This window comes from Macadamia integrifolia, chromosome 1 (genome assembly GCF_013358625.1).
Source record: "Macadamia integrifolia cultivar HAES 741 chromosome 1, SCU_Mint_v3, whole genome shotgun sequence".
Taxonomy (NCBI): domain Eukaryota; kingdom Viridiplantae; phylum Streptophyta; class Magnoliopsida; order Proteales; family Proteaceae; genus Macadamia; species Macadamia integrifolia.
The window spans coordinates 18,993,307-19,137,485 of NC_056557.1; the positions used below are offsets into that span (position 1 = coordinate 18,993,307).

At 40.1% G+C, this 144,179-nt stretch overlaps 3 protein-coding genes and 1 long non-coding RNA gene across 4 annotated transcripts; 3 read left to right on the forward strand and 1 right to left on the reverse strand.

The window, feature by feature from the left end:
• Nucleotides 1–35,219: 35,219 nt before the first annotated feature.
• LOC122071517 lies at nt 35,220–99,961 on the forward strand. The gene is made up of 16 exons (XM_042635919.1): nt 35,220–35,606; nt 37,045–37,995; nt 53,160–53,260; nt 53,360–53,474; nt 54,051–54,128; nt 54,314–54,406; nt 54,696–54,779; nt 75,146–75,244; nt 77,825–77,887; nt 78,007–78,037; nt 80,201–80,247; nt 98,210–98,263; nt 98,763–99,008; nt 99,105–99,169; nt 99,300–99,434; nt 99,802–99,961. The coding sequence occupies exons 1-16, from the start codon at nt 35,559–35,561 to the stop codon at nt 99,959–99,961; spliced, it is 2,370 nt and encodes a 789-aa protein (XP_042491853.1). The 5' UTR covers nt 35,220–35,558.
• Nucleotides 99,962–110,177: 10,216 nt separating this feature from the next.
• On the forward strand, nt 110,178–110,657 carry LOC122084291 (17.8 kDa class I heat shock protein-like). The gene has a single exon (XM_042652418.1). It carries the CDS (start codon nt 110,178–110,180, stop codon nt 110,655–110,657), a length of 480 nt encoding a protein of 159 aa, XP_042508352.1.
• Nucleotides 110,658–116,550: 5,893 nt separating this feature from the next.
• LOC122077168 lies at nt 116,551–127,790 on the reverse strand. Its single transcript, XR_006139702.1, has 2 exons — nt 127,655–127,790; nt 116,551–116,914 (listed from the first exon to the last, which is right to left on the reverse strand). It is a non-coding gene; the product is annotated as an uncharacterized LOC122077168 (long non-coding RNA).
• A 2,115-nt stretch (nt 127,791–129,905) lies between these two features.
• Nucleotides 129,906–130,536, forward strand: LOC122083773 (18.1 kDa class I heat shock protein-like). The gene has a single exon (XM_042651666.1). The coding sequence runs from the start codon at nt 129,962–129,964 to the stop codon at nt 130,433–130,435; it is 474 nt and encodes a 157-aa protein (XP_042507600.1). The 5' UTR covers nt 129,906–129,961; the 3' UTR covers nt 130,436–130,536.
• The last annotated feature ends 13,643 nt before the right edge of the window (nt 130,537–144,179 follow it).

A 144,179-nucleotide genomic window follows, 5' to 3' on the forward strand; every position in this document is an offset into this window, starting at 1 on the left:
TGCCCATTAATCGTGACTACACACGAGCTTAAGCAATTGGCCATGGGGTGGTGGAACCGTAAGTGATTGCATGCAAAAGTGTAATGTAGGGTAACTATCATTCGATCTCAGAATGCCGTAAAGTGCTTGGACCTCTCTGAGGGTGCTAGCACAAATATGGACATCCTCACCGTTTGATGACGCATTCGATCTCAGAATGTTATAAAGTGCATAGACCTCCCCGAAGGTCTACCACAAATACAACATCCTCGTCGTTTGACGATACCTTTCATTCCTGTATAGGAAGCAGATATCATTTTCTCTCAGAGTACTCTCCATGACATACACTGACCTCCCCGAGGGTGTGGGCATGGCAGGGAGTCCCTCGACAAATGATTTCACTTTGAGCACGATGCATGATGTGGTTAGTGAATACAATTACAAACAAGAGGTTAGCCAAACACGTTTTCAAACAAATGAGACTGAAAATGTTCTTACATTTAACAGTAGCATCTGGTATTAGAAGCTTCACATCAGTCCCCAGTGGAGTCGCCACTGTGAGGGTAGCAGCCGAAGATGGATCCCCGCCCTCTCTCCTCTCTCTCCCTTCACCTTCGTGGCAAGGGGGAGGTGGCTCGCGTCGCATATGCTTCATTTATGGGCCTCATACCACTGTATCGCCGCTTGGAGATATGTGGAGGCCTATTTCATAAGGGTGTAAAATTCATCAATTGAGATGGGGGTTTTGGTGATGGTCCAATTCGGGGATCGGGATCGTGCAAATGGGGTTTGGAGTCGCCACCTATGATTATGGGCCTAAGACCCAGGGGTGGGCCCGATTCTTAAGAAAAGGGCCCAAAATTTGGTCTGGTCCAGAGATTTAGGGTAAGTGTCAGATTATAGAGTTGGGAAGGTGTTAAGCACCCAATCTGCCCGGTTCAATCGGTCTTCTTGCTAGATGCTTGAGAACGAACATTTTCCACAATTATTACTATTCCACATGTATGGCTAAGTCATCACACATATATACATTAATTGAATTCAAACTATTATATACACTAAAACAAGGCTTATTAGATGTCTACATTATGTTTGAATGGGGAGAGAGATTATACCTGAATTCGACCCTTGTTTCAGGTCAAGAGGGGTGGGCCCCTGATTGGTACCGGCTCGGACTATCTTTCGTGTTCTCCCAGCTCAGGGGAAGATGGTTTAGACCTCCAACTTCCTTTCTTGAGAGATGTTGATTGTAATGGTATCCAAACAGAGTTCTAGCTAGGAATGGTTGCTTTCAGATTTGGATTCGGACAGAGCTTTGACTAGGGAAGACTATTTCTGAATTTGGATTCAGACAGAGCTTTGGCTAGGGAAGGCTATTTTTGGGCTTAGGATGAAGTGGCACTCCGACAGAGCTTCTGCTGGGGATAGGCTAAGGGAGGGCTGAGGTGGCACTTCGATAGAGCTTTCGTTGGGAATGGCTATTCCTAGAAAGATTCCAGAGACACTCGGACAGAGGTTCAGCTAGGAAAGGCTATTTTCGGGCTTAGGATGAGGTGGCACTCTGTCAGAGCTTCCACTGGGAATGGCTATTCCTGGAAAGATTCTAGGGACACTCGGATAGAGGTTCCGCTAGGAAAGGCTAATTTTGAAAGAAAAAAAATAAGCTAACCTAAAAATGGATTGAAGAACTCCAAAGTCCCGAAGAACACTTTGAAGATTTGAACAAAGTTTCAGATCTTAACAAAGATCTCTTCGTAGACCCGAACAACCTCAAAAAGCGGGGGTTTCTATCTCAAGAACACTCAAGAATGCTCAAGAACACTCAAGAACACTCAAAGGAGGTGGCTCAAGAACATATTGTTTTTAGCTAAAAACTGGATCTAACTAAGGTTTTGGATTGAAAATCTTCAAGATCCCGAAGAACACTTTGAAGATTCGAATGAGTTTTCAGATCTTGACGAAGATCGCTCTGAAGATCAGAAGAAAATCAAGAGGCAGTAGGAGAGAGAAAGTTTTACCGAAAAAGACAATTTTCAAAAAAGCAAGAGGAGAGAGAAAATTTTGCCAAAAAATGTAGTTTTTGAAAAAGCGAGAGGAGAGAGAAAATTTTGTTGAAAAAGGTAATTTTTGAAAAAGTGAGAGGAGAGAGAAAATTTTGCCAGAAAATGTAGTTTTTGAAAAAGAAAGAGGAGAGAGAAAATTTTGTCGAAAAAGGCAGTTTTCGAAAAAGCAAGAGGGATAGAAAATTTTGGTGGAAAAGGCAATTTTCAAAAAAACGAAAGGAGAGAGAAGGTTTTACCGGGGGTGCGGGTTATGTCACGGGTGCGCGAATGCATGGGTGTGTGGGCCATGTGCACAGTGTGCAGGCCATGTGTGCATGGTGTGCATAGTGTGTAGGCCATTTGCACGGTGTGCCGGCCAGGTGTGCATGGTGTGCGGGCCATGTGTGCATGGTATCGGGGCACAGTGTGCATGGTGTGCGACTGGGGCCTACACACTGTGAGGCAGGGCCTGCACACTATGCGGCAGGGCCACGCATAGTGTGCGACGGGGCCAGGCACAGGGTGTAGCAAGCCGCGCTTAATGTGCGGTAGGCCCACGCATAGCATGAGGCGGGGCCACTCACAGTGTCCGATAGGCCCGCCCACAACGTGCGGCAGGCCCGCGCACAACATGCGACAGGCCCATGCACAGGTGTGCGGCTAGGCTGAGCTTGGCTGGGTTGGTTGGCTTGGCTGAGCTAGTTGGCTTGGCTGAGCTAGCTGGCATGGTTGAGCTAGCTAGATGGCTTGGCTAGGCCGGTTGGGCCGGTGTGCACAACATGTAGGGGGAAAAATGTGATATTTTGGGAATGATTGCCGAAGATCCGTCGGTCCAATTTTGGCGTACCATATATCATCGGAATCGTATTTTTAAGTACTATACATTTGTATGGTCTTAACCAGATTCTTTCATATATGAAAAGTCAAAATTGGACCCCTTCCCTCCAGCATGGGGATTTCAAGGGTTTCAAACCCAGGAGTGTTTCGGGGTTATCTGGGTAGCTAGGGGATGAATTTTAGGGTGTTTGTGTTAGGTGAGGGATTTTTCCAGGTTTCCAGCGAGATTGTCTGTGTGTGCGACATATATGCAGGAAGGCACGATTGCTAGATCTCCATCGGTTCGATTTTGGCATATTATATATCATCAAAATTGTATTTCTAAGCACTATTCATCTGTATGGTCATCTTGACCAGATTCCTTCATATATAAAAAAGTCAAAATTAAGCCTTCCTCTCTCCCGCGTAGGGATTTCCAGGGTTTTGGGTAGGGGAATGTTTCCATCAGCATCTCTGTCGTTCAAAAGTCAGAAGTCGCATCCAAGATCCATATTTCATCATAGCCAGAGGAAGGTGACAAAATTGGGTGTCTACAATTGGTTAGGACGTTTTTAGATGCATTTGTGCTAGGACTGTAGTAGAAGTAGATCACCATAATCAATCGTTACACTTTCGCATTACGGAGGTCCTCTCTCCTCTAGGTGAGGGTAGTTGTCACACCCCGTTCACACAGAATTGGACCGGGGATTGGGTTAACTCCGGTTAACCCAAACCTGCCAGGATCATCTGATACAGTATCCAACCACAGCATACACACAACTAAGAAAATCATTCAAGAGTTCAGCGGAAGACTTAATTTACCTGTAATTTCCCCCAATATACTTGATACCCAAATTGTAATACATAGTTAAGTACATGTGGGCCCGCAGGCATGATATTTACACAAAAAGAATACAATTTACATATCAAGTACACAAAAGGGATCGCCAAAAATTCAAAGAGTAAGCTCAGCTCGGTATCAAAACTACGGTCCCGCAGCACAGCCCTCGCACGAGCAATCCGTGCCGTTCTCTAATTCTTCGGGGACCCACCAATCCTCTTCCAGGAATTCAACTGTGGGGCCTGACCTGTGCTCTTCAGGTTGATGACCTGTAAAATCATCTAAAAGAGGTGCACACGTGGGATGAGCTCACTAGCTCAGTAAGTGAAAAGAAGGACCACACAGCAGTCCACACAACAATCACAATCATATGCACTATATGTTATGCAATCCATTTTTCATCACATCCACCTAAACAACATTACTAAGTCCTGGGTTTAGTGCTACTACAGCCACAGTGCATGTATACGTCGGGTACGAGCCACGAACTCCCTCCCGCGATACACCCATAGGGCCGTCGGAGAAGGCCCACCGTGAGTACTCGAAAAAGTAAAGCATGCAGACCACCGGCTCTCAACATAAAAGTAAATGACAGAAAATAAAGGTGCTGACTCCAGTAATTTAAAAGCAGTACGATTGGCCCTCTTGAATATACCACTGGGGTTACCGACTGTCCTAATGACTAGCTGGGCTTATGTCTAACCACCACAGTGACCCGACAACCGCGACCACTGCTTCCCCCCAAATGGTAACCCAACACCTCAACCCCTGTTGGGAAGGGTCGTAGCACGGGAAGATGATAATCCTACACCACATGCTCCTATATGACATAGTACGATTGCATAGTGCCTCCGCATCCCATTCCACGGGCCACCAATGCACTCGTTTCCAAGCCGACTACGGCATCTAGTCTATTAATGCATTATGCATAATGATGTCATCATTCATCACATAATCACATCATCATTTGACATTAAGAAAATAAACACAACACACAAGTCATAATAATATGAGGATGGTTAAGTTACACATAATTTGCATGATGACAAGACTAGTCTAGATACAATTAAATGAATGCCAAACAAGCCTTAAAATAAGGCCAAACGTCCTCTCCCCACTTACCTGTAGTGTACAAAGACTCACGCCCAGTACAGGTGAGATCCAGTGCGAGAAGCGTAAGATTTAGTGAACCTATCATAAGTGAACGGGGTTAGCATTTCACCACTTTGGGGTCAAAACTAACAATATTTGATGACAAAATCATGTTTAGAATCCTAAAAGAAGATTGTACGTCCGTTTTGGGTCCGTACAGACGTAGAAATCACGTTGGGAGTCTCTCGGGTGGGTCGGACAGCCCACCTGTCTTGACCCACCAGTCATAACTGGCGGGTAGGTCGACCCACCGGTCCTGACCTACCGGTCATGACCGGTGGGCAGGTTGGCCCTGCTAAGATCGGCGGGCAAGTTGGCCCGTTGGTCAGCCCACCGGTTGGCCCCGAGAGCCTGCCCTCTCAGGCGGGTGCCCTTAGGCGGGCCATTTGGCCCACCGGTCTTGGCGGGAAAATGTCATTTTTCCCCGAAACCTTTCCCAACCTTTGGAGAATCAAATAGGGCTTTTCCATACTCATTCTCCACACATTCAAGGTCTCATAAGATGGTTCTAACCTAGATCTAGGTTAGATTTAAGGAATGGAAGCCATCTTACCTTCTTTGCTCAAGAACTCGTTCGAAAACCCCAAAATCACCTCAAATCACCAATGCTCCTCCAACCGTGGAAACACTTCTTCAAATCCTTCAAAATCAACACATAAACCATCTATTAAACCTTAGATTCATCATCTCAAGGGGGATTTACAAGACCTCAAGAAACACTACCCAAATCAAGGGTTTTACTTGGGTATGGTGAAAACTTAAGGAACCTAGCCTTTGCTCACTTCTAAACGTAGATCTCGTGTTGGAGATCACTCTTACGGCGTCGGAATGGGAAAATTAAACCTTGGCGCCGCTGAAATCCATTTCTTCTTCCTCTTCCTTCCCCTTTCTTCTTCGTTCTCTTTCCTCTCTTCTTTTCTCTCTCCTCTTAAATCTTCTTACCAACTATTCAGTGTAATAAATGAGATATTGAAAAAAAAACACAAATCCTGCTATTTATACTTTCTTAAAATCATTAGTGACACATGGGTGGGTCACACAGGTGGGCGGATGCGCCCACCTGTGACCACCCACCTGAGGGCCAAAAATTGGCCAACAAGTGGGATTTTTGATGGAATTTGACTCTCGACACGAATCTCACTCTCGGCATAAGGTATATTATACATATGTGCTTTAGGATACGGCTAAATACCTGCATTATCCGTACATGGCCTTATGATAGGTGCATGTACACGACTTGGGTACACCCGTCTCCTCTGGCACTGACTCGGACTTGTCCGGCCAATGGGTGTTCAAAGTTACCCTTGCCATCATGGTCCATAAGGAACCCGTCGTAACCCTCTCTGGTTCGGGTCTTGCATGGTTAAACCGGGTCAACCTTGTAATTAGACCGGGTTTAAAAAGTAGGGTATCACAGTAGTGGCCAGAAAAAATATGGGGAGAAAAATACTTGCATTCGGCCCTCTCTCCTCTCTTTCTTAAGGAGGGGTGTGCCGTGTCTGCTTACCCATAGGCCCCGCATCACCATACCGCCGCTCGGAGATATGTGGAGGCCTATTTGGCAGGAGTGTAAAAGTCGTCATTGAGACGGAGATTTGATGATGGTCTAATATGGGGGATCGGGGTCATACAAAAGGGTTTGGAGTCGCCACATAGGATTATGGGCCTAGGACCCAGAGGTGGGCCCAATTCCTAAGAAAAGTGCATGGAAGTTGGTCTGGTCCAAAGTTTTAGGTTACGTGTCAGGTTGTACAGTTGGGAAGGTGTTAGGCATCCAATCTACATAGTTCAACCGGTCTTCCTACTAGATACTTAAGAATAAACATTTTCCACAATTATTCTTATTCCGCATGCATAGCTAAGTTATCACATATATATACATTGACTGAATTAAAATAATTATGTACATTAAAACAAGGTCCATATAAAGTCTACAATATGATGAGTTGGGTGGAAAATTATACCTAAGCCTGACCCCTATTTCGGGTCAAGATGGGTGGACCCCTGATTAGTGCTAGCACGAACTTTCTTATGGATTCTCCTAGCTCAGGGGAAGATGCTCTTGACCTCCAACTTCCCTTTTTAAGAAATGCTGATTTTGGTAATATTCTGGCAGAGTTCCGACGAGGAATAATTACTTTTAGGTTTAGACTAACGTGTCAATTTGACAGAGCTTTTGCTAGGGATGGGCTACTTCTGGATTTTGGCTGAGGTGACAGTCTGGCAAAGCTTTTGCTTGGGATAGGCTATGGGAGGGCTAGGATGTGGTGGCACTCCGGTAGAGCTTCCGCTTGGGGATAAGCTATGGGAGGGCTAGGCTGAGGTGGCACTCCGGTAGAGCTTCTGCTAGGGATGGGTTACTTTTGGATTTTGGCTGAGGTAGCACTTTGATAGAGCTTCCACTGGGGATAGGCTATGGGAGGGCTAGGCTGATGTGGCACTCTGGCCGAGCTTTCGCTAGGAATAGGCTGTGGGAGGGCTTGACAAAACTTAAATGATTGAAGAACTTCGAAGGCCTAAAGAACACTTCGAAGATCCGATGAACACTTCGGATCTTATGAAGATCTCTCCAAAGACTTAAAGAACCTTAAAAGGGGGTACTAAGGCAAAGTTTTCCTACACAAAACACTCATTCAAAAAAACTAAATGATTGAAGAACTTCGAAGGCCCAAAGAACACTTCGTATCTTATGAAGATCTCTCCGAAGACTTGAAGAACCTCAAGGGGGAAAGGAGGAGAGAGGGTAGAGCTTCTCTATAAGGGGTGCTCACAAGGAGGCTTTGAGTGTGTAAAACCAAGGGGAGGGGGTATTTATAGACTTCTTGGACCAATGGGGAGGAAAGTGGGATTTCCTTGGCCAATGAGGTTAAAAGGTGAATTTTTGGGCCAATTGGGTAACAAAGTAAAATTTTGGGCCAATGGGGTGACTAAGTAAATTTTTGGGCCAATGGGTGAAGAGTAAATTTTTTGGGCTAATGAGGTGAAAAGATGCCTTTTTTGGGCCAATGGGAGGTTGCGGTGTAGGGTAAACTAGTGGGGCAATGTAGAATGCACAAGTAGGTGAAGAGGGAATCTGTTCACTAATCTGGTCATCGGAATAAAGATTTCGGTCATCAGCAAAGGCACACAGGGCTAAGCGGGGGTGCACGAGGCAGGAAGGGGCATGTATGGGGCTGGTGGGGGCACGGGAGGTAAGTGAGGGCCCAAACGAGGCAGGCGAGGGCCAGCAAGGCAAACGAGGGCACACGAGGCAGGAGGGGGCACGCGAGGCAAGCGGGGGCACTTGCGAGGCAAGCAGGAGCACGCAAGGCAAGCAGGGGCACTTGCGATACAGGCAGGGGCACGAGAGGCAGGCGGGGGTCCATGAGGTAGGTGAGGGCACACGCAAGGCAAGCAGGGGTGCACGAGGCAAATGGAGGCACGTAAGGCAGGCGGGGGTGCAAGAAAGACAGGCAGGGGCGAGCGAGGCAGGCGAGGGTGCACTCAAGGCAAGCAGGGGCACGTGAGGTAGGCAGGGGCCACGAGGTAGGTGAGGGCACACAAGGCAGGCATAGGCATGAGTGAGGCAGGCAGGGGCAAGCTAGGAAAGGGGAGCGCACGAGGTAAGCAGGGGCTTGTGAGGCAGGCAGAGGTGCGTAGGCAGGCAAGGGTGCTCACGAGGCAGGCAAGGGTGCACAGGCAGGCAAAGGTGCATGCGATTCATGCAGGGGTAGGCAAGAAGGGGCACATACGAGGAAGGAGGGTGCACATACAAGGCAGGCAAGGGTGCACAGGGCAGGGTTGTGTGTGGCAAGGACAGGGTGCGTGTGGCATGGTAAGGGTGCATGCGGCAAGGAAAGGGCAAGGTGTTTCAAGATGTAAATTTTTGGGAATGATTGCGGGAGATCCGATAGTCTGATTTTGATGTACCATATATCGTTGGAATTATGATTCCGAGCACTATCCATCCGTACGGTCACTTTGGACCGAATTCCTTCGTATATAAGAAGTCATAATTGGACCCTTCTTTTCTTTCATTTGAGATTTTTTGGATTTTTGGGTGAGTATGAAATGTTTTTGGGTTGGATTACCTTAGTCAAGTATCATCTCTATCGATCGAAAGTGAGAAGTTGTCTCCAAGATCCGTAAGTCATCATAGTTAAGGGAGGGTGACAAAATTGAGTGTCTACAGAATGACCCTCTTTGGCCGAGGCCTATGGCAACAACCGAAGGGCAAAGAAAAGAACAACCACATTTTTTCACCCAGAGCATGTACTGTCGTCATCTTGCTCAGTAATGATGGAGTTGAAAATGCAATAGGTAATATCTCTTAACTACTTTAAAGTTTAGGATCTTACCTGGGCCGCCGATTGCAGGAAAGAAATTTGAGCCTTTTCAATCCTGTTAGAAAATGTTATTACTTGTAATCATTGTTTGTAGAGATTTTAGCCCTCCCTACAGAAGATGTTAACTCTTGAGCCATCATTTGCAGAGATTTGAGCCCTCCCTGCAAAAGGTGTTAGTGCTTGAAATTGTTCTTCCTAGGCTGGGCTTCCTTCCGCCAGTCCTATGGAATTGATCAATGAGATCGGGCTACTTGAGGCTGATTCAAAGAGAAAGGGCTGCCTGGGGCCAGTTTAATGAGATTGGGCCACCTAGGGCCGTATCAATGAGATTGGGCCACCTGGGGCCGGTTCGATGAGATTCTTTCTTTTCTTGATTTTTTTCTTTTATCCTTTGATTGGATTCTTGAATTTGAACCATTGGATTGGAATCTTGAATTTGGACCTTGGAATTGGAATCCTGAATTTGGATCTTTGAATTGGAATCTTGAATTTGGACCTTTGAATTGGAATCTTGAATTTTGGCTTTTGATTTTGATTTTTGCCTTTCACATGAATTTGCTTTGAATTTTACTTTCCATTTGAATTTGACTTTCACCTTTCACTTGCATGTGATGTAAATTTTATCTACCACATGAATTTGCTTTGAATTTTACTTTCCACTTGAATTTGATTTTCACCTTTCACATGCATGTAATGTAATTTTTACCTACCACATGAATTTGCTTTGAGTTTTACTTCCCACTTGAATTTGATTTTCACCTTTCACATGCATATGATGTAATTTTTTTTTTTAAGATTTGATTTGGATTTTATATTTTGTGGCAAGAATCATTGAGTTACACCTTGGAATGGGAATCTAAAAAAATTATTTTTTTTTGAGAAAACAAATTTTTTAACTATAAAATGGTCCCCCTTTTTCTCATTTCTCATTCTGATTTTTCTGAGTTGGGAACGATTCATGAGTGGGTAAGCTCGATTTTTTGAATTTTCTCGAAGATTTGAAGTTCTTCACATTTTTTCAGGTTTCTTCAAATTTCTTTCAAAGATCTTCAAGTTTTCTTTGAATTTCTTCATCCTCCCCGTGAAGATCTTCAAAGTTCTTGAGGAGGGAGCCATTTAGAGAATTGAAACCTTTTTGGGCTTTTTTGTAAATTGTGAGACTTCTTAGGGTTCCTTGTTATTTTAAAAAATACGGCTGAGAAAAGAAAGAGAAGGACTCGCAAAGGAATCCGGCTGGAGGGCGTGGAGAGTTGCAGTACTTCATCTCAGGGGGACGAGTGTCCCACAGACTGTACACTGGGCAGACACTCCATAGGACTTGGGATCACATATGCATCTGTATGGGGCACATGGGTGAGTCTTTGCATTTTATCCATTTCTCTTGGTTCAATCATTATTTTTGTTATTATTTTTTTTCAATTTATATTTTTTTATTCATTTTTATTACTCGCATTAGCCAGATATGGTCATCCGAATTCGGTCCGGGATTGGTACAAAGTGCTTCCTCATAGGGTCAAGGGGATAGTTGATTCATCTTACCTGAGCAGATTGGCCTTGCTAAAGACCAGGAAGTTTAGTCCAGCATTGGTGGGGGGCTTAATTGAGCGGTGGTGGCCGAGTACTCATTCTTTCTATCTCCCTACAAGCGAGATGACCATTACGCCTTTGTGCTTCTATGCCTTGATAGGCATACCATTTGGGGAGAGGCCCCTAACCCTTCCTGAGACTTTGACGGCAAGGGATTTCACAGACTTGACGTGCTTTGACATCCAGGATGATCAGAAACATGTCCTCCTAGGCAAGATCAGTGCCCGTTGGTGGAGGATTGGCCTGGGGGTGAACCCTGCTAACATTGCGCAGGTGACCTATTCTTTCCTTCTGTTTACTACGGGTCAGTTTCTTTATAGTGACCTCCGAGGTGGGGTGGATATCCGCATGGCTGCTCTCTTTCGGAACCTTCAGGAGGTAGACTCTTGGGATTGGGGTGGGGTCGCAACCCTTGACCTTCTATCATATGGAGATCAGGGCCCCAAGGGAGCGATATATATTCTCCAGGTAACTTTTTATCCCTACATACATATCCTTTCATTTGATTGCACCTCCTTACTTTGACTTTTCTATTTAGCCCTAGTGTTATGAACACTTGGAGATTATGGCCATCATACTGAAGGATCATCAAGCATCATTCTTCCCCATAGCCACGAGATGGGGAAATGGTCAGGTACTTAGGGGTCGCGGCCATCTTCCAAGGGCCATTGCTCATTCTCTTTTGAATGGGCTTACAGAGGTAAGTTATGTTTGGCATTGAATTTCCCTTTGTCTTGTGCTGTACTTACTTCTTCTTGAATTTGCAGGTTACTTGGAGGACATTTCAGCATCTTAGGTTCCCTGACCTTGGCGAAGCTGCTTGTGCCAAGCACTTGATAGAGAACTAGGTTCTGTTCAAGGGTATCTGGGGCCAATCCTGGTATTTAGGAGAGCGGGTCACCTTCCAGTGGTCCGATTTTGACATGCACATCCCTCCTTGTCTTCCTCCATCCACCATGCATCACCCGGAGTGCATCCCTATGGATCAAATTGAGAGATTGGCTGAACGAATGTGGGACAACTCCCTCTTAGAACGGACCGGGGATTATGAGACCTTCCTCGAGGAAGAGACAGTCTGTACTCCTTTTGGTCCCAGAGGCCCAGTGGTATGTTTCTCTTCTTGAATGTCCTTTTTATACTTCGAATCCTTCTTTCTTTTTATTGATGTTCTTTCAGTAGAGAACAATGCATACGGCCCCTTCTTCTGGCCAACTGCAATCGTATGCTACTGGTCCTTCCCAAGCTGGGCCTTCTACTGCTGTAGGTGGATCTCTCAGGATGGCCACTATCCCTTTTCATGGTTTCGCAGGTTATTCTTATCCCAATGCAGCCCATCCTAGTATCCCTCATCTCCTGGAACGTAAACTGGATGGAGATGCTTCTCTTCGGATCCCCATTCCATATGACTGTGTGAGTATCCAACCATTTCTCATTTGATTGGCTTTTGATTTCTTTTGACTGATATGGTCTTCATCAGGTATATCTCTAGAGGCCTATGCCGAGATTAGGAGGATGCACCAGAGTTTGTGTGAGATGGTGCTTGATAAGGTATCATCTTTTTTCTAACCTCGACCTTCTTCTTTATTACTCTTTTTCTTGACCATTCCTTATATTTCCCATGAAAGAGAGAATACTGCCTTAAGGAGCCAAGTCAGCTCTTGCCAACAAGAGATTGCCCGACAGCACACGCAGATTCAGGATCTTACTCAGAGGATGGCGGGCTCAGGATTGGCACCTACTAGTTCTTCGATGATTCCTACTTGTGCCCCCGATTACGGCTTGGATGAGGACTTTGATTCTTAGGGATCTTCTCTTGTAGTTCCTACAAACACATGTATATGTATATCTTTTCTCTTTTTCTTTTTCCCTCCCCATGTTTATTCTTATTATTTTTTGCTTGCCAGACTTGGCATTTTGTGAATGGAAATCTATCTTTCGCATAAAGAGAATCTCCTTTATTTATGAATTTTGAAAATTTTTTTTAGGCACAAATAATTCCACAACTCAAGTCTTCATTAGAATAACCGGAATAACATGAAAATCCAAATATCACCTTACTTTACTACCAAGTGAAATACATGGAATGGAAATAACTTTCCTACCACAAACAGGATAGGTAGGTAACAATGTGGGGAGACAGTTCTTGGGGTGGGTAGAAGTTCAACAACTCCTCTGAGTCCTTTGCTTTCAGTCCATACTATTGGCTGATGTAGGTGGGCAAGTAAAAGGACATATGAGTCAATCTCATCAACCTGACGTAGTTGCATCCAGGGGTATTCATTAGTAAATCCTCTTGTGGCCACCATGGGTATCTCCATGCAATATCCCATGCAGTTCTTCCTTGTAGGTATCCCTCCCAATCAATGATGAGCTTGAATTCTGGGGCTTCCCTTTTGTCTTAGTAGTAATGAGCTCCGAGTTGGCATTCGTTTAACGGCCTGATCAGCTTCAGCTTTTTAAGTTACCAAAGTTGGAAAATAGCAGGACTTAATTAAAAATGATCAAGTCTAAATTTATGACTATGGCTCATGTCATCAAATCCCTTAAGGGTCTCTACAAGGACCATGGGGATGATATCACCTCCTTCCTTCAATTGCTTTACCACTTCTATCAGAACAAGTGGTGCACCACATCTAAGGGTGCGGAGAACATAGCGAGCTATCATGCAAAGCAGATAAGCATCCTATGATCTTCATTGATGGATTCCTCCTAGTGATAGATACCGAATGAAGGTCTTGTCCATGTTTAGAATGTCAATCTTCCCATATCTAATGAACTCCTTCATTTCCTCCTTTTCCCATCCGAAGAAGTCCTAAATTTCCTCCGAGTAATCTTCCTTCAAAGATGGTTGAATTAACCTACCCTTCGGAGGAGATAGCATACAATCTTGGAACTCTTTGAGAGTTGGGCAGATCTCAACCAACCCAAACTGAAATACGTGAAAATTGGTATCCCAATGTTGAGGCACATGTCAGAGTAAATTGTGATGTAATTCTACACACCCAATCCTACTGAGCATTGACATATTCATAGATTCTAGCAGTCATGGTGCCATCATGTTTATGCCCAAGGTCCATTTTCTCAATGTCTCATCCAAAGAGTCTATGACCTTCCCTGCAGTCATCACGAACAAAGAGGAGATTTGATGATTTGTTAAAGTATCACCCATTAGCTATTTACTCAACCAAACCTTAACCACTGTTGCCTCAAACTATCTTTTTTTGTTGTTTTTTTTTTTTTTTTACTAATCAAGGATGGGGAATAAACTGGCCTTGATATAATGGTGTCGGCTGGAAATTTTGTGGGGTGGAACTCTAGATAAGAATTTGAAGGACCATAGGTGAATGACAGATACCTAATAGTCTTTCATGCCAAATGGCGATTCTTAGAGAACACAAGTTATGATGATCTTTTTAGATATCTTGATTATTAATCTAGGAACCAATTTATTATCTTGAGATTGTTGAGACTACACTTGCACATGTCAAGTTGCCTATGAATCCCTTGAGAGGAATCAGGTTTAGCGTAGTTCAGGCCATTCACCCTTTCAGACATAATATCTCTTGAGTTGATCCATGTTGACCGGTTCGGGTATTTCTTTGCTGTTGTGGTCTTTGAGTTTTACGGCCTTGGCTGGTGGAATCTCTTTGACAATGAATGGGCCACTCCAGTTGGGCCTGAATTTTCCTCTCGGGTTATGAATTGGGGCTTTTTGTTCTCGAAGAACAAGCTCTCCCTCTTTTATGTGACGAGGCTTCACGTTCTTGATGAAGGCCTTTGCCATTCTCAGTTGATATTTCTTTAGATTATCCATGGCCTTCATACGTCTTTCATTGAGGAAGTTGAACTCGTCATGTCTGGCCTTCATCCATTCTCCTTCAAGTAACTGACTATCCAGAAGCACCCTTAGGGATGGTACTAGGTTAGAACCGCCTCAACCTCATATACTAAAAAAAAAAGGAGTTACCCCTGTCGAGGATCGTACAAAGGTCTGATATGCCCGTAAAGCAAGTGGAAACTTGTCCATCCAATCCTTATATGTTTCAGCCATTTTCTATAGGATGATCTTGATGTTCTTGTTAGCTGCTTCTACTACCCCATTGGTCTGCGGCCTATAAGTGGTAGAGCGGTGCCTTTTGATACCAAACTTTGTGCAGATTTTATCAATTTTGCCCTAGAAATGGAATCCTTGATCCGATATCAGCTCTTGAGGCACTCCATAGTGGCAAATGATGTTTTCTTGGATGAATTTTGCCACTTTAGTAGATATGAGGACTGCATATGACTGACCTTCTACCCACTTGGTGAAATAATCAATGGTTATCAAGATGAACCTGTGACCATTAGATGCTTTAGGATTGACCTTCCCTATGATGTCAATGCCCTAAGTAGAGAATGGCCAAGGAGAATTGATCGAGTGTAGTTCCATTGGTAGGATGTGTATGATATTTGCAATATTTGACATTTGTGGCATTTCTTGACAAAGCTCACACAGCCTGCTTCCATTGTGTTCCAATATTATCCCAGCCTGAGAATTTTCTTAGCTAGCATCTTGGCATTCATATGGGGTCTACAAAGGCCTTGATGAATTTCCTTTATGATGGTTGTAGCGTGCTCCTCATCCACACACAGCAACTATATTCCACCATAGGATCTCTTGTATAACAAGTCCCCTTGATGAATAAATTGGGTGGCATATCTCCTTAGAAATTTCTTTTCTCTATCTGTAGCTTCAATCAGGTACTTCCTTTCCCTGATGAAGTCCACTATATGAGCAAATCAAGATCAACCATCTATGGTGAGAGAGTTCACCGAATTCTGATAAATGGGCTTGCTTCTCTGCTCCACTAAGAATGGTCGAACCCTAGCCATAGGGTTGCATTTTACCATGGAAGCCAAGGTTACAAGGGCATTGGCAAACCGGTTGTCATCCCTTTGGAAGTATTCGAATGAGATCTTCTCAAAGTGTCCAATCACTTCTTCCAAGTTTTCTTGATACGACTTCAGTTTCTCATCTTGGGTCTTCCACTTTCCTTGTGTGTGACAGATGACAATGGATGAATCACCATATACCTTGATCCTTTTTACCCCAATAGTCAAAGCAGTTTCGAACCCCAGGGCACAAGCTTCGTATTCGGCAATATTGTTGGTACAGGGAAAATCAAGGCGGAATGACAAAGGCAAGTAAAGGCATCAGGAGTAACAAGCAATATTCCTGCACCACATCCCTTTTGATGAGCTGCTCCATCAAAGAACAATTGCACTCATTAGTTGTGTCTTCTTCTTCTATTGCGGTGATTTCTTCATCTGGGAAGTCATCATCCAGGGTTCTTCCATCTTCCATGGGGTGGGCAGCCCAATGATCGGCTATAAATTGCTCCTTGATAGATTTCTGAGCAACATAGGTGATGTCAAATTTTGATAACAATAATAGCCATCGAGCCATCCTTCCTATCAAAGCCGATTTCTCAAAGAGGTAATTGGATGGATCTATCCTTGAGATCAAATGTACCAGATAAGCTACCATGTAGTGTCGTAACCTTTTCGTTGCCTAAATCAGTGCATCACAAGTCTTTTTTAGAGATGTGTATCGTGTCTCATATTTCAGGAACTTCTTGCTGAGGTAGTATATGGCATGCTCTACTTCCTTCTCTATCTTCTTTTGTGCTAGCAACAAACCCATGGAATATTCTCCCACTGATAAGTACAACAGAAGTGGTTCTCCTTCCACCGGTGGCATCAATACTGGTGGGTTCATAAGATATCCTTTGATCTTATCAAAAGCTTATTGGCATTGGTCGTTCCACTCTGTGGGCTAATCCTTCTTCAGCAGCTTAAAAATTGTTTCACAGATCATAGTCAGTTAAGTTATAAATCAGCTGATATACTGGATGTGACCCAAGAATCCTCGCATCTGCTTCTTAGTGCTAAGTGTGGGAATTTCTTGGATTGCTTTGATCATGATAGGGTCGACTTCAATGCCCCTTTCACTCACCAAGAATCCCAATAACTTTCCTACCATTTCCTCGAATACACACTTTTGAGGATTCAACTTCAGCTGATACTTCTTGATACTTTCAAAGAATCGTCTTAGTGCTAGAATATGCCCTTGTCAATCCTTTGACTTCACTATCATGTCATCCACATAGACTTCCATATCTTTGTTCATTACGTCATGCAATATGGCTATGGCTACTCTTTGATAAGTTGCCCCAGTGTTCTTTAATCCAAAAGGCATCACCTTGTAACAATAGGTTCCCCATGGAGTGGTGAAGGCTATCTTTTCATGAGCTTTTGGGTGCATGCTCACTTGATTTTATCCCATGAATCAATCCATAAATGATAATAAGGCCTACCCCGCTGTGTTGTCCACCAATACGTCAATGTGAGGTAGTGGGAAGTTAGCCTTAGGGCTCACCTTGTTAAGATCTCAAAAATCTATGCACATTCATACCTTGCCATCTTTCTTTGGCACTGGTACTATGTTAGCCAACTATTGGGGGTATTTAACCACTTGGAGAAACCCTGCATTCCATTATTTTACAACTTCTTCTCTGATCTTTTCACTCCATTCTGGACACATTCTTCTGAGCTTTTGTTTGACTGGCCTTGCTCGAGGGTAGGTTGGCAATCGATGTTTCACGATATTGGGATCTATACCAAGCATATCCTCATAAGACCAAGCAAAGACTTCAACAAATTCCTTAAGCAAACTAATCATCTGCTCTGCTTCTTCATCATCTAGGATGGTACCAATTTTTACCTCCCGAAGTCATTGGTCGGTTCCTAGATTAATAACCCGGGTATCTTCACGAATGGGTTGGGCTTTCTTTGGTTTGCATTGTTTTATTAACTCATGATATTTATAAAGATCATCATCAAAAAAAGGAGGAAAGTCATACTCGGAATCAAAAATTTCATTCATGAAAGAAGGAGTAACAGATTCGAGATACATGGACTCTCAACTTTCCTCGAGAGGGAAGGTCGACACGCAATCATAAATAGAAGACTCAACAACAGACTTGACTACAGACTCGATGGCTGACTTGATGCTTTTGTCAGTGATATTCAAGCTGATTGACTCAATAGCATGTGTAAACTTGAAGTTCTCTCCAATGCTTATCCAGTTTAGCAGTGGTACAACGGCTCGATGGATGAGCAAATGTGGCAAAGGGCCTTCTTCTTCCAAAAAGGTTGTTGTTATTTCTTTAGTGGTGCTGACATTGTTCTCTTTGATAGGTACTTGCTTCTCCACAAAGATGAGCTTATCCATCTCATATTCTCTAAACCCGAACTTATTAAGGGGTGAGGAGCGGCAGAGACTGCTCAATCCCCTATCTATGAAGTCCAACTTTTCAAGCCTATTGATTGAAGCCATCCCTACTCCTTGGTCACATCTTTGACCACTATCACAGGCCTTCCTGTTGCAATTGATTCAAGCACAGTGCATGCAGACCATGATTCTTTGTGCTCTTCTTTGCTTTGCATATATGCTCCTTCCTCTGAAAGGCCTAGGCTTGAGCTTATACAGCTCCTGAGCTCATGATTTTTGCAAAAATGAATAGATGTGTCTCTTCAAATTGGTGGGAAGTTGCAAACTCAAGATAAGTCTTATCCTCTTTTCCCATTCCCTCTTCAGGAGTACCCAGGGGCTTGGTGTTTCCTTTGACCGGATCCATGTTGTAGGGTTGTTAGAGGAGAACCCATCTTCAACCAATACTACTTCTGCTATTCCAGTGATGTAGCTATCCTGGTCACTTTCCTTGGGTTGCTGCTGTTCTACCTCATGAGTTACCCAATCGAACTCATCTTAAAAGAACACCTCGAATCCTGGTTGAATCTTTGTGGCAGTTTCATCAAACCATGGCTCAACATTTCCACAAAAGGCGAAATCATCTCCTTCCCTTACGAAATACCCATTGAGAGTGGGGTAATAAGAGGCAGATATTTTCCTGGCTATTCTTAGTACCTTCTACCCCTTGTCGGCATTGTTGTTTCTCGGTCTGGGCCCTAGTCCCATTCTAGGAAAATATTGCATATTTTTCATTATTTGATTCACTGGTGGGCTCCAGACTACTTCATAGTTAACCGGGATTTTTTCTTCTGGTGTTTCCTTGGCAAGGGCTACACAAGTTACCTCTATTTCAAAACCACTAAGTCAGACTTCATGGTCTTGTTCTTCTCCCTTTTCAATGTTGGCTAACGTGTTAACCACTTCGAGATCTCCAGCCACTGTAGTCACTTTTCCTTCATGAATAAACTTCATCTTCTGATGGAGGCTGAAAGCTACAGCCCTTGCATGATGCAACCATGGTCTTCCTAGGAGCATGTTGAAAGACGCTGGTATGTCAATGACTTGGAAATCAATGTCAAAACTTCACCAAGCCAATTATTATGGTGAGGGTGAGGATTTCAAGGACTTCTCTTTTGGTGTTGTCATACGCCTGTATTGTCTGATTTGATGGCCTCATTTCTTCCATATTAACACCAATGCTTTTGGCCAACCTCAAAGGTAGAACATTTAGAGCAGACCCATTATTGATGAGGACTTGAGGAACGATCTTATCAATACATTCTAATGTGATGTACAAAACCCTGTTATGCCGAGCTCCTTTTGGGAGTTCAAAGTCGGAGAACATCAATGACTGCATCGCATATGTTTCCCCTACTATTTGTGAAGATGTGTTGGATCTATCTCGATTGGTACTTGCACATTGGTGAGGGACTTCAAGACTGCCTCTCAATGTGAAGGGGAGGCCATCAATAATTCCCAAATTGGGATAATAGCCTGGGCCTTCTTGAGTTGAGCCAACACTGGGTTCTTTGGTTCATTCTTCAAGCCACTTGTTCCAGCCTCATTGGTTCTTGATTGTTCTACTGCTAGGGCCTTGCCTCTGTAATCTCTTCCACTTCGAGTCTCTATTACACTGATAGGTTTCTTCACAATAATCTCTGTGGGATAGCGGTCCTCATCATCACTATCTATTATGGTAATTATTCCTACCATAAGATCATCTTCTTCTTCAAATTCTCTTAGGGTGGGAAGTCGGTCCTCCACAAATATCTAGAGCCCTAGCTTGCACTTTCTTGACCACATTGGAAAGGCGTTTAATCGCTGTGTCCACCATTTCTACAAGTGTGTCATGTCCCCCTGCTTTTTCAGGGTTTCCCAATTGCTCGGTGTAGTAGTGTTCATTGATGGCCACTTCACCTAATATTTGGTCAATTTCATCAACCTCGAGTTTTATCTCAACCAAAAGGTTGTAGATACTACTCATGTGCTATGCTACAGGGTTTGCTTTGCCTTTAATAATGATCTCATATCCTTCACTATCTTTTGAATTTGATGTCGGCTCATCTCCTTCCATATGGATCATAAGTGCTGACTGGATAGCATCTGTGGGGTCAATCATTGGGTCATCCTCGCTTATCGCATACACAGAATATCCTCCAAGATCTCTGGGTGAATAATAGATGGACTCATCATCTTCATCATTATTCCAAGGCCCCTAGTAGATATTGTCATCACAGTCTTGGTACTTATCATCACTTTGAGAATCAGAGTCATTATTATCATCCCAATCCTCACCTTCATCACCATCGTCGTTGTCGTTATCCTCTTCTTCACTGGTTTCCCCTTCACTTGGTCCCTCATCGGATTCTTCATGCCCTTTGAATTCTCCTGCATCCAAACGCTCATAGTATTCGAAGCATATGGACCAAAAAATCTCTATGGAGCCAGATTTGACTTTATTAGCTCGGAGCTTAATTAGACCAGACTTATCATCTTTTGTGTCACTCCCTATGTTGAATAGGGAGGTGTGTTCTTTGATTTGTTCCCCTATTGCCAATGCCATTACTACCTTGAGTAGATCACTTGTGACCTCTTTAATTGTCTCTGGATTGTCCTCCTGAGGTATGGTTGCCTCAATTAGAGAAGTGGGATCATCCCCTTGATTTTCTCCCAAGACATTCACTAATCCTGTTGATGAGGTTATCTTCGGAGAATCTAGTAATGCAACCATATCCTTCCAGTTGTACCCATCCATCCATTCTTCTTTTGGGTTATCCATCAAACCTTAGGAATGGGATTGGTTTGAGGATTATGAGGGATATGAGGCAGGGTGATATAAAGGTGATGTGATATAAGAGATAAGGTATTGTGATGAAGATAGGGATGATAAGATGATGAGGTTCCCTCTCCTTGATGGCATGGTGAAGGTTGATAATATGGAGGGGTTGATGGTATGGCAAAGGTTGTTGGTGTGGCAAAGGTTGGTAGTATGGTGGATGTTGAAGGTACGGTATGGTGGATTCTTCTGTTGATAGCGAAGGAGGAATGGCGGATGTCTGATCTTCTGATTCTTCTTCCAATGACTCTTCTCTTTTGGGAGTCTTCATGACCTTAGCCCTTTGACTCATGAATTTCCTGTAGTTGTGGGCATTCATGTGATTCTTCCAAGCTCTGGGTGTGATAAGTTGAGTGGGATGATTCTCTGTTGCTTCTTCGTCTAGGTTGTTCACATGACTATAGTGAGGAACTCCAAAATCATAAAACATGGGACAACAAAAGTGACTATCTACACAGTACATGTAGGTGGCCCTTCAGAAAGAGTCACACTCATTTCGACAAGCCTCCTTAACGAAGCTGATGATATACCCTACTATATCTGGAGGAAGGGACAATCTTTGTGCAAGCAACAACTTCTCTTTCCACTCATTATGCCTCCCGACATGGTACATCTTGAAGTCTCTAATAATATGCATTGGATTGAAGAGTCGAGGATCCCAATCTTGCCAGCCATCTGTCATTGACAGCATGTTTATAGTTCCATGATCTTGGAGTGGATTGGTATTGACATTGGGAGGTTGCTTAACTTTGACTTCAATAGTCTCGTTATCTACCAAATCCTGGATTGCATGTAGGATACCTATACATCTTTTAGTGGTGTGCCCCTTCTGAGTGTGGTTAGCACAGTATTCATGGTCTCTGTACTAAGTTGGGGGAGGGTTATTGTTCACCCTTGGAGCTACTATCCATAACAATCCTTGTTTCTTTAGCTTCTCGTACATTGCTTCCATGGGCATTCCCAAATCAATGAACTATCTCCTTGGGTGAGGAACCCTCTGAACAAGAGCATCTACTTGTATCATGAAAGGTTGTGAAGAAGTGATGATTGATACCGACTTTTGGACCGCGCCAACCACATTGGTTTCGGGACGTTTTTATCGTCCAATTCTTGTATTCTTTCTCACATCATGAGAGGATCCTTGATACTAGGCATCCCTTAGAATTTTGTTTTCCACATGTGTGCCAATGGCTATCAAAGCATCAAAAGTCTGCAGATGTTGGTAATAGAGAACATCATAATAAGGCTTTGACAAGTTTTCAATCAACATGTCTACTTGCTCTGCTTCAGAAGGTCAGTCTGCCATCTTGGCGGCCTTGTCTCTGAATCTCATTAGGAAGGTGATGAATCCTTTTTGGGCTATTGCCTCAATGTCTCAAGCTCCCAACACTTCACATCCACTTCAGTATTGTACGAGTACTGCTTGGTGAAGGCTTTCACCACTATTGTCCAATTCTGGGTTTGGGTAGACTCCAACTGTGTGAGCCATCTTAGTGATGGCCTTGATAAGGTTAACATGAAGGCTTATCCCATCTAGCTGTTAGCAAGCTGCCATGACTTAGCGATACTGAGAAAGACTTTGAGGTGAGCCTTGGGGTCCCTTTACCCATCAAATCTGTTAGTCTGTCATTTGAACTTCTTGGGAATCCTTGCCCCGGAAAAGAAACTCATCTCATCAGAATCAAACATTTGACATTCTGAACTCTTTCCTGTTCAAAGCATATTTTCTAACTTTCCCACCTGCTCTCTGATTTTTCTTTCTCTTTCCATCTTTGGAGGTTCCATTCAGACATGCGCCACAAAATCTTCTTCCTCATCTTCAATCACTACGCTGGGCGGAGGGACCCAGGAATAGGTTCCCCGTCAACTATTTGGACAGGTAGGTGAAACTCCTCATTGATCGATTGGTTTGACTTGTTTTGGTTCTCCTGAGTCAACTCAGGAAAAATTCCCACGATAAGCCATAGCTCTGTTCTATTCCAACTCCCTTGTGGTTGATACTGGTTCGGTCCTAGTATCAAACCTGGGAGGATTTTGGAGCACATGCAATATCTGGGCTAATCCTCTCTTCAAATCGGCCATTTCTGTCTGCAAGGTTTCTGTAGGGGTGGACCCATGCTTGTTCGGGTGATTCAGTGTTGTGTGCATCCATGTGAACTGGGCTATAATCACTTGGCAGAAGATAGTCTCAGAGAGACAAAGGAGGTGGCATTGGACTTAAGTGAGTCAGCCGATTACTCTGACATGTCCAAACGGACCGCGAAGAATACTTGAGTGCGGAATTGTGCCTGAACCAAAAGTGGCTTATTTTGGGATTCTTATATTCCCAACCTTTTGTTCATTCATCCACTTAATTATCAACCAATGATTCATCCAAAGTTAGTCCACTTAATGATAGGGAGTGGATAGGGGTTGATGTCCCTAGTCCACTCGATGCCATAAGTGGGAGATACACACAAATGACTTGACCAAAATATTCCTATAAGACATTGTCTATCAACAAATCATGCTTTCCTTAATCTTATCCCATTATGGGACCTTCCTCCTAGTTTCCTTGGTTCTTTTAGATAATTTAGCGTTTTGCAAGACTTTGACAGGAATCACCTCAGAGTCACATGTACCAAATCATCCATATCTCATTTCTAAGGAGGAAGAACACATTTTATCCGAAACCCACTTAGGAGAACATTTCTTTATGACGCAGAATGCATTATAGGAAGATTCCTTTTTAAGACCTCAAACAAATTCTACAGATTAGCTTGTGGCATTCCTAGCATTCTCCATCTATTTCCTACATGATGCAAGTATGTAGTGATGCAATAAAACCGATAAAGCTTCCTTGACAGGATTTATATACGCAAGGTACGTGATCCTTTTGATATACCCAGAGGTACGAGATCAAGGGGGCGACTTCCTTGCCCATTACTCATGACTACATACGAGATTAAGCAATTGGCCAAGGGGTGGTGGAACCATGAGTTATTGTGTGCAAAAGTGATGCAAGAATATCATTATTTGATCTCAAAATATCATAAAGTGCGCGGACCTCCTCGAGGGTGCTGGCACAATTACGAACATCCTCATCATTTACCAATACCCCACACGCTTGAACAAGAAGCGGCTACCATTTGCTCTCAGAGTACTCTCCATGACATGCACTGGCCTCCCCGAGGGTGCGAGCATGACAGGGAGTCCCTCGTCAAATGGTTTCACTTCGAGTATGATGCATGATGCGGTTAGCAAATACTATAACAAACATTAGCCAAACACATTTCAAATAGATGTGGTGGAAAAGGTTTTGCATTTAATGGTAGCGTCTAATGTCAGAAGCTTGACACTTCCCCAGTGGAGTCGCCACTGTGAGGATAGTGGCCGGAAAAAAGACCTTTTCTCCTTTGTGGGGAGAAAAAGACTTACATTCGGCCTTCTCTCCTCTCTTTCTTAAGGAGGGGTGTGTCATGTGTGCTTACCCATGGGCCCCGCACCGCTATACCACCACTCAGAGATACGTGGAGGCCTATTTCGTAAGAGTGTAAAAGTTGTCATTGAGACGGAGATTTGATGATGGTCCAATACAAGGGATTAGGGTCATACAAAAGGGTTTGGAGTTGCCACCTAGGATTATAGGCCTAAGACCCGAAGGTGGGCCCAATTCCTGAGAAAAGGGCTCGGAAGTTGGTCTGGTCCAGAGATTTAGGGTATGTGTCAAGTTGTAGGGTTGGGAAGGTGTTAGGCACCCAATCTAGTCAGTTCAATCGGTCTTCCTACTAGATGCTTAAGAACGAATATTTTCCACAATTATTCCTATTTCGTATGCATAGCTAAGTTATCACACATATATACATTGATTGAATTTAAATAATTATGTACATTAAAACAAGGTTGATATAAAGTCTACATTATGCTGATTGGGGCGAGAAATTATACCTGAGCTTGAACCCTGTTTCGGGTCAAGAGGGGTGGAACCCCGATTAATGCTAACATAAACTTTCTCGTGGATTCTCCTATCTTAGAGGAAGATGGTCTTGACCTCCAACATCCTTTTTCAGAAGATGCTGACTATGATAATATTCAGACAGAGTTCCAGCTAGGAACGGTAACTTTCGGGTTTAGACTGAGGTGTCAATTCGATAGAGCTTTCGCTAGGGATGGGCTACTTTCGGATTTTGGCTAAAGTGGCACTCCGACAGAGCTTCCGCTGGGGATAGGCTATGGGAGGGCTAGGATGAGGTGGCACTTCGACAGAGCTTCAGCTTAGGGATAGGCTATGGGAAGGCTAGGCTGATGTGGCACTCTGGAAGAGCTTCCACCAGGAATAGGCTATGGGAGGGCTTGACGAAAATTAAATGATTGAAGAACTTCGAAGGCTCGAAGAACACTTTGAAGATCCGAAGAACACTTCGGATCTTATGAAGATCTCTCCGAAGACTTGAAGAACCTCAAAAGGGGGGGACTAAGGCAAAGTTTTTCTTACAAAAAATGCTCACTCAAAAAAAGCAGATGATTGAAGAACTTTGAAGGCCCGAAGAACACTTCGGATCTTATAAAGATCTCTCCGAAGACTTGAAGAATCTCAAGGGTGGAGGGGAGGAGAGAAGGTAGAGCTTCTCTACAAGGGTGGGTCACTAGGAGGCTTTGAGTGTGTAAAACCAAAGGGAGGGGGTATTTATAAATTTCTTGGACCAATGGGGAGGAAAGTGGGATTTCCTTGGCCAAGTGAATTTTTGGGCCAATGGAGTAACAAAGTGAAATTTTGGGCCAATGGGGTGACTAAGTAAATTTTTGGGCCAATGGGGTGAAGAGTAATATTTTTGGGCTAATGAGGTGAAAAGATGCCTTTTATGGGCCAATGGAAGGTTGTGGTGTAGGGTACACTAGCTAGGCAGTGTAAAGTGTATAAGTAGGTGAAGAGGGAATCTCTTCACTAATCTGGTCATCGGAATGAAGATTCTGGCCATCGACGGATGCGCATAGGGCTGGGTGGGGGCACGCAAGGCAGGTAGGGGTGTGCAAGGTAGGCAAGGGCTCGCGCGAGGTAGGGGAGGGCGTATATGGGGCAGGCAATGGCTCGCGAGGCAGGAGGAGGCATGCGAGGCAAGCGGGGGCACACGAGACAGGCGGGGGCATGTGAGGTAGTGGGGGGCACACGAGGCAGGCGGGGGCGCATGAGGTAGGCAGGGGCCCACAAGGTAGGCAAGGGCACACATGAGGTAGATGGGGGCGCGCGAGGTAGGCTAGGACGCACAAGGCAGGCGAGGATACACGTAAGGTAGGCAGGGGCAAGTGAGGCAGGCGGGGGCACGTGAGGCAGACAGGGGCACGCGAGACAGGCGAGGGTGCACATGAAGTAGGAGGGGCGGGCGAGGTAGGAGGGGAGGCGTGAGAGGTAGGTAGGGGCGAGTGAGGCAGGCAAGGGAGCACGTGAAGCAAGAGGGGTGGGCGAGGCAAGCGGGGGCGCACGAGGAAGGTGGGGGCACCTGAGGCAAGCAAGGGCACTCGTGAGGTGGGCGAGGCAAGCAGGGGCGCACGAGGAAGGTAGGCAGGGATGCATAGGTAGGCGAGGGCACAAGCGAGGCATATAGGGGTGCGCAGGCAGGGGAAGGCATGCATGAGGCAGGTAGGGGCGGGCGAGGCAAGAGGGGGTGTGCGGTAAGGCCAGGGTGCGTGCGGCAAGGCCACGGTGCATGCGACAAGGTAAGGGTTGTTTCAAGATGTAATTTTTTGGGAATGATTGCGAGAGATCTAACGGTCTAATTTTAACATATCATATATCGTTGGAATCATGATTCCAAGCACTATCCATCCGTACGGTCACTTTGGACTGGATTCCTTCGTATATAAGAAGTCATAATTGGACCCTTCTTTTCTTTCACGTGGGATTTTTGATTGAGTATAGAATGTTTTTGGGTTGGATTACCTCAGTCAATTATCATCTCTGTCGATCGGAATAGAGAAGTTGCGTCCAAGATCCGTAAGTCATTATAGCTGGGGGAGAGTGACAAAATTGGGTGTCTACACTAAAAGAAGTCAAAAATAAAGTGGTTGCTCTCTTTGTGTTCAACCCGTTAGCTACACTGATCCATACGCTTGCGGTTACTTTTAAAATCTCAAACAAAAGGCTTAGGAAGAATTACTGAGGAAGGTTACTTTTAAAATCTCAAACAAAGGGCCCAAGAAGAATTGTTGAGGAAGATCATTACTCAATAATCTCTCCATCCAAGCCTTGAACGAGCAACACTAAACCGAGCTTAAGGAAGCTGGGGACATGGCTATTGAGGCTTACCTCAAATCTCAGGCTTGCAAGTAGTGGCTGCTTAGCCTTAACACCTCCTCCTTCAACAGGGGGGTTTGACACTATTGTAAACTTCATATTGAAGAAGTACCCCTGGCCTTGATGTGAGTGGGTATGAGCACTACTTTCCACCTCCCGAGTCCTCGGTGCAGCAACTTGGCAATGTGATGGAGGAGACAGGAGAGGAGGCCGATTGGGTACGAGCACTACTAACCATATTTTCTTCCTTCACTTCATACCTACCATTTACTTGATTGACAATCAATTATAAGTCACTATGAACCACAAGCTCCTGGGGTAATACTCATTTGGCAAGCTTTAAGCCGACTATCAAGGCTTCATACTCTGCCTTATATTGGTTGCTGCAAATGTAAACCTATGGGAAAACTGGATCTTGAATCCTTCAAGGCTAGTTAGAATGAGCTCTACCCCACTTCTGATAAGCTACTCGAACCATCTACGAACAGCATCCACTTTTTGTTTGGCTTAGTATTTTCTAGGGCCTTTTCTATCGTTGTCAGAGTGCACTCTATCACAAAATCCAGCAAGGTCTACCCCTTGATTGTCATTCTAGGTCTATACTCAATATCATGCTCTCCTAGTTCCACCGACCAGATGATTAATCAACCCAAGGTGCTTGGTTTGTGCAAGGTTTTCTTTAGCGACTGCACCATGACTACCATTAGTAGATGCCCCTAGAAGTAGGGCCTCAACTTCCGTGTTGTATTAACTAGTGCAAGGACTAACTTCTCAATCTTCGGGTACCTTATTTCCACATCAAGCAAGACATGGCCAACATAATAAATTGGCTTCTACTGCATTTCTTTTTCCTTCATAAGTGCGACATTGACCGCTACTAAAGACATTGCCAAGTACAACTGTAACACCTCACCTGGCTCTGGTCGGACTAACAGGGGTGGCGTGCCTAAGTAAGTCTATAGGTTCTCAAATGCCTTCTGGCATTCTTCTGTCCAACAAAACTCTTTGGTGTCCCCCAAGTTCTTCAAGGTTTTGAAAAATGACATTTGTCTCCCATATGGAAAACAAAGCGATTGAGTGCCGCCACCCTACCCCTCAGCTTTTGTACTTCTTTGACACTTCTTGGGGGATTCATCTCAACGAACACTTAGATTTTAGCTGGGTTGGCTTCTATGCCCCGCTCGGATACCATGAAGCTAAGGAACTTTCCCGATGTCACTCCAAAGGCACACTTTGTAGGTTCAGTTTCATTTGATTCCTTTTAAGCATATCAAATGCTTCCCTCAGCTTAACGATATGGTCACTGCTCTTGCTACTCTTGACCAACAAATCATCAATGTACACTTCCATATTGCGGCTTTTCTGGTTCTTAAACATGAGGTTCACCATCCATTGGTACGTGGCAGTCGCATTCTTCAGCCCGAAGGGCATAGCCTTGTAGCAGAAGTTTCATTGCGTGGTTAAGAATGCTGTCTTTTCTTCATCTTTCTCCCTCATCTTTATTTGATTGTACTCATAATAAGCATCCATGAAGGTAAGCATCTTATGGCCAGCCATCAAATCTCTGAGGAGGTCGGTAATGGATAGCAATCCTTTAGGCATGCCTTGTTCAAATATGTGTAGTCAATACATATTCTCCCCTTGCCGTTAGATTTTGGGACCATCACCATGTTTTCCAACCAAGTGGGGAATTTTATCCCTTGTATAAACCCTGAGGCTAGAAACTTCTCCACTTCTTCATTGATTATCGTCTACCTCTCTGGCATGAAATTCCAGTGCCTTTTCTCGGAAAGCTTTTAGCTTGGGTTAGGATTTAGGTTATGCTCAACCAAGCTCTTCGGGATCCCTGGCATGTCAGATGCCATCTAGGCGAAGACATCCAAGTTTTCCTGGAGGAAAGAGGATTTCACTTTTCCGCTTTTTGCTCAATAAGGCACCAATCTGAATAGTTTTGCTTGGCTTATTGTTGTTTAGCGGTATTGTCACCAAGTCTTCAACCGGCTCCTCCCTCTTCACCTTGGCCTCATTCCGATTATCAACTATTTCCGCCAAACAAGCTATGCCCAAGCGGGGTTTCTTGGTTGTCCTAAAAAAATTAGCGCAATAATCGCACTACTCCCTTTGGATGGATCTACATTCTCCCACTCCGCTCTCTGTCAGGAACTTAACCTTCATGTGCTTCATGGAGGCAATGGCTCCCAGAATGTTCAGGCTTGGTTGGCTAAGGATTGCATTATGCTGACGTGATTTGCACCACCATGAAAGTGGCCATGATAGTAGAGATTTTGGTCTCTCACCGATGGCCATAGGCAGCTCTATGTTTCCCTCGATTTTCCATGATGCTCTCTAAAACCCTTACATTGACCTCCAACTAGTTTGAGCCTATCAACTCCAGACTTGACCTTCTGGTACACCTCATATGACATAAGATTGACAGAGGCTCCAATATCCACTAGCAGCCTGTGGAATGAGAGATTAGAAATAAACAGTTGGAAGACGATCACGTCACTATGTGACCAATTCAAACCTTTTAGGATAGCATCCAAGAATAAGATCACTGGATTGGCTCGGGCTATAGGCTACCTTCACATGTTGCTCATTGTACAAACGAACTGTGAGAGTGCCTTGGCCTTCCTGACTGACTTCGCACCTGGTCCTAGGATTGTTAAGATGGCTAGGCATATGGGCCTATTGCTACCAGTATTGAGGTGTGCGTCTTCCGCATCCTTCCGCATCCTTCCTCCTGGGTTGGGCCTACTTTAGGCTCGACCCAGCCTCATCCTAAGTTGGGCGATTTTCTCTAAGGTTCTGCTTGATGTATTTGCTAAGGTATCCTCCCTTAATTAATTCCTCAATCTCTCTTTTTAATGTGCTATGCTCCTAACCCTTGTGGTATCTATAGTACTTGTTGGGGTTTCTTCCCTTTGGTTTGGCAAAAATCGACCTTAGCTAGTGAAAAAACTTATGATCTTAGATCTCCAATAGGAGACTTATCTAGGACCTATCCAGCTCGTACTGGTCTGGATTGTCAATCTTTTCAGTGGGGGCAGTCTGACTTAGTTTTCTTCTGGTCCTGGTCATCATCCCTTAGTCGCTGAGGCCTCTTCTTTTCCTTCTAGCCCCACTCTGGCTTAGCAATGATCCCTTTGGCAGCCAACACATCATCTATGTTGGTGTATTGGTTACACCTCTAAAGTACTTCTATCATGGTCTCCGGTAAGTCAAGGGCCATGGACCAAACCAATTCAGGATGGGTAATAGCATTGCACAGGGAAATGTAAGCTACTCCTTCTGGTAGGTTCTTCAACTCTAGTGTGGCTTTGGTGAAACATGTGAGGAATTCTCTGATTGGCTCGCCTTGCTTCTGCCTCATATTCATCACGTTGGCATGTGTCTAGTTCTACCTAATGCTTGTCTGAAACCATATGAGGAAAGCCTTGGTGAGCTCCTCATAGTTCTGAATTGACCTTGGCCTCAGGCCAGACATCCACATGATGGTTGCGTCTTTCAAAGAGCCGAGAAATGCCTGACTAAGAGTTGCGTCCGATTTTTTATATATGGTCATCACAGAGATGTAGTACCATAACTGATCGGATGGGTCGATCGTTTTGTCGTACATTGAAAAGGTAGGTATGCAAAAACTCCATGGAGAATCGCATTCACCAGCTCTTCTAACAAGGTTTTGTGCATTGGCGTAACATCTAAGTTCGACGTTTTCTTTTTAAGACCACCACTTTCTCACATAGTTACTGGAGACATAGTTCTAGGCTCATCGCTCCACATCAACTTTTGTAGGCAGCGTCAGGTCATCCTTGCGAGTCCTATGATCGATCCGAATCGAACTCCAAACGTGTGGGGGTTGCTCTGTATGATCATCTCGATGCTGCGATTGGATCTCCTCCCTCGTATAATGACTTTGAATATCTATTCTAGTTGATTCATCACTCTTGCCTTAGTGCATAAAGGAGATCGTTCCGCTGCATGGGCCGAGGGCCTCAACAAATGAATTGAAGCCTCTGGGTTGCATTGTTCCTTCGTGATCCTGCTCGAGCATGCATAGGCTAGTTTGCTTCTACTTGATCAACCTAGCATGGTTCGCACGCTAACTAGCATCTACAAGGGCTTGACGACCTAGTCTGGCTACGCCTTGGGGCTGGTGGCGGTGCATGCAGATTTACTTATGGAATGGGTGCCGTTGGCAAGGCTAAACCAAACTATCTGATGAAATTCCTAACCAACTCCAACATCTGCATATCCAAAAATCCTATATTTGAGCATTAATCGCCAGTGCTTCCAGGTTTAAGCCCACCAACGGTAATGGTGGCTGTGGCATGGGGCCTGCCACTACAACCACTGGAGGTGGAGGTAGTAGGGGTCCTAGCCCCACTGCTACTGGTGGTGGCAGCGGCGGTATGGGCCCCTCTACTGCTACTAATGGAGCCTATGCAACAATAGGTTGTGCCTGAATGCATAGATGGGTTTGGATGCTGGCTGTTGCTGTGAGTATCGAGAAGGGAAGATCCACCATCACGCGTTGGTAGCGAGACTAACTGTTCACTTCGTAGATCATTCCATAAGCGTGAATAATTGAATTTGATGTTGTTCCCATAGATAGCGCCAATCTGATGCAGTAGATTATGACTGGCTAGATTCACATGTAAAAGCTGAAATTCCTAAAGAGTCATGCACATAAAACTTTAAGCAGAAAGTGTTGGATTGGACTGGCGAAGGATACTCCAATGCCTAAGTCAGAACCTTGCCACGTAAAACTTTTATCAAGAATTGATCCCTTTTTTCGTGACTCACCTTCATTATTTATAGGCAGTAGATGGTGGCAATCTATGCAGAGTCCATACTTGGCAGGTGTCTAACAAGGAAACTGACTCCCTGTTTTATGGGGTAGATGCCTAGAATATTTTGTTATGTCAAAGACGTGGGACTTGATTAAAGGATCCACCGCCGATCTTGCATTGTTATTTCGGTCCTGCATTCCTTACTTGGGAGAGTCCCCAATTGAGCAACTTCCTTGCTTAACCATTGGAAAAGATCCATTGGCAATCTAGTGAGATTTTGGTCAGATTTGTTGACTTGTCGGTGCAAGATATCCATATTTGCACCTTAAATATCGAGGATAGTCAGGCTGGACAGAGGCTAGACCTAGTATGGCCGAGCTATGAGTTTGTCCACATGACAACTGAACCATGGGCTCATCCCAAAGATGGTCGAGTGTTAATCCCAAGTTAACACTGAGAGGGGGGCTGAATAGTGTCTATAAAATCTTTCCTGGAGATGACTGTTTGAAGCTACCTTATATTCTATTCAACACATACAATTATATGTTTGTCCACCTTGCATCACTTAGTGGTCAGGTCTACCAGATAAACATACCATCCTGCACACATTCACACAATCCACGCACTCCAATATACAAGCATACACAAATGGCATAAGATATACGTGGTTCGGCTCACTGCCCACTCCACGGAATAATATCCTTTATGGGTTTCGTATTTTTCTCAATACTCAACTAGATTATGACTATTACAACAGTCCAGGTGCTATGACACCTGCTTCAACCTGAGATAGTACTCAAGCTAGGGTTTCATCCCCCTTTATAATGCAAATGATGATAAATATGAGTATAATCTCTTCTCTTACAATCAATACCTTAGGTTTTGTAACTTTAACAACGTAGGTCATAAACAATAGGACTTGGTGAGCAGAAATTACCTCCCTTGACTAGCAAGGAGTGGAGACCTTCTTTGAGATTCTCAGATTTTCGGATACACTGGAATCTTCAATTTTTCCTTTTTGATGGCTAATCTTGAACCTTCAAGAGAAGAATATGGTTCATCATCTTCTTTGTCTTCTCCTTCTTCTTCTTCTTCTATCACACACAAGGAGCTTTTTTGTCTTTAATGAACTTGATGAAGAATCTTGAACCTTCAAGAATTGAAGATAGTGGTCCCTCTTCTTTGCCTTCTCCTTCTTCTTCTTTTATCAAACACAATAAGTTTCTTTATCTTTAATGAACTCCAAAACCCCTCACCAACTTTCAATGTTGTCTTTAATGGCTACTCAAGCTCGGTGGTGATGGCACTAAAGCATTCAATATACAAAAATCTTTAAACCGAGGTTTTTCTCAAGATTTGGTATGAGAGCACACAGACACTTAGCTTCTTCTTCTCTTTTTTTTTTTTTTCTTTAGGGTTTATCTTCTTTTGTCTCTTCAAGAAGTTATGAAATAAATCCCCAAAATCCACTTAAGAAGGTCAAACAAAAGCCCCAAAATCGTGTAGATTTAACCACCTGGTTCTGATCGGAATCTACTTTGACAGATTGACCTTATTTCAATACGAGAGTCATAACATTTTTATATATAACTCCAAATGAACCGATTCTTTTGCTTTTGAAAGTAAACTCAAATATCTATAACTTTTGTAGAAATATCATTTCTCTAATTCTTCTTCAAAATATCTCAAAATTCAACTCAAAATCATGATAACTGAACCCGTCATGAGAATCTAGGTTGCCTCTGTTTCAGAGTGATCATACGAAAATGATTATATCTCTCTCATCCAAATTCCAATTGACCATATTCTTTTTCCTACAGATAGAGGACTCAGAGAACTACATTTATCATATTCATGTAATCCATAAATCTCAAAAACGGGATTGAACCCAACTAATGTGTAAGACAATGCCTTTTTCAGCTTACACGTTAGTCTGAAGAACATGTCATATATTTTTACTCCAATATTCGATTGACATGATTCCAATTGTGATAGAATTAGAGCTCAAGGATCTAAAACTTATATGCACATGTCTTTTTTTAAATCTTTCATTTAGATTTCTGAAAATACCTTCAAACGTGCTACCATTGTATAAAACAATGATCTCTTCCCTTTTAATGAAGGGTCCTTTACACACTACTTCCACTTTCACACATATAATTTGTGATATATCTCTAAGCACTATTAAGATAACTTAGTGTTCATATACAACCACCACATCACCTCTGACCACCTCATCATTGATACGTGGCCAAGGTTGCTAACAAGGACAATCAATATGCAACATCGAGCCATGGGCTCATCCTTCACGTGGCTGTATAATTGGCTCGGATCCAAAACGTCCTAGTAGACTCTTCGGCCAGGAGTCGATTGAGCCAGAGGCTCGGCCTTAGGAAACATAACCTTAGGTCTCAAATGCAAGGAGGCTAAGTCTTCCAGGGTCTAGATTGGTAAGAAAAAGGCTATATAACGAGCGGTGTACTTTCCTAGGCTTATCAGTGACAAAGTCGAGGGTTTGAATCATGAAGAAGCACAATCTTTCACGACCATGCGACAAGGCATGGTCAGCGGTGCACAACCAAACCTATGGCTCTGATACCAATGTAAAACAGAAAGCAATCAGAGGGTCACAAATTACCTCAATGAAGCTTTCCTTGCAGCAGAATGGATCGGATTGCACTATGCATCGATCCGCACGAACATTAATGATCCAAAGCTTGGCGGCGATCTCGCTAGGCAAAGTTCTACCCTTCAAATCCAAGGATAGCAATGGAGGTCCTTAGAAACATTTATTCTAAATTGGGAGAGATAGATAAAACTCTTGAGATTATGTCAAAAGCTTATGCTTGTTGTGCCCAACCTTTTATTTATAGAGTTCTAGCCAGTTAGAGCTCCTAATCTTAGAGGGTCTATACTTGTCCCATGTGGGCGACCCACAAACGAACCGGTCAAGTCCTAGTTCGACACAGTTTGATTAATCGGAAATGAAATCACATCCGCGAATGAGCTTGCAATTCAATGGTTGTTGTCAGCTATAGATATGACCAAACTGCGCAAGACATAGTAGGTCATGTGTTCCAACCCTGTCCCACCTTATCCCCACCCCATGAAACTCAGCCTGGCTATGAGTCCCGGTCGTCTATAGGCTCTAGATGATGAGTGGATAATGAATGTCCAAATAGAAAACTTTTACCAATAAATAGTGTACAAATTTCTGGTGGATGATAACAAATAGTAGTGTGAGGACAAATTGAGAGGTGGCAAACAGCTCCGACAAGCCACACGATCTCTCCGTATCATTATCCTTTCTCTACCAAGTCCCATGCTTTGGGGTTCTTATAAAATTAGAAATTCTTTCTTTGATTTATCTGTTGTAATCTAAATGGATGGATAATGCTGCGGCCAAAAGGAAACAAAACAGAACACATTTTATTTTTTTCAGAACAGACCGCCACAGAGCAGCGTCAAACTTTACCTACCGATGTCGATTCTAATGTCTCAGTAGACTGACTGCACATCAGAAACCCCCATTTTCAGAGTTGCTTGAATTGGAATATTGGATAGATAGATTTAGAGTAGAACATGAAGAAGACGTGGTGAGTTTCTTCTATTTGATTCGACGATGTTACCTCTTTGCTCGGCCACCCCGATTTGTTCATCTCATACCCAGGTCACTCACTCTCTTTAAACTCAATATTGGATTTACTTTTTTTTTCTGGAATCAGATTTCTTTTACTCTATTATATTTATGGTCCGTCCATTTTATGATTGTGTTGAACAGCTAAAACAAGAATTTCTAACTCTAAATTTTCACTGATTTAAGTAAGGTAGCTATTGCTCCTTTTACAAGAATGTATCATATTGGGTCACTTCAATTTTGCACAGTAGCTATGAATGTATCTCACACTACGTCCAAGTTGTTATATGATTTGTGATAGCTCGGTTCCGTTCTATTCGATGATAATTTTAAGTTTTATCCTGTGGAATTAATTCTCCCATTGAAATAAAAGATATTCATACCGGCATTCATCTAATGATTCTAATTCATAATATGTTATTATTACTCATTCTGTAAGTGAACCTAAACCTGCATAGACACTTCAAAAATTACAAAAGGATGTAGAGTTTCATGGTTGTCAGAGGTTCCTGAAGGTGTTTCAATCATGTAGGATCCATTTGGTTAGAATTCAAGTGAAGTGAAATAATTTTTTTTTTATTAGTATTTAAAGTGGATGATATGATTGAAAGTAGAGCTTCAACCATATTTTAGTATATATATATATATATATATATAAAATAATTTCACTTTCTGAACCCAGAATTTTAACATTCTGTTTTGTTTCAGTACAAAGTTAAAGGTTCAGTATATTTTTAATGGTTACTTTGCTACATACAAGGTCTCTCTTTTCTTAATCATTTCAATGTCTGAGGTACAGGTACGTTAATCGAATCACTTCTTTCTACATGGTCCACATGCCAGAGGGACTGGAACTATCCATTTGATGGGTCTATATCATAGTTATCTGAGGGCTAAGAAACCCAGCATAGTGATCCTGTGCATCCAGCAATATAGTAATTATGCACCATGTTCATTATTTATTTGGGAACAATTCAATAACTGGAAAATAAATCTCTTCTTTTTTTCCATTTTAGTAATTGGATGTTTATATCATTTATTTTTGTACGGATGGATTTTTGTTGTTTTTTGTAATATGCAAATTATAGAATTGGCCAAGTTCTACAAAAAAAGACATCTTGAATACTCTTGTGATAAAATGGTTTCCATCATCTTCAATCTGGAGAATAATGTGTAAAAAATATATGTTCTCATCCATGGTGCATAAACTTTCTATTGATGGAGACTCCATTATTATTTCAAAAGATTAAGTTAATGATATTAATGAAGAAACAAAAGGAAAATATTACAACCATGCAGGATTGATATTAATGATATTAAGAGCAGTGACAGCAGTTAAGCATGTCTGTTTAACCTATTTCTTAGCAATATCTCTCATACAGTTGTTCGGTACGTTAGACGCTTTAGATTTCTACCTCAATGCATATGCTTGGGCAACTTAAGTTTACTTTTTGAAAGTATGGTCCTGCAGATGTACTGCCATGCAGGATTGCACCCCTTCACCTCAACCTGGAAGGCTGTTGAGCTCAGATGCATTATGGAAGATAGGGTGGCTTTGGTCACACCTCATAGGATTCATTCTCAAGAAGTTTTCCTCAGACCACAGTTTACAAAGTTTCTCTCTCACGTAATTGAAAGGCCTGAACAATCAGTCTCCCCAGAGCTAGTGGATAGTCCTCCTTGCACAAATGAACTATATGACATTGGGGCAGGGTTCTCAAACAAATGGTCTTATCCAACTGGAGCAATTAGTAAACCCTACAATTTAGGAAGCAGCGATATGAGTTATGTGGAAAGTTCAAGTGTACCTACCCAAGAAGATGAAATTTTGAAAATTCCTGGTGAAGTTGTTAATGGTGCAAATATATTATCAGGATCTGATTCCATGACTGCTGTTGATGCTGCAGCTATTAATTACCCAGAAAACCCACTTTCTAATGGTTCAGAGATGGATGGTGATGCATTTTCCAAGCTGAAAACAAATATTGAGGATATCTCATTGGGATTTAATGAGTCCATTGATGCATCAGTTGACAAGGGAGAACGTGCTGTGAAAAGTTCAGTAGATGCAATCACCTCAGAGCTAATATACCGCATTAAGACTGCAACTGAAGCAATTGAAAATGCTGTTAACGATGTGCTTTTCTTTGTTGGTCGGACAGGAGAATCAGTTGCTAATAGATTGACAAGATTCTCAGATGATTTGAAGCAGACCACGGGTAAGGTGGACATTGTTGCTATTGACGTCCTGAGAAGGGCAATTGTCACTGCGGAGGATTATTTAGCTGGTGGTACTGCTTTTTTTGTTTACTCATATGGATCTGTGAAGGAGCTACTTCCTCCAGAGGTTAGGGATGTGCTAAATTTATCTGAAGATAAAGCTACAGAAATTTTGAGGCCTGCTGGAACTGCTTTGGAGCAGGTGACCTCCTCTTCTTGTTCCAACTTTATATCTTTATTTTTTTAATTAGTTATTTTTCTCATATTATTGTTTTTTTGGTTTCCCTTAAGACCCATAATGTCATTTGCTGTCTAAAGAACATGTTTCAAGAAGTCGGTTTCAACCAAGGTCGAAAGTGAAATATTTCGCGAAACCACTGAATTTTGGTCGAAATGCTGCACATTTCGGTGGTTGGTTTTGTTTGACCATATTGATGGTCAAATGACCATATTTTGGCCCGAAACTTCATGGAGACCCTAATTAAGCATCCCTAAACACAATGGAATCTTTAGATTGTTGAAAACACGCTGAAAACATTACTTTGGTTTCTTACCCTAGGTTGGTAGTGTATGGTGTACCTTGGCTATATATTTCTCAAATGTAGGTTATACTAGTGCTATATGCACTAGAATAATCGAAGACAACTGAAAATATTCCATTTCAATTTACAAATAGAAAAAAAATCATTTAATAAGTGAATAGTCAGCCACTAAGTATTAATTCTATTTTATTTTTTAAATTTGTTGTAAGAAAATTAATTTTAAAGCAGAAAATTTAAAATCAATTTTTAAAAACAGAGAATTAAATCTGACTCCTTGAAGTCAGAGATAGGCCTATGATATTTATCATTTGAAGAATTGAATCCTATCCACTACATATTTACCCCCTTTTTTGTTTGCAAAAATTAACTTTAAGCTATGTTTGGTTGAAAGGGAAGGGAAGGGAAGGGAAGGGAAATGAAAGGAAGTGAAAAGGGAAATTTTTTTTCCCTTTTGAGTCGTTTGGTTGCAATAGAAGTGAAGTGAAATTAATTTACCAGAGTTGTTTGGTTGGATGTAAAATTGATGTAAAATAGATGTAAAATTTTAAAAAACTTGTAATCCAACCAAACTTGCTAAATTGTAACCAATTACACCCCTTTATTCTTTGGTTATTAATCCACACTAGATCCACTGACCTCTTCTCAGCTCTCATGGCCTTAAAAGCTTTCATCTTTTATTTTAAAGTTCCAATCATTCTTAATCTCTTTGCCTCTCAGTTCTACATTCTAAATTCTACTCAGTTCTTTAAAGTATTGCACCCTTCTTACAGTGCTATGTGCAATGGTTCTCTGGTCCCATTACTTTTGATATAAAACCAGTTTTCTCAAATTGCATCTCTTGATGATTTGAGGCATCGACTAAGAGTAGGATCTTTACTTCACAGATTAGTAAATGTGTATCGGCTCAGCCACACCCATCAGATAAAGAGAAAGAACTTGGTAGCTCTGGATAATCAAGAGAAGATTTGATAAGTTTCCACAAACAGGGGAATATATAAGAAAAGCAAAAAAGGAGAGAAGAGAAGATAAGATGGTTCTCCACTCCAATCTACAACATAGCTTTCCATCCTTTCTTTAAACTCAGTTTATTAGAGTAACTAACCAGTGATAGGGCAACATTGAACTTTACTTAAGATACAATATTCATGAATCAGAATCACCCAAGAAAAGAGAAGCCAAAAAACAGAGAAACAAGATGAAATCAACAACAATCAAAAGAAATTAAAACTTACTTGAAGCTTCTTACAGAAGACTCTATATAGATTATGGACAGGTAGCTAATGTTCTCCTCAAAGTTCAAACAGTAGTAGAACAGCTAGACCCTTTCTGAAACTCACAGGAGCTGATACAAAGTCTGGCCCAAAAGCGATGATAGTAACATAGTTAACATTAAACCATAATTTCAGTACATGTCAAACATTGGAGGCATCAGAATCATAATTTAAGTATATGTAAAATGGTCAATACAACTCTCATGTAAGAGTTTGATGGTATGATCATATTCCACAAAACCATGAAGAGAAGAATCTTCATTATCCATATATTTTCAACTCAGTGGAAGGATGAGTTCAATCTTTGATATACAATGTTCTCCTTTTGGTAGATAAAAGAGAAAATATGTGCAATCCACCAACCACCCCAAACTCATTGGAAGATGTTCCTGCTAGAACACCTACAACAATCTGATTGCTACTCGGATTCCTCAGCATCTCTTCTTGGGCATTTATATCACGTACCTTCAATGACAACAGACATTACCCAAAGTGAGAACACAGTTCAGGGTTTCATTTACAGAAAGAGAAAGAAATCATCAAAATTACTCAAACATCTATCTGGCAATTACATATCATCACAATTTCCCAGACATCTATCTGATAATTACATATCCTCCATAAACTAAATAGCATTTGAATTTTCAAAGGCCAAAGACAAAAAAAAATACAAATGGGTATGGAATCTTTAGGTAGGATATTCAGGGTAAATAAGAAGTTTTCTTTGCACCATTCAAATAATTACGCATCCTTAACAAACTAAATGACAGATGAATTTCTAGGGCCAATGATTTAAAATAAAATGGCATAGAATCTCCAAGTATGATATCCATGACAACTAATATAAAGAATGAGAATACAAAAAGAATGTTCCAATGATCAGAATACAAATTAGATTGTATTTATCTTACAGCTTCAATGGCCTTGATCAAGAAACCTCAAGATCCACCTCCTCCGTTGCTCCACATTCCTTACTAAAAATGCCTTTGCTTGAGGTTCATTTACTGTGAGGAAATTAAAGACAATGTCAAGTGTATCTTCGATAAATCCATCTACTTCTTGTTCAACATCCAAAAATGCTTTAAAAGAGAAATGCCTCTCTTGGACCATAGTTGCCAAACGATCTATAGAGGCAGCAACAACAAATATTTGGTCACCCAGTGCTACATTCACTCTCTTTCTCTCTCAAGGTACATCATGTGATGCACCAACTCCACTCCCCTCTCCAGAATGCGATGTGGACATTGGGACTTCGGTGTTTAAACCTTTATTGCTATTGGTCTCACCAATCTCTATGTGGTCCATTGGATGGATGTATTGCCTAGGTTCTTCAGAAGTTTTTCCCTTATCTTTTGTTTGATGCAAAGAATCTCTGTTCAACTGAGAAAATTCCCCTATGGCATGATCTTCACCCACAACTTCCTTAAGTTCTTCGAATAGAGACCAAGTCATGTTTCTCAGCTTTATGAATTCTTTTCCTTTTTGAATCAAAAGAAAGGAAAATCAAATATTAATATATGATAATAATATCAATGAACCACAAAATCAAATAAATACTTATGCAATTAATCATTAAAACACATACCATAGCAGCAAATGGATTCCATATTTGGTCTTCTACCTTCAACTTCTTCTTTCGTGTGACTAAAACTAAACCCACTTTGCTCTAAACAAAGAAAAAGATTTCTAAAGGTATGCTTAATTATTCTTAAGTGATTAATCACATTGTCTTTTGTTACTTCCATATGGTGTTATGGATGCTTTGAATTCACCTTTTTAGCAAAAAAAATGTAAGCCGACTCTTTGAAAGAATTTCTAATCTTTTTCCCCTCCCATACTTGGACTTAGAGGCATCGAATCATTGTTTCATCCATTTGTTTGGTCCATATAATGTTCTTTCTTTATTCATTGATGCGTAATACATCCTCCTATATTACAATACATAATAGAATAGCTTCAGACATCAAATGCTTCATCATAAGTTTATTTGAGCACATGAGTTTTACTTGACCCATGCCACCCGTAGATGCAACGACAATACTCCTGCTAGCTGAAGTCTTTGTTTTCATTCCAAAACTTCTAAAATAAAACTAGATGACAAAAAAGAATAAGATCGCACAAACTCAATACTCCTAGAAATGATATAAATATAAGAAAGGATGTTTCATGATGACAATTAACTCCACATAAGAATTCATAGAGTAATGTACACAAATCATTAATTTCATTCTAAATCACAATCAAGAACATAATCAAACTTTGGTGTTTTGTTGTAAAGATCTTATAATTCCATTTCAAATCACTGTCAAGAACATAATCCGACTTTATAGCTATTACAAGCATAGCACAAAAAAAAGGTACAACCAATACTCTAATGGAGATTACGTCGCCTCATAAGTGCGGTCCCAATTCTAGATCCTTCTTTTGCTTCTGCCACCCTACTAAGGTGTTGCGCTATATGGGCATCAGGCTGAGGTTTGTGATTCACAGACTGTTTTAGTAGGTTTCTTTCAACAGCCTGTAAAAGGTAATCATCTGGTATTACCATTCTAATGTGATAACAACATGCCATAACTATGTCAACCTGTATCTGGAACGGGTACTCAGGTACAACAGTTATGGTATTAAATCGCTTCTTCAAAACTCCAAATGCACATTCAATGTGATTCCATAGGGATGAATGCCTATGATTGAATAACTCGATCTCACTTTGAGGTAGTTTACCAAAATTGCGTTAAGATGATAGCGTACACCTCGAAACAGGGAATAAAATTGCATAAGAGTGGGAACCCAGCATCAACAAGATAGTATTTTCCTACAAAGAAAAATATTATTCAGATAATCGTTACTCTAATAAAAGCTGAATATGTGAATTATAACCTCAACTATTCTAATTTCATACCTGGCAAACAGACAATTGGGTTCTCTCTATGGATAACATCTTCCACATACAGACAATTGGGTTCTCTCTATGGATAGCATCTGCCAAATCCTGGAGTCAGTCGCTGAACCTTCCCATCCGACTAAGACGTATGTGAATTTCAAATCAATATCACATGCCGCGAACACATTTTGGGTGGCATATTGCTTACGAGAAACTTAGCTTCATACTCAGGATTTACACTCGTCAAGATATATGTACCATTTATGGCATCTATGAAATCCGAAAAGAAATATGTTGCATTTAATTAGTCAAAAACTTAACTAATATAAGCTTAACATTCATAGATATTTATTGTATTCAAGTTTTGTACCTGGAAATACGGCATCCATTTAAGATTATTCTGAATTTTTTAAGGGTTTTAACAATAGGATCTTTCAGAAACACTTTTTGCATGTCTAATATAGCATCTAGAACCATGTGGACGTAATGAGCTAGGGTCTCTCCAGATCGTTTAAACTTATGCTACGGGTTCCTTTGGTTGAGGAAAAATGTGTGTAGGAAGTTTGCTATTTGTTCTTCAATAGTACATTGAACGGAATCGTGAAGACGACCTGATTCTCGAAAAATATTAACAAAGCTCTGAAAGCAATCTATATTCATCCTAACCATGTCTTTGCAATCCCTGTCTAACTCCAGTAAATGACTCACAAAATCACGATGAGTATAATAAGTATTCCTACAGATTGTCTTATCTACATATTTTGAGTAGTATTCTGCGGCAGTGCATACCACAGCTGCTGCCGATGCTACTGAGGATGCAATTTCAATAATAAGTCCCTCCTCAGAGTCTCTATATGTGGGTCATCCATACAAACTATTCAACCTAATGTCTACTATGGTAAAAAATAAAAGCGGAATTACAATATTGTAAGAGTGTAGACAATCCAACATCTAAATAGGAAAAAAAAGAACCCACATTTAAATAATTTATCTAAGAGAAACAATTATCAATTAAGCACATCTAACTTAGTGTGGAACAACATGAGCAATATGACCCTTTGGTCAATGATTAAATGGGAAGGACCAATCAAAAATCATTAATGGACAAACTCTTTCCATAAATTAAATGGGTAGGACCAATGAAAACGTTTCAATTAGTATACGATTACAGTAATCACATATGTTGATCCATCTTCTTCTCCATACATGTGGAACAACAAAGATACCCAAAACAAAGCAACTAACAATACGTTAGAGAAGGGACTTCTGTACTTATAAAGTAACAACACATCTAAGACTAAGTAACAGACAATGCAGAAGGGAGGATTCTATTTGTCTAAGGTGAAAACATATCTAAATGATAAAATAACAGACAATGCCGAAGAGGACCATAATTTGAGGAATAGGAATAAGCTGAATCGGTCGGTCTCAATTCCATTCCAACCCCAATTCCCAACTAGCAAAATGGAGTGGCTGCTCCTGAGTGGCCACTCAGACTGATTCGATCAAATGTATGGTGGGCATGTTGCATCTTGAATATCTTGTTCCCATGGAGCTAGCATATCCCCGGCCAAAGAAACCATCTTATTGAGGAATGAAAAACTGGCACAGCATTTGAATCTATAAATACAACAGAAGTATTGTATTTCCATACCATTTTCTCAAGCATAAGAACAACTAGCCTGAGTAAACTCATTAGCTTTGTCCTAGGAAAAGTAATGAGAAAATCTTGGCTTTTTTGGGTTTTCAGTTTCTTATCAGGTTACTATCGGTCCGGTTCAGTTTTTTATCGAATTTAGTCATGTTTTTTGTTTCAGTTTTTTTCTGGCTCCATAAAACCGAAAACATATCCTGCATCATTTTCAGGGGCCAATTGAATCAACTGCTGAGCAGCCCACTCTCCCAATTCTCTGTTTCCAGGAATAATTATGTGTTGGATCTGATTCTGTTTGATTTCTCTAAGATTATAATAATTTAGACCTAGGAAGCAACTTTAAAAATTTTCCATTTCTTCCTTTTCTTCTTTTTCTTCTCTCTGTAACCAGTAACTGAACCAAGTCCAATCTCAGGCTTTTGGGTTGGGTTTTCTTGTGAAATGTTAAAGTAAAACCAGAGTTTAGATTCAGAGACCAGATCTGCTGCATTCAGTTCTAAATTGCATTAAAATGCTTTACACCATGACTATACTCCAAATCTGAGACCCAAATTAAATCTCTTATGTGGGTCTCATTTTGAGAAGCATCTTATGCTCACTCCTTGTATTCAAGACATTGAAGTAAATGTGATGTTTGCAGAACTTAATTTGGATCTTAATCCCAACCTTCTTTCAATTTGCATGCTCTTTCAGATTCTTGAGGTTTCCTGTAAGTCTGCCATGGAACTACATTTCCTTTTAATTAGCACAATTTAGCAATTCATCTAGTTGGGATTCAGGGCATGGAATTCTCTTTTCAGTGGGAAACATATATAGATCATATCTTTGGTAATGGTTAGTAGATTCAGATCTTCTCTAGTATATTTTATATGTTTTGCAACCAGACGACTATAATCTAGTCAATCGATAGTCCTACTTTGAAGGAATCTGAGATCACAAATAATAGATTTCAAATCTATCTCATTTCCTTAAGAATGGCCCATTTAAGATTTATAGATTCAGCATTTTTTATTTGAGAAATTTCTGAGTGGAACACAAGATTATGGTTGTTTCTTGGTTCAACATGCGTGGCATCTGGACCATATCATATTCCAATCAATGGAGAAACCCACATTAATATATATATATATTGTTAGATCAAACACCAAGAAACACGAATAAAGGGAGACAATAGATCCGTACGAGACAGAGATTTAACGAGGTTCACACACCAGGGTGGTGTGCTACGTCCTCGGGCGAAGAAGAAGATGATTCACTATGCAGAAGAGAGATTACACCCTAGCAGTGGCGAGGAAGAACTCGCCCTGAAACCCTAGTTTCGTGAAAACCCTAGAATACAATGACTTTCTCAACAAGCAACAGTACATTATATATATTCCAAAAAACGTGGGTCGACCCATCGGGTCGCGGTCGATCCGGTCGAACCATACCGCGGGGGCGATGCCCCCGCACCCCCATACGAGATCAGTGATGGGCAGATAGGCCCAAGCCCTCTACTTCCATCACAAATCTCAGAAAATTTTCCATTCGGGTCGCCACCAAAATATGTCGGATCGAGTCAATCTTCAAAACGGGTCAAGAATTCGAGACAAACTTAAAAAATCTCCACCTTGGCTTAAATTCTCCTCCAACAAATAAACAAATAGCTAATATCTTCATCTTCTCCAATAGCCCTCCAAAGGGCTGAACTCAAACACGACAAACACCAAGTAAGTTCAAGCAATGCTCGAACTTACCAACACATAGAGGCTTAGTCAACATATCAGCTGGATTGTTTTCAGTACCAATCTTCAACACTTGAATATTACCTTGAGCAATTATCTCTTTTATGAAATGATACCGAACATCAATGTGCTTTGTCCTCTCATGATACATAGAACCTTTAGTCAAGTGAATAGCACTCTGGCTATCACAATGGACAACAGTCACCCCATGATCCATGCTGAGTTCTCCCAACAAACCTCTGAGCCAAATAGCTTCTTTAATTGCCTCAGTCACTGCCATATACTCTGCTTCAGTGGTAGATAATGCAACTGTAGCTTGTAAAGTAGCTTTCCAACTAACCGTACTTCCTCCAAGAGTAAATACATAGCCTGTGAGTGACCTTCTCTTGTCAAGATCACCTGCATAATCTGAATCAACATAACCAGATAAACTATCACCATTCCTCCCAAACTCCAAACAAACACCAGAGGTCCCTTTCAAGTACCTAAGTATCCACTTCACTGCTTCCCAATGAGCTTTACCTGGACATGACAAATATCTGCTCACCACACTGACAGCTTGTGAAATGTCAGGACGAGTGCAAACCATAGCATACATAACGGAGCCAACTGCACTAGAGTATGGAACACGTGACATGTACTCCACCTCTTCATCTGTCTTAGGTGATAGAGCAGTTGAAAGTCTAAAATGAGATGAAGAGGAGTAGTTACAGGTTTGGCATCTTTCATGCCAAAACGATTCAATACCTTCTCAGTGTACTTTTGTTGAAATAGCCACAGCTTCCCTGCTTTTCTATCCCTCTTGATCTCCATACCAAGGATCTTCCTTGCTGCCCCCAAATCTTTCATCTCAAATTCAGAACTTAATTGTTCCTTCAACCTATTGACCTCATTCCTCTCTTTTGCTGCAATCAACATATCATCAACATAAAGCAACAAATATATGAATGACCCATTAGAGAGCTTTCTGAAATAAACACAACAGTCATATTGACACCTGGAGTATCCAAGACTAGCCATAACTGAATCAAACCTTTTATACCACTATCTAGGAGATTGTTTTAAACCATTTAGGGACTTCTTCAACAAGCATACATGGTCCTCCTTATCTTCAATAACAAACCCTTCAGGTTGATGCATATAAATCTGTTCTTCTAGTTCACCATGCAAGAATGCTGTTTTCACATCAAGTTGCTCCAACTCCAAATCATGCATAGCAACTAAAGCAAGTAGGACACGAATAGAACTATGCTTAACAACAGGTGAGAAAACATCATTAAAATCAATTCCTTGTACCTGACTGTAGCCCTTTGCAACCAAACGTGCCTTGTACCTAGCATCTTCAACACCTGAGGCAGATTCCTTCTTCTTGAAGACCCATTTGCAACCAACAATTTTCTTCCCTGTTCTCGGCTTCACAAGCTCCCAAGTCTGATTTTTATGAAGAGATTCCATCTCCTCATTCATGGCAATCAACCATTTTGTAGAATCAATTGAAGCAACAGCTTCAGAATATGTTGCAGGCTCACTATTTTCAATTGTATCTGCAACAGACAATGCATAAGCAACAAATTCAGCATGCCCATACTTTTGTGGTTGTCTAATATTCCTCCTTGGTCTATCCTTGGCAATGTTGTACCGCTCTTCTTCTTGATTCTCTTGAGCATCATCTCCTTCAGTAAAAGTAGGCAACTGGACTAAAGTAGATTGTGCTTTGTTTGAAGATGAACCACCAATTTCAAACTCCACCTTCTCTCTAGATTTTTCTTGACCTTCATCACAATGAATAGGAACTTCTTTCCTAGGATGCAACATAGCAGATTCATCAAAAGTAACATCTCTGCTAATAAGAAATTTTGGAGACTTTGGATCAGAACACCACAACCTGTATCCTTTCACTCCAGATCCATACCCAAGAAAAATGCATTTCTTAGCCCTAGGTTCCAACTTCCCTTCATTTACATGTGCATAAGCAAGACATCCAAATACTTTTAAATTTGAGTAGTCTGCAGGTTTACCTGACCAAACTTCTTCTGGAGTCTTGCACTCAATAGCTGTGCAAGGAGATCGATTCACCAACAAGGTTGCTGTGTTAACTGCTTCTGCCCAGAACTCCTTGCCCAATCCTGCATTTGATAACATACACCTTGCCTTTTCTAACAAGGTTCTATTCATACGCTCCGCCACTCCATTCTGCTGGGGTGTTTTAACAACTGTATGGTGTCTTGCAATACCTTCATTTTTGCAGAACTCATTAAAGTCACCTTCACAAAACTCTAGGCCATTATCGGTTCTCAACCTTTTAATTTGTTTCCCGGTCTGCTTCTCAAGCAAATTCTTCCACTGTTTGAAAGTGACAAATACTTCATTTTTGTGCTTCAAGAAATAGACCCAAACGTTCCTAGAGAAATCGTCAATGAAAGTAAGCAAGTATCTTGCACCAGCCCCCTTTGAAGCAACCCTGAAGGGCCCCCATAGGTCTGAATGAATGTAGTCCAAAGTTCCCTTGGTCCTGTGAATAGCAGTACTGAAACTAACTCTTTTCTGCTTCCCAAACACACAATGCTCACAGAACTCCATTGCTCCTGTACTCTGACCACACAACAAGCCCCTTTTACTTAATGATGCCATCCCTCTTTCACTCATATGGCCTAACCTCATGTGCCATAAATTTGTGACATCTGATTCAGACATAGATGATGAAGCTGCTGCAACAGACCCAGTGACTGTAGTACCCTGCAGCACATACAAACTGCCAACCTTGATTCCTTTCATCAATAAGAGAACACCCTTGCTGACCTTCATGACTCCACCTTCAGCTGTATACTTGCACCCATTTGAATCAAGAGTGCCTAAACTGATGAGATTCTTCTTCAAATCAGGGACATGCCTGACATTGGACAAGGTTCTGACAATGCCATCATACATCTTGATATTGATCGTTCCCATTCCAATAGTCTTACAAGAAGCATTATTTCCCATCAACACAACTCCACCTCGAACTGATTCGTATGTGGAGAACCATTCACGATTGGGACACATATGGTAGGAACAACCAGAGTCAAGAATCCATTCATCCTGTGATCTAACTTTATCATCAGTCACCAAAAGCATATCAGACTCACTCTCATCTTCAGCAATACTAGCTTCTGCAGAATCATCTCTTTTCTGTTGATTTTGAGCACCACCACCTGCCTTCTGCTTATTTAAAAGCTTATAGCATTCAGATTTAATATGCCCCTTCTTCTTACAGTAATTGCAGGTTAAATTCTTGTACTTAGATTTTGATCTAGCCTTCTTTTTGTCACCATATGAACCCCTTTCATTCGTTCTCCCTCTAGCTACCAAACCAACACCATCAGATTTATTGGTAGTTGTCAACTCATCATCAATCTTCTGCTTGCTTTGCAGATTCGTTTTGACATCCTCAATAGAGATTGTCTCTCTACCATAAATCATGGTATCCCTAAAATGCTTATAAGATGGAGGCAGAGAACATAACAATAATAGGGCCAAATCTTCATCGTCTATTTTAACATCTATCCTTTTCAAATCAGTAACAATAGAATTGAACTCAGATATATGGGATTTAATAGAAGTACCTTCACCCATATGAAGGGTATACAGTTGTTGCTTCAATCTCAACCTATTGGTGAGGGATTTGGTGAGGTAGAGGTTCTCTAACTTCACCCATAACTCTGCAGCCGTTTTCTCTGAGAGAACTTCCTGTAGAACATCATTCGAAAGACACAACTGAATAGCTGAAAGAGCTTTATCATTCAAATCGCTCTAATCATCATCGGACATAGTTGCAGGTTTCTTCGCCTTCCCAAATAGGGTTTTCTTCAAACCCTGCTGCGTGAGAACAGCCATCATTCGAACCTGCCATAAACTAAAATTGATGTTGCCGTCAAACCTATCAATATCGTATTTCGTTGAAGCCATGGATCGAAGTAACCAAGAGCTCTGATACCAGTTTGTTAGATCAAACACCAAGAAACACGAATAAAGGGAGACAATAGATCCGTACGACACAGAGATTTAACGAGGTTCACACACCAAGGTGGTGTCCTACGTCCTCGGGCGAAGAAGAAGATGATTCACTATGCAGAAGAGAGATTACACCCTAGCAGCGGCGAGGAAGAACTCGTCCTGAAACCCTAGCTTCGTGAAAATCCTAGAATACAATGACTTTCTCAACAAGCAACAGTACATTATATATATTCCAAAAAACGTGGGTCGACCCATCGGGTCGCGGTCGATCCGGTCGAACCATACCGCGGGGGCGTTGCCCCCGCACCCCCATACGAGATCTGTGATGGAAGCAGAGGGCTTGGGCCGATAAAATTTCCCATTCGGGTCGTCACCAAAATATGTCGGATCGGGTCAATCTTCAAAACGGGTCAAGAATTCGAGACAAACTTAACATATATATATATATATATGTATATTGTATATACACACTACCTACACAATCCATGAGAATAATCCCATTAACCATTCATAGATTTAGCATTTTAGACAGGAAATCTCTTGGTTGGGATCTATGGTTACGCTGTTTATGTGTTGGATCTGATTCTATTTAATTTCTCTAAGATTATTGTTAGAAGAATATCGTGAGAAGGAAGGAAGAGTCCTGCGGGTTGCGCAGACTCCTCCCTCCTCCCTTGTTGGTTTCCTAAACCAATTAGGAAAGTCCTAGTAGAACTAGGACTGATGTTAGTGGTGTTAGTCTAGAGGTTAGTAATCCTAGTCAAACTAGGAGAGTCAAAGTCCAACTAGGATTGGTAGCTAGTTAGTTTTATGTTATGTTTCTATGTTTCTAGTCCTACTAGGACTGCTGTCCAGTCCTATTCACAGTTTATTTGTAAGAAGATATTGCTATATAATGAGAAGAAGAGGGCTGACCCAAATCACACGATTGGGTCTCCCTTTCACAAAGTCGCGACTCTCTCTCTCTCTCTCTCTCTCTCTCTCGTTTTCTCTCTTTTTTCTTATTTTACAATTATAATAATTTATAGATTCAGTATTTAAGGTCTAGGAAATCTATTTTGTTCCCCAAAAATGAAATTTTCACATTTCAGTTCTGTCTCGATGGTAGTTTCAGATGAAAATGAAACCACCAAAAATATAATTAAAATTTTCAAGTCATACTGGAACAACCGTTTAAAACACTATTCCAGAATAAACTCATCAGGTTTCTCACCAGTTTCTCTCAGGCGGTTGAGAAGTACTAGAGCTTCATAGCTGTGGCCTCTCAGCACAAATGCAGAAATCATAGTCCCCCAAGATGCCAAATCTAATCTCTCGATCCCATTAAAAGCCATAACTGAATCCTCCAATAGTCTGATTCTTGATTAAGCATTAATTAATGAGCAACACACAGATTCATGAAAACCATAACCAGACTTGATTATAGCACCATGGAGTTGTCTGACTATTTCTTGATGTTCAGTTCTTGAAAAGCCCCTAAGATGCTGGAAAAGGTAAACTCATTTGCTTTATATCTCAGCTCCCAAAACTTGCAGAACGTCTTTAGTGCTTCTTGTGTACAGAAATTTGAGTGATACCCATTGATCATTTCATTACAAGGTGTGGGTGCTCTCAAACAGAGAATGTGCTCTGCCTAATTCCCCACATGTGAAGAACATATTGATTAGGGAGTTTACAATGAGGGCTTCATTATAGAACCCAAGATGATAAGTAACACAATAGAACTGAAGTCCAAGCACAAGATTAAAGACAGCCCCGCTTAGCGTAAACACAATTGAGAAAGTAACATGGTTCGGTTTCAAACCAGATGACAGCATTCTAGAGAATGAGCTTCCAACATCTCCAGCATTCTCATCTAGAAATAAGCCAGTAAATACAGTATTCTAAGATATAATATCTTTCCCTCCCATCTTATCAAAAAGTTTCAAAGCATCACAACATGTCTACCCCAAACATACCCAGAAATCATTGATGTCCAAGAAACCAAATCTCTATGACACATTTCATCAAACACTTGACGAGGAGGACCAATACATCCGTGCTTCACGTACGACGGTATAACTCAATCAATGTGTTGCAAAAATACACAGCGGATCCAAAACCCATTTGAATTGCAAGAGAGTGAACCATTTCTCCGTATCCAATACTACGAATATTGATCACATTTTTTTATTCAAGTGGAACAAAATGAATAAAGAAATCAAACCTGATATTTACAGCTTCGAGCGAGAATCAATGCAGTGCCGCAAGCGAGGTTGAGAATCTCCTCTCTGTCAGATTTGAGATTCCAAATTCTTCTCCCGAGGAAGAGAACGAACAGCCCAGTTATGAGCAAACCAACAAAGGAAAAGGAAAGTGAGTCTCCTTCTTTTGCCTCTGACCTTCTTCAGAGAAAGCAAGGTTCTTTAGGCGAGAGAGTTTTCCTTTTCTAGTGAGAGTTGCGAGCGGGGTGAGAGAGAGAGATCGTGAGAGTAGGGTTTTAATTTTTCTTCACATTTTGGTCGGGAAATAAAAAAAGGGAAATTTTAATGTATAAGTGAAAGTTTTTTACATGTAAAATACATTTCCCTTGCAATCAAACATTTAAACTTATTTCCCCTAGGGAAAAAAATTCCACTTTACATATTGCATTCCCCTTGCAACCAAACAAAGCCTTAGGGAAAAATGTACACCTCAAACTATGAATCTTTAAGAATCGAGCTTAAATGCACTAAATCTTCATTGTAGAAGTGTTGTAAAAGCCTCCAACATGTTATTCCACCATGATTTGCAAGTGCAATGGCTAAAACACTCAAAAGCCCTTTTGGTCGAAATATGTCAAAATGGGTAGAAACAAAAATGCATTCAACTGAGATTTAGTATTTAAATCGAATGAATGTACTGTTCCGGAAGTACAAAACTGAAATGCCGAATCAGTACGGAATTTTGACCTGCGTGCCTATGGATTTGCATGCTGTTTCGTTTCGACCAAGGTTGATAGCGAAATATTTCACCAGATTATGGTAGTTTTGCCTGAATTCTTGAACTTTGCTAAAGAATTAGTACTTTTTCGTCTCTCCCCCCCTTTTAATGGTATTAAGGGAATAATGGGTTGCTACTATAATATTGAATAATTCTGTGGGAGCTCTATTGTTTACATCACTTCCATGCTTACTGGTCCATATAAATCCAATTGGATGGCTCTTGTCAAGTGATTTTTCTATAGATGCCCCCATATGTACCATATCCAAGGGAATTTGCATGTGTCTGTGTTTTATGTTTAATGTTTTCGACTGATTCTTATCATGCCATGAAACAGGTTTATATAGCCATTGAGGTCTTGGAGAAAAATATTGGTTTGGACCCTGACGACCCGATTGTTCCATTTGCTCTTTTTCTTGGCACTTTGGCCACTTTAGGGTATGGGATTTCACTTTGTTTGTTGTTGTAGGGAGCATTTTTTTTTTTTTTTGCCTGGGTTTTCCTTGAAGATTTATATTGCTTACCAGATTCTTGCAGGGTATCTTATTGGAAGTTGACGTATGGCGGTTATGCTGGAGATTTGTCTCCTAAATCAGCTTGGGAGCTCTTGACAGGGGAAAAAAATGTTGTACTTATTGATGTCCGGCCTGAGGCAAGATACTGTAAATTTCACTGGCCTTTTCTTTTGCTTTGTTGTTTCTGTTGGTTAAAACTCCTAAATACTCCAAGAACTTGCTGAATGCAGCATACAACTCTCCATTGTATTGTGCTTTCCAAGAGTGCTTGTTCCCCCATTTTTTTTGCTTACCATGGGGAGTCTTTGTGAAATAAATCCAATGAGAAGAAAAAATAAGGCGTTAAGAGATCCTCCTGGCTCAACCCTAGACACTCTACGATCCTTTTTCAAACCTATTTATACTTGCACTCTTTGACTGTCCACCCTTCAATATTTTGATCAGGTATTAAGTTCTTATCTGAGCTCTTTCTCTACCCCGTCCTCTAGTTCTCGTGTCCAATAAAAAACTCAGTCTTATTATTGATTAGTTCCACCGACCCCCCAAAAAGTCTCCCTTTATTTTTTATGGTTCTTTTATGTATTTGATTGGGGGGGGGGGGAGATCCACTTGCTGAAAAAGAGATTTTCTTTGGTGAATATTTAAATATACATCATTTTGTTGAATTCTGATCTGTTCATTGGTTTTGTTGATATGCATTAATGTTTGTGAAGAATTCTAGGGAGAGAGATGGTGTTCCTGACCTTAGGCGAGGAGCTCGGTATAGATATGCAAGTATTTCTCCACCTCAGGTTGGTTAGCAATTACTTCATGCTACATTACATGTTTACAATAACAGTTTTCCCCCTCTCCCTTAATTTTTCTTATTTTAGTTTTTGATTTTCCCTTTTTGTGATGAATTCCATATTTTCAAAGAATGATTTGTTCAAAAGACATGCAAAAGAGTGTTATGTGGGACTTACTGTGAACTCCTCAGATTGGTGGCTCTGTAACGAAGTTAGTAAAGAGTGGAAGAGACCTTGATGATGCCATAATTGCTGCTGTTATTCGCAACTTGAAGATTTTGCAAGTATGTAATACTATCTTAAATGTGGCTTACTTCTTTAGGCTTAAGTATTTGGCCAAAGTTTTGCTTCACCATAGTTGAAAAGAATCTAGCCATTGTGGTGTCATATTTCCTCTGTCGCCCTACTATATGAAGTTCAAAATGGCCTAGGAACTATTCCAGAAGTCCCATCCAACCTCCAGAACCCGTGGATTAATCCCTATTCACCATGGGTGAAGGAAAAACTTGTAGTATTTCTTTGATTTTGATCCAATAATGATGTTTCAGAATAATGTTCTTTTGCCACCTATAGGACAGGTCCAATGTCATACTTATGGATGTTGATGGTACTCACTCCAAAGGCATTGCAAGGTCCTTAAGGAAACTTGGGGTTAAGGCAAGTATGTTATCCATTTTGTCTGCTGCTTTCTTACATGGATATGGGTTAATGTCAGATTAATATGGACACAAGATTTCGGAAATGGGAAACCCCAAAACATAGGATTTCATGAGAAAATGCTATTTTTTCCTTCCCTTTTTCATTTCTTTTCTGATAATTGTCATGTGTGCTGTTTAATATTTTTATGTTTTTATTAATTTTATTTATATTGCAAATAAGTAGACAACATATTATTCATGTTTCTGGTAGTTGCAGCTTATTTTGATGAATTGTGTGGCACCTCAAGTAAATTTTCAAAATTTCCCTTGCCCACCACCCTTACTATTGTATGAATAGACCTGTAGCCAAATTTGTGCTGTGTCAATCTTGGTGTCTACATATGTTGAAGAAGAATTCTGCCCTTAATTTTTTTTTTAGATGAATAGAAAAATTAATTGCCAAGGAGAAGAAGAATATACAAGGAAAAAAGGGGTGGGGAAGGGAAACAGAAGCGAGAAAGAAACTGTTGTAATAATGGGTCTTGGGGATGTTGTTAGAATCCAAATAGGTCCTTAGGTTCTTTAGGGGTTTAATGGTTCTTGTAATATTCTAGAACATTCTCTCCATTTGATGGAGAACCTTAGGGAAGAAAGGGGAAATCAGAGTAGAGAGGGGGAAAAAGGGGAATCACACACTTCACTTTTACACAAACTCAACATATTCATTCAATAATCAAAATCACTCTAAGTTCTCAATCGATTATAGCCAATATATAGGAAAATAGGAACATGAAAATAGAAACTTAACTGAAATGGAAACTAGCCTAAACTAGGAAACAACCATAAAAGGAAACCAATGTAAGGAAATAAATCCCAACTCCTACATTCAAATCTGGAAAGTAAAAGCATGAAATAAAATACTAAGTAAACTACTAATTTTATTTCCAACCCTTGTTGGACCAAAACCCTGGGATGGACTGGTTCTTTTTGGCTTTTGGCTTCCAAAGCCGATCATGCTGGTCCAGCCAGGTAAGGGCAGCTGTATTTGCATCAACTCTCCTCCTCTGAAAAGAGCTTGACTCTGTCGAGTTAGGGAAAGGACCGTGGAGACCGTCTGAAGGAATACACTGAATGAGGAACGATCCCACCATCTTTTTTAGCTTAATTTCAGAGAGATCTTTGGTAGGATGAAACTTCATAGTCTTGTTGGCATGCTTGAAAGCATAGGTATTGGCATAGCCACAATGCTGTACTTTCTTGTCAAACAAGCAAGGTCGACCAAGAAGGATATGGCACACCTTCAGAGGGAGGACGTCACATTGGACTGTATCTTTGAATCCACCAATCGAATATGTGACCAAACATTTATCTGTGATTTTGAGATTAGTGCTGTTCACCCAAGCAACCTTGTAGGGATTTGGATGTGGCTCTGTCTTCAATCCCAGCTTACCAACAGCGTCTTCAGAGACAACATTAGTGCAACTACCTCCATTAATGACCAAGGTTAACAACTGGTCACTGCACTTCACACGAGTCTGGAAAATACTACTGCGGCGCCAATCTTCATTATCAATGGCTTTCTGAGTGGTCAGCACATGACGAATGACATAAAAAGGATGTTGGTCTTCATCACTGAGAGTTTCATTGACTTCACCTAGCGCACACTCTTCTCTTAAATCAACTGTGTCAGAACCAAGTTGCTCTTCAGGAATATATGGTATAGGAGAATCTTTATCAATAAAAGTAACCAAAGGGCTGGGACATTGAGCACTGATGCCCAATCCATGGCATGAGTAGCACCGAACTGTAAATTTTGAAGAATCAGAAGGTTTATCTGAACCACGCCGAGGGGGTAAGTATGGACGAGTAGGCCGTGAAGATGACATTTCAGAAACATGTCAAGGTGGAGAATATGGCTGACTAGGTCGTGAAGAGGCCATAGATGTAGCACTAGCCTGTGGTTTGCTAGATGACCTTTCTTGGGTAGGAGGCTGTTGCAGGATGGAGCTAGTACCTCGAGGAATAGTATTTACAAAATTTCTCCGATTGTATGGACGTTTCAGACTTTCCTTAACCTGATATGCTACTTGCACGGCGTCTTCCATAGTAGGTCGTCGACTAGATGCAAGGGCAGCACTAAGTTGAGAGTGCAAACCATTGTGAAATTGTGCCACTAATACTTCTTTATCCCACTCAAAATCAGAACGAGTGGCCAAATAATAAAATCTCGCAACATATTCTTCAATAGTTAAATTCTCCTATATCAATTGTGCAAACCTGAAATGCATACGTTGCTTGTAATCAGAAGGCAAGAATCTCCGGTTCATGACTTCATGCATTTCAGCCCAAGTAGTGACTAAACCAATGCCTCGGGTTCGGTTCTGTTGTTGCTTGATCCACTAGACTCGGGCCGTGCCTTTCAGTTTGGCCTTTGTAAATGGGATCTTTCGAGCCTCAGTCAACCTGTACCATCTAAAGAATGTATCTAAGCTGTGAATCCAGTCAAGGTACAGTTCTGGATTGTTGTCTTCATAACAATCAAGGACATCCCATTTTGCTGCTCTTTCTACTCCATCATCATGTCTACCGATTCCATATGGTGGTGGAGGTGGTGGTTGTGGTGGTGTATGATGTGGTGGCGATGGTGGTAGTGATCATAGTTTTTAAGGCGGTAAGGCAACAGAGGCGTTTGAGGGTCTTTCGGAGTGCCTTAGTGATAAGGTGGGCATAAAGCGTCGCCTTATCGACTAAAGCGTTCCTGTGTAATTTTTTTATAAAACCAATCTATTTGGTTCAAATCCTAGTTGAATCCTATTACTCATATGTTAAATAAATATTAAAGGTTCATATTCATACCAATGTAAGATATTCATTAAGAAAACAAATCAATAAAGTGAATAAACTAAGTTCATCTTCATCAATCATCAATCATCAATATTCAATCATCAATCATCAATCGTCAATCGTCAATCGTCAATCGTCAATCATCAATCATGAATCATCAATCATGAATCATCAATCATCATAACATATTAACATATAATATAAATACATAACTATGAAACAAAATTATAAATATAAAGAAAAGAAGACATAAAAAATACAAGTCTTTATTATGCTTACCTCTATGATGCCAAAATGAGTGCCTAAGCCCTAAGGTCATCCACTATATTTCTAATCTTGTCAAAGAAGAATGAAGCTCACCGCTACCGGAGCAAAATGGTTTCTTGGATCAGTGGTTCTTCCTTGTTCCTTGATTCCTTCTCAAAGCCCTTTCTTAAAACCCTTGACAAAATCCAAACCCTATTTGTGAATCGGGTTTTTGTTTTGTTTGTTTTGGTTATTTTTGGTGGAGTAAAGCTAATCCCATACATCTCAAGTGTTAACAAAACCATACACCTATCAATAAAAAATCTATATTTGGAATCTTCATCAAGTAATTTTAAAATGTGTTTAAAAAAAAAAAAAAACATAAGGCGGAGCATTGCCTTACCATCTCTAGACCGCATCAGCGCCTAGGCGCTGCTAAGGCGTCGCCTTACCAGTGCCTTAAAAACTATGGTAGTGATACTGACGGACCTTTGGAGTGGTGTTGGAAGAATCCCCAGATTGAATGGAACTCTTTCCTTTATCTGCTGCCACCAAACGATCAATAGAAACTTGCATAGATTCCACCATTGTCTGAAAGGACGTGACCATGGTAGTGAGAGCATCAATTTTTGTATCAGTTTCTCTTTTATAAGAGTTTAGTTGTTGAACAACTTCACTATTGGCTACCATGGTGATGATTAACAAAATAGCACTCAAAGAATAATGGTAGAATAGTAAATAACTCTTTTTTTTTTTTTTTAGGAATATCAGAATTGTAATTACTTGAAATTCAATTTAAACCACAAAGGATATCAAGTGTGGGGCAAGGGTCTAATTGTAAATAAGAAAAAAATATAGGATAAAAGGAATTAAAAGATAAAGAGGAGGGTAATTCTGGAAATTTAAAAAAAGGGATTAGGAGAAAATAAAAAATAGAATTATGGGTTGAGAGGGTACTTAACGACAAAGGGGTTCTCCTACTCCTCCTCCTTCTCGGAGACAGAACCTGCGATGGAGAGTAGCGGAACTCGGCTGAAAACCAGGAAGGGATCGAGGTTGACTTGCAATGGAAACTCCAGGTATGAGTCTCCATTTCACTTTATCTCTTCTTCTTCTTCTGTTTGCTGTCTCTTCTCAGTCTTCTTCTTCTTCTTCTCGTATTCTGCGCTGACCCTTTCTTTTTTTTTTTAACTGATGGAACCCTAGAAAGGGATTCGATGGAAGAATTCAAGAGAAAAGGGGGGCGGTGAGTAGTGGAGGGTCGACTCTCCTCTGGCAGAATCGATTCTCTCTCACTCTGTTTTTTTTTTTACTCGCTAGAACCCTAAAACAGGGAAGGGGAGGGATCGATGAAGTTGGTGAAAGGAGAGAGGAGGCAGTGAAATAGAGAGGATCGATCTTGTGAAGAATCGACTTTTTTTTTTTTGTGTTCGTAGTTTCTGTAGGACCGAAACAGAGAAAGGGGAAAGGGGAACAGCAAGATGGAAAGATGAAGGGGAATGTGGAGAGAACGAAGGAGGATCCTTCGGCTCTGATACCAAGTTGATGGAGAACCTTAGGGAAGAAAGGGGAAATCAGAGTAGAGAGGGGGAAAAAGGGGAATCACACACTTCACTTATGCACAAACTCAACATATTCATTCAATAATCAAAATCACTCTAAGGGCCCGTTTGATAACGTTTCTGCCGTTAGAAACGGCAGAAACATAAATTTCCGTTTCTAGAAACAGAAACGGAATTGAAGGTGTTTGATAAGTCATGTTTTTAGAAGTCGATGGTAACCAGTGAAAGAATTACCACAAGTCGTTTCTAGAAACGGCGAAACAAGTTGAACTTGTTTCGCCTGGGTCGTTTCTTGAATCATAAATAAGTAAAAATTTCTATTTCTATTTCTAAAAATAAGTGAAACGGAACAGTTTTATCAAACGCTTTTTGCTCCGTTTCTACTGTTTCTGGAAACAGAAACGGCAAAAACGCGTTTCTTGAAACATTATCAAATGGGCCCTAAGTCTTCAATCGATTACAGCCAATATATAGGAAAATAGGAACATGAAATTAGAAACTTAACTGAAATGGAAACTAGCCTAAACTAGGAAACAACCATAAAAGGAAACCAATGCAAGGAAATAAATCTTAACTCATACATTCAAATCTGGAAAGTAAAAGCATGAAATAAAATACTAAGTAAACTACTAATTTTATTTCCAACCCTTGTTAGACCAAAACCTGGGCTGGACTGGTTCTTCTTGGCTCTTGGCTTCCAAAGCCGGTCATGTTGGTCCAACTAGGTAAGGGCAGCCGTATTTGCATCACCATTATTATAAAAGGGAGGGCTAGTGTCATTTAGACACAAGTCATTATTCCTCTCAACATTCTCAACATGGTATCAGAGCGCAGTCCCAAACCCTAACCCTAGCCTCCATCTCCTTCTCTCTCTCTCTCTCTCTCGCTCGTGCGTGCCTCCTCTGTTGCTTCCTTCTCTTGGTGGTGCTTCTTTAAACTACCGAGAGCCTCTCTTTTACATCTCTTCTCCTTGTCTGTGACCTTAGATCTTTTCTTGATGATTTGAGAGACAACCCTTTCCTTACCTTCTTCAATTCAGGGTTTTCACCCTAATCGATTTTTATGTCTCAAGGTTTTGTTTTCCCTGCTATTTGCATCAATCTATGTTGATGATGCCTTCCTTGGTGCTATTCACTTGCTATATGGCCTATACCAGCCAGTTTTTCATGTTTGGCTCCCAATCTAGAGAAAATCGATTTTTCAGGGTTTTGAAACCCTTATCGATTTTTGGGTTTTAGGATTTTTTCCTTCTTTTTGGTGCTTTTGCTGCCTGGAGTGGTTGTAGTACTCTGTTTCACCCATCTTTGCAGCCTCTTGAGTGTTAACCATGTTTGGATTTGCGAGCTCGACTGCATCCACCGATGGTGACAACTCCGGCACCCTTCCCACTTTCCCTTCTTGTGCTATCAAGATTTATGACACTAACTACCTTATGTGGTCATGCTCGTGCTCTATCTTCATCAAGTGCTGTGGTTATTATGGGTACCTTATTGCGACCACAAAGCGGCCTACCACAGATATTGATATTGATAAATGAGAATGTAGAAGTTCTCTTGTTATGGCTTTCCTTGCCAACTCTATTCAGCCACAGATTGCTCGTGGCTATCTCCTTGACTCCACTGCAAAGACATGGAAGTATGTATAGGAGATTTACTCCCAAGCGAGGAATGATGCCCAGTTTTTCGACCTCCGCTAGAAGGTTCGTGACCTGAAGCAAAAGAGGCTAACTTTGTCACAATACTACAATGAGTTGCGAACACTGTCGTATGAGTTGGAATTCTATGAGAAGTCTGTTCCCACCACTCTGTTGATGTCACCGGATTTCATACATGAGAGGACAAGATCAAAGTCTATGACTTTTTGGTAGGGCTGAATGTGGAATGACTAGTTGCGGGCTCAGGTTCTTAGTCGGTCTCCTTTTCCTACCTTGGAGCAAGCCTATGCTATGATCCAACTTGAGGACATCCATTGTACCACTCTGCTCCCACAACTTATTGCCGTTCCCATTGAGAGATCTGCACTTGCTTTTGGTACTCAGTCCTTTAACGTAACCCCACAGTTTGGTGGCTCTACTAGAGTTCCAATAAAGTGCGAAAACTACGAGGAGCGTCATATCAAGGAGCACTACTGGAAGCTTTATAACTGCCCTGCTGATACATTTGACAAAGGTCGTGGAAAGGGTCGTGGTAATTCTGGTCGGCCAACCATACTGAGGTCATAAACTCTAACTCTGCACCTATGATAACCCTATGCTAAGATCCCTTGCCAACGGGGGTGAGGTGTTGGATAAACCATTGTGGTAGGTCCACTGAACCTTTCCGGAATGCCACTCTCGCGATACAATATGATTGTTGTCAGAGGCGAGAACTAGCCCGGTGTGGCTGATGTGTTACTTCAGGTGTCGTGGCTGCCAGGAGGGGGTTATAAGGGTTTGTTGGATGACCAATGTCACATTATGGAACCGGCAGGCTTCTATCCATGACTAGGGTTTGTATTGCTGGGTGACTGATGTGCGATATAGTGCCTAATACGTCGTAGTAGTATGAACCCGACTTAGATGTAAGGTGGATAATAAAAAAACCAACTACATCATTTCACATTCATGGACTATATGTGACTGTTTGCATGACCCCCATTTCTCACTGAGCTAGTTAGAGCACACACCACTGCGTGTAGTTTATATGATGATGCAGGTACCGTCGTGCCCATGAGCAGTGACACCTCCTCCATGGCCGAGTATGGTAGTGGCTGGTGGACACCGGAGCCCGAGAAGCATGACTTGGATTGTGCATGCGACACATGTGCCTTTATTGTAACTTGAGCTACATGGACTATATGTGACTGTTTGCATGAACCCCATCCCTCACTGAGCTTTTAGAGCACACACCACTACGTGTTGTTGTTTAGATGATGATGCAAGTACCGTCGTGCCCATGAGCAGTGACACCTCCTCCATGACCAAGTAGGGTAGTGACTAGTGGACACCAAAGTTGGAGGAGCATGACTTGGATTCTGCGTGTGACACGTGCCTATACTGCACCTTGAGCTGAGGGTGATGCTGCCGTTATGATTCAATGCCTTATTTTTTGATGTTATGATTTTTGGATATATACATGTCTTGACAACTTTCTTGTGAGGGATAAAACATTGTTAATGTAATATATCTAACAAAGTATGTGGAGATTGATCGGCACTTCAGCAAAGAGAAACTGGATATGGGTCTTGTCACTGTGTTTTTTGTTCCCAGTAGTGAACAATTAGCTGATGTATTTACTAAGGGTCCTAGTAGTAAGATGCTTCATCATATTATCAAAGTTGGGCATATGTGATATATATGCACCAGCTTGAGGGGGAGTATTGCAAAAGGGTACAAAGGTAGAATTGTCTATTAGGGGTATTTTAGTCTTGTACTTATTTCTGGAATATTCTCTTCCATATTATAAATAGGGCTGGTTTGTGTCCATTAGACACAAGTCATTATTTCTTCTCAGCACTTTTAATTTTGTAGGTAACACATCTTTGCTGTATGTTATTAAATAGTTTCCGTGAATTTCTCGTTTACAAAAATAGAAATCAAAAGTTTCTGGGCAGATAAGCCAAGTGAAAAGAGGTTTGATAACGGAAAAATTTGTATAACATTTATGATAGATTACCTTTCAAAATTCAATGAATAGCGAAAAAATGTTTTATTATTTATTCACAAATAAATGTACCTAATTAACAATAAATTATAGGACAACACATAAATCATTCTATTTAGTTGAAGAACATAACAATAATATTTCAATTGTTTTCATGCATTTTTCCCTTAAAACTGAATATTTTCAAGGACTCACACCTTTCCTAGTGCTTGTGCTTTAAATGTCATTGCCCCTTGATTGAAGCCGCCAAGGGGGGTGAAAAAGATATTTTGGTTCTGATTTCTGACATAGTAGTTGACTTTAATAAAAATACAAGATTTCGTTCCATTTCGCCTCAACGAGAAGAAGCGGAAGAACATATTTCTATGCTTGTTAGTTTTATATTCTTTATTCCTAATATATATTTTTGTTATTCGGATTGAATGTTGTATGGTGTATGCCTAAGTTACGTGTAGCATAGTTAGAATGTAGGGATAATGAGAGAACAAGCGAGCAAGATGAGAGAAGAGACTAGGGAGTAGAGGGTTGAAGGAGAAAAAGAAGAGAAATGATGGTAGAATGTTGTGTGCGAGAGAATGATGTCTCTCGCACCTATATCACCTCACTAATATAATATAAGGAATTATATACACCTCCCTAGGGAGGTAAAAGGTAAAAAAGAGAAAATACAATATAAGACAAGAAGTAAACTAGTTCCCAAAGTACCCTTTATACAAAAACTCTAACACTCCCCTTCAAGTTGGAGAATAGATGTCATACATTCCTAGCTTGCTCAAGAGGGTACTGAACTAATGCTGGATAAGCCTCTTTGTGAAGACATTTGCAACTGATCACTAGTCCTCAAAAGGAGTGCATATGTAGCCAGAGTCAATCTTCTCTTTGATGAAGTGTCTGTCCACCTTTATGTCCTTCATTCGGTCATATTGCACAGGATTGTGGGCTATATTAATGGGAACTTTGTTATCACAATAGAGATGCATGGGAGCCTCAGTATCAAACCACCAACTCTAGGACTAGCCTTCTCAACCGTAAGAGTTCGCATATTCTATGAGCCATAGAATTAAATCTACACTTTTTTTAGATGAATAAAAAAGTAAATTAAGCAAGGGGAAGAATATACAAGGGGGAATCATCCAGCCACAAGGGACAAATCCCTAGATGAAATGGGGGTGCACCGGGGCAAAACAAACCAAAAAATAAAGCTAAACAACCAGGGATACAACCATCATGGGGGGATCTAAAAAGGAGGACCCAGGCAACACCAATATATCTATTCCTAGGGAAATCTCTAATATGGCCCCGTTTGAGGCAACCGAGTTTGGTGGAGATGTCAAAATAGATGGCATTCCAAATCTTATCATAAGAGTGGGAATTGGAAGTCCGTCTACGAAGATTACGCTCTGTTTGAAGATGGTTGATGGGTTGACATGACTTTTCGGGGCTCCATCATCTGCGACATTGCTGGGAAACTTGCTTTCTGTGCTACCATTAACCACCTGGACTTCCAACTCTCGCTCTTATGACATGATTTGGAAGGCTATCTATTTTGACTTCAGCACCAAACTTGCTTACCTCCCCCACCGCCCGGTCAGAGATTCCCCAAGGAATGTGCTTATTGTTGTCTTCTAAGGCCTCCCCATCTCAATTTTATCTACTTCTCCCCCCTGATTGATTGTTTCCCCTAGTAGTGCTCTTGTTACACCCGTGCCCTAACCCGGTAAAATTTGAACTTTTGTGATAAGTCTCGGGCTGGATGTAGAAAGTACCAATGGGTTCTAGCTTGCGGCAGCCCATTGCCACAGAGGGAGGAATGACCCTACTTGCCTATGCATTTCAGGTCTGTCACGCTGTAGGGAATTCATACCTTCCGATCCTAAGCGGTAAGTGAACTAGAACCTCCCCACTTGAGTCCCCGCACGTAGTAGAAGTTGCCGAGAAGACCTTGTACACATCCTAGGGTAACCCCCTAGTATATGGCTAAAGGTGGACAGAAGGTTGTCAAAACACATCACTAAAATGGCCACCGGAAACAGCCACTGGAACTAGCCCCTGGATCCGGTGACTTGTTTCCAGTGACCTGTACTGAACTGTCAAAATTGACTGTTCTCGTATATTCTGGGGCAGACCTTGGGTCCCCCTTAGGTGTTTCCAACACTCATTGACGCCCGTTTAGCCTTGTACCTAGGACAGAGACAATCACAGAAAGGTGAGGCCTAGCGGGTTTGACATCGGGTTCACAACTGGGTATTTCACCCGGCCTGTCTACAGATGAGGTGAGTGGTAGTTTGACTTTATTTTCGGAGTGTTTTAACATTACAGAACTGCGTGCATGCCATAGCAATCATGTAGAAATAATTTCAACTGCTCGTATGATTTTATGAATTATATAACATGTTCAATTATTTATGAATTATATAACATACGTGAATTATTTAAACTGTATATATGTTGTGAACTATGTGACGGGATCCTGTGTGGCTGAGGTGGTTTTGGTATCGTGATTGCCGTGTGGATGATTGTATCATTCATTGGGTGCGCATTAGAGTTAGCTATAGTTGTGGATGCATTTTGTGGTCGATGGTAATTTCGGTATTGTGTATCCCATGCGTAACTGCTTCTGTGCTGGATAGGCTTGGATATGGATGCGGTGTGGCTAATGGTGGGGAATGGACACAGAGGAAAGAGAAGACGTAAAACTATAATAGGAAGGAGAAAGTGAGTCATAAGAAACAGTTTTAGCAATAGGATGTAAAGTACAAGACCTAGTGCCTTTACGAACAGCAATAGGCAAGAGAGACTGATCAACAGAAGGAGAATTACCTAAGACAAAGAAGTGGGGTGTCTATGCCTTGAATGAATCAGTAACAATGAATTAGTGGAATGAGGGATTAAAAGACTGATAGAAGGGGGGAATGGCCTATCAATCATTGGTGGACTTCCCTTGAACCTGTCATGGAACTCTCAACTGAGTTGTTTAGGTTCTGGAATTCCATCTCTAGTTGGGGGTTTCGGTTCTAATGTTAAAAAATGTGGGGTCCAAGGGGACAAGATCAGGCTCGAGAGGAGACAATTGGCATGGTAGGGTAGATGCTGGATGTGTAGTGGTCTGAGTCTGCTCTCTGCGACTATAAACACGTATCTCTAAATGAGGCAAAGTAGTAGTGTCACTCTTCCCCTGAAATGGGATATTGGTAGGGATAGCAATTTCAAAAGGCATTGGCCCATCTTTCGCAATGGAAGGAGACTCCCCCTGAAGAGGTGTTGCAGTGTACTAGGAGGTAGATCCGTGAAAGACAACATCCATTGTCACAAACCAACGCCGAGTGGGAGGATGAAAACACCGATAGCTTGAGTAGGAGCATACCCCATAAAAATGCACCGGAGACCACGAGTATTAAAACTTTCCATGAGGATGATGATCGCAAGCATAGCAAACACTACCGAATACCTTAGGAGGAACATGAAAAGCAGCAGAACCTTGAAGAAGATCCAGAGGGGAGTGAAAGCAATGGACCCAAGAAGGTATTCAATTGATAAGAAAGGCAGTAGCGAGAATTGCATCACTTTAGTACTGGGAAGGAACATGCATCTCAAACATAAGAGAGTGTGCTACCTCACAAAGGTGGCGATTCTTCCTCTTAGCAACTGGAGCCGGTGTATCCACACAACTAGTCTGATGGATTATCCCATGATCGGAAAGGTAAGCCTGAAAGGACCCTTCGAAGTATTCACGACCATTGTCTCTTCGAAAGATCTTAATGGTAGCACCGAACTGAGTCTGAACCATGTGGTGAAACTACTGAAAGCAATAGAAGGTCTCGCCCTTGGTTCGCATCATATAAACCCAAGTGGTCCGAGAATGACAATCAATAGATTAGATAAACCACCGGTAATCATTGACAGACACATAGCAGGATGGATCCCAAATATCAGAATGTATCAATGAAAAAGGAGTGGCACTTTCATTTTCAAAAACATAATAAGTGTTTCGAGTTTGTTTAGTCAGAACACATGCCTCGCAAAAATACTGACTCGAATTACAATTTTTAAAAGAAGGAAAAACCCTAGCTAAAGTTCCCAAAGGGGGATGTCCCTACCGATGATGCCACTGTAGTGACTCAGAGATGGGGGGTGACGTAGAAGTCTGAAGAGCCTGACCAGAGACCAATGTCGAGTCATCATCAAGCAAATATAAACCACCACGCACCCTACCAGAGCCAGTTGTTGCCCCTATGACCAGATCTTGGAAAACACAATGAGACGGGAAAAATGTGACTTTGCCATTAAGATTGGAAGTAAGACTAATAATGGACAAAAGGTTTGTGGGAAAAGAAGGAACATGCAATACAGTAGAAAGGGATAAAGAAGGGGTACAACTAACAGAGCCCTTTCTCTGAATAGTGGAATAAGTCCAGTTAGCCAACTTGACTTTACCATTACCAGGGCAAGTAGTGTACTATGAGAAAAGAGGCAAGCGGCTTGTCATATGATCAGAAGCCCAAGAGTCTATAATCCAAGGTGTAAAAGGGACAGACATATCATGGCCATAGAAGGAGATACTTGACTTAGAAGGGGTGGAATGAGCAGAGCTCGCAGTGGCAGGTGTAGGAGAGTCCGGATGTACCAAAAGACATCGGAGGGTAGTAAGCTATCAGATGATAGCGAGGTTGCTGAGGTGCTAGGAGTATAGTTAAAGTCAGGGCTCTCAGTATGATGGGCCTGCCCAGGAGTACCGACACGACCCTTCCTTCGCCCTTTGCTAGATGTATCAGTATGGCGACCATGAAGTTTCCAGCAGTGCTCCTTATGATACCCTACTTTTCAAACCCGGTCTAATTACACGGTTGACCCGGTTTAACCATGCAGGACCCGAACCAGAGAGGGTTACGGCGGGTTCCTTATGGACCATGATGGCGAGGGTAACTTTGAACACTGGTTGGCCCAAGCCGTGTACATGCACATATCATAAGGCCATGTACGGATAAAGCAGGTATGTAGCCGTATCTTAAGGCGCATACGTATATTACATCTTATGCCAAGAGTGAGATTCGTGCTGAGAGTCGAATTCTGTCAAAATCCCGCTTGTTGGCCAATTTTTGGCCCTCAGGTGGCCGGTCACAGGTGGGCGCATCCGCCCACCTGAGTGACCCACCCATGTGTCACTAATGATTCTAAGAAAGTATAAATAGCAGGATTTATGTTTTTTTTTTTCAATATCTCATTTATTACACTGAATAGTTGGTGAGAAGATTTAAGAGGAGAGAGAAAAGAAGAGAGGAAAGAGAACGAAGAAGAAAGGGGAAGGAAGAGGAAGAAGAAATGGATTTCAGCGGCGCCAAGGTTTGATTTTCCCATTCCGATGCCGGAAGAGTGATCTCCAACACGAGATCTACGTTTAGAGGTGAGCAAAGGCTAGGTTCCTTAAACTTTCACCATACCCAATTAAAACCCTTGATTTGGGTAGTGTTTCTTGAGGTCTTGTAAATCCCCCTTGAGATGATGAATCTAAGGTTTAATAGATGGTTCATGTGTTGATTTTGAAGGATTTGAAGAAGTGTTTCCACGGTTGGAGGAGCATTGGTGATTTGAGGTGATTTTGGGGTTTTTGAAAGAGTTCTTGAGCAAAGAAGGTAAGATGGCTTCCATTCCTTAAATCTAACCTAGATCTAGGTTAGAACCATCTTATGAGACATTGATTGTGTGGAGAATGGGTTTGGGAAAGCCCCATTTGATTCCCCAAAGGTTGGGGAAGGTTTGGGGAAAAATGGTATTTTCCCGCCAAGACCGGTGGGCCAAATGGCCCGCCTGAGGGCACCCGCCTGAGAGGGCAGGCCCTTGGGGCCAACCGGTTGGCCCAACCGGTGGGCCGATCGGCTAGCCAACCTGCCCGTCGGCCTTAGCAGGGCCAACCGGCGGGGCCGACCGGCAGGCCAACCTGCTAGCCGGTCCTAGCAGGGCCCTCGGGGTCAACCGGCGGGCCAACCTGCCCGCCGGTCATGATCGGTGGGTCAAGACCGGTGGGTCGACCTACCCGCCGGTCAAGACAGGTGGGCTGTCTGACCCACCTGAGAAACTCCCAACATGATTTCTACGTCCGAACGAACCCAAAACGGACGTACGACCTTCTTTTAGGATTCTAAACATGATTTTGTCATCAAATCTTGTTAGTTTTGACCCCAAAGTGGCGAAATGCTAACCCCGTTCACTTATGATAGGTTCACTAAATCTTACGCTTCTCGCACCGGATCTCACCCGTACCAGGCGTGAGTATTTGTACACTACAGGTAAGTGGGGAGAGGACGTTTGGCCTTATTTTAAGGCTTGTTTGGCATTCATTTAATTGTATCTAGACTAGCCATGTCATCATGCAAATGTTTTGTAGCTTAGCCATCCTCATATTCTTATGTCATGTGTGTTGTGTTTATTTTCTCAGTGTCAAATGATGATGTGCTTATGTGATGAATGTTGACATCATTGTGCATGATGCATTAATAGACTAGATGCCGTAGTCGGCTTGGAAACGAGTGTATTGTTGGCCCGTGGAATGGGACGCGGAGGCACTATGCAATCGTACTATGTCATATAGGAGCATGCGGTGTAGGATTATCATCTTCCCGTGCTACGACCCTTCCCAACAGGGGTTGAGGTGTTGGGTTACCATTTGGGGAGAAGCAGTGGTTGCGGTTGTCGGGTCACTGTGGCGGTTAGACATACGCCCGGCTGGCCGTTAGGACAGTCGGCAACCCCGGTGGTATATTCAAGAGGGCCAATCGTACTGCTTTTAAATTGCTGGAGTCAGCACCTTTATTTTCGGTCATTTACTTTTATGTTGAGAGCCGGTGGTCGGCATGCTTTACTTCTCTGAGTACTCACGGTGGGCCTTCTCCGACAGCCCTATGGGCGTATCGCGGGATGGAGTTCGCGGCTCGTACCCGAAGTATACGCGCACTGTGGTTGTAGTAGCACTAAACCAAAGACTTAGTAATGTTGTTTAGGTGGATGTGATTTAAAAATGAATTGCATAGCATATAGTGCATATGGTTGTGATTGTTGTGTGGACTGCTGTGTAGTCCTTCTTTTCACTTACTGAGCTAGTGAGCTCATCCCACGTGTGCACCCCTTTTAGAGGATTTTGCAGGTCATCAACCTGAAGAGCAAGGGTCGGGCCCCACAGTTGAATTCCCTGAAGAGGATTGGTGGGTCCCCGAGGAATTAGAGCACGGCACGGATTGCTCGTGCAAGGGCTGTGCTGCGGGATCTCAGTTTTGATACCGAGCTGAGCTTACTCTTTGAATTTTTGGTGATCCCTTTTGTGTACTTGATATGTAAATTGTATTCTTCTTGTGTAAATATCATGCCTGCGAGCCCACATGTACTTGACTATGTATTACAATTTGGGTATCAAGTATGTTGGGGGAAATTACAGGTAAATTAAGTCTGCCGCTGAACTCTTGAATGATTTTCTTAGTTGTGTGTATGCTATGGTTGGATACTGTATCAGATGATCCTGGCAGGTTTGGGTTAACTGGAGTTAACCCAGTCACCGGTCCGGTTCTGTGTGACCGGGTGTGACGCTCCTTCTATAGTAATCGCACTAAAATGGAGTCTTGGTAGAGGAGTCACCAGACTGTGGGGCTGCACTAAGGGACTGAATGCCAAAGACAAGTGCAGATCTCTCAGTAAGAGTTGCAGTAGGCTATGGAAGCATAATGGTACGTCAGCTGTCCTCTCGTAGGATCACAGCGTAAGCTTGATCCAAGTTAGGAAAGGGGTCACGTCTCAAAACCTGGGACTGCAGCTGATCAAACTCCACATTCAGAGCTGCCAAAAAGCTATAGACCCAAATCTTGCCCTCTTGCTTCTGAAAATTGGTGACATTTACAAGGTTGGAAGGAGTATACTCATAGAAGTCAAGCTCAGTTCACAATTTCCGCAACTCATGGTAATACTGTGACAGAGTATGCCCTCTTTGCCTCAGATCACGAACCTTCAGACGAAGCTCAAAGACCTGCACATCATTCCCAACTGGGAATAAATATCCTAGACAAACTTCCAGATCTTCGTGGTGGATTCAAGGAGGAGATAACCAAGTGAAAGTTGTGGCAACATGGAGTTGACAAGGAAGGCCATGACCAGAGAGTTGGTGCACTCCCACTTGCCAATCTCAGGATCGATAGTTAGACGCTTTGTGGTTCCGGTGAGGTACCTGTAGTAGCCATGGGACTTGATGTAGATGTAAACCGAGCATGAACACGTAAGGTATTTTGTGCCATCAAGTTTGATAGCATAGGGAGGAAAGTTAGGAAGAGCCGTGGTGTCTCCGCCAGTAGAAGCAAAAGAGCTGGTAGATATGGTTGCTAGGGGGCTGTGAAAATAGAAGAGACACTAGCTGGAGATAGAGAAAGCCCAAAAAAACCAAGAAAAGGCTAGAAAACCCAAAAATCGATAAAGGGAGGAAAACCCTGAGAAATCAATTTTGGGGATAATTCTAGAATAGAGACCTCAAATGGAAAAGTGGTTAGTACATACCACTACAAGAACACCAATCACAACAAACATCAAGACGATCGGAGCATCGAGTAGGGGAAAAGCATCCTAGTAATGGAAAAACAATTTTAGGGAAAAAAACCCTTAAAAAGTAATGAAATTTGGGTCTCTCAGATCATTGTAGAAGAGATTTTGCGAGCCCACAGGAAGGATGGATGGAGGCTAGAAACCCTCTTGGTGATTTAAGAAGCTTCCACCATGAGAGAGAAGCAGATGAAGAGAGATGGAGGGAGGCGCTGGGAGAGAGACAAAAATGAAAAAGAGAAAAAGAGGTGGAGAAAAGAGAGAGCCCTTAGGGTTTTGGATCCTTTGGCTCTGATACCATGTTGGATGGGGTAATGACTTGTGTCAAATATGACACTAGCCTCTTTATTTATAATAATGGAGAGAAAGTTCTAGAGAATTACAAAGACCATTAAACCCCTTAGGATTTACTTGGTAACTGATGCTTTCCCTAAAACCCATTATAACAATACAATGAGACGGGAAAAATGTGACTTTGCAATTAAGATTGGAAGTAAGACTACTAATCGCAATAAGTTAGTCGGAAAAGGTGGAACATGCAAAATGGTTCAAAGGGATAAGAGCCCTTTCCCAAAATAGTGGGATGAGTCCCATTAGCTAATTTGACCTTACCAATACTAAGGCAAGTAGTATACTGAGGCAAAACAACCAAAGAACTTGTCAAGTGATCTGATGCCCTAGAGTCGATAATCCATAGGGTATTATTAACAGACGTACTATGACCATATAAATAGGAACCTGAACTTGATGGAGTAGAATAAGCAGAACTCGCAGTTGCAAATGCAGGGAGCTTCATACTCGTTAGAAGATGCCGGAAGGCAATAAGCTTATCAAATAATAGAGAGGCTGCAGAGATGCTAGGTGCAGAGTCAGAGTCTGGGACATCAACATGGTTGGCCTGACTAGAAGTACCACCACGACCCTTCCCACACCCTTTGGTAGATGTATCAGCAAGACGGCCATTAAGCTTCCAGTAGTGCTTCTTGGTATGATGCTCCTTGCCACAGTAATCGCACTTCACTGGAACTCTAGTATAGGATCCACCAGACTGTGGGGCTACACAACGGCTTGAGTGCCAAAAGCAATTGTAGATCCCTCGGTGGGAGCGGTAATAGGCTGTGGAAGCATAGTAGTACAATGCTTGTCTTCAAGTTGTGTCATAGCATAGGCTTGCTCCAAAGTAGGAAAGGGAAACTAGCTCAAAACCTGAGCCTGTAACTAATCATATTCCACATTTCAGCCCCGCCAAAAAGTCATAGACTCTAATCTTGTCTTCTTGTTTCTGAAAGTCGGTGATGTCAATAGGAGTGGTGGGAACATACTCCTCGTAGAAGTCCAACTCATGCCATAGAGTGTACAACTCATGGTAGTAATATGACAGAATTAGCCCCTTTTGCTTCAAATCACAAACCTTCTGACGTAGTTCGAATACCTGAGCATCATTCCCAACCTGGGAGTAAATCTCATGTACAGACTTTTGTATCTTTGCAGTGGAATCAAGAAGGAGATAGCCATGAGAGATCTGTGACTGTAAGTTGACAAGGAAAGCCATAACAAGAGAATGTGCAACTCCCATTTATCAATCTCAGTACCTGTGGTAGGCCACTTTGTGGTTCCACTATAGTACCCATAATTATTGTGGGATTTGATGGAGATACAACACGAGCGTGACCACATAAGGTAGTTGGTGCCATCAAGCTTGATAGCACAAGGAGGAAAAGTGGGAAGGGTGCTAGAGATGTCACCACTAGTGGAAGCAGATGAGCTTGAAGACATGGTTACCACTCAAGGGAGCTGCACCAAGCTAATACACTAGTCAAAGGTAGAAGAAGCACTATGAAGCAGGGAAAAACCTTGAAAACCCAAAAATCGATAAAGGGAGGAAACCCAAAGAATTGATTTTGGGTAAAGCTCTGGAATAGAGTCCCGAGATAGTAAAGTGGCTAGTAAATACCACTACAAGGATCAATAGCACCAACTGCAATCATCTTCAAGCCGATCGATGCATCAAATAGGGAAAAAATACCTTGATATAAAAAATTGACCAAGGTGGTAAATCCTGAAAATTGATAAGAGAAGGTGAGATGGGTCTCTCAGATCATTGGAGAAGGGAATCTGGGAGCCTAGGAAAGAAGATGGAAGGAACTAGAGGTCTCTCTTGGTGGTTCAAGGGACTACCCAATGAGAGAGAGAGAGAGAGAGAGAGAGAGAGAGAGAGAGATGATGGAAGGAGGCATTGTGAACAAAAACCAAGAAAGAGAGATGGAGATGGGAGCCCTTAGGGTTTGGATCTAGCCTCAGATACTATGTTGAATGGAGTAATGACTTGTGTCTAACATGACACTAGCCCTCTTTATTTATAATAATGGAGAGAATGCTCTAGAATATTACTAGAACCATTAAATCCCTAAAGAACTTAAGGACCTATTTGGATTTTAACAACATTCCTAAACCCATTATTACAACAAATAGTGTTCATCGAAGAGACCAGAGGTGCAGATGGTGGACCTTTAAACCAAAAAGCGCAGGTTGGGGATGAGCCATTGGGGGATGGGTGGGGTGGTGTCAAATATTCTCTGAGTTTGTTCTCCCCTTTTCATTTTTTTTTTCCACGTTGCAGCATGATTCTGCATCGTACATGTACTTCATAATTCTATACACAACCAATAATGGGGTTAGAATTAGAATAAGAAATAAAAATAAAATATAAATTCACAATATGGTGTCCCCCCCACCCCTCAAAGACCACAAGGCAAGGTGGTTGCCTTCCCTGCATCTAGTAAGGACTACTATCGCCTTGGGGCCCCAAGAAGGTGCCTGGATGCCTAGACGCCTAGGCAATGCCTAAACAACTATGAAAGAATGGTATAAATACCTTTACATGGTATACATGTTTTTTTATCTTAAGCTCAAATTGTAATTCTATAATTTTTTTATTTACCTATGAAAAATATAAATTTATAATTATTTAAGTTTTTGAGCTTTATGAATCTTATGAATAAAAATATTGGATACTCCTGAAGTCATTATGTATGGTAGAAGGATATGCATGCTATAGTAATCAGTTCTGATATTAATCGGATTTCCATAACCAGGATAATTGAATTGGTTGTGGACAAAAATCCAATCCATTGACAGCCCTATCTTGGTTGTCTTGGTCACTCAGTGAAGATTGCATGTCCACTCCAATCGACCCCCCTAGAATTTCCTATGAACCAAACCTATCGATCTCAATTAAATTTCAACTTGACTGCTTTTGTACCTCTTGCACAGTTTATATTCTTCGAAATTCACCAACTCTGAAATACATGGCTTCATGAATGCTTAATCAATAAATCCAAACCTAGAATCTATTGCTTGCATTTATTCTCTTAAGCCCTGCATCATTACGCCACCATAACTGTTCTCTTATAGCTTGTTTGTATCTCATCAACATCCAGTAGCTAACGTGATCATTATTATTCTAGATCTGGAAAATTAGTTTTGATGTATTAGCTGATTTAATTTGTTGTATATGACAGAAACCATATCGAGTTCAAGGGGGTTTTCGTTCTTGGGCAAAAGATGGTCTACGGATTAAAGACTTGAAACCTGAGACGACTTTTACTATACTGAATGAGGTAATTATAACGTCAGTGAGATTCACCCAAAAAAAAAGAAAAAAATTTAATGATTTTTTTCTCTGGTTGATGGGTGCTCTGTGAAGTTCTTTTCTGTCTGATGATTTGCCTCTTTATTTTTTGGGATAGCTGAAATTTATTTTAACCACAGTATTTATGGCTAATGTGATTCTTCTGGTAAACTGATTAAAGTTCAACATTACTACTTATCCAGAACCCTCCGACCTGCCCAAAAAAAGTGAAAAAAATAAAAATATTAATACCTTGAATATGTCTTAGTGAAATGAGGAATCAAACTTCTTCCTTTAAATACCTGTTAGGCAGCTGTGTTCTAGGAAATCAAAAAATTAGTTTTTAAGAATGGAAAACCACCACCAGAGTGAAATAGCTTAAGAAGCTACAACAACAACAACAACTCACATTTATCCCAACTAAATGGGGTCAGCTACATGGATTGTTGCCCTCCAATCAGCTCTAATAGGGTCGTCAAACACTATCTTCATAGAGGAAAGCTAATTCACATTGCTTACACCTCATTCAATGTTTTGCAACTGAAATTCCTTCTTATACTTCAAGTTAACAAGCTTTTTAATCAGGAAAGTCTTGTTGCCAGAATTCTTCCTTTTCGTATAGTCCTTCTAGTTTCTTCTACAGTGAATAGTGTACATAGAATGGTATACGCATAAATTATAGTGTACATGGGATGATGCACACAAATAATAGTGTCCACGGAATGGTGCATGGACAAGGGTGGTGCACACCATAGTTGTTAAGGCATCGCGTCTAGGCAGTTTGCCTAAGGCCTAGGCGACTGCTGCCTTATTGCACTGCATGTTGCTTTATGTTTTGGCACTTAAACGGCGTACCCAGTGCACGAGGCTTCAGCATGTGCGAGGTTCGGGGGACCGAGAACTACGCAGCCTTATGTTTTGACACTTATTTATGCCAATTAAGTATTATATTATTCATAGGCATAAATAAGCAAATACCCCTATTTGAATCCAATAAAAATAATTTAAAAATCAAATTCCAAAAGGAAAAAAGTCAACCCTCAGTCTAAGGACAAAAACTGGATTTTTTGGTTATAGGGCCTATTTTCAACTTTCAAATGCTATGGTTTTTCTCAATTCTGAAAATTTTATAAATCTTATCATGGTAAATCATTGCTAAAAGCCAAAAGTCCGGTAAAATAATCTTTTATGCTAATGTCCATAAAATTATTTTCATTCAGGTAACTAATAGCATTTGCACACTTTAAAATAAGTTTAGCTGGAACATAACTTTGTCATTACAACTCAGATTTAAGTAATCTTAGATCCTTAGATTTGTTGGAAATCTAGTTTTGTGATATACCTAATACGAAAGATCTCATGTAAATTAAAATCATTTGACTAGTCAAACTTATTATAAAACAAGAGCATTTCTCTAAATGTTTTTTTTATGACTTAATGTGAATTAATGTTGATTTTTTATGATTTGATGTGGCTTAGTGTTGATTTTTGTTGACTTGATGTGGGTTAATGTTGATTTTTATGATACAAGGTATATGTAGCATACTAAATAATGTTAGAAAAGTGAAAAAATAAAAAATAAGACTTGGTCTCCTTTTTCGCCTTAAGGTGGGCGACTTTTCTCCTAAGTGCTTAGGCATCCCTCCGATGCCTTGGTTCACCTTTGCACTATGACAATTGTGGTGCACACACAATAGTTCATGCATAGGAGTGTTCCTCATATGTCGGTAGCAGCTTGATGGTGTTTTCTCTGTCAAGAGAAGGGAAGGTTCTGTAATTCTTCATGTGTTTGTCATGTCAGGTCTTAAGGTGAGAGTACAATATCTTTGCTTAACCATCCATTTTGGTGAGTTACTTTGTTTTCCCCAGTAGATTTATTGATCTTGATGTTTGGTAACCTCTTGCATTGACTAGAGGACTGTAATTCCATTGTTGATCATAGTGCAAGATTTAATGGACACGGTACCATGGTTTTTCCCTTTCTCCTTGGAAGGGGTTTTCACATTATAAATGTGTGTTTTTCTTTTGTGGTTGGCTTGTTTGAATTATCTGCATTATTAGCTTTGTACATACTTGGTTGTTGTGTATCTCCACTGATTTGTGCACATATGGTAATGGCTTTATTTTTCCCAACAGTGGAGACCTCTGATTAGTTGGAAAATTATGATATGCTGGTTGATAGGATTCTGTGTCATGGAGTTAATAAATGATTAACCCAAAGGGGTGGCTTAGTTTTCAGGGACCAACACTTCATAATTAAGAGGTCATGGGTTCAACTCTCCTTGGAGCCTAACTAAATAAGAAATAGCAATGATTCCTTACCTTGTTGAAATTTGCATCAATGCACATTTGGCCATACGAACTGAATAAACTCTTGGGAAGACAAAAATAAATGTTGTGTCCTTCACACACCTTACCTAATATATGTGCTCTAGTTCTAGTCATATGCTTCCATCCAAAACCTAGAATTCAAACTATTAGGGTTGAATTTCTATATGTTCATAATGTTTGGATATCTGATTCCTTTTTTAAGTTACATTACTTGGTAGTAACCTAATATTATATACAGGAAGCCGAGGCAATTCTTGAGGATATCAAGCCTACACCAGTACAGGTTATTGGGTATGGTGTGGTAAGGACCATGTTGCATTTGTGTTGCAAGTTTACTATTGACATTGAAAAGTTAATTGTATGGCCCTTAATATTGTCAATTTCGTATCTTGTTAATTCTTTTCTTGTGCTTTTGTGCAGGGCTTAGTTGCAAGCCTTTATGCTTTACTCGGTGAGTATAATTTCCATTTTTTATTTTATTTTATTTTTAAATTTACTCTATATAAAAGGAATCAAGGGAGAAACAATTAGGATATTGGGATGTACATAGTTACGGCGACCAAGCGCTTTGGTCACCTTGTTGGTGTCATGTTGCATCCTTGCCCCTCCAATACCTTAGGTTGCCTAGGTGGCATGACAACTATGGAGATGTAATAAAAAAAAATTAATTTTTCAAAACAAGATTCCATATGCTAACAACGTTTGAACTTTGTGAGATACAAAAACTCAGCCTTCTCCCAACTAAATGGGGTCAGCTACATGGATCCGAGAGAGGGAAAGAAAAAATAATAATAAGTGAGGAGGGAAAGGGAACCATCAGCAACACGAACTTTGGTATTACCTGAGGAGGGACAATAGGTAGAAAAGGTGTGTAAACCGGTCATGTAATCAGTAGCCCCAAAGTCAATTATCCAGGATTGGGAGGCTACAGATGCACTATGACCACAAACTTTAGTACCTGAGTGGGATGAGTGGGATGAGTGGGATGAGTGGGAGGCAGTGATTGGTCGTAAAGAGGAGGCAGTAGCAGTAGTAGAGGATCCCATTTGAGTCAACATACGACGAAGTATAGCCATTTCATTAGTAGAGAAGGATGCATCTGTAGTGGTGGAGCTATTAGAATCAATTGTAGTCTCGGAGACTGATTGGCCTAAGTGTTCTTCCCACAATCCTGATTACGCCCACGAGAATTAGTAGGACGTCCATGAAGCTTCCAATAAGTCTCCCTTGTGTTACGCTCCTTGCCACAAAAGTCACATTTGATAACCGGTTTGTCGGAAGAGGATGAAGTAATAGGTCAAGAACTTGTACTAGTAAAAGAAACAAGAGCAGACGATCGTAAGAAACAAGCTGTAACATCTCAGATCAATGTTTTCCCTCATCCTGTATGATCAAATAGGCTTCTTCAAGGGTGGGTGATGGATCACGATTAAGCACATTAGCCCTAATATGATCATATTCCACATTGAGACATGCCAGGAAATCATAAATGCGGAGCTCCTCTATACGCTTCTTAAACCCAACAACATTAGTCTCATAAATAGGTTGATAAATCTCATAATAATCAATCTCATTCTGCATACCCTGCAGATCAAAGTAGTATTGAGCTACAGAAAGTTCCTTTTGCGTAGCCTGATGGACCTTCTTCCTCAATTCAAAACACTGGGCACACTTGGCCATATGGGAATTAGTGGTCTTAGCGGCCTTCCAGATTTTAGCAATAGAATCAAGTAATAGATATGTCCGAGCAATAGAATGGGACATTGAATTAATAAAATAGGACATTACTATCCCGTTGGCAGCATTCCATTTATCTTGAGTAGAACCTGCAATAGTTGGACATTCTGAAGTTCCCGTGAGAAACCCGGCATAATGACGACCAGCAATCGATAAGTAGTAAGACCAAGACCAGATCAGATAGTTGCTCCATCCAACTTGATGATGCTAGTAGGAGAAGAGAGGATAGTCATGACCAGAGGAACGACCCCTTACTTCTTGAGTAACTGATATCCCAAAATCCTCAAACAAGAATCTGCCATGGGTACAAATTCAACAAGCAATTACAAGAGAGGACAACTAATCCAAATCTAATCAAGGATATAGATTGAGTATAAGCAGCGCTAAGACAAAGGCCCCAGTGGGAGAGAGCCTAGGAGAGGTAAAATTGGCCTCTTTATAGAGAGCTTGGAGTGGTTTTTTATTTTTTTATTTTTTTTCTTTTTAACAAGTTAACTTTGATGTTGTAATGAAAATTTTCTTTGTTGCCAGTAATTAAAAGAAAGAAAAAAGATATTGTTTTTGACCCTTCTTCAACCCCCCCCCCCCCCAAAAAAAAAAGAATAAAAAAACTGAAAACTATACTAGAGAATCTATTAGATTAGTTGTAAATGAGAATATTATGTGCATCAGAGACTTTGACCCTTATGTTTTGTTAATGTGGAGGGTAGAGAACGTTGGTTTTTATAATTGTAATCCTTTTTTCGTTTAGGAACCAGTTACTACTTTTAATTTTTCCTATCAAAACTCAATGTTTGTATATTTTCATTTTAATAGATTTTAAATTGATTGATGTTTAGAAATTTTCCCACACTAAAATTATATATTTTGATCGCAGAGTGGGAGAAGACACTGCAACTTATTGGAGTTGTTGGCTTAGGGCAGGTACTCGTTCTTCATTCACTAATAAGTTAGTGTTGGTGATCTTCAAACACTGTGTGATGAGCTATATCTAATGTCTGCAACTGCATGGAATACAACTCCCCATACCCCCCACCCCAAAAAAATAATAATAAAACAAAATAAAATAAAATATAATTGAATGATAGATGCTCTACACTGTGCTACATTCTTTTTTATGATCATAATATTCCAATGGATGCTCTTTAACAACCGTAGTTGTCAAGGCGTCGCCTAGGCGTCCAGGCGGTTTGCTTGGGGCCTAGGCAACAGTCGCCTTATTGCACTGCATGCCGCCTTGTGTTTTGGCACTTATTTATGCCAAATATCATTTAAGTAAATGCTTTTAAAATTTGTTATTTCATTTACTTAAGATGATATTATTTATAAATAAGCAAATACCCCCTTTATTTGAATCCAATAAAAATAGTTTAAAAATCAAATTCTAAAAGGATAAAAAGTCAACCTCCCAGTCCAAGAAAAAAAAATTGGATTTTGGTTATAGGGGTGATTTTCAACTTTTAAATGCTGGAGTTTTTCTCAATTATGAAAATTTTATAAATTCTATCATATTAAAACATTACTAAAACCCAAAAGTCCGGTAAAATAATTTTTTGTTTTGATATCCATAAAATTATTTTCATTCAGGCAATTTTAACAGCATTCTCACACTTAAAAATGAGTTTGACCGGAGTATAACTTTGTCATTACAACTCAGATTTAAGTAATCTTAGACTTGTTGGAAAGCGGGTTTTATATTATAACTGATACAAAAAGTCTCATATAAAAATAATATCATTTGACCAGTCAAACTTATTATAGAACCAGAGCATTTCTCTAAATTTTGATTTTTTATAACTTAATGACTTAATGTTAATTTTTTATGATTTTATATAGCTAAATGTTGACTTTTAATGACTTAATGTTGCTTAATCTTGATTTTTTATGATACAATGTATATATAGCTTACTAAATAATGTTAGAAAATAGGAAAAATAAAAAATAACAATTGGTCGCCTTGTTTGCCTTAAGGCAGGCGCCTTCTGGCCTAAGCTCTTAGACAACCCTCCACCGCCTTGGCGCCGTGACAACTATGTTAACAACTCCAATGAACCGACTGTTGGTCTACTTTAACTGTGTATATGTTATCGGGGATATGACAATTGTGGTGTTTTCATTGTTGTCAACACTGTGAGACTCAACACTCACACAATCTATGACAGATGATAATGTGACATGGCAGTACAGTCGACAGAGCAACAGTATAGAGTGGCAATGCGGATTAGAGAAGTGTCCAGGCAGTGTACTGATGTCGGCGGGCATCTGCATTGATGTGACAGGGTTCACAGGAGTTTTGGCAGTAGTGGAGTGGTCAAACATTGATATGGCAATGTTCAAAAGTGTCAGGGCAGTGCAGGCAGTGTCAGATAGTGACTACGCAGCATAGGCGATGACATGGTAGTCAAGGTTTGCTTGCCAGTGATTTTGAGGTTTATGAAATTAGTTGGTAGGTCAGGTATTGATTGGGATATACTGGGCAATGTTGGAAATGTCAGTCTGAGAATGGACAGATGGGTCAACTTTGGAGCCAATCTGGGCAGCCAAAATGGCCGAGTTGGAAGGTGGCATGAACTGGAAAGTTGTAGATCATCGAGTCATCTTTCCAACACAACTGAAGTCACCTCGATTTGATTCATGATGGAGTTATGGCCGTTTTCGTATGATCACTCAAGACATGCCAAGTGTTTGACAAAATGCCCCAAAAAAGTGCCGCATACATACATCGTTCGAAATCTAGTCAAAATTTCAGCAGAATTTTGGTGTTTTTTTCTTTTGCCGAAACGAAATAAGGCCCGAAATAACATTTGTACAAAATTTCAGTATCGTTTCGGTATCTCGCTTGCCTCGGTACATTCCATGTGTTATAAATACCAAATCTCGGTCGAAATTTCGGTATTTCGGTCAAAATTTCAACTCTGTCTCGCCTGTCTCAGTGGTTTCGGTTCCATTTGCATATTTTGAAGGAAAAACACTCTAAGTCTCCAACAAGCCTCTAATTAGCCATGTCATCACACATTTTGACTTCTATTGGACTCCTACAAGATCTACACATTCAAAGCTTAGGAAAGGTAAAGTTCTTTCTCCAAAACAAGGTAAAATTTTCAGAACTGTTCAATGGTTGCTGCCAAACAAAGGTGCAACTCTAAAACAATGTCATGTTCTAATATTTTTGCATTTTTATATTCTAAGCATGTTTATTAACCTTAAAATAAGTTACCCACCAAGTTTCAGGTCAAAATATGGCCGTTTGACCACCGAAACAGTTAACTGAAACAAACAAAAAAAAATACACCATTTCGGTCGAAATTTCGCCGTAACGAAACCAAACTTCAGTTTTTGAACCCACTGAAACAAAACAAGATTTCGAACCTTGCATACATATGAGTGTTTTAGTGCATGGGAGTTGATGTGTGGGCCCCCACTTGATGATGTCGCATTGATGAGATGCACAGTGGCATGATGACATGGGTATGGTAGCTAATGTAGGCATGGTGATGACACATGTTGACAACACAAGAGATGACATAGGGCATGTTAGCATGCATGCATACATGGGGATGAGATGCTGGGATGGAATGCATAGTTTATGAGATGTGCATGTGTTGATAAAGGTGATGGTATCTTAATGCATGGCATGATGGATGCATGAGGAGGTTTGCATGGTGTGATGTATGACATGGCAGCATGATGTTTGGCTATACAATGATATGGATGTGATGGGGAAGCATGCATGCTTGATGCATGATGATATGTGTTATGGTAAAAATATACTTGCCAGTGACATCTCGGCACATGAGACCAAGATCTGAATGACAGGATTGAACCAAACCATTGAACTGGAATCATTGAACCAGATCTAGGGATTGAAGAAATAGACCAAGACCGGGTCAAGGACTAATCACTGTCAAGCCTACGCCCGTGGCTCGGTACACGAGCGGCCGATCAACCGAGCAACCTGCAGTCGTTTGGTGACTCCAATAAAGAAAACTTGTCATATGAGGAAATCCACTCCTAGTCCAATACGTAGGCTCCAAGCAAAGAGTAAATATATTTTAATCGGGAAACATCACCTACAAGAACTCTGTCATCCCTGAAAGGAAGGAGAATCCCCCTCAATGAGCGGGAAATGGAAAGTTCTAATAACAAGAATATCCGCCATTAACACACCCTCCAAGTATAGCACTTGCCATATTCAGACTCCTACTGAGAATAAGAGACTTGCCTAAATAAGGACTCTCCATGACCGCCACTCCACAACTCTAATACCCAGGTAAGCCCCCCTTTCTGGGGGATGGAGACTTTTACATTCTATTTAGAATTACTGTTATAGGGAGATCTGACGTAAGTATCAGAGAGCCCCGCTGGATCAGCCCAACGCTCACTCTCTTGTGTTTTCTGTTCTCTCTTCTGTGTAGATCGTACAGAAGTCCTAGGACGATTTCTCGTCGTAGCAATATGCATGCATGTTGTTTGATGCATAGGTGGCAAGTGACATAGCATCATCATGATAAGATGGTAGGCTTAATGGCAACACAGCATAAGCTGCAGACAGAGAGCATGCTTCCATGCCCACATAGGGCCCATCAGGTAGGCAAGCAGGCTACGTTGGCCACATTTGCAAGCGGCAAGCAACATCGGCTTGCTTGTCGTGCCACATGTGCACGAGCAGGCTACAGGGTCTTGGCCATAGGGGGGTTGGTTCCTTGCTCTAGAGACCAAGTATCAGAATGCCTACAAGTTGTTCGATGAAATGATGCAAAGAAGCACCTTAAATGCAGCCCTCTCGGTAAGTTGTCTTTGAGACTCATTAATTTGAAGTTCCAGATCTGCCAAGGCCGTCCAATTGGAACCGGTGGCCGTAGATTTCTCGCGTGATCCACAGAGTCATTGACACAAGGCGGGTTTGATTCCACGGGAAGAAGCCGATTGTCTGAGCTTTCCTGGAATCTATGTGCCATGCAACATAACAACTTGTCCTGATCCGATGTAACGCTTGAGTGTGATAATCGTCATCAATATGCCATTTTGTGCTATCTTGTGAGCCCCGGGTGCAATATGCCCATTTAATGGCTGCGGCCTTTCCCGCCTAATCAAGAGGCTAGCTTTGGTATAACATGTGCCTACGGTGTGCCATTTGGAGATTCCAAATATCGGGCATAACTCTCCTGCATCTTCGAGCCTTCGCCGATTGTTTGAACCTAATCCAAGTGTGCATATTGCTCTTGCGTTTGGAATACAAGATTGAAAGGGTGCTATTAGCCCTGCCAAGCCATGACTTCCCGCATGTCATGATTCTCGGTTGTGTTATGCAAGTAAATAAAAGCCACACACCTAGATTTCTTAACTCGTTCCTATTAGCCGTGCTGGTTGTGAATCCCTTCTTTGCCTCGAAGCCAATCCAAAGAGCAGTATTCCACCCGCATTTTAGAATGCTGATCGAACTTTTGTTAGTCACGCCACTTAACCGTATACATATACAGATGCCACACAAAATCATTAGATTCCATTTAGGCTCATCTCGGCTCTCCCCCCACGGTTCAAAAACTTGTTTTGTTTCAGTGTTTCGGTGGTTTCATATACCGAATTTTTTCCAAAATAGTGTACTTTTTTCCATGTGTTTCGCTTGGCCATTTGGGGGGGGGGGCTAATGACTGAAGTGGCCAAAGTTAGTGAAATGAGCGAAACGATATGATTGAGATGGCCGGAATTTTGACAAAATAGTGCATTTGTTTTTGGCGAAATGAGAAATTTTGAAATGCAATTACTGAAATATGACCGAGATGACCGAAATTATAGACTTTTGTGTTTTGTATGCCAGTTCGTTTCGGTAAAAGTAAAAATTCTGAAATATCCAAAATCTCGCCGATATATCGCCGAGTTTTCCAACCATGCTTGAGTTTCAATTGAGCACAACTTGCTCAATACAAGTCCGATTTGAGTGATTGGAAAGCTTGTGAACTCCATGTGAACAGCAGAAGGTCCCTAGCACAAGTGTGGGAGGAAAATAGAAAGTAAAGTGGGCTGAAATGCAAAAATACTTGAGAGATGCTAGTCGATCATATCTAAGGCAATGAAAACTCCTTCTATTTGATGTTAATGTTAGGGAAATAATCCTAAGGATTGTCCCCTCACTATGATTAGAACACACATAAACATTGGAGAGTTGTTACAGAGAAAGAACATGAACTAAGGGACTTTAGAACCATACCTGTTGTTAAGATATGTACCACGATATGGGGAGTGTCCCCATCGTGGATGAGTTTTACTTCCTTGCTTTAGTTTATTTATTTCCCTAGTTAGGATAGATCTCTACTTACTAATTAGGATAGACTTCCTATTTTGTCTTGCTTGTGTCACAAAGACTTAGTTTCCTAGTTTGATTGTACTACTTTTTCTGTTAATAAATATTGATGGTAGGGGGGGACTGGAGAATACAATCGGCTGCTCCCCTCTTGCAGTCTCTCTTCTCTTCGTCTCTTGTTCTCTTGTTCTCTTCTTCTCTCTTAGCCTCCTTCTCTCTTCTCTTACTCTCTTAAGTCACTGGTTACAGATCTTGGGTTTTGTAACATGGTATCAGAGCTGTAACCAGAAGCAATTTTGAGAGTCGTTCCAAGGTCTTTTGCATCTGATGAAACCCTAGTTCTTATAAAAAAAAAAGAACTAGGGTTTCCATGAAGATTATTTGTATAAATAAAATATCTGCTGCTAATTCTACTACTACTGATCCCCATGGTTGCTGATTTCTGCTATCGTTTCTGATCCAAGCCTCCATCTGCTGCTGCGATTTTATTATTAGTTGCTGGTTTCGGTTTCGAATCTGGTGTATCTATCATTTTCCACTGGCGTCGATTGGTTCTTTGTTTTCTGCTACTGATAATCAATTGCTGATGTTGTTGATAGATTGATTCTTTCCATGAGCTGCTGCAATACTGCTGATCGAATAAATCTGTGCTGAAGTTTTGTTCGTGTTTTCTACTTCTGAATATGTCCGAATGGATTCTTGCTGCTAATTGAACATATGTTGCAAGGTTTTGCTGATTTTTTGAAACAGAGTCAACCTGTTCCTATTGATTTCTGGTATTTGTTGGTTATCAGCCACCTTTCTTCCCTGATTTTCTGCCATGGTTATCGAAGGAAGAAGCTTGATTTCCGCTGCTCTTACTCTGCTCGCGATCAGGTTTCCGTAAGTCAATGGGTTTCCTCCCTGGTTTTTGCTTCTTTCATTATGGTTTCCGCTGTCGCTGGTTACATGTTTGGTTGAGAAGTTTTGAGGTTGAAGATAACCTCAAAATCAGAATCGTGAGTTGTTACATTACCCCTCTTTTAGCCCTTAATTGTTTACTTATTTGACTTTCCATATTAATAGCCCTCCTTTACTCCTTAGTTACACATTGCCATAAAGACACCCATCTCACACGTTACCTTATTTCAAGGCATCAAAACTTCTTTTTTCTTTAGTTTCCCCTTTTAACCATATCATTGACCCTCCTTTACCCTCTTATTTACATATTGCCATTGAATTATTTCCCCTTCCTAGTTTACCCTTTGGCCTTGGATTGTGATTTTAATTATAGTTTCCTTTTATTACTAAATTACCATTCCACTTTGGAACTTGTGATTAATTACAATCGTCTCATTCCCTTTGCAATTTCAATTTATTTACCAGATTGCCACCCATCTTTGGACACTTCAGATTTGCCAAATTGCCATTACTATTATATATTTTCCTATCCTAGAGCCTTGTCACCTACCATGTACCCTCTTGGACACTAATAATTACGATTCTGCCATCACCCTTTGTTATTTGCCTATTGTGCACTTGCGTGGGTCTATGCCGAACCCAATTGGGTATTTTGACCTCGCTCCCGCATCAATTGAGGATTGCATGATGTAATTACAAAATTACCATTAGATATATAAATCTACCAAATTATTGCTTTGGTCGGCTCGGGATCACCTCAATTTGGAATTTATAGTTACTTGCATGCATGGCAATTGGAGTTCTCTATTCAGATTTGCTTCCATCAGGGGGAGATTGAAAATTCTTTTCATGGGTTGCTCTTGATTATGGGATTATATGTACTGCTCATCCTTTGATATGCTAATTATTGGACATAGTATGTCCATGTGTAATGTTACACGTGAGGGGGAGATTGGAGTTAGTATCTACTCAATTGCAGTTCTTATATTATTTGCTTTATTCTGGTACTTGTTACCTTGGCACCTGATGCTGCTACTTGCTTACCCCGGCAACCTGATGCTGCTACTTGCTTACCCCGGCAACCTGATGCTGCTACTTGCTTACCTCGGCACCTGATGCTGCTATTTGCTTACCTCGGCACCTGATGCTGTTACTTGCTTACCTCGGCACTAATGCTGCTACTTGCTTACCTCAACACCCGATGCTACTACTTGCTTACCCCGGCACCCGATGTTGCTACTTGCTTACCTCGGCACCCGATGCTGCTACTTGCTTACCCCGGCACCCGATACTGCTACTTGCTTACCTCGGCACCCTGATGTTGCCTCTTGGTCCCTAACAACCTGATGTCGATATATGCCTACCTCCGTAACCTATTGTTGCTACTTCCTACCTATTACCTGCCTTCCTTGGGAAGCGCCTTTGATGCTACTGACTTTATGATGTGGATGATTGGAGTTCTCTCTGTGCTCTCTAGCGTCTACCACTACTACTCAAGACCGGTGTTATGTTTAATTTTCTATTCTTGTTGGTCCAAGCTGGAAGTTTTCTTTTGATAGATGTATACTCCAGCTAGGGGGAGTGTTAAGATATGTACCACGATATGGGGAGTGTCCCTATCTTGGATGAGTTTTACTTCCTTGCTTTAGTTTATTTCTTTCCCTAATTAGGATAGATTTCTACTTACTAATTAGGATAAACTTCCTATTTTGTCTTGGTTGTGGCACAAGGACTTAGTTTCCTAGTTTGATTGTACTACTTTTGGTGTTAATAAATATTGATGGTAGGGGGGACTAGAGAATACAATTGGCTGCTCCCCTTTTGTAGTCTCTCTTCTCTTCTTCTCTCTTAGTCTCCTTCTCTCTTCTCTTACTCTCAAGTTACTGGTTACAGATATTGGGTTTTGTAACACTTGTAATGCAGTTTGGGAAGCTTCCTGAAGCTTTAATGATGAATTAGGTTCCTCACGCTTGAAGATGGATCCCTCGAATAAACCTCTAGGGTCTTCTACAGTCTCCCTCACGGATCTCTCTCATAGCTTTGTGAGTCTGTGTTTTCTCGTAACGTGACTGCAGTCTATAGGGACCGTAGAGTGACAACTTATAGTAGTCCACCCAGCCCTAACCACTCCCACAATGGTTGGGCTGGGCCTATCCTTCAAAGTGGGCCAACAACACACTATAGGCGCATATGGATCACCCATATTAGTGTGGCCCAAAACCCAACATTCTCCCTCTTAGACAACACTAGTATTAATTAGGCTCTAATACCATGTAACAGTATCAAACCCTAACAAATCAGCAAACAAAGGAGAAAAAAGAAGAAGAAGAAAGAAAGAAAGATAGAAAACAGAGAGAGAGAGAGAGAGAGAGAGAGAGAGAAGAATCTTGCTAGATTGAATATCTAGCCAATACTAATTACCAGTAAGGTTATGACTTAAACAAGCAAATTACAATACTACTCATAAACCACCATATACTATCATAAACACCCTTGGAATAATGGTAAGGCCTAGTAACACTTAACAGTTGGAAATAGTTTAAACCTCAGGGGATATATGTTATGGCAGGATCTCATACACAACTAGTAAATGTTAGATCAAGTATTGAATCACAGCAACAATTGATGGGGACATCCACGTGTACCAACGGTGTAAGCGCAAGACCCAGCCACGTTTGCACTCTATTTGGCTGGAGGAGGGTCTCACAGAAGGAAACTAGAGGAAAGAAGAAGGAAGGAGAGAGAATTGAACCAGCCTTCCCAGCACTGGATACAACTCTCTCTCCTCCCAATCGGCCAATATATGTGGCCCCCACTAGATCTTGTTCAGTTTAGTATTTTTGCTTTAGTTTGTCTTATTATTTAGTTGTTTTGAATAAATAGGAAACTAGATATTTATCTTATTGGTCTATTAGGTATTTTCTTTATTTCAGAGATTCAACAACAACAACAAACAACAAGGCTTAGCCTTATCTCAACTAAATGGGGTCAGCTACATAGGTCCGCCAAAAAAAAAAAAAAACTTTAGGACATCCCACTCATAAACAATCGGCAACTCGGATCCTAGCCCTCCAGAAAGCTCTATTAGATGCCATATTAGGGTGAAGACTTTACTTTTGCATGTCTCTTCTAACTAGCTCATTAATGGTCATTTTTGGCCTGCCCCTAGCCCTTTTAGCTCCATTCAACTGCATCTGGTCATTCTTTCGTACTGGGGCATCCAAAGGCCTCCTTTGGACATGCCCAAACCATCGTAACCGACATTCTCTGAGCTTATCCTGAATTGGTGCAACTCCTAAATCCGTTCTAACTTGGTCATTCCTTATTCTATCTCTCAGGGTTTTGCCGCTCATCCATCTCAACATCCTCATCTCAGCCACACTCAACTTATCTATGTTACGCTTCTTGACTGCCCGACATTCTGCACCATACATCATAGCTGGTCTTATGGCTGTCCTGTAGAATTTTCCCTTAAGCTTTACAGGAATACGTCGGTCACATTACACTCCAGACGCCCCTCTCCATTTCATCCATCCTACTTTAATTCTGTGGGAAACATCATCATCAATCTCACATTCTTTGTTTAAAATAGAGCCCAGATATCTGAAACAGTCACATTGCGGGATCTCTCTCCCCTCAATTTTCACTTCCTCGCAATTATTCCTCAATCGACTTAAGTTACACTTCATATATTCCATCTTTGTTCTACTTATCTTAAGACCTCTCGATTCCAGAGTATATCTTCATAGTTCCAACTTATCATTAATCTTTGGCATTGTTTCACTGACCAATACAATATCATCTGCAAAAAGAATGCACCATGGGACCTCTCCTTGAGTATTCCTGGTTAATTCATCCATGACCAGTGTAAATAGGTAAAGGCTCAATGCGGATCCTTGGTGTAACCCAATATTAATCGGGAACTCAATACCTTGGCCTCCCACAAATCTCACACTAGTCACCATATCTCCATACATGTCTTTAAGCATATCCACGTATTTACTTGACACTTCTTTCTTCTCTAAAACCTGCTAGATTAGATCTCTGGGAACCCTGTCGTAGGCCTTTTCTAGGTCAATGAAGACCATATGAAGATCCCTCTTGTAGGTTCTGACTTTTTCCATAAGCCTCCTAAGTAGGTAAATCCCGTCTGTAGTGGATCTCCCAGGCACGAAACCGAATTGTTTCCCTGAGATATTAGTTTCTCTTCTTAAATGAACTCCTATTACCTTCTCCTATAGTTTCATAGTATGACTCATAAGTTTTATGCCTCTATAGTTGTTGCAGCTCTGGATATTGCCTTTATTTTTGTAAATTGGGACAATAATGCTTCTCCTCCACTCATCAGGCATCTTATTCGTGTTCATAATCTTGTTAAACAGCCTAGTCAACCAAACAACTCCATGTGGTCCCAAACTCTTCCACACTTCAATTGGGACCTCATCTGGGCCTGGTGTCTTCCCTACTTTCAGAGATTGTTTTCCTAAAGTAACTCTTTTTATTTTTGGTAGTATTTTTCCATTATATTTGTAAGGCCATTGGCCATCAGTTTTTTTCAATGGATGAAAATTATTAAAGCAAGAAGAACAGCCCCAACCCCCCACGATTTCCTCTCTCCCTCAATCTCGTTTCTCCCTTTTTCTCTCTCATTAGTCCCTCTCTTTCTCGCTGTTCTCTCTCTTCTCGTCTCTCTCTCATCCTCTGTCTTTCTCGGTTACTGCTTCATTGCTGTATCTATTGTTCGTGAACTGCTGAAGGCTCCATCACTCATACAAGCTCCATTAGAACTATTAATGATCACTTCAACCACAAGCTGGATTTTCACCATCAACCAAAGTGGATCACACCTCTGTAATTTTTGGAAGACCTTGGTTTCTTTTCTTCTCCTCAGATCTGGACAGCAATAAGGTAAGTAAATCTCTTCCCTATTCCACCTCCATTGATTCCTTTGTTACCTTTCCATCCCCTCCACTGAAATCTGAAACTGTCCTCTGTTTTCACGCCTTTTATTTTCTGTTGTCTTTAAAGAATCCCTGCTGATTTACTTTTACTAGCTGGCTGATTTCAGAGAACTATATGGTTTGTTTATCATGCTTTGTGTCTTAGCTGATTTGTGATAAACCTAACATATACATGCTGTTATGTTCCCTTCCCCATATCCCCATTTGATGCTTAAGTAGTTTATGCGTTTTTCTGCTTAGATTATTATTGATCATTGCTGCTTTGTTAATTAGTCCATTATTTTGCATGCTAAATCTGTTTTATTGTTGAGCTCTATTGAACCTAACCCAATCCAAGCCCTATTGAGTTTATCTTGTTCAGTAGTCCCTATAGGAGACCTAGTTGTCTAGGCACCCTCCTATATCAACAATCCATTACAACAAAGCCTTGAAACCCCACTTGAGTGTACTGTTGTGCAGGGTTCTTGATCAACAATAGCACCAGCGTTCAAATACAGCCAAACAATGCTTCCCAATAGTGGAATCGAGCCTTTGAGTGACCTTCAACAGATTCCTAAAATGCAGAACAGATTACTCCCTCAGATCAATGGAAAAAAGAAAAAAGAAAAAGAAAATAGAAGATAGAAATACAGGATAAAATAGGATAACTGGATTGATTCTCTCTCTCTCCCGAGGCTCACCCATGGGTATATCACCCTCTCAAGGCATCTCACCTCTCAACTGAATCGCACAGCTTCATGAAGAAAACTTCAAACATTCATTATCTCAAATCATTGGAGGCTCTCTCCCTTCTTGTATTAATGACTTTCAATTACAAGGAGAGGAAAAATGAAAACAAGAAAATAGAAATAGTGTGCATGCCTATAGAAGGCTGCCAAATTGTGACTAGGTCCCCCCCCCCCCCTTTACAAATTATAAAGTAAAATAGCAATCTATCAAAATAGAAACTAAAAACCCAATAAATCTTGTAATTGAAACCTAATTAATGCCTAGTAATGAAACATAGAAAACTGAAAATAATATCTTCCTAGTAGCCAATTACAAGAATAGTGTTGTAAAATGGGGTACAAGGGTAGAATTGTCTTATTTTGGGTATTTTAGTCTTGTATTCATTCTAGACTGTGCTCCTCCATATTATAAATAAAGATGGCATGTGTCCCATTAGACACAAGTCATTATACCGTTCAACATGGTATCAAATCCTTAAATCCAATTGAGGCCTCCCATATCTTTCTCTCGAGCCTCTCTCACCTTCTTGATTTCTTAAGAACAACACCTCCCACCGGCCCCTCTCTCTCTCTCGTCTCTTCTTCTCTCACCCCCCTTTCGGTGGTAGCTCCTTAAACCACCGAGAGTCACTTCTAGTTCCTTCTTTCTTCTAGTTTGTGCTCTTAGGTCTCTCCTCTCTAATGATCTCAGAGACCCAGCCCTTTTTTTCCTTAATCGATTTTCATGGTTTTCACTCTGATCGATTTTTTATGCCAGGGTGGTTCTTCCCTGCTTTTTACACTGATCAGCTTTAAATATGTCTCCCTATAATGTTGCCTACTTGTTTTGTGGCCTATGTTAGCCACCTTATCATCTCAAGAGAGCTTTCCAGGTAAAAAAAGAAAAAATAACCAGAGATTGACTTTTTCAGGGTTTTATACTCTTATCTATTTTTGGTATTCAGAATTTTTACTTGCTTTTCGGTGCTTTTGCTGCTTGTGCTAGGTCTATTAGGCTTGTTCCAGCTATTCTTCATCCCTGCGGCTTCTTTGAGTGGTCATTATGTCAGAAATTTTGATTGCATTCACTGGTGGTGATAGGAACTCCTTTGGCAATCATCCCACATTCCCTATGTGTGCTATCAAGCTTGATGGTACTAACTATCAGATACGATCACGCTTGTGCTGCCTCTATTAAATCTGTTATTATGGATATCTTACTGGAGACACAAAGCGGCCCACTAAAGGTATAGTTGTTGATAAATGGGAATGTGCAAATTCCCTTCCTCGTCAACTCTATCCAGCTATAGAATGCTCGTGGCTATCTACTTCTTGATTCCACTGCTAAGATGTAGAAGGCTGCATAGGACACTTATTCCCGGGTTGGGAATGATGGTTAAGCTTTCGAACTTCGCAAGAAGGTTCATGAACTGAAGCAAAAGAAGCTAAATTTGTCACAATATTATTTTTAGTTGCGAACTATATGGCAAGAGTTGGATTTTTATGAGGAGTTCGTTCACTCCACCCCTACTGATGTTATTAGCTTCAAGAATATGGGAAGATAATTCGATTACATGATTTCCTGGCAAGGCTGAATGTTGAATACAATCAACTATGGGCTCATGTTCTGAGTCGTAACCCTTTTCCTACTCTGGAGCAAGCCTCTTCTTTGATTAAGCTTGAGGACAACCACTATTCTACTATGCTGCCACAACCTATTATCGCTCCCCTAAAGAGATCAGCTCTTGTTTCTGGCACTCAGCCCCATAGTGAAGCCCCACGGTTTGGTGGCTCCTCTACCAAAGCACCTATGCAATGCGTTATTGCGGTAAGGAGCCCATACCAAGGTGCATTGTTGGAAGCTCCATGGCAATCCTGTTGATGCGTTTGGAAAAGGTAGTGGTAATTCCACTCATGCCAACCATATTGAGGCATTTGATCCTACACCAATCACTTCAGCGGTTTCTCTATCGTCAAATAAACTTCTTGCCTTTCGGCATCTTCTGACTAGGTTGGACCCTCGTCAACCTACATTTGCTTGTTCTACCTCCGCTTTTTCTACTGCAAACTCCACCCCTGCTAGTTTTGGTACCTATTTGTGTGGTCATAGCACATTTGTTCAGTCCTCCCCGTTATCGACTTTGGGGCATCAGATCACATGACAAGTTCTTCTATCTCGGTCTGCTGCTCCCTGAAATGGTAATGGTAAGGTTTGGTTAGCTAATGGGACTCTTTCCACTACTTTTGGAAAGGGCTCTGTTCACTGTAATCCTCCATTATCACTTTCGTCTGTTTTGCATGTTCCATCCTTTCCCACTAATTTATTGTCCATTAGTACCCTCACTTCTAGTCTTAATTGCAAAGTCACATTTTTTCCTTCTTATTTTATGTTTTTCAGAATCGGGTAACATGGGTTATGATTGGCTCTGGTAGAGTGTGAGGTGGTATATATCTGCTTGATGATGGATCTTCTTCGATCTCTGGTCAAGCTCTTCAGACATCTTCATCACCTCCCAATCCTAAGTTACTACAGTGGCACCATCGGGTGGGACATCTTCCTTCAGGGACTTTAGCTAGGTTTTTTCCTTCTTTTAAGCAGTGTAATTTGAGTCATTTTATTATTTTATTATTTTATTATTTTTTTATTTATGAGGCATGTTTATTGGCAAAAAAAACCATAGTTGTCACGGTGCCAAGGCGAACCAAGGCGTTGGTGGATTGCCTAAGTGCTTAGGCAACAACTCGTTCGCCTTAAGGTGAACAAGGCGACCAAGTATTTATTTATTTATTTTTATTTTTTCTCTTTTCTAGTATTATTTAGTATGCTACATATACCTTGTATCATAAAAAAAATCAATATTAAGCCACATCAAGTTATCAAAAATCAACATTAAGCAATATTAAGTCATAAAAAATTAAGATTTAGAGAAATACTTATTCTATAATAAGTTTGACTGGTCAAATGATTTGTTTTTACATGAGATCTTTTATATTAGGTATAACACAAAACCAGCTTTCCAACAAGTCTAAGATTAATAAACTATGGATGAAACTTATTTTAAAGTGCGTGAATGCTATTAAAATCACCTGAATGAAAATAATTTTATAGACATCAAAACAAAATATTATTTTACCAGATTTTTGGTTTTTAGCAATGTTTAACCATGATAAGATTTATAATATTTTCAAAATTGAGAAAAATCCCAACATTTGAAAGTTGAAAATCGCCCCTACAACCAAAAATCAATTTTTGTTCTTGGACTGGAGGATTGACTTTTTATCCTTTTGGAATTTGGTTTTTAAACTATTTTTATTGGATTCAAATAGGGGGTATTTGCTTTTTTACACCTCATCAAGAGATGGAAGAGGAGATCGGCCCAAGATTTGTATCTGGGTTGGCTTATACTCCGGATTCAAACTACTGAGTAAGATAAGAACATGCTCCTTGGTAAACATTAGCTTCATCTTCGGGATTGGACAATTGGAGGTCCTTGTAGTAATCATACTATTCCCAGAGACCAATGACAATGTTGTAGTACTCAGAAATGGCCATATCTCCTTGCTTCATTGTAATGACCTTCTGGAGTGGTTGATAGACCTTAGCCGACCACCCACTAGGTCAAAGGTTTTGGCAACACTATCCTAAATGTCCTTGGTAGTCTCTTTTCTCATAAGCCTCCTTCCAGCCTCAGGTTTTATAGAAAATATCAGCCAAGTTATGACAGGGTTGTTCTCAGTCTTCCATTTTGGATACGTTGGGTCATTTTAGTTGGGAGCTTGGAAGGTACCTGGAACATACCCCAGTTTTCCCCTACTCTGCAAGGAAAGCTTCACATAGTGAGCTTAATCCAAATAGTTGGTGTTGTCCAGCTTCGCAATAGAAATCTGAGTATTTGGATTCTTAGAAGTCATCTGAGTAGGATGAGCACTACACGATGCACTGGTATAACCTTCACCAAGTCCACTGCCAATAGACATATTGTATAAAAGAAACCACACAAGATGGGGAGTACACACTCTACCCAAATCTTCCTTTCCAATGCTCAGAAACAAATCTAGCCAGGGCAGCAAACACACAACACCAAAAATCCAACTCAAATGAACATTTCAGGTTGAACCATTACTCCATAACACTTCAATAGTCCAAACAATACATCTCATCAACCCAAGATTACTGGAATCCACCACAAATTGCATTTCAGATGTAAAAAAGGCACAAAATAGGGGAGGCGTACCTTGAAAGAGAGCAAGATTTGAGTTGTGGAGTCATAAATCTATTCTCCTAGAACCAAGGGCATACATAGGTGGTAGGTGTGCCTTGGGAAATCCAAAAGAGCCATACACCAATTCTAATGGTGGTCAGGTGAGAGAGAGAGAGAGAGAGAGAGAGGAATCCCAAGAAGAAGCTTGCGGTAGACTTGTAGAACCTGATTTTTGTTGATATGAGTTCCAAACAGCTCCAATATTCTCTGTCTTCACATAGAACTTCTTAGGGTTGTTTTGACCTTTCTTTGAACTCATTTTATGAATTCTTCAAGCTTTTTACATAATGGTCCCTTCTTTGGAACCCCTTTACAATCTAGGGTTCCAAAGAGAGAAAATGGAAGTGGGAAGCTTAAAGAACGACTCTCAAACTAAGATCGTAGAGCTTTGATACCAAGTTATACTATAGAGATTAGAAGAGAACAAGAGAATAAGAGAGGAGAAGAGAAGTTTAGGGAAGAAGGTGGAAGGAGAAGAATAGAGATGGGAGGTAGAATGTTGTTATGAGAGAATGATCTGTCTACCACATATATTGCTTCACTAATATATTATATGGAATTACATACACCTCCCTAGGGAGGTAAAAAAGATAAAAAAAAGAATTACAATTAAGGCAACAAGTAACATAACTAGTTCCTAAACTATCCTTAGTACTCAAAACTCTAACAGTATCACCCTCTCTAGGCATCTCACCTCTCAATTAAATTGCATAACTACATGAAGAAAACTTCAAACATTGATTATCGCAAATCATTGGGAGGATCTCTCCCTTCTTGTATTAATAACTTTCAATTACAAGGAGAAGAAAAATAGTCAATTAGAAACCGTTCGCATACCTATAGAAGGCTGCCAAATCATGACTAGATGCCCCCCTACAAATTAGAAAGTATAATAACAACCCAATAAAATATTGTAATTGGAACCTAATTAATGCCTAGTAATGGAAACAGAAACAGAAACTGAAACTTAATAATATCTTCCTAGTAGTCAATTACAAGAATAGAAATAAATAGAATATGACTTCAAAAAAACTATCACACAAGGCAGCAATTATCTTGGGCTTATCTCCCATGCAAGCTGTCCATGGCTTATCTCCCATGCAAGCTGTCTATGGGTCCACAACAGCTGTCAAAATTATCTTTAAAAATATTCTCAAACCAAGGAAGTAGCCACCCTAAAATATCTCCAAATAACAGTTAGCTGGGACCCATGGATTTGTTAAATCCTTCGCATATTAACTTCCACGCGGGCTGTAAATATTCCCTAATTTATCTCCATGCTTTGGCCAAATGGGGCCCACAAGATCTAATATATTTTCCACAGTTTCTTCATCCATGCAAGTTGTCCTTAGATCCCTTATAATATGCTCCATTGAATCAATAAAGAACCAGACCATACCTGACAGGCTGTCTTCCCACAGCAGCTGAATCTCACAGCTATTCTGGACTGGTTTTTGGGCCTTCTTCCTGCGGCTACACCGGTGCTAGAACCATTGATCTATATCATGTAGAGTCTCTTCTCCATAATATTGATAGTAATACTTCTCATCAGTTGGTATAATGTAGAATGAGTATATTTTGCACAACTGCCACCATCATTTTTAACGTCATGTCACAATAATCTGAAATGTGGGGTTTCAATGAATCCTATCCAATCAAATGAATATCCTTTATAAGGAAATTGTAGGATGTTCTTTGGCGTTTGCAGTCCTCATTATTCCCCTATTGTTGTTTATTTTCTTTTTCCTTTGTCAGACTATTTATCAGCGTGTCGCTTCTTATGAGGACCCTGAAGATTTTAAGCAAGATGTGAGGTAAATTCTACTGCTTGATCCATATTTAACTATTTTGAAGAAAGATTTAAGATTTTCAGGTTTATTTTATCCTGGTTATCTGACAATTAATATATACCTTTAGTTGAGTCTGATTATCTGTATCATCTCCATGGAATGAGCAGATAATATTTTAGAGGCTACATAAGTTAACTGCTGTTATAGTACATAAAAATTAATTTATGTTGCATATTCTGTAAATAAATAGGAAATTGAGAAACATGAGAACTAAACTGAAACTGAGGTCCTTCATATATTTTTTGGGTGAATAAGAAATTCATTACCAAGGGAGAGAAATAATTGGGGGGGGGGGGGAATATACAGCCCTGAAGGGAAAAAGAAAAAACAAAATCATTGCTCTTAGGAAAGATATTAGGACTTATACTCCACACCCATATTCCATGTTGTTTTATGATTCCCTTTCTCCCTCCTATCATGCATTTGTGTCCTCTCTTTCTTCTGTTCATATTCCGCAGAATTGGCAGGAAGCATATGCAGATGGAAAATGGAAGGTAACAATGGTGGAAGAAATGGGAGCCCTAAAAAAGAATGATACATGGGAACTTGTGACTCTTCCTTCTAGAAAGAGACCAATTGGGTGTAAATACGTGTTTGTGGTAAAACAGAAATTGGATCGCTCAGTGGACAAGTGCAAAGCTAGGCTGGTGGCTAAAAGGTTCACTCAGACATATGGAATCGACTACCAAGAGACATTTGCACTGGTTGCTAAGCTGACTTATGTTCGAGTTTTACTCTCGTATGCAGTAAAACTAGGATGGGATCTCTAACAACTTGATGTTAAGAATGTTTTCATCCAGAGAGAGCTCGATAAGGAGTACATGGATATTCCCCAAGATTCTCCAGTGAGGGAACTTAGGGCAAGGTCTGCAGATTGAAGCATGCTCTATATGGGTTGAAACAGTCACCATGGGCATGGTTTGGAAGTTTCACAAGGCAATGATCTCTGTGGGGTACATGCAAAGTAATGCTGACCACACATTGTTAATAAAAAGGTCTAGTGATAGAGTTACTATTCTCATTGTCTATGTGGATGACATTGTGGTAACAAGAAATGACAGTGTTGAGATTGGTGGTCTCAAGAGCTTTCTTGGTCGAGACTTTGAGATAAAAGATCTTGGAAAACTAAGGTACTTTCTTTGGATTGAAGTTGTTCGGTCTTCTAAAGGCATCTTCTTTTTCTCAGAGGAAGTACATCCTTGGTCTGTTATCTGAAACTAGATTGTTGGGTTGTCATCTTTCGGATACTCCTATGAAACTAATACTCGGCTCAAGGAAAAGGAGGGTAAACTAGTGGACAAAGGCCTTTATCAACTGTTGGTTGGAAACTTGATCTATCTCTCCCACACGGTTTGATATTGTTGTGGCTGTTAAGCTTGGCAAGTCAGTTTATGCATGATCCCTATTCCTCCCACATGGAGGCCGTTACACGTATCTTAAGGTAATTGAAGTTAGCTTCAGGAAAAGGGATCTTTTATCTCCTCATAATCATTTTAGAGTTGAAGCCTATACAAATGCTGATTGGGCTGGTCCTGACAAAAAGTCCATCTCAGGTTGTTATACCTTTGTGGGTGGGAATCTTGTCACCTGGCGCAGTAAGAAGCAAAATGTGGTTGCTAGGTCCAATGCTGAAGCAGAGTTTCGTGCAATGGCATAGGGGATTTGTGAGTTGTTGTGGTTACGTATGTTGTTAGATGATATTGGTGTACCTGGTCATCTTCCTATGATGCTTTACTGTGATAACAAGGCTGCTATCAGTATTGCACATAATCCAATACAGCATGACCGTACCAAACAAGTGGAGATTGAGAGACACTTCATCAAATAAAAGTTGGATGCTGGTTTGATTTGTATTCCCTTTGTGAAGTCTGATGATCAGTTAACTGATGTGTTCATAAAAAGGTTAGTCGGGAAGGTGTTTCCCCTTGTTTAGTTAAGTTGGGCATGTGTGATATCTATCTGCCAACTTGAGGGGGAGTGTTAGAATGTGTTTAAGTGTTGTAGGGGCACAATCGTCCTTTCCCCTCTCCACCGACCCTATTTAGCGTGGGGCGGCTAGATGGGGGGTATACTTGTAATTTTTTATTTTCTTTGCTTATTATAAATAAATGGCTTGTGTGATCAATTAGATCATTCAAGTAGTCTCCCTATTCGTGCTGTTAAGATCCTCCAATTATAAAAATACTGTTGGAAGAACCTGACAACCTGAGAGCCATTTCCAATCCAAATTTTGGATTTTCCAGACTAGTTCTGTGGAAAACTCCATAACTCTCTCATATGGATCTAGATTGAGCCGAAACGAAAAGGCTATGGACCATGACTCGAAGCTCTACTAACTTCCAGAACAACCCGTCAACAGTCTCAGGCATGTAAAATGACCAAAATTCCCCTGAACATTGCGGAAGCCATAACTTCTTCGTCCGATATCAAAACAGAACAAATCCGGGTGCGTTAGAACACACCCTGCCTCCAATAGGCTAAGGCATGCGGCACTGGACACCTCACCGTATGCAATCAGCCTGTTTCTCCAAGATCTAGACTAGGGTATATCATAACACCACAATTATACTACGAAAGATCAGAGTTTATATACATATGTACAGTCTAACAAAAATATCTTACATAAGCTCCAGTGCTAACTAAGTGATAAGATATATTTACAATTATCCAGATGAGAGTTACATACCTTACAAAAAGAGAATATTCACAATTTACAGTATCTCAGTAGTAAACTATATACATCAGAGTATGCATCAACAGGAATATATACACAAAAAGACATAGGAATAGTCCATCTTATTCCTCAGAAGAACTGGGCTCCGTAGGCACAGTCGTCGCATTCACAGTCGAGTCCATGGCCGATTCCATCTTCTTAAAGAATGGCCAAGTTATCCATAGCCACTGTCTCATAATCAGAGTAGGAAGTCGGCAAAATACTGGGTTCAACCTTGACATCTAGAAGGAGTAAATAGAAGGGGTGAACACCAGTAATGCTCAGTGAGGGGTGGGGGAGAACAACTACACACATCCATATGCAATGCATGCTCACACATAGAGAATGATGCTCATGAGTCCATTTAATTAACTATACAAAATTCTTAATCCATTACTAGGTCTCATCACCTATGGGTATGAGTGCTACAAACGTAGGTGGCATACCCTACCCTGTACATTGGGCCTTAGGTATACAAGCTACGCCGCAGGCAAGAGCAAGCCAGTGCCGGTACAGGTCTTAGGCCACACCGACTAACCCCTAAAAGGTAACCTTGTATCATAAATATATTCATAGGCATACAGTACGTCGTATCCTGTCTCACATCCATAACTGATACCACACATCTCATCACAAGTGCACTGCTGATCAGGCAACCATATAATTCGGGATTAGTCCATTCCTAACCCCCTACGGACAAGGGGTGTAGCACTTGGGGTTGTACTACCTAACCCAACATTCTAAATGATGCACAACCGATCATTGCAATCACACATACAAACATGGGCACCTGCACGTGACCCATCTCACCTGTCTTACCTTTCTCATTTCCATTCCATCCCATTCCATCACAATAGTACCATCAAAGAATAAATGCAAGTAAATGTAAATGCACATACACAAGCAATTTAATGCATAAACAATATTAAACAAACAAACCAAAAGAATGGGGGGTTGAGAAGGGCACCTAGTCACCTTAGTATTGAATTTTGGCAAGTTCACTTCTTGGATTCAAGAAAATTGCCACACTGTCACTTATGTTCCCTATTCAACAGATATTTAAATCATTAGGTACATCACAAAATCCTACATTTTATCCACTTGCTTTAAATATAACATTCCCATACCCAACCTATAGAGGTCTTTGTCTGTTCCTTCCCATATACATATTGATTCCTTGATTTCTTAAACCTTTTCTATATTAGAATTAGATATAGAGAATCACTAATATATCCTCATTGGATGAAGGCGTTTCATCTATAATTACAGTCCTTGAGGTCATATGAAATTCCAAACATTAGACCCTACAGTCATGGGTTATGTTTCTCATTAATTCTTATATATACAAATCCAAACTTATGTCCAAAGATCTAGTAACCTGTTACACAGCCCATCTGGCTTCGGGAACCCTAACCGGTAGGTTACCTGGGTCAAAATCGGCTGGCCGGTCGGGACCTGTCGGTTCCTCCTTTTATTCTGTAGAATCTAATTCTGCCTTTTCCATACTCTGTACCATGGTTTTTGTAGTGTCCGAATTGCATCAATTTTTCATTCTGAATTTCCACTACTTATCTTAGGTCAGTAAGGAAAAAGTTAAATGCCAAGTTGACCCAATTCTGGGTTTCAATTTATTACACCCAAAACTGATATAGTCCAATTCTGCAGGAATAGTTTAGGAATTTAAAGAGATTTGAAGAATTAGGGTATTTCTCATGCCTTGGCCATCAATTTGAGATGAACATTTATAAGTACTAACCTAACCTAATTAATTCAGCCTCTATTGCATAATTCCAGCTTGAATAAAATTATGTTCCTTGGGTTTTGGCAGAATTTCCACTATATCAACCCTATTCCAGCTCTTATTGCACAATCCCTACAGAAAAAGGAGTCATAGGTTCTAGGGTTTAGGAGGGTTCGGGTTTTTACCAATTGGGTCCCCAATAGCCCACAGAAATCAGGGCTTTCTTTACTGGGTAGCTATTCTGCTCACAGGGATTCCCTGGCAGTAAACAATTGGGTAAAACCCTAACTTTAGATGCCCAATCTACATGAAATTACTTAATTAACTCTGCTGCAGTAGTAAGTTCACTTACCTGGGTGCAGAGTTGATCTAGGAGCAGCCTGAGGTGAGTGAGTTCCTTCCTCACTTCTCTTTCTTTCTCTTCCTTCTCTTTCCTTCTTCTTCTTCTCCTTTCTTTCTTTTTCTCCTTACTGTTACAACAGCCACGATTTTTATGAAATCTCAACCCATTATAACCCTTATATAGGGCAGCCCAAATAGACTTAAGGGTCTGTTTGGCTGGCTCCCTTTTATTTCCATATACATGACAAACATACTATATATATATATACCTATTAGTTTATAAATTCATTTCCTCCCATTTATTTATTAGTATAAAATATGCATTTCATACCTTATTTAAGTCTCTTCCCATAGGGGTATAATGGGAATTTACACAATATAGGTGTGGGCTCCACAACGCAAAACCCTAGAAATTTACATATAATAATACCTAATTTAACTAATATGTAATTAAAGTTGTAAATTGTTTATTATTATTATTAATTTTTTTTTAACCCTTAGTTAGGTCTCTTTTCATAGGGGCAAAATGGAAATTTACACAATAGAGGTGGGCCCCATAGTGCAAAAACCCAAAAGTTACATTCTACCAGGCAAAACTGGCTGGCCGATTTTGGACCTACCGGTTTGGGTGTGGTCATTGTTGGATTTATGGGCTAAATTAATTATTCGGGTTGATTAAATGGGTGAGAGTCAAATTGCATGAACCGGTTCGGTCCACTCTCAAGCTTAGGGATATGCTGGCTCAACCCATTGTGGTTTAGGGTTTTGAGTGCAGGACAGTATTATAAATACTAGGTTTTGGGTCCCTACAACCATTATTCACTCTTCCCCACTTTACCACTAAAGTGAGAGAACCAAGGAGGTTTAAGGGGTTGTAGAAGATCCATAGCCAAGCCAAGAGAGCGAAAGTGGGAGTGACCAACATCAATCATCTTCAGCATACTAGGTGAAAGGTACAAATCGATCCTCCATAATTTTATTAGATTCGTGTTCTTGTTTTTCCTGTGTGGTTTTCTCAATAGGGTTTCAAACTCAAACCCATAGGGAGTTCTAACAAGTGGTATCAGAGCAGACCACATGGGACAAGAATCGATTGAATTTTTCTTATACATGAGGATTTTGATTGTTACTTAAAACCTGATTTGATTAAAAATCATGAAAATCATAAAAATCGTAATTTTACCATCACTTAAAGATCCTGTATGGGAAAACTTTCTTCACAAAAGTTGTAGATCACGAGAAGACGGTCTCGACGGTATGTCGAAAGTCACCGGAAACCTCCGGACGCGTCGGCACGTGCCGTCGGAAATCGGCTGCCGGAGGAGAGAGAAAAATAAAAAAAAATAAAAAAAAGGCGGCGAGTCATCGCCGGTTCAACTCGGAAACCCTACCGATTTGAACCGGCGACACAGTGGGTCAACTCATGTGCACTATTTGACTCGGTCAGAGGTTGACCGGGTCATTGACCAATTGACCCGAATTTGACCCGGAACTCATATGGCCGAACCGGTTGGTTTGGATTGATTTAAAAAAAAAAAAAATAAAGGCTTGTTTGGTTTTTGTTCATTTTGGGTTTTTATTTAAACTACTTTAAATTTCATTTAAAGGTTCGTTTTAAGGCCAAATTGAAATCTGTTTTTTGCGTTGGATTCCTTGTTTCGGGCCACATTTAATGATCTAATTTTTAATATGACATATTTATTTGAAAATTTATGTTGTATTTGGTTTCAATTTGTTCCTTTTGGGTTTTTTTATTTAAACTACTTTAAATTTCATTTAAAGGTTCGTTTTAAGGCTAAATTGAAATCTGTTTTTTGCGTTGGATTCCTTGTTTCGGGCCACATTTAATGATTTAATTTTTAATATGACATGTTTATTTGAAATTTTATGTTGTATTTAGTTTCAATCATTGAAACAAAATGGCATAAATCAATGCTTTGAATAATATATATGTTATTGGTTACCATGAAATTGAGAAATTTTTTTTTTTTAAATTGAGATGTTAATATGGAAAAGGGTGTAAGCTTCCGCTCATTCTTAGTTGCAAAGTAATTTTACTTTAAGAAACCATGAAATGATGAGGTGGAATCCACCAAAGTGGTACATCTTATTATTTCATGATTTTCCACAGGGTAGCAATGTAGGTGACATTTGCCCAAAGGTGATGTCACCAAAGTTAAGAAAATGACAGTAACCTAGAGGTTCCTAAGCCCAAAGGTGAGGGGATTTCAAAAGTTATTGTTCTTTTCACAGTAAATATGAATTTACAAGAGGACCAGTGCATTCTTAGCCCAAAGGATAGGAATGTAGTTGCGGTTGTGACTCTTGTATGGTTATTGTTGTCCTAGTGACATATTTATATGTATGTTTTGAACATAAAGATATACATCTCCAATGGGAAAGATATGATAGAACTGAGTGAAACCCACCAAAGTGGTACATTCAGTTCGATTGTATCTTCTCCAACAGTAAAGGTGATACTTTCCCAAAGGTTATGTCATCAAGGTTTGAGGATAATCATCCACATTTCAGAAAGGGACATTGAATTTGGAGTTCTTTTGCCCAAAGGTGATTGAATTCCAAAGTTAGTGTTGTTTTCACAGTTAAAAGAAGAATATAAGAGCATCAGCTAATTCCTGTCCCAAAGGATAGGGATACATTTTTAGTTGTAACTCTTATTTAAAATATATTGATGGTATTACATGTTTTTATATTATGATTTATATTTTGATATTTGGCATGTATTGTGTTGTTGTTACTGCTATAGTAAGATGGTCATTCCTTCAAGTTATGTATCTTTCATCCCAATACTTACTGGTAACAACTATCAAAAGTGGGTGGAGGAATTAGAATTGCATTTAGGTCTTCTTGACTTAGACTTGGCACTTAGGGAGCCTAAACCTGAGCCTCTCACAGACTCGAGCAGAAGTGCTGAAAGGAACAAGTTTAAGAAATGGACTAAAGCAAACAGAAAGTGCATACTGGTTTTAAAAAAGGCAGTTCCTGAAATTATACGTGGGAACATAGAGATCAAAGACACTGCAAAAGAATTCCTGGATGCTATTAAAGCTAGATTTCAACACAACAAGAAAGCTGAGAAAACCACATTGATGACCAGGCTAATGAATACAAGGTATGATGGATGTGGGAGTGTTAGAGAATACATTTTGGGTGTAGCTACTGATGCTGGTAAACTTAAGGATCTTGGAATACAGATCGATGAAGAATATATTGTACACATTGCACTGAATACCCTCCCTAGTCAGTATAAGGTTATCCAATCTACCTACATTGCACTGAAGGACGATTGGAGCCTAAATGAGCTCATTTCCATTTGCACTCAAGAGGAAGAAAAATTGAAACAAACTAGGTTTGAGAGTGCACATGCAACTTTTCACAAGGGATCTTCTGGTGGACCAAGTAGAAGGAACAAAAATTTTTCCAACAGAGGAAGTGTCAAGCCATATGATAGGACTAATAGCTCTCAAGAACTTGACACATCTCAAAAGGCTCAGGATGAAGAGAATACCAACAACGTAGAGTGTTTCTGGTGCCATAAGAAAGGACATGTGAAGAAGGACTGTTTTATTTTCAAGAAATGGTTAGAGAAGAGGAAGAATTCTGGGGTTGATAAGCAAGATGATACTAAGAAAGGGTGAGGTAGACTGATCATCAGCAATTGAGAGCAAGTAAAATTTGGTCACATCAAGTAGTTAGGATTTCTTTACATACAGTTATTTGAAATGCTTAATTAGTGGGAGCTCTGGTTTTGTTTAGTATTTTTTTATGTTTTGAACCTTAGCCCGTATGTTTTGGGGCACAGTTTGATGAATTATGGTTAAGTTTTAGCATTTACATTATGCACAGTTATTTCTTGAAATATTTGGTTTATGATTTCATTTGAAAATGTTTTTATAGGCAGTAATTGTCTTAGTTATAGGCAATATTTTGCCACAGTTCAAAAGGTAATGTTTGCCACATTTTAAGACAGTATTTGTCACAGTTTATAAGCAATATTTGTCACAGTTTATAGGCGGAAGGCCACAGTTAGATATTAACCACAGATCAAAGGCGATTTGCCACAGTGAAGGTTAATATCTCAGTTAAGAACCTACATAGAATGACAACAGTGTAATTTGAGGATATGTCAATATTTCTATGATGGTATCCCACATAGATTCGTGTTAAGAAACTTACTTATGTTTGTAATAACAGAAAGTTGTATGCCGTATATTGAGGTGTATCTTCTGCTGTTATTCGATATGAGTGGTTTTTCAACTGAATCACAGTAAGAGTGGTTAATGTAATAAGATTCTATGGCCACACCAATTTAAAAGACATCCTTATAATTAATGTAGCCCAAGTGGGAGATTGTTGGATTTATGGGCTAAATTAATTATTTGGGTTGATTAAATGGGTGAGAGTCAAATTGCATGAACCGGTTCGGTCCACTCTCAAGCTTAGGGATATGCTGGCTCAACCCATTGTGGTTTAGGGTTTTGAGTGCAAGACAGTATTATAAATACTAGGTTTTGGGTCCCTACAGCCATTATTCACTCTTCCCCACTTTACCACTAAAGTGAGAGAACTAAGGAGGTTTAAGGGGTTGTAGAAGATCCATAACCAAGCCAAGAGAGCGAAAGTGGGAGTGACCAACATCAATCATCTTCAGCATACTAGGTGAAAGGTACAAATCGATCCTCCATAATTTTATTAGATTCGTGTTCTTGTTTTTTCCTATGTGGTTTCCTCAATAGGATTTCAAACTCAAACCCATAGGGAGTTCTAACAGGATGTGGGTCCATTGAACCCGATCTAGTAGAAGACGCAGGTGTGGTCCTAGGTGTTGCCAAGAAAGGACAAGAGGACTAGGGCGCGATCGAGTTGGATACGGTCGTTCTATGAGGATTTTTCACCTCGTCCAAAATGAAAGGTGATGCCATAAGAATAAAAGGGTAAGGAGGTTAGAGGTGTTCAACATGGTGGTGGTGCTCATGTGATGTGTGCAAACAAAATAGAGGAGAGAAAATTTGAGAGAAGATTGGAAGGGATAAAGAGAAAATAGGAAATACAAGAGAACATTAAAAACTAAATAATAATTAGATAAATAAAAAGCTACAAGAGATAGGGATAACTTGGTTTGGCTTTACTGACGAAGCCATGACTTCTCGGCCTGATTAAGGGGTAGCCCGCCTCTACTCAACAACTGAGTATTGTTTGTCTTTTTTTTTTCTTCTCCCTTAATTATCCGTTCCTCCAACATTTATCCTATTACATAACAACCGAATATACTCCACTACCTCTCTCCTATATCTTCTCCACATAATGCTTCCCATTCACCCACAGTAACTATCTACAATAACCCATTATAACCCCAATACAAACTCTTACCCTGAGGTTATGGCAGTGGACAAGGTTGTCTTAAACCGTGAAAAAGGGAGATGTATTTGCAGTGAATACAAGAAAGCAAAGGAAAAAGTGAGTGGGTCTGGCAAATAAGTCAGACAATAATGGTTCTTCCAAAAAGTGATTTTGCAGAGTCTTTTTTAGTGCTTGTTCCAACATTGGTGATCAACATTCCCAACGGCATTAACAATTCCATCCCTTAGAGGATTTCCCATATAATTTCGTATTGTTTTAGTCTCAGCCAAAGATTTAGAGTGGTACTATTTCAACATGCTTTTCGCCAAGTTAATTTTGTGGTTGACAGTTTTGCCCCCATTGGTTCTTCTCACTAATATTTTGTTATATGGAATGACTCTCCCCCACCCCATCCCACCCCACCACACCACACCACACCACACCACACCACACCACCTACCCCTCTTTTGCTTCCTTAGCTTTGTATTATGATAGGTGTAATCTTCTCTTCCCTTGTGGAGTTGATTATAAACAAATTTCTCTTATTATCAAAAAAAAGTCCAATTATCTATTTTTCCAAGAATTGTTATTATCACTAGAAAGAATTTCAAAGGTGACTTGTTCAAGCTCATTTCAACAAACTGACTACCGGATAAATTGCAAACCACATGGATTAGCAATATGTCAAATTTGGCATACCATCATTCTTAAGGTTAAAATGTGATTTTAACAGTTGATAAAACATTTGCAGAAGTGAAATTTAAATAATGCTGTGGACAATATGCCCACAAATTTTAGTTATCAACTTTTTTTTGGGGGGGGGGGGTGAAATTTTAGTTATCAACTAAATTGTGACCATATTACCATTAAGGACCTGAACCAAAGGCTCAGTTTGGCTGTAATGGGAATTTAAAGGGAAGCGAAGTGAAATTTTTATACTTTAAAAAGAAATTTTTATAACCAATACCCCCATATGATTGTATAAATTACTTTTTTTTTAACCATATTTAATAATGATATATTTTACATGTAATTTTTATTTTACATATTATAGCAAAGGGTTTTGGATGCAAAGTAAAATGAAATTTTATAACTAAATATGGAATGATTTAAAGTTAATTTTAAAGTCACATTGATAATGATTACAAATATATTTTTTTTAAGTATAAAAATTTCACTTTCCTTCCCTTTAGTTTCCCTTGCAATCGAACATAGCCTAAGGTGATCTAAGTTTACCGGCCGGCCCAGTTCAATTGTTGTCAGTATTTGGTTTTAGGTTCTTAACCCAAAGCATTAACAACCCAACATCTGGGCCCAGATTGTCAAAATGTCTCAAAAGGCTTGGAAAATACTAGAATGTTCACGAAAATCCGAAGAATCAAGGAAACCACCAGTGATAAGTATTTGGCTGGTTTGGGTTCCTAGCCAAGCCCATTTAAAACCCATAATCTAGGCCCAAATTGTCATTTTCTTGAGATGGATGCTGAGAAAGTGCTAGAATGTTCATGAAAATCCGAAGAAAGAAAAATCAAAGAAGCAACCAGATTCTCGGTGAAGGAAAACCCGGGAAAGTACTGGAATTCTTCCTCCCCTGTTCTATAAATATAGAACTGATGTCCTTCCTCTACAACGATTAGGAAGTTTTACGCCAAGCAGCGATCAATTTATCATTACCAGAAGAATTCTCTGCAAGTAAACAAAGCTAAATCAATGGCAATGTCTCTTATTCCAAGCTTCTTTGGTGGCCGGAGAACCATCTCCGATCCATTCGCAATGGATATCTGGGATCCATTCAACGACTTCCCCTTCTCAACCTCCCAATCTATTCCTCGAAACCAATTCTCCAATGAAACAGCTACATTTGTCAATGCCCGTATCGATTGGAAGGAGACCCCACAAGCCCATATCTTCAAAGCTGATCTTCCTGGGCTTAAGAAGGAAGAAGTGAGAGTCGAGGTTGAAGAAGGCAAAGTCCTCCAGATTAGTGGAAAGAGGAGCCAAGAGCAGGAAGAGAAGAGTGACCAGTGGCACAAGGTTGAGCGTATCAGTGGCAAGTTCCTACGCAGGTTTAGGTTGCCTGAGAATGCCAAGATAGATGAGGTGAAGGATGCCATGGAGAATGGTGTGCTCACTGTCACGGTGCCCAAGGAAGAAGTGAAGAAACCAGAGGTCAAAGCCATTGAAATCTCTGGCTAGAAGTTTTTGTTCTATCACACCGATATGTCACTTATAAAAGGATCTATAAACTGAAATATGAAGAGATTGTTGGTGCATAAAACCTGTAACCCTTTGACCACTGACAATAACCAATAAAGTAACAACTTATGGTTTTAGGGTCAAGTTTTCTTTTATGTGGATTGTACAATCTAGCTTCAGCAGGACAACCCCATACATGTAAATGCCCTAAACTAGGTTTCCTTTCATTCCATAACTCGTAAAGAGTTTTAGGAATTGACTTACAAGGAACCCGGTTCAAGATATACACAGTTGTTTTTAATGCTTCGCTCCATAAGAATTCAAGCAATGAGGAGTTGCTCATCATGTTACGTACCATATCTGTGATGGAACGATTGCGTCTTTCTGCAACCCCATTTTTTTCAGGTGTATCAAGAGTTGTGTATTCGGGGGTTATACCCTTCAACGTAAGAAATCGGGCAAATGGTCCTTCACTTTGCCCTACATCAGTATGTCTACCATAATATTCACCCCCTTTATCAGATCTCACAGTTTTAATATTTCTGTCTAACTTATTTTCGACTTTAGCATAGAACACTTCAAAAGCATTTAAAACATCAGATTTTTCTTTTAATAAGTAGATATAACAATATCGTGAGTAATCATCAATGAAGGTGATGAAATAATTTTCGCTAGTTATACAAGGATCAAAATGACCACAAATGTTAGTGTGTATTAATTCCAGAAGTGAATTGGTCCTTTTGGCAGCAATTCTATTTGTCTTAGATTGCTTACCTTTGATGCAATCTATACAAGTGGTGAAATCAGTGAAGTCTAGATTTGACAATATTTGATGCTTCACTAACCTCTCCATTCTAGGTCTAAAAATATGACCTAAACGTCTATGCCATAGGGATGAGGAATCATTATTGTTGGATTTACGCTTTGATCCAACATTTACATGCAGTACAAGAATAGATTTAGAAAAATTAGAATCCAAATTAAGTTTATAAAGACTATCACATAAATATCCAGTGCAAACTAGATTGGTGTCTTTAAAAACGTTTACAACCTTATCACCAAAATTAAACTTAAAACCTTCACAATCAAGTCTCGATAATGAAACTAAATTTCTAGAAATAGAAGGAACATAAAGAGTATTCATAAGGTCCAACTGGAATCCGGTGTCCAAAATGAGTCTATAAGAGCCGATGGATCGAACTTCAGACTCTTGCCGGTTTTCCATGTAGACGACGCTCTCACTTTGATTTGGTTTCCGGGTTGTAAGAAAGCCCTGCACAGAATTAGAAATATGAATAGTTGCTCCTGAATCAATTCACCAAGTATTACAAGGAACATCAACAAGATTGGTTTGAAAACATACTAGGATAGAATCATTACCCTTCTTTTCGAACCAAGTCTTGCGTTTCTGACAGTCTTTCTGAAGGTGTCCTACTTTTCTTATAGAAGAAACACTTCAACTTGTCAGTTTTCTTTCCCTTGTCATCAGACTTTGGATTGGAGGCTTTCTTTGATGCATTGTTCTTTTTAAAATTTCCTCTCTTCCTTTTATTCTGGTTGGATACAAAATTGACCTCCTGGCCTCCCTCATCATTCAATCTCCTTTCCTCTTGGACGCACATACTTTGAAGTTCATTCAGAGTCCATTTATCTTTATTTGTATTGTAGTGGATCTTGAATGCTCCAAAACGAGGAGGAAGTTAAGTCAGAATGATTTGGACAAGACAACCTTCATTCATTATCAATTCGAGGGGTTTTAGTTGTGCACAGATACTTGCCATATCAGAGATATGGTCCCCTATCCCATTAGTACCAGTATAATTCATTCTAACTAGTTTGGTCATCAAAGTCCCAGCCAAAGATTTATCAGCAGTAGCAAAACGGTTCTCTACATTGATTGGGTATTCCTTTGCATTTTCAGAAGTTGGTATAGAGCTTTTGATAGTCTTGCTAATCGTCTTCTTGATATATAAAAGGCAAAGACGGTTGGAATGCTCCCACCAATTATGTAATGTAACCTCATCATCAGTGCTCTCATCAATGAGAGCAGCAGGTTTCTCATTACGCAAGGCATAATCATGATCCATGGCAGCAAGGTAATAAATAAGTTCTTCATGCCAGTCATTAAAGTTTGATCCATTCAGAAGTGACACGTTATTCGAAATAGGGATAGGTGTTGAAACTATGAATAAGAGTAAATAATACATGCATATCAATCATCATGCTTTGAGTTTCAGTAATAGAATATTAAAATTCTAGAAAAACAACCTATTGCATCATTACAATCTATCCTATGGAATCGAGATGGTAACATGCTAATGGTTCACTTTACATTAGATGGAAGACATCATTAGGGTAAAATATTTAAGTCGTCAAAATGGTCAAATAAGATGTATACCTGTGGATATTCTCATCCCATTTAACTGTTAAACTATCATATATAGATCAACGCAGTCAATCAAGAATGTATACCTGCGGATATTCCCATTCTATCTTGATCGTTACATAACGATCATCATAAGACCCTAAAGTTTGAAATTTAAATTGAATGTGTGATACGATTATGTTTAAGGCCAATAAATATAATTATTGTGATCAAGAAAAATGTGTACCTATGGATACTCCCATTCAACTTAATCACATAATCATTGATGCCCTAAACGCATTTAAAATTGAGAATTATACACTTTCAATTTAAATTTAACATAAATTGTCATCCAAGCATAGGTATTCTAAAATAATGCATAAAGACATAGACAACATCTATTTCTATCTATTTCTAACATAAAAGGATTCTAAAAACATAGAAATTCAGTTGGTAATATAGAGCATAAGTAGAAATAGATGCACAATCCATGAAATATGTACAAACTTAAGTAGAGAGTATAAAGAAATCATATCTATTATGATTAGAATCAGAAATAAAGCATAAAGAAAAGATGAACTTACATAATGGGTTTATTTCATTAAATCCCATAATATAGGCTTTCATAATGGGTTTAGTTTATTAAAGCCCACATATGGGTTTTTTTTTTTTTTTTTTTTTTTTTAAAGTAGGGTGCCACAAACTCAAAACCCTAAATTACATTATACAAAATAAACCATTGGGTAAAGTATAACAAATAAACCCTAATTTACAATTAGAGTTTAAATCTTTTCAATACTTGTGAGTCCCATGCAAATAACATAAAGAAAATTTTGCAATTATCCGCATAATATTGGTCATGAATCATATTGATTAATATAAAAAATTAATATAATTTATCCCATTCAAGCCGATCCGATCAATCGGATCATATAAACATAATATGGGTCGAGTACTGTTATGAACAGTAATCGGCACTGTTCATGAACAGTATCGTGAACAGTGAACCGAACCTCACCCACCTTCTTTAACATAAAATGGTAAACAGTACTAAATATTATTTATAAATAGTACTCTCTATGTGATTCAAGAACGCATTGGCGTAACCATACAGCTCTGATACCACTTGAAGGATGTTATTCCTACTGATAACAACAGATAGGATCTTGCCATACAATCATTGAATCACAAAATTGAACTATAAGGTTCGATGCATACCGTTTACCATCGACTGTGAAGAATTTGCCGTCATTATATTCTTCCTGTATCTTTATTCCTACAATCCCAATCACGAACACAATGGATCTTCTAGGTTTCTCCCACTAGCTCCCTTAATGCTTTCTTGGAACTGTGAACCTTTAAGGTCTGTGGTATTTGTATAAAAAAATTATCTATAAAGATGGTTTTGAGTGTTGTGGCTACTACAAGAAGGTAGGGCACAATGTGTTGTCTTGCTGGCAAAAGATATATGATGATGAAAAGCAAAGTTTTAAGGTTGCAGCGGCAGGGATCCCAAGTGCGTTGTACATAGAAGATGGAGTTAACTCGACTGGAGTCAACTTGGGTGGGAAGCGCAATCCCTCTATGAAATTTTCCTTGCAAGGCGCCTCTTCTTTAGTTTCTTCCTTACATGGGACTCCTAATAAAGAAAATTTTGTCTATGGCAGGTCGTGTGGAGCTGGTGAGATCTGTGATATCAGGTATCCTAGTTCATAACTTCACTATATATTGGTGACCAAAATCAACTATAAATATGGTGGAGCGATGGGTTCCCCACTTTATTAGGCCAGGAGACATGGAAGTGCCAAAGAAAGTAGTAGTAAAATGGAATGAAGTTTGTAAATCAAAACAGGAGGGTGGCTTGGGGATTTGAAGGTTGAGAGATGTGAATAAAGGTTGCTTATGTAAGCTCACATGGCAGATCAGAAATGAAGATTCTTTAATGTCAAAATTTTTTATAGCCCATTTCATTAGCAAAGATGGATCCCTTAAAGGTGGTTATAAGTCTTCTTTCATTTGGTCAGGCTTGAAAAAGGTTTGGAACATTGCCTTAAATAATGTTCAATGGATGGTTGAAAATGGTAAGAATATTAACTTCTGGTTAGAGAAATGGTTGGGAGATGCATCTCTAGGGGTTTTGTCAGGGCTTGATTGGAATTCGTTTATTAGGGCTTCTTTTAAGGTGTCTCATTTTATTGAGGAAGGCAGCTCGATTTTTCCAAGGGTTAAATCTCTTTTTCTCTCTGAGAGTTTGACCTGGCGAAAAGACCAATTTCTCCTTCTGCTGAGGAGGATGTTTGTCATTGGTGTCCGTCTTCTTTAGGTATGTTTTTGATCAGGGCTGCATGGGAGGCGGGTCAGTGGCCATCTCCCTATATTGGATGGCATTCCATAATTTGAAGGATGAAGATTCAGACTCGACAGGCTATGTTTGGGTGGATATTAATGAAGGGGAAACTTCCAACAGATGAAAAGATGGGCAGTAGAGGTATTTCTCTTTCTTTGAGATGTGTCTTATGTGGTGTCATTGAGGAGTCTACTTCCCACATTTTTTATGAGTGTTTTTTCATCAAATGTCTGGAGAAAGTTTTGTGATTATTTTGGGTTGATTTGGCCGATCTTTAATGGAGTGGAGGGCTTGTTGTCTTGGTGGAAGGCTAGTGCAAAGTCTATGAACTTCAAATGTGTGTGGTTGTCAGGTTTTATTTAATCCCTTATTTTGTGTGGTTAGAGAGGAATTTAAGACTTCATGACGAGGTTTCTAAATCTGTTGAGAAATGTTTTTCTATGATTCAAAACAAAATAAGCTCTCAATCTTATGTCATTTTAGGGAAGAATTTATCTATTTCAGATCTCATCTATGCTAGAAGGCCTCGTAATTTGTTTGAAATTATTTGGTGCACTCCTGTGGAAGATTGGGTAAAATGGAACACTGATGGTTGTTCGCTTGGAAATCCTCGCAGGGCGGGAATAGGTGAAAAATTTTTAAACAAAAATTCAGAAGCATTGTGAATTTCAGAGTTTCGATTGGTGTGAAGACTAACTTTGCAGCAGAATTTATAGTGGTATAGAGGGTTTAGAGAAGGCAAAGAATTTGAACAACCAACGACTATGGGTGGAATGTGACGTGGTCTCAATTGTGCTTTTGTTTTCAAAGGGTGTGGTGCCATGGTATTGTTGTTAGAGGTGGAGTCGTTAGCTTCTATACTTGAACTCCGTGGAATGGAGGATTTTTCATCGCTATAGGGAGGCAAGTTCTATAGTGGATTTTCTTGCTAAGTCAACGGAAAAATTTGATTACTCCTTTCCGATTCTATCTTGGCATGCTTTGGTCAGAATAGATCTAAAAAAGGATGCTATTAGATGTCCTTGTTATCATTTCTTATAGTTCTCTTTGTGTTTTAAGGTCTGGATTTTAGGGGTCACTAAGGCTCGCTTCCCTGCTGATGCCAATGCCGAAGGTGGGGCAGTTGGTCTGGTCCTCTAAAGTCTCTATGGGCAAAGTCTTTTTTGTGTTGTAGGTTACCCTTGCAAAAACAGTTAAACATTTAGTTTGTTGCATACATATAAACTCTCTACCATCTAACAAATGGTCAAACGTACAAATTTGCACTAGTAGCTAAAGGATGATCAAAATTCATCTGAAAAAAGAAAAAAGAAAAAAGGATGAGCAACTCTCTGGAGGAAGATGTGCATGGTCAGAATAGATCTGAAAATGGTTGCTATTAGACGTCCTCGTTATCATTTCTTATAGTTCTCTTTGTTTTTAAGGTCTGGCTTTTAGGGGTCACTAAGGCTCGCTTCCCTGCTGATGCCAATGCCGAAGGTGGGGTAGTTGGTCTGGTCCTCTAAAGTCTTTATGGATAAAGCATTTTTTGTGTTGTAGGTTACCCTGCAAGAACATTTAAACATTTAGTTTGTTGTATACATATAAACTCTCTGCCATCTAATAAATGGTCAAACGTACAAATTTGCACTCTTAGATAGTAGCTAAAGAATGAGCAACTCTCTGGAGGAAGAAGTCGTTTAAAAGAATTACAAGTAAAAACTTGTAACATTCAAATTTGCAAGAATGTTGGTTATTTGGAAAATAATTGAGTTTCCCAATTACATGAAATAAGTAAAAATACGATGAATGTGTTATTTTTGTCCACACAAACATAAACACACACAAAAAAAAAAAAAGAGTTTCATCTTCTCTCACCATTTTTTATTTTTTTAATTCATTCATTTTTAATCATATTGGTGGAATCCACCACCACCCCCTCCTTTCTTTTTTTCTCTATAGAAGACACACCATTCCCAGCCTACAACCCCCTCACCTTGCCGACCAACTCCACCTCCACTGTTCTCTCATCAACCCCTTGCCCCATCTCCGATTTCTCTGCCCTCCCCTAACACCCTCACCTCACCCAATGTTCAATCTCTCTCCCCTCCAAAATCACTACTTTCTCCCGGGACTTCTAGGTTCCAGGTGAGGTCCCAAATCAATGTAATCATGTGCTTACTACTACTCAGGATGCTGACACAAACAATCCTCACATACCATAGATTAACCTACAAATACAATGGATGAAATTACAAGGAGAGAAGAAGAGTTAAAGACTTAAGAGACAGGCCACCTCTCCCCTTCCCAGTCCCTATTCCCTAACACAAATAATAGCCAGACATGATCTTAAGGAAAATCCTCAGTGAAACCTAAGCTATGGGTGCGGAATTTAAACACAAAATAGTTTCATCAGTTTATGTTATTGGATGAAAAATAAAATCAGAGAAAGTATGTATAGCCTAGGCCACTTGCTCAGAGAATTTTTTCGTCAAATAATAATCAATTTTAGTTTCAAATAATGAAAACTAAATAATAATAGGTTTGGTTTGATTTTAAATTGATAAATCATCAATTCCAAACCATATAAAAGCTGTCCTTTTGCTGCTCGTCCTCTTTTCGCGCTTATTGAAGCTGATATAATCATTCACTTCCTCTCATTTTTGTCTCCTTATCTCCCACTAGAACAAAATGATTTAGTAACTAATCACTTGATTTGATTCTTGTTTTACCTTTGTTTGACAATAAAGTAACAGAGAAGCAAGGGCATGGGGTGGGAGTTGATGGAAGCATGGTGGAGGGAAGGGAAGTAGGGGATGGGAGCGAGAGTGGGAGAGGGAGGGGGTGGAGTTATGGGGCAAGGTGAGGGGGTTGCCCCGCCGGGGGGTTGGGGGTGGGGGGGATAGGGATGGTGTGGTTTATGCAAGGAAAGAAAGAAAAGATGGGGAGTTGTTGGTGGGTCCCACATATGATTAAAAATAAATAAAATAAAATAACAAAGAATAAAAGAAAAAAAGAAACAAAGAATGGATAGAGAAGATGAAATGACTTGGGGGGTTATTTTAAAAGGTCGTTCCGAATTATTTTCTTCTTTGGCTATTTTGGTAATAATTAACTTTGGAAATCTTTTCAAAATTTAAACTATTAGAAGTAAAAAAAAATTAAATCTACTTATCTTGTAATTATTTCTTATCAACTAGATCTCAGTAATTTTCATAAATTAAATAACTAAATAAAAAAAAAAAAAAAGGGAAGTTATTAGTGTAACAAGGGTTGGTTATGTTTGGTAAAATAACAAAAGGGTAAAAAGACTAAATTATTATGAAAATATTTATTAAAGAATGAATTAATGGGGGTAAATTAGATATTTAACTTGTTACAAATTAAAATAAAAAAATATAGTCATAATTGAAATTGTAAAGGCATTTTAGTCATTTCATCTTAACAACGTTACTTAAACCTACCTTTCTCCAATCTATTGTGATCGACGTTGGATTTACACCAAAAAAAAAAAAAAGCGCTGGGTTTTCTTCCTTGAGGTTTGGAACAAAGAAAAGAAAGACGAGAAGGAGAGGTTAGGAACGAAGAAGAAGGAAGAAAGAAGAAGAAGAGGTTCAAGCTGATCGGCTTGAGGTTAGGTTTCTTTTTTATCTATAATTTGTTGTGCTTTCGATAATAACCATAGACTACTTTGTCATTAAAATTTTTTTTCAGCAATTAGTTGGCCCTAATCATTCCCTTTACAGTGAAATCATCATATGAATTATTTGCAATATATGAAAAATCCATTGTTCATAAGCATCTTTCAAAAATTTCCCTTTCTCTTTTATCTGAGAAAATTTTATCAAAGAAAATTTCTCAGTTCATTTTGTTTCGTAGCCTTTTATTGCGGCTTATATTTCCTCCAAAAAAGTAGGAATGAGCAGCTCTTGTTTAAATAAGTTAAGCTTCAGACAAGCAGAGACATAACAGATAAGAAAATAAACGAAAAGCAAGATACTAAAACAAGAAGAAGAAGAAAAAGAGTTGCTTTGAGCAAGCACTAATTTTTAAATGTTTCACATTGTGTTCAATCCCCTATCCACCAATTATTTACTTTTAAATTTGGGTCTGAACACTCACACAGAATGGAGAAAGAAGGAGAGAGAGTGTCTGGCGATCTTAGGGGTAGAGTTCCTGCTGATGAGGAGGATGAAGATAGAGGTTCGAGGGAAACTCTGGATCGAGGTCCTGTGATTCTTGAAGAAGATAGGATCTCGGAGGCTGTTGCTCCAAAGAAATCCTATATGAAGGCAGTGGGGAACACTTCATGGCCTACCATTAATTCCTTGCCTGATCCGATTCAAACAAGAAACATTCGAAGGATTGTCATTCCCCAATAGGACTATAAGGAAAAACGGCAGAACTTTCGTTTTGTGTTGATAGGGAGAGTAAATTTCCATTTGATTTCCTTGATGCTCTACATGAGGAGGCTCATGCAAACTGTAAATTGAATCAAGGAGTGGTTATGAACCCATTGGGAAAGGGTTATGTTATTTTCGAATTCAAGTGTGAGGGTGATAAATTAGCAATTGGAGGAGTCCATCAAGGTTTGGTGATTAGTTGATCCACTTCTAGGATTGGAAGCCTGCAACAAGAAGCAATCCTTCACAAAGCTTGTTTGGATTCGCCTGCCCGATCTCCCTTTTGAGTATTGACATGAGAATGTACTGTTGTCCATTGCAAAGGCAGTGGGGCACCTGGTTGCATTTGATAAACACACGAGACAAGGTCTTATGGGTTATTTTTCTAGAATCCAAGTGGAGATTGATGTATCTAAAATGGCTGTGAGAGTAGAGGAGGTCCAGATTGAAAGGCTGGAGCGGGGAACGAATCTGGTCTTCGAATTTCGTCAAAAGGTTGTTTATGAAGACAATGTGGAAAGATGTGGGTACTGTAAATGTGTTGGTCACCTAATTGCTACCTGTAGAAAAAAGAAGGTGGATGATGCCAAGCAGTCCTTGATGGAAAATGATGGAAGGATTCCTGGGGTTGTGTTCATAGAAGATGGAGTTAACCCAACTAGGGTTAACTCGATGAAAGAGTCTTCCAGTGGGGTCAGATCTCTGTCACCTCATCAACCGAATATTGAATCAAATATTATCCCACAGAATATGCCCATTGATGGAGGAAATATTCAAATCCTATTGGAAAGGATTTAAATGTGGATAGGATTTCTCGCAATGAGGGAGATTACGATCCACTAATTGGGTCAGACGTTGGATCTGAAAATGGGTCTTTAGACCATGACCCAGGTGATGACCCAGACCAATCCTTGGTGCGTGAGGAGACCGCGCCCTCTTCCTAGGTCTAGGCAGTGCTGGGAAACCAAAATACCTCTAAAGCAAGGTACCCCTTGCGTATGTCGCAAATGGTTGCGACTCATGGTAAGGGTTGTGTGGGTGCTCCCATTGTTAGCAAAAACGAGTTTAAAACTCCGTTTTAAACACGTTCTCGTTTTTTACTGTTTAAAACATGTTTTCCCTTATGCTTATCAAAGATACTTAAAAAAACAGCAAACGACAAGCATTTCTGTTCTAAACACTTTTAAAATGCATTTAAATACGTTTCCGTTTTTTGGCCCTTTTTAAGACTTATCTTGTTGAACAAAATGTCTATTTAATTAACCATATCTTTCTCTCCCAAACTCTAATCCACTTGATTCTTTAGTTGACTTGAAGCTAACTCAATGGCCTATATTTCTCATGATATCACCTTCAACTCAATATCAATGTATGGATCTCAAAATTGAGATACAAATTGATGTATTTGCTAAAAAATGTTTCTAAAGTGATAACTCCTAACTCAAACTGAACATACATTACTCCAAGAGTGTGTTGACTATGTTGACAACAATGAACAACATCATAGCCAAGCCACATTACTTAACAAAACTTTCACATGTGTGGTGTATGAATTTAGAATTAGTAGTGGATTATATTCAATTATATATCATAAAAATTATAATAAGACATGAGATATATATGCATTATTGTTAGATACTATAGTTATTTTGAACATTAGATGCAAGTATTCATGTAATAATTCCTTAATTTATACGAGTCTAGTACCATTTTTTTGGTCCCGATTGTCTAATCTACACATTTAAAACTCGTACCGTCTATATTCTATTTTTTTCCATTCTCAATTTTTTTGACCGCTTATTTGACCATATCGTTCAAAATATTTTACTATTTAAAACTCGTAACATCCGTTTCTATTTTTTTGCCGTTCCCATTTTTGCTAACAAGGGGTGCTCCTGCTCGACGCCCTGAGTCTGCCTCTAATGAAGACCACGTAATCTCTTCTCTTCCAATGGTTAAATGCTCTAGGGGCTCTATGTCGGTGGTGCATAAGAAGCTACCTATGGTGGATTAGGCAGTCATGCGAAGGGAAAGGAAAGTAACCTTACTGGTAGTGGGAGGGAAACAGAAGAAAAAAAGTGGCCAGGAAAAAAAGTTTGGTAAAAATTCCAACTCTAACTAGTTTTCCAATGCAGGTTCTACATTGGAATATCCGTGATGTGAAAAAGGCAGCTGCAAAAACAGCCCTCTACTCGATTTTGAAGGATTCAGCTCCAGAAGTTTTGTGCTTGGCTGAACCTATGGTGCAAGTAAGTAAATTTTCGGTGTTGTTTTTTAATAAGTTGGATTACTCTGTGGATTTTATACACAATGAGAGGCATCAAAAAGTGCCAAATTTGTGGGTCATGTGGAGGTTAGGGATCCCTCGCCCTATTGTGACTGCTATGTCTGACCAGCATGTCTCTATTTTGGTTGAGGTGTTTGGTATTAAGACTAGGATGTATTTTGTCCATGCTAGTTCCTTTAAAGTTATTCATCACTAGTTGTGGCTGGACCTAGAGTCGTAGGCTACCTCGGCCTTCCCATGGGCTGTGTTGGGCAACTTTAACGCCACTCTGTTGTCCAGTGAAAAAAAGGCACCAGGAACGTATAATCTCAGTTATGCTGCTGAGTTTCACGCAACGGTCAATGTATATAGTCTGTTACCAGTTCCTTCCCAAGGGAAGAAGTTTACCTAGACTAATAACCAAAGGAGGGGAAATGTGGCAGCTATTCTAGATCGAAGTTTTTGTAATGAACAGTGGATGGATGTTTTTAAGAATATTATGCAACGTGTTTTAGTTTCCTCTATCTCAAATCATGACCCTTTGCTTATTGTTTCTTATTCAGTGCAGAAACCTTTAAACGTTTTTTTTCCGATTCCATGGTTTCTAGATGGAGCAAAATAATTTTATTAAAGTGGTGGATGAGGTTTGGAGGGGCCAGGTTGATGGAATCCTATTCAGGTTCTTGCTAAAAATTGAAGGGGGTTAAAATGATGCAAAGGTTCTGGGCCCGTGCTTCCTTCCTCAACTTGAATGAAGCAATGGTCAAAGCTGAGGGTGATTTAAAGCTGGTTCAAAACATGATTGAAGTGTCAAGCTTGTCTGACGATTTATTTTCTAAAGAGGCTGATGCAAAAATAGCTCTGCTTATGGCTACTAAAATGCAAGAGAAGTTATGGGCTAAAAAGTGAAGCAAAGATGGATTAAAAATGGGGAGTGTAATTCTAAATTTTTTCACCTATCTGTGAAATTGAGAAGATCTAGAAATCAGATTTCATCCTTAAAAGAGAAGATGGTTCCTAGGTCAGGAATCCACAGGGGGTGGCTGATTATATTCCCTCTTATTTCAAAAAGTTCCATGAGGCATCAAAGACAACAGTTCATCATAAATTGTTTGATTGCATCCCAAATGTGCTTTCGGCGGATGATGTTGTCAGTTTGGACTCGATCCTGAGCAGGGAGGAAATAAAGTAGGTTGTGTGGGATCTCGATCCAAAGAGCTCCCTTGGTCTTGATGGATTCCCAGGAAAATTTTTCAGGAAGTGTTGGGAGGTTATAGAAGTTGATTTCTGTAAGGCTGTGGTGTCTTTTATTTTTATGGTGGGCAAACTACCAAAAGGAGTGAATAATTGCTTTATCTCCCTAATTCCTAAAGTAGATGGGGTTGTTTCTTTAGATAACTTTCAACCAATATGCATGGGAATTTTTTTCTATAAGATGTTGTCCAAGATTATATCTTCCAGGCTTATGGGGCTACTGCCCAAATTAATTTATGAGGAACAGGGGGTGTTTTAGAAGGGGAAAATTATTTCATCAAATATTAATTTAGCCTCTGAGCTTGTCAATTTGATGCATTCTACGGTGAGGGGTGGAGGAATGGGTCTCAAGCTAGATGTACAAAAAGCCTTCAACTCTTTATCTTGGGATTTCCTTTTCAAGACTCTAGGAAGGTTTGATTTTTCTAATAAGTGGATTTCCTGGATCCATAATCTTCTGCTTTTCTCTAGAGTCTCTATTCTTGTTAATGGTGGCTCAGTGGGTTTCTTTGAAGTTGGGAGAGGTCTGCGACAAGGAGACCCTATCTCCCCTATTCTATTCATCTTGGATGAGGAGGTTTTATGTAGAGGCTTATAGGCCATGGTTCATGGAGGGCTAATGAAATCTCTTCTGGGTCCCAAAGGTGTGTTTACTCCCTCTCATCTTTTTTTCGACGATATTTTTATCTTTATGAATGCTTCTGCGAAATATATGAGGAATCTTTAGACTTTCTTGGTTAAATATCAAGCCTTCTCAGGTTAGAAATTTAACCTTGATATAAGCAAGCTTTTCTTTGGTAAGGTGGTCCCTCACATGAAACAGTTTATCACTGAGTTTTTGGCGGTTCGTTCTGCCAAATTGCCAACTAAATATCTAGGAGTGGAGATATTCAAGGGAAGAGTTAAGAAGGACTATATTCTACCTTTATTAGATAAAATAAAGGGTAGTTAACAAATTAGAAGGGGAGACTCTTGTCTATTGCAGGTAGGGTGGAACTAGTCAGATATGTGATCTCTAGCATTCCTATCCATAATTTTTTCATTTACTGGTGACCTGAATATTCAATTAAGTTGGTGGAAAAATAGATGCATAATTTTATCTGGTCAGGTGATTTGGAAGAAGGGAAAAAAATAGTGGTGAAATGGGATGATGTCTATAAGCCCAAGCGGGAGGGAGGATTGGGGATTAGAAGGCTAAGAGATGTGAATTTTAAGCGTTTATGTAAGCTTTCCTAGGAGAAAAAGCATAAGGGATCTTGTATGAGTAAGTTTCTCCAAGCTCGCTTTCTTAAAGGTGATGGCTCGTTGAAATCAGGCCAGATCTCCTCCTCTATTTAGACAGGACTTAAGAAGGTTTGGAATTTTGTCTCGTCCTAGGAACAATGGACAGTAGGCAATGGTCAAAACATTAGATTCTAGTCTGACTACTGGTTGGATAAGATGTCAATAGACAAGATGTTGGGTGTGAAGAAAAATTCTCTAGAATCTCTGAAAGTTAAAATTGTCGATTTCATTTCCCTTAATAGATGGGTTTTTTCAAGTGTTGATTTTGACGCTATGACTGAAATTTTTGAGATGACTAGAAGTATAATTATTACCAATATGGAGGACGTTTGCCACTGAAGCCCCTCATCTTTAGGGATTTTCGCAACCAAATCAGCTTAGGACTCTATGAGAAGTCTAGCCTCCAAGGTGGGTTGGTTCTCCATTTTATGGTAATCTCGCATTCCGCCTTGTCAAGTGACTTTTGGTTGGCATATGTTTAAAAACAGACTTCCAACGGATGACTTAGTTCAGGCTCGAGGAATTACCTTGACCTCTAGGAGTGATTTATGCGGCATGCAGCTGGAGCAAAAAAATTATATCTTCTTCTCTTGTGATTTCTCAAATATTTTATGTTAGAAATTTTATAATTGTTTTTACTGGATAACTCCATGTGAATGTGTTAGATCTTTCTTTTGATCCCTATTGTCTTTGTATGGTTGAAGACACAAAGGGAAGTGCTTTTAAGGATTTTATGTGCAACCAGACAATATTTATGAGGATGCTAGACTAAAACTATAGATGTTCATAGTTATGAATTCCAAAAAACAAGTGTATTAACCACTTGGTCTCCAGTGAGAATCTGCTCTAATACCAAATGTTAGATCATGGGAGAAACCGCCAGTAGCCGGATGGCGGTGACCCCATTGGTTTTTAGACCATTATCATGGTCTCAATCAAAATTCTAAATTATCTAAATGAAAATCTTCAACTCCAAATCTAAAGGCAGAGAAAACCGGTTCTGATACCAAATGTTAGATCATGGGAGAAACCCAATGACCAAAATCAAATGCGGAATTAAATATTTTGGTTTACCTGATCTTAGACCATAGTAACCTATCATCATTGGATATTAGTGAGATCCTCTTTATTTTTCTCATACTCTTTAACAGATTTAGTGTGAGCAAACGTCTCATACTCTTAGTCAATCTCTTTCCTATTTCTTTTCTCAAGTCTTGTCTTCTCAATGGGACGAGACAAGATTGTTTTGAATGGAAAGAGAGACTATAGTCCTTATATATATTAACTACACTATCTCTACCTATTATGGTAGATAGCTAGTTACATCTAATTACATCATATTTGTTTTATTTAATATTTAATTAAGTATACTAATTATGACCTGTGTGGTAACATAAGGCTACATTAGCCAACATTTATTTAATTAAATCTGTTAATTATGACATATGTGGCAACGACGTAAGGCCACATTAGCCAACACCTTCTTCATGGTCCTCATAGGGATGAGTTGGGTGATTTCTTGATCAGCAATCTCAGAATTTTCTCCATTGATACCAAGCTCCTTCAACACCTCAAGACTGTAAAGGAGTTGCAGCTCTTTACGCACCTCGAGACTGTAAAGGCCATGACATCTCCACCAACACAGTATTCTAATATCAACCATAATTGGGTAGAAGTCTTATACCTAAGAGTTGCAATAAATACTTAAACTGAAGAATTTAGTTGAAATTCCAACCAGACAACAGATTATCATGCATCTCATTCGTGTCTATGATGAACTCTGTGTAAATGATATATAGAATTTTTAAGAATTCAAAGGATAATTTACATGTATTAAGTGGTCATAAAGCAAGTCTGTATCCAAGTATATTATCTAGGAGAACTCCAACTCCTAGAGAGGGGGAAATCATGAAAACAACTCTTATCTTTGTGTTTCTAGAGCAAATTTCTAAACTATTAGCTATTGTTTTCCCCATTGCCCCTACATAATATCTCCAGACTATTAGATTACTTGTCCACCTCCTCTACAGTTGTTCATTCTCCCTCAAGGAATCTTTTGCCAGTGTTCTATACATATTATGCATCTCTCTCCATTCAACCTTGCCAGGAGTTCCATAAACCTGAATATTAGTGGTTAAAGGAAACCACTTTATTCCTCTTCTAAGGAATACATCCAAGTAATGTCACAAGTTTTAAATTTTTGACTCAAAGCAAATCTTTCCAAAACCAAAGTCATGGTTCATAGATTGGTTTTTTAAATCCAGAATTTTAAAGGAATCTATGGTGCCCCTCTAATTATCCGGTAATTAATATAAACAAGACAGCAAGTGTGCTTATTTGGTCTTCAATTTCTCAGGAAGTACTCCAAAACTATTAGAGAAGTTTGTTGAAAGAGAGCTTTTTCAATGGTTCAGAGTTTAGCCTAAACAAACTAGTAACACTCTCCCTCGGTTTGCATTTTTCCCACTGTTCCAATACAAAATATGCAGATAGCCTAAACAATATCTGTATTAGCCTAAGACCAGTATTAACCAAGGTGAATCAGTCAGAGGGAGTTTGACCTTGTTAACTGCTATCAGATAACATCACCCTTGGCATCGTCCAACGTTCCAGCCAACCATTCTAGAATAAACCTCCCAATTGGAACACTGGTTTGCAAGCACACTCTGTTTTCTCATGTGTTCAGAATTACAATCTAAACATATGAGAAAACATCCATTTTGTCTATCTATGTCTAGTCCGATACAGCATAAAATTCTGTATAAAACACACATAAGAATAGAACACTTAGGGGTAGACAAAAAACAGAGCAGTGCAAAGTATAAAACCACAATTCAACCTGATGCCATATCCTAACCATGTTACAATTGGATCAGAGGAAATCTATTAATGGATGCACTGCAATTAACCAGTATTAGCCAGATCCACGGAGAGAGAAACCGAGGGAGGGAAAAAAAAACTCGCCTACTAGGACCAACAACCATCAGCCTTGGAGAGAGAGAGCAGAGAGGGAACAATTCAGTGAGAAAGACGAGGATGATTGACGGAGAGATACAACGGAAAGGAGCAAGAAAAAGAGAAAATGGGAAAGAAAGGTACCTCCAGGGGAAATTCCTGATGCCCTAGAAACAATTATAGTTGAGAACCCTGAATCGTATGAACGATGCACCAAACCTGCAAAATAGGCAAACTCAGAAATTTGGCAAGAGTGAAAGAGAGAGAAGGCGAGGAAGAGATATTACCTCCCTCCAGAGATAACAAAGATCCTCAATGATTTTGGGGAAGGATGAGTTGTTCAATGACGATTTAACCCTTCATTACTAAACTTGTTTCAATTCTTGCTTTTTTTTTTTTTTTTTTTTTTTTTTTCTATTTTACTGACAAATAATGTGATTTTACATAACTATCCCATGAATTTATTCTCAGTTGTATCCTCAACTGTAGTTTTAAGAGGGTAAGTAGTGTCTTGTTAAGTTGGGATAAATAACAAACCCTTGTTACGATAATAATTTTCCATAAAAAAATAATGAAAATCAAATGAAAAAATAGTACTAGTTTTCTTTCACCATTGGTGAGAGAAGAATTATTTCATCAAGGCTTTTGGATGGCATGAAACGGACATTGCCAAAAGATTGAAGATATTATCAACTTCGTACAATAAAGAAGAATCATAGTTATGCCTTTAATTTATTGTGGCTTCACTTAGGTGATGAAAAACTTTTACCAGAGAAAGATATATGCCTCGATCAGAGTGTGGATCCGCTTTCCCTCAAAACTAAGAATGACAAGGGAAGTGGTGTCTCTAATGTCGGTTCGTCACATTCATTTACAAGACAATAAAGTTGGATAGACATGGTTGAATGGGAGAAACTTGAAAAAGACAGCTAGCACATGGTTTTGAGAATCTGGTCAATTGTTCCGGCTCTCATTGACTTATTGAGAATGCTCGGATGGTTCTGTCTCGTCTGGTATGATCTGGCTTTCAAACAAATGGTCGAGACTAGACAGAAACTGATAGTGGGGTGCTCCACTTGTTCATTAGATAAGGTTCACATGCTGAGAAGTAATGTGTAGAATCATATATAGATTGGTCTTACAAAGGAGACCTAGTTTATACTATAAATAGGTTACAATAGATAAGGACTTCACATCTTTCATTACAAAGAAGGTGAGATGGTGCGGAAGGAGACCTTGGCAATGGCCTTTGCATTGCTCGTCATAGCTTCATTCACAATCATAAGCACGAACGCGACCTTAGCTGCTCGATTGAAGGATAAGGATTCAGGAGACACCATCATCCATCCCGAAGCAGGTTTTTCTTTAAAACCCAAAAATTTAATTTTTATGGGTCTAGTGGTTAGAAGTTAGAACTGATGGTATGATTGTTTATCTTTAATTTGAAGGTTGTCGCTGCTGCTATTTCATCCGCAATAAGTATGGACTTTTGCAGTGTGGCCCTGTGTGCTGCACTGATGGTTGTTGCGGTTGAAGCCACGAGAAGGTTCCCATCATCATATTGAATAAAAGACTAGATGTAATACTTGCTTTCTTAGCAACTTAGAGAAGAGTGTAAAGGGATGTAAAGGGATCGAATACAGATCCCGATATAATTTGATTGGATATAGATATCCCTAAATGGATATGAATGTGGATCGAATTCAGATTTTTGACCATCTATTTACTCTCTAACTTGTATTATTCGGACATTCTTCCTCCAATGAATTCAATTAGCTCTTAATCCATCTTTGTAAGTTGTCTTAGCTTTTCTCCTCATTCTCTAGAATCTGTTTAAAACTTCAAGAAATCTCAAAATTATTACTTGATTTTCTAATTTGATCTGATGATATTTTATGGATAATTCGAATTTGAATTCAAATACTCTTTAACCGAATACATACACCCCTAAAGAAATACAGATGTGGATTCAAATTCGGATTTCAGCAACCAATGTACATCCCTATTTTCAACAAAGTTGTCCTTTCTTACTTCGCTGGTGTATATGGGCTGGGCTCAGCATTTATTATCTTTATAAGCCTTTCGCTGGACTTGGATAAGAAGTGGCAGCAAGCCTGCAGCTGGCCCAGCCCAACGCACGCAAAGCCCAGCTTGTTTAGAAGTTTCCAATGGTCCAGAAAGTAATAGAATGTTCAAGAAATCCAGAGAAAGAAATCAAGGAAAGTACCAGATATAATCAATTCCTTTCCCAATAAGTCTTGAAAACTCAAAGCCAAACAGAGAAAAACACGGGAAAGTACTAGAATCCTCCTTCCCCTGTTCTATAAATACATGATTGCTGTCCCTCCTCTCCAACGTTATGAAAGATTTCCAATACAAGCATATCCAACTAGCTATCAGTCTTAAATTTCTCCACAATTCAATCCAAAGCAAAACAAAGAACCACAGATAATGTCTCTCATTCCAAGCTTTCTTGGTGGCCGAGATCCCTTCGCAATGGATATCTGGGATCCATTTGATTTCAATAATTTTCCATTACCCACTTCCCTTTCTGTTCCACACCCTCAATTCTCCAACGAAACTGCTGCGATCGTGAATGCTCGAATCGATTGGAAGGAGACCCCAGAAGCCCACATCGTCAAAGCTGATCTTCCTGGGCTCAAGAAGGAAGAAGTGAAGGTCGAGGTTGAAGAAGGTAGAGTCCTTAAGATCAGTGGCGAGAGAAACATAGAAAAAGAAGAGAAGAATGATCAGTGGCACCGAATGGAGCGGAGTAGCGGAAAGTTCCTTCGGCGGTTTAGGTTGCCTGAGGATGTGAAGATAGATCAGGTGAAAGCTGCTATGGAGAATGGAGTGCTTACTGTAACTGTTCCAAAAGAAGAAGTGAAGAAGCCAGAGGTTAAGGCCATTGAAATCTCTGGCTAGACGACCTTGTTTTGTGACATCCTTTTGCTTTCAGGGCTCTAATAATTGATCTCTGATAAAAGATGTTGAAGCTATGGTGAGATGAGAATTTTCCTTTTCCCTGTTCTACAGCTTCAAATTGAAAATATTTAATGAACGACACAGAATAGTTTTGTAATTATTAAAAAAAAAAAAAAAAAAAAAAAAAAAAAAAAAAAAAAAAAAAAAAAAAAAAAAAAAATTGTATGTTGGTGTGTGGGGTTATGCTCTTGCCCGTGTTGAACTGTGGAAGTATATTATTAAAAACAAAAGGGTAATTTACAGTACCACCCCTAGAGAATCTCACTACTAGAGAAATATTCCTTGCATGATACCACATTATACTCAGACACCCTTCCGTCAGTCACTCTTAAGTGAGGATTTAAAATGACGATTTCACCTTCTTGAGTAAAACACATGACTCTAAAGCTGAAAATGGTCGGGAAGGTGTATCTTCTTCATTTGGATATGAACGATCCATAGACGATGATTGTGAGGTTTCCAGATCATTTCGGAAGTGTTTGGATCACGATTTTGTTGGTTTTGAGAGGAGGAAGAATTTTGATCTTTATCGGGACTGCGGATATAGGGGTATGTCACTTTCATCGCCTAGGAATCCCTAAGGCTTTGTTTGGTTGCAAGGGAAATGCAAATTTTTATGTAAAGTGGAATTTTTTTCTCAAAAAAAATAAATTTAGATGTTTGATTGCAATGGAAATATATTTTACACGTGAAAAAAATTTCCCTTAACCATAAAATTTTCCTTTTTATTTTTCCCAACCAAAATAGGAAGAAAAAAAAAAAAACCCCTACTCTCACGGTCTCTCTCCCACTCTCACGATTCTCACCCCGCTCATGATTCTCAACGATCTCTCTCTCTCACGCGACTCAATTTGGTTTGTTTTGAACAAAAGACTTTGGGTTTGAGCCAGATGGAGCATTACTAATCTGTTGGGTTTGTTTTGACTAAAAGACTTTTGGAATGGGCCTTTCAGTCGTTATCACTTGTGATCTATTACCGTTTTCTTTGTGATCAACTTTTATATTATTTTAAATATTTATTTATGTTGCATTCATTTGATTTATAGAATGAAATGGTTTATTTTGGTTAGTGATAGAACATAGTATCTGATGACATTTGGTTTGATTTGGTATAGACCTTGAATGACCTGATTCACATAACCAATATAAATTTTGAGCAGTTGGGTGGGTTCTGGATTGAAAAGTATTCTCCCCCCCATCTCTTTTGAGGAGTTTGGTTGGATTATTAGTTTTTAAAAATTTTACATCTATTTTACATCCAACCAAACAACTATGGTAAATTAATTTCACTTCACTTCTGTTGCAACCAAATGACTCAAAAGGGAAAAAAAATCACTTCACTTCCTATTTCTCTTGCAACCAAATGCAGCCTAAGGGATCGGTCATGGCAAGAAAAGAGTGTTTCATTGTGGTGGAGGTTTAGGGGAAGCAAGGATGTTGATGAAGATAAGAGGTTTAATGTCAACACTGGGAGAGGGAGCAGAGTTGCTTCTGAGGAAAGAGGAAATGTAAGATCGCTGCAGGGTTCAAGAGATGTTCTGAAGATGCCTCCTTGTTCGAAGGACTCTGGTGGGGAGCTGTTGAAGAGTATTGAGGTGAAGAAGAACGAAGAAGTGCACAGAGAGAGTGGCAGTAGCAGTGAGATGGAAGAAGGGGAACTGCAACCTGAAGCTGAAGGTTCACCTGCACCTGAAAGGGGAAAACCCGAAGATGAAGAACCAAAACTAGAAGCTGAATCTGAACCTAAACCTGAATCTGAACCCAACTGAAATGCCAATCAAGTCCAAGCCAACAACAAGAAATGACAGAGCTTGAAACACCGAGAAATAGAAATGCAAACCATGAGCTGATAATAGGCTTCTTATAGGTGCAGTGAGTAGAAGAAATGCAAGCACGAGCTCCTTTCTGTAGGGTTTGTTTTTCTTGTGTCTCAATGGGACCTTTTCTTGTTTATGTAATTTAATTGAAAACTACTAGATCATATTCAGATACTCTTCTCTCATGGAGCTTCTATTGATTAGAACACAACCGGTTTGGGGATGAAGAAGATGATGGGGCTAAGTTGTGAGGGGTTAAGAGAGGGTATATTAGGTACTTCTCTTTTTAGAAGGGTATGTTGATATTTTGAAAAAAATATATCTGCTGATGTCAGCATTTAAGGTATATTCCTTAACAGTGACTGGCGGTGGGGGGTCTGAGTATAATTTGGTATTATGCAGGGGGTGTCTCTCTAGTAGTGGCATTCTCTAAGGGGTGGCGTTGTAAATTACCAAAAAAAAAAGTGTTCGATCAAAGTTTTTCTTTTTACAGAATTCAGTAACACAATAAAGTTCATTTTTCTATTGTTATATCTAGGGGTGTAAGTTTGCCCTTGACGGACCAAATTAGTCTTAGCTTGCCCCGAGCCTGACGAATCCTGTCTAACCCGGTTATAAGGGTCAATCTGGCCCAGCCCGATCCAACCCTAACTAGGATTGGGCTAGGCCTGGGTTGAGACCTAGGCCCAGCCTGACCCGGTCTAACTCGGCCCAATTTAAACCCTGACCTATTATTGTCTTTAGTTATAGTGTTTTCCTTCCTTTAGACCCACATCATGTGCTATACAAGCATTGCACAAGCTATCTATATGACTTTAACCCACATCATGTGCTACATAAGTCACATACTTTTACCCATTGAGCTAAAATGACTCAATAGCCAAACTATTTCCATCCTTTTCTTTACATAGGTTGTTTTTGTGTCTCTTGTCATGTATTGATATGAACTTTAGATATGGTAACAATCACGAAGAATTTGGCTTGTCCAGTTTCTAGGAGATGTGGTGATGCCAGAAGATTAAAAAAGGTCTATCTTATAATCAATTTGATAACCTTGCTTGCTACAAATTTATGGATTAGGGGTGGACAAGCGTTGACCATATTCTTAACATCTTGCCATCCCCTTTGATAAGTATAGGCTTAGCATTTGTGACCTTTTGTAGGAAACAAAATAATAATAATAATAAAATATAGGACCAACTAGGGTCAACTCGACCCAACCCGGCCCAACCCTGAGTTCGGTAGGGTTGGGATTGAGCATAAACCCAGTAGGGTTGGGTTGGGCTTGGGTTGAGTTTTGGGGATTTAGGGTTAGGGTTTTAAAAAACCTAGCCCAATCCGACCCTGTTTCACCCCTATATATCTCAAAACAATAGACATATATTTTTTCATTTATTTATTTATTAGGTAGAATCATTTTTCATTAGTAGACTTATAGAGAAAACTACCAGCTCCCTGTCTCCTTTTTTTTTTTTTTTTTTTACGACATCAATTTTTGGGTTGAGATGTAAATGTATGTGATGACATAATATAGAAAGACAACTATCAAAGTCACCTTTTTTTTCTTATTAGAAATAAAGAAATTAGATTAAAAATCAAAATATGTTCGGAATATGGCTTTGGGTTCCTTAATCACTGTTTTCCTATCCATATGGGTGTCAAAATCTAGACCAAATTGACATAAAATTGACCCAAAAAATCTATTTCGAACCGAATCTATCCTTATTGGATTGGTTTTGGATTGAGGTATGTTGAGGTCGGCTGAAAATCAGAGCAATCTAAACTGACCAATAACTAAATCAAAACCAAACCAAATGAAAACGATAAAAATAAGTGATTATGATGTTATAAATAGTTGAATTGATTATCTATTTCTTACAATATTAGTGAGAATATTTTTTGTTAGAGGATTTTTTTTTTTCTTTTCTTTTGCTAAAGACGGTTATCCAGACCTTCGGCCTGATTAGTCCTGCTGGCTTATACTGACCTCACAACCGCATGGAGCGGGTCATACCGGGGTTGAGTGAGAACCATTCAACTTTCACCAAAAGCAGTAAAGAACAGTAAAGACTCCTATGTGAGTGGCCCCAAGGAAGTAAGATGAATTACAAATCAATGAATATGAGTTTATAAACAGGGAAATTGATTTGTAAATTTTAACAATGTTTCCATTGATCTCCTTGTTTACTATACAAAATCAGTTGGATAGTTAAATGAATGATTTGAAAGTGGGGTTCATTTTGTTATTTCAATATTAGTTGTCTTCTTAGTAACCAGTTGTCCATTAGTTTCAAAATTAGTTATATTTCCCTTACAATGATAAACCATGATTTCGTCACAAATTTAAAGTATTTTTGCCAAATCTTTCGTCATTGTAGGGTATAAATGTATGATTTCATTGTGGTTCAAGCCCGATAATAAAACCGATCAAAACTGGTATTAACCCGATAGTAGAAAATCAAAATAATCCGAAACAAAATCAGACTAAAGCGGAAACCAATTGAAAACTGAAGTTCCTTAATGGATTGGTTTTGGTCTCCCTCATTCCTAAACCGAAACCGATTTAGCCTAACCGAAATTGAGATGAACCAACCGTTTGACACCACTACATATCTATTGCCTGATTTGTGTTATACCTGTGCCCAAAATCCTTGGTTAATTTAAATTTTTGGACATAGGTAATACAACTCGGGTGACAACCAATAATAATTGTGGATTTGCCCAGCTTATTACATGGAAAGGCTACAAACCACTGAAGGGGCTAGGGTAAATACTCTGCCATTGAAGAGAAACCCCCTAGCCTTAATAGTAGAATATACCAAGAGGTGGGGCCCACAGACTGGAAACACCTTTGGAATGCCCCACTCAGCATAAGGATCCATTTCCATACAAAGGGGACCAAGTTGGCCTTGGGTGGTGAACACCCTCTAGTGTAAACATAAACCTGATCGGGTTATTTGGCCATGGGGCCTGAGACCTCGTGCCCTTGCACCTCAAACCACTCTCAATAGTTGGGACAGCATATTGGGGAATAAATTAATGTATCCAGACACCCCGAGGTGGGCTATTAGTGCCAAGTAACGGATTAACCCAATAGTGGGTGAAAACCCATTTTTCTTCCAAACAATTCTTAGTTAGCTTAAGTGACTATAAATAGACTCTTGCCACTCATTTCATTTCCTACCAAATGAGAGTAAGAGGAAGAGAAGGAGAAGGAGAAGAAGAAGAAGAAGAAGAGAAGGAGAGCAAGGGAGAAGAAAGAAGGGAGGAGCAAGGATTTCCTACCAAGTAAGGTAAGATGTTTTCTCTCTACTCCTATCCACACACACATGTCTCTCTCCCTTCCATTTTCACTTTCTTTTGAGCTAATGGAGAACCACCCCAACCGATTCTTGCCTCTCCACTCACTAAAACTACTACTTGGGAGAGGGGTTTGATGTTGGGGACTTGCCTTAGCAAGATCTATAGTTCAGTTCAAGTCCATAAACCCTCTCTAGTGAAATATCCATTTCAAACCCCAATTTGGGCATCACAAAACCTAGAAATGGAAAATTTTCTAAAAATCACCTTCCCACTTTTCAAAACTACAAATTGGGAGAAGTGTTTAGTGTAAGGACCCATTCTAGCAAGATTGATGGATCAATTTGAGTCCATGCATGAACCCTCCCTAGTGAAATCCCCAATTTGGGTAACTAAACTCTAGAAATGATGGGTTCTGCCCAAACCCTCTATACCCCACCATTGAAACAAAAATTGAAAATGGGTATAGTGGATTGGGGTGACCACATAAGCCATTGGTGGTCACCACATGAACCCTCAGCCGAAATTCCCTAATTTAGCTTAGTCGCAACTTGAACTTTGGGGAAATTTGGGTGCATTGTGTAAATCTATCATAACCAACCCATTAATTACACTTAAACCAAGCTAATTGAGGTAGATGAGCATTCCCCACATATAAATTAGATCTTTATTCATAAAACCCCAAATTTGGGAACGATTTCAAAGAAAAGAGAAATAGGAAATGAAGCTAGAATATGTGTCTAGGATTTCTGTTACACCCATCCCTGACTCGGTCTAATTTGAACTATTGTGGTAGGTCTCGGATAGGAGATCGGAAGCATGTCTGGATTTTGGCTCGCGGCCGTCCATTGTCGAAGGAGGAGAGATGACCCCAAGTGTTCGTGCATCCTGTGTCAATCTAATTAAAGGGGGTTCGTACCTCCTGATCCCAGACGGTAAGTGACCTGACTCCTCACACGTAAATCCCCGGTATATACTGAAGTGGTTAAAAGACCATGAGTGTGGCCAAGGGCAACCACCCGTGCAAGACCAACTATAGGATAGCAAGCAGTTAAGACAGCAAGCTGTCTTGGCCATCGGAAATAAGCCACCAGATCCACTGGGGCAGAATTCGGTGGGCTATTTTTGGTGAGCCTAACAGACTACTGTCAAGGCTCCAATGCCCTCGCCACTTGCATTGTAGACAGTCTCGGATGATCCCAAATCATCCTCCACACTTTTCTCATGTCATGAGCATTTCATAGACCTAAGTCGTAGGGTTCTCGGGCTCTGAAAGTCATATTAACCGAATTAATCCGAAAAGGGTCCAACCAAACAGACCCTAAGGTCCAAAATTGACACTTAACTAGGAAATGAGGATTCATTTCCTTAGTGTTCAATGTAGGAGAGGAGAGAAAGTGGAGAATAAGGAAGAAGAAGAAGGGGAAGAAGAAGGAAGGGTCTTATATTGGTGCCGGCTACCGCCTAGTTGTCGGAGGTAAGTACACTCAATTCCATCACTCTCTCTCTTCATTTTGACCTATATTAAGCTAGGTTTGGATGGAGTATTAGTGTACAAACCATATTGAGGTCAGGGAATGTGTATTCCACCCTCTCGGTTACGATTGTCAAGCTCAAACTAAGCCCGGTAAACTCTGGCAACAAGTACTGCCAAATGACCAACTAGGGTTTTGATAATTTGATCAACGTATCTCCCAAATGGCTAGGTGGAATTGGGATTTTATTGGCTTGTTAGGACCATTCTCTACAACCTCCAAGGAACAAATCCCGACGATCGGGCCTGAGTCAAAAAGCCCCAATTCGAGTAGATAGTCTGTACTGCCACCGGAAGCAAGCCACCGGATCCACTGAGTCTGCTTCCAATGGGTTGTTTTCGATGAACCACAATGGCTTATGAGCTCTTTGTCACCACCACTGGAAACAATACTGATATTTCTGGTGGAAATATCCTGTTTCCGATGGGTGTTTCCGGTGACATTACTGTCATTGGGAAACCTTGTTTGTACCTTATGGGGGTGACCTAAGTGGGCCTCTCCTAATCTTTCTGACATGTACTGATGTATGATTGCCCTTGTGTTTATGACAATGACGAGCACATGCCCCGAGACCAACATTGAGTGATTGATCGGTGGCCTTATCTGAACCCTAACATAAGCATAGATCAATAAGGTGAGTGATGGTTTCTTTATTTTTTTGAATTTTTTTATTATTATAGAATTGCTCTCATGTGTAGGATTATACATGATTATTAAATGTTCAAATGATGATGTTCTATCACATATTTCATTTTTATGATTATGATATGAATTGTTATGAAGATGAATGGCGGGATCCGGTGTGGCCAAGGTGGTACTAGTATCGTGATCACCATGTGTTTGGCTATATGTATGACATGGAATCTAGCGTGGTTGAGGTGGTACCAATGCTGTGATTTTCGTATGCTTGTTGCATTCATGCATTGAGTATGTGCATTAGAGATAGTCGTAGTCCCGAATTACACTTTGTGACCTATGTGTTACCGGTATCGTGTGCTCCAGGACTACACTTGAAAATGGATATGCTTCGTGGCCGATGATTGGTACCGGTGTTGCGTAGTTCATACTCAACTGTTATATGCATGCTAGATTAGGTAAAAGGTCTCGGGTTTCACTTTGTGGACGATGTGTTACTGGAATCATGTATCCGTGATTGTATTTGGAGATGGATTACATTTTATGGATGAGGTCTTGCTGGTATCATGTAATTCATAATAACTGTATCATTATGAAGGCATATAGCATATATGTGGTTAGGTATCACTCCCTATGCTATGAACCCTTGCCAATAGGGGTAAAGGTGTTGGATAACCCATTATGGTATGTTCGATGTGCCTTTTTGGAATGCCACACCCGTGGTACGATGTGATTGTTGCGGGAGGCAGGAACTTGTCAGGCATGGCCGATGATTGGTACCGATGCCATGACATCTAGGAGGGGGTTATCAGGAGTTTGCTGGGTGAGCCATGGATGCATACGAGGACCGACAAACTTTTATTCATGGCCAGGGTTTGTATCCCTGCATAGTCGATGGCGGTTCCGAGACGAGGGATACAACCTAATGTGTTGTAGGAGCATTTATCAGACTTAGTTGTATTATTAGGTGGATAATAAAATAAATGAATTGCATCACGAGCATCATGGACTATGTGTTTAATTTCTACAATCATGCATAATAAATTATTACTGCGATTGTTATACTTGGATGTGCTTGAACCCCACCCCTCACTGAGCGAGTTAAAAAGCTCACCCCACGTATAAACCCTCTTTTTAGATGATGATGCAGGTATGGTCGTGCCCATGGCTAGTATTCTCTATCCTCCAGACTTGTGTACGGAGTGAGTGACTGGTGGATGCCAAACGCGGAGGAGCATAGCCAGGATTATGCTTGTGATTTCTGTACATACATGGCACCATGAGGTGTTTGGCGTATTTCTGGTGATTTTGATACGAGTATGTGGATGGTACATTTCTTTTAAACTTATTAGTTATATGTCATGGATAATTGTAAAAGGATAATTTGGTTATAGATAATATTTTATCACTAGATAATTTCCCCATTTTATTGATGATTCTATTGCTTTTGGTTAGTTTGTGATGTGGGATTATGAAATGTTAAGGTACTGCTATCAGAGATCCTGGTAGGTTTGTAAGATAGGTACATGTCTTATTCACACCACTAGTATTCCTAATGGTAAGTTGGGTCTACTAAAAGTGGGGTGTGACAGCTATGGTATCAGAGTGCGATGCTCTGCCTTAAGTTATAATCTCAGCCAAACCATGATTTTGGGGAAATTAGGATTTAAATAAAAATCTCAAAGACAACAATTTATAGAATTGCACAATTAGAAGACAAGCATAGGTGTTAAAGCCGTTTCATTATAATAGAGAACTATTTTTCGAAAAGCTTTTGGGATAGGAAAGGGAGTGAGTTCTCTCAATTGGTGCAAGGATCCCGGTCTATGTTAGAATACCAACAACGCTTCGAGGAGCTATTTCACTTTGCTCCTAAGCATCTCCAAGGGGATAGGGCTAAGCCAAAAAGTTTAAAAAAGGGTTGAGGCCAAGTATTGGATCAATCATAGTTGGGTTACAACTATAGACTTATGCTGAGGTGGTCCAAGTGGCCAAGTCTATTAAAGACCGGCATAGAGATAATTTCACGGCTCAGCAAGAAATGGGAAAGAGGCCAATGGGATCTACTGATTCTATGGGAGGCAGCAAACCCTTCCGAGTGCCTCATATCAACCCAGCTCCAGTGTAATTCTGGAAGCTTAAAGCTAGTAAGACTTCTCAGTCCTCCCGATCTATGCTGTATCTCAATCTATGGGATCAAGTCTAAAGTGCTTCCATTGTGATCAGTCAGGCCATATGGCGAGGACATGCCCCCACTGGAGGGCATATGATGCACTATAAGCTATACCACCTAGGCCCCAGCAGACATATACAGCCCCTAGACTAGTACAGCCCCCACAGGACTAGAGACCACAGGGCAGAGTATTTGCTATAACTGCAAAAGATGCCAAGGCTGCACTTGGTGTAGCGACAAGTACATTATTGATATCATTATTGCCTGCACATGTGTTATTTGAGTTAGGAGCCTCGCATTCGTTCATGTCATAGATATTTGTGAAAAAGATGAGAATTTCACCTAAGGGACTGACTCAGTGTTTGGTAGTGAGTACTCCTACAGGGAGTGTAGTAGGTCTGAACTATGTGTATAAGCCTTGTCCAGTGAACATAGGTGAATGAGTTGAATGCTCACTTGATTGAGTTAGATATAACCGACATCGATGTGGTTTTAGGAATGGACTGGTTGTCCACATACAAAGCCAGTCTGCTATATGCAGAGAAAACTATCATTTTCAGACTCATTATGATGATGAGTTTGTGTTCCAAGGGGATAAGCCCAAGAAACCCAAAAAGGTTATTATATCTGCACTCCAAATGAAGAAGTTGCTAGATAAATGGTGTCAAGGATACTTAGCATCTGTGATGGATACTGAGATAAAGATTAGGCCATTGACCGAGCTTGATGTGGTGAGGGAGTTTTTCGATGTATTTTTGGATGACTTGACAAGTTTGCCCCTGGATCGAGAGACAGAGTTTGCTATAGACCTACTCCCCGACTTTGCATCAGTGTCGAAAGCCCCTTACCGCATAGCCCTCATAGAGTTGAAGGAATTACAGGTGTAACTTCAGGACCTTCTGAAGAAGGGATTCATTAGACCTAGTGTGTCTCCATGGGGAGCACCGGTGTTGTTCGTTAAGAAGGATGGGAGCTTAATAAGCTAACCATCAAGAATCGGTATCCTTTGCCAAGGATAGATGATTTATTTAATCAGTTGTAGGGTGCCAAGGTATTCTCCAAGATCGACCTTGGATCAGGCTATCACCAGCTCAGGATCAAGGATAGTAATGTTAGTAAAACAACCTTCAGATCAAGATATGGACATTATGAGTTCTTGGTGATGTCATTTGGGTTGACCAATGCATTGGCTGTATTTATAGACTTGATAAACCAAGTATTCCAGGATGTCTTGGATACATTTATAATTGTGTTCATTGATGACATATTGGTCTACTCTAGGAGTGCAGATGAACATGCTGTTCACCTGAGGTTAGTATTGCAACGCCAGAGAGAGAAGCAACTCTATGCCAAATTCAGCAAGTGTGAATTTTAGTTGTCACAGGTGGCATTCCTAGGCCACATTATTTCAGACAAGGGTATAGAGGTTGAACCAGGCAAAGTGAAGGCAGTCTTAGAGTGAAAGACTCCCGAGAGTATAGCAGATATATGTAGTTTTCTGGGATTGGCAGAATACTACAGGTGGTTTATTGAGAACTTCACCCGTATTGCTACCCCAATGACCCCACTCACACGAAAGGGTGTGAAATTTGAGTGGTCCGATGCTTGTGAGAAGAGTTTCAAGGAACTAAGGCAAATGTTGGTATCAGCTCCAGTTTTGACTATTTTGACCGGTACAGGTGGTATGGTTGTGTATAGTGATGCCTCCAAGCTGGGATTGGGTTGTGTATTGATACAACATGGGAAAGTTATTGCTTATGCATCCCACCAGTTGAAGAATTATGAGAAGAACTACCCCACCCATGATTTGGAGTTGACAGCTGTGATTTTGACACTGAAAATCTCGAGACACTACCTGTATGGTGAGAAGAGTGAGATCTTCAGTGACCATAAGAGCCTCAAGTACTTCTTCACCCAAAAGGAGCTCAATATGAGACAGAGGCATTGGTTGGAGTTGATGAAGGACTATAATTGTACCATCTACTATCATCCACGAAGGGCAATGTGGTAGCTGATGCACTTAGTCAGAAATCCCAATCACTGTGTCACACCCCGTTCACACAAAACCAAACAGGGTGACCGAGTTAACTCTGGTTAACCCAAAACTTGCCAAGATCATCTGATACAGTACCTCACCACAGCATACTCACATCTAAAATAAGTGTTCAAAAGTTCAACGGAAGACTTAAATTATCTGTAAATATCCCCAATATACTTGATACTCAAATTGTAGTAATAGCTAAGTACATGTGGGTCCACAGGCATGATATTTACATAAAAGAATAACAATTTACATATCAAGTACACAAAGGGGAGGTCATAAAAATTCTATAAAAAGAAATCCTGTACGGTGTCATTGTTGCGGTCCTGCAGCATAGCCCTCAAACATGTAATCAACACCATGCTCATACTCCTCAGGGACCCACCAATCCTCAACAGAAAACTCGACAGTGGGGCTTGACTCTTAGTCTTCAGGTGACCTGTAAAATTATCTAAAAGAGGTGTGCACGTGGGGTGAGTTCACTAGCTCAGTAAATGAGAAGAAAGACCACACAAGCATTCACATCCATATGCACTATATGCAATGCAATTCCTTTTAATCTTATCCACCTAAATAACATTACTAAGTCTTAGGTTATGTGCTACTCACAACCACAGTACGTATATGCCCCAGGTACGAGTCGTGAACTCCATCCCACGATACGCTCATAGGGTTGTCAGAGAAGGTCCACCGTGAGTACTCAGAAAAGTAAAGCATGCCGACCACCAACTCTCAACATAAAAGTAAATGATAGAAATGTAAAGGTGCCAACTCCGGTAATTTAAAAGCAGTATGATTAGCCCTCTTGAATATACCACTGAGGTTATCGACTGTCCTAATGACTAGCCGGACGTATGTTTAATCGTCACAGTAACCCAACAACCACGACCTCTGCTTCCCCCCAAGTGATAACCCAACACTTCAACCCTTGTTGGGAAGGGTCGTAGCACAGGGAATGATAATCCTAAGCCATATGCTCCTATATGACAAAGTACGATTGCATAGTGCCACTGCATCCTATTCCACAGGCCACCAATGCCCCCGTTTTCAAACTAACTACGGCGTCTAGTCTAATAATGCATCATGCATAGTAATCCAACCATTCATCACATAAGCACATCAATCATTTATCATTGAGAATGTAAAGCACAACACACATATCATAGTTCATTTGTTTAGAATGTACAACCAATGCGTGCGAATGGCATACGAGGATGACTAATCTACACATAATTTGCATGATGACATGGCTAGTCTAGATACAATTTAATGATGCAAAAACAGACCTTAAAATAAAGTCAAATGTCCTCTCCCCACTTACTTGTTGGGTACAAAAGCTCACGTTCGGTACTGGTGAGATCCAGTGTGAGAAATGTAAGTTTCTAGTGGAACCTATCATAAGCAAATGTGGTTAGCATTTTACCACTTTGGGGTTAAAAATAACGAGGTTTAATGTTTAAATCATATTTAAAATCGTAAAAGAAGGTTGTTCTCCCGTTTTGGGCCCATTCGGGCATAAAAATCTGACTGGTGGGTTAACAGGTGGGCCAGATAGCCCACCGATCTTTGCCCACCGGTTCAATAGGTGGCCCAGATAGCCCACCATTCCTTGCCCACTGGTTCAACAGGCAGGCCAGATAGCCCACTATCCTTGCCCACCGGTTGGAATTAGGGTTCTGCCCTAACAGGCGGGCCCCTGGTCTTCGCCCACTTGTTGGCGCGGGAATTGGTTTTCTCTCTTAAAAACACTCCTCAACCTTGGAAAAATCAAATGGGGCTATTTTAATCACATTTTCCACACATCTAAGGCCTCATAAGATGATTCTAACCTAAATCTAAGTTAGACTTAAGGATTGAAAAGAATACCTACGTTGCTCAAGAACCCTTCCAAAACCCCAAAATCACCTCTTAAAATCAAGAAATCACCAATGCTTCTCAAATCTTACAAACACTTCTTTAAAACCTTTAAAATCAACACATAGACCATCTATTAAAGCTTAGATTCATCATCTCAAGTGGGATTAACAAGATCTCAAGGAACTCTGCCCAAATCAAGGGTTTCACTTGGGATTTTGTGAAAGTTTAAGAAGTATAGCCTTCATTCAACTCAAATCGTAGGTCTCGTGTTGGGGATCACTTTTCCATTGCCGGAATGAGAAGATCAAACCTCGATGTTACTTAA

What these genes read in the sequence shown, in the direction of transcription:
- LOC122071517 (XM_042635919.1), top strand. Translation starts at nt 35,559, where the DNA reads ATGTTACCTCTTTGCTCGGCCACCCCGATTTGTTCATCTCATACCCAG. An exon ending in TTTGTTCATCTCATACCCAG is followed by an intron (nt 35,607 to 37,044) that starts GTCACTCACTCT and finishes ATGGTCCTGCAG; the next exon opens with ATGTACTGCCATGCAGGATT. An exon ending in AAAGATCTTGGAAAACTAAG is followed by an intron (nt 99,435 to 99,801) that starts GTACTTTCTTTG and finishes TAATCATTTTAG; the next exon opens with AGTTGAAGCCTATACAAATG.
- LOC122084291 (XM_042652418.1), top strand. Translation starts at nt 110,178, where the DNA reads ATGTCTCTTATTCCAAGCTTCTTTGGTGGCCGGAGAACCATCTCCGAT.
- LOC122083773 (XM_042651666.1), top strand. Translation starts at nt 129,962, where the DNA reads ATGTCTCTCATTCCAAGCTTTCTTGGTGGCCGAGATCCCTTCGCAATG.